The sequence below is a fragment of the Heloderma suspectum genome, chromosome W, assembly GCF_057233095.1.
Source record: "Heloderma suspectum isolate Gila_16-S chromosome W, 16-S_ref, whole genome shotgun sequence".
NCBI lineage: Eukaryota > Metazoa > Chordata > Lepidosauria > Squamata > Helodermatidae > Heloderma > Heloderma suspectum.
Window position 1 is genome coordinate 63,374,959 of NC_139475.1, and position 142,315 is coordinate 63,517,273.

At 51.0% G+C, this 142,315-nt stretch overlaps 2 protein-coding genes across 4 annotated transcripts; one reads left to right on the forward strand and one right to left on the reverse strand.

Moving 5' to 3' along the window:
• The first annotated feature begins 14,315 nt into the window (after positions 1–14,315).
• LOC146334079 (uncharacterized) lies at positions 14,316–89,370 on the forward strand. 2 transcript variants are annotated; one of them, XM_084825335.1, is made up of 3 exons: positions 14,316–15,130; positions 87,836–88,239; positions 88,310–88,465. In XM_084825335.1, the coding sequence occupies exons 1-3, from the start codon at positions 14,859–14,861 to the stop codon at positions 88,375–88,377; spliced, it is 744 nt and encodes a 247-aa protein (XP_084681461.1). In that variant the 5' UTR covers positions 14,316–14,858; the 3' UTR covers positions 88,378–88,465. The 2 variants fall into 2 exon arrangements, with proteins under 2 accessions (XP_084681461.1, XP_084681460.1); XM_084825334.1 differs by having other exon boundaries at positions 87,836–89,370.
• Positions 89,371–105,559: 16,189 nt separating this feature from the next.
• Positions 105,560–116,401, reverse strand: LOC146334080 (transcription factor JunD-like). 2 transcript variants are annotated; one of them, XM_084825391.1, is made up of 2 exons: positions 114,864–116,401; positions 105,560–114,116 (listed from the first exon to the last, which is right to left on the reverse strand). In XM_084825391.1, exon 1 carries the CDS (start codon positions 116,186–116,188, stop codon positions 115,211–115,213), a length of 978 nt encoding a protein of 325 aa, XP_084681517.1. In that variant the 5' UTR covers positions 116,189–116,401; the 3' UTR covers positions 105,560–114,116; positions 114,864–115,210. The 2 variants fall into 2 exon arrangements, with proteins under 2 accessions (XP_084681517.1, XP_084681516.1); XM_084825390.1 differs by having other exon boundaries at positions 114,422–116,401.
• Positions 116,402–142,315: the final 25,914 nt, after the last annotated feature.

Sequence of the window (142,315 nt, forward strand, 5' to 3'; positions counted from 1 at the left end):
ATTGGACGCTGCTTGTGCCTCTGGCCACGCCTGCTCGGACCCTGCTTGTGCCTCTGGCCATGAGTGCTCGGACCCTGCTTGTGCCTCTGGCCACGCCTGCTCGGAACCTGCTTGTGCCTCTGGCCATGCCTGCTCGGACCCTGCTTCTGCCTCTGGCCATGCCTGCTAGGACCCTGCTTGTGCTTCTGGCCATGCCTGCTCCGGCCCTGCTTGTGCCTCTGGCCATGCCTGTTCGGAAACTGCTGTGCCTCTCCCCATTCCTTCTTGGACCCTGCTTGTGCCTCTGGCCACGCCTGCTCGGCCCCTGCTTCTGCCTCCGGCCACACGTGCTCGGAACCTACTTCTGCCTCTGGCCATGCCTGCTCGGGCACTGCTTCTGCCTGTGACCGTTCTGACAACCTGCTGGTTCCTGAACCTTGCTGCTTGGTCGCTGCTTGTGCCTCTTCCTTGCTCGTACCTGACCCCTGCCTGGTCGGACCCTGCTTCTGACTCTGGCCATGCATGCTCGGACCCTGAATGTGCCTCTGGCCATGCCAGCTCGGACGGTACTTCTACCTCTGGCCATGCCTGCTGGGACGTGCTTGTGCCTCTGGCCATCCCGGCTCGGACCCTGGTTCTGCCTCTGGCCAAGCCTGCTCGGACCCTGCTTGTGCCTCTGGCCTAGCCTCCTCGGACCCTGCTTGTGACTCTGGCCATGTCTGCTGGGACCCTGCTTGTGCCTCTGGCCATGCCTGCTCGGATGCTGCTTGAGCCTCTGGCCATCCCTGCTCGGACCCTGCTTGTGCCTCTGGCCATGCCTGCTCCGACCCTGCTTGTGCCTCTGGCCATGACAGCTCGGACCCTGCTTGTGCCTCTGGCCATGACTGCGCGTTCCATGCTTGAGGCTCTCGCCAGGCCTGCTTGGACCATGCTTGTGCTTCTGGCCATGCCTGCTCCGGCCCTGCTTGTGCCTCTGGCCATGCCTGTTCGGACTCTGCTTGTGCCTCTGGCCATCCCTGCTGGGACCCTGAATGTGCCTCTGGACATGCCTGCTCGGACCCGGCATCTACCTCTGCCCATGGCCGTTGGGACATTGCTTGTGCCTCTGGCCATTCCGGCTCGGACCGAGGTTCAGCCTCTGGCCAAGCCTGCTCGGACCCTGCTTGTGCCTCTGGCCAAGCCTGCGCGGACCCTGCTTGTGCCTCTGGCCATGAGTGCTCGGACCCTGCTTGTGGCTCTGGCCATGCCTGCTGGGACCGTAAATGTTCCTCTGGCCATGCCTGCTCGGACCCTGCTTGTGCTTCTGGCCATGCCTGCTCCGGCAGTGCTTGTGCCCCTGGCCATGCCTGTTCGGAACCTGCTTGTGCCTCTGGCCACTCCTACTTGGACCCTGCTTGTGCCTCTGGCCACGCCTGCTCGGCCCCTGCTTCTGCCACTGGCCACGCGTGCTCGGAACCTACTTCTACCTCTGGCCATGACTGCTCGGGCACTGCTCCTGCCTGTGACCGTTCTGACAACCTTCTGGTTCCTGAACCTTGCTGCTTGGTCGCTGCTTGTTCTTCTGGCCTTGCTCGTACCTGACCCCTGCCTGGTCGGACCCTGCTTCTGCCTCTGGTCATGCCAGCTCGGACCCTGAATGTGCCTCTGGCCATACCTGCTCGGACCCTGCTTCTACCTCTGGCCATGCTTGCTGGGACCTTGCTTGTGCCTGTGGCCATGCCGGCTCGGACCCTGGTTCTGCCTCTGTCCAAACCTGCTCGTACCCTGCTTGTGCCTCTGGCCATGCCTGCTCGGACCCTGCTTGGGCCTCTGGCCACGCCTGCTTGGACCCTGCCTGAGCCTCTGGCGACGCCTACTCGGACCCTGCTTGTACCTCCGACCACACCTGTTCGGACCCTGCCTCTGCCTCTTGCGACGCCTGCTGGGACCCTACTTCTGCCTCTGGACATGCATGCTTGGACTCTGCTTCTGCCTGTGAAACTTCTGACAGCATGCTAAGTCCTGAACCTTGCCTGCTTGGTCACTGCTTGTTAGTCTGGCCCAGCTCGTACCTAACCCCTGCCTGCTGGGACCCTGCTTGTGCCTCTGGCCATGCCTGCTGGAACCCTGAATGTGCCTCTGGCCATGCCTGTTCGGACTCTGCTTGTGCCTCTGGCCATGCCTGCTGGGACCCTGAATGTGCCTCTGGACATGCCTGCTCGGACCCTGCTTCTACCTCTTCCCATGCCAGTTGGGACATTGCTTGTGCCTCTGGCCATTCCGGCTCGGACCCAGGTTCAGCCTCTGGCCATGCCTGGTCAGACCCTGAATGTGCCTCTGGCCATGCCTGCTAGGACCCTGCTTGTGACTCTGGCCATGCCTGCTCGGATGCTGCTTGAGCCTCTGGCCATCCCTCCTCGGACCCTGCTTGTGCCTCTGGCCATGCCTGCTCCGATCCTGCTTGTGCCTCTGGCCATTACAGCTCGGACCCTGCTTGTGCCTCTGGCCATGACTGCTCGGACCCTGAATGTGCCTCTGGCCATGCCAGCTCGGACCCGACTTCTACCTCTGGCCATGCCTGCTGGGACGTGCTTGTGCCTCTGGCCATGCCGGCTCGGACCCTGGTTCTGCCTCTGGCCAAGCCTGCTCGGACCCTGCTTGTGCCTCTGGCCTAGCCTCCTCGGACCCTGCTTGTGACTCTGGCCATGCCTGCTCGGACGCTGCTTGAGCCTCTGGCCATCCCTCCTCGGACCCTGCTCGTGCCTCTGGCCATGCCTGCTCCGACCCTGCTTGTGCCTCTGGCCATGACAGCTCGGACTCTGCTTGTGCCTCTGGCCATGTCTGCTGGGACCCTGAGAGTGCCTCTGGACATGCCTGCTCGGAACCTGCTTCTGCCTCTGGCCATGCCTGGTCAGACCCTGAATGTGCCTCTGGCCATGCCTGCTCGGACCTGGCTTCTACCTCTGGCCATGCCTGTTGGGTTCTTGCTTGTGCCTCGGGCCATTCCGGCTCGGACCCTGGTTCTGCCTCTGGCCAATCCTGCTCGGACACTGCTTGTGTCTCTGGCCTAGCCTGCTCAGACCCTGCTTGTACCTCTGGCCATGCATGCTCGAGCCTTGCTTCTGTTTCTGGCCATGCCTGCTCGGACCCTCCTTGTGCCTCTGGCCATGCCTGCTGGGACCGTGAATGTGCCTCTGGCCATGCCTGCTCGGACCCTGCTTGTGCCTCTGGCCATGAGTGCTCGGACCCTTCTTCTGCCTCTGGCCATGCCTGCTCGGACCCTGCTTCTGCCTCTGGCCGTGCCTGCTCGGACCCTGCTTCTGCCTCTGGCAATGCCTGCTCAGACCCTGCTTGTGCCTCTGGCCAATCCTGCTCGGACCCTGCTTGTGCCTGGCAAGAGCCTCAAGCATGGACCGAACAGTCATGGCCAGAGGCACAAGCAGGGTCCGACAGTTATGGCCAGAGGCACAAGCAGGGTCGGAGCAGGCATGGCCAGAGGCACAAGCAGGGTCCGAGCAGGGATGGACAGAGGCACAAGCAGGGTCAGAGCAGGCTTGGCCAGAGGCACAAGTAGGGTCCGAACAGGATTGGACAGAGGCACAAGCAGGGTCTGAGCAGGCATGGTCAGAGGCACAAGCAGGGTCCCAGCAGGCATGGCCAGAGGCACAAGCAGGGTCCGAGCAGGCTTGGCCACAGGCACAAGCAGGGTCCGATCAGGATTGGACAGAGGCACAAGCAGGGTCTTAGCAGGCATGGTCAGAGGCAAAACCGGGGTCCGAGCAGGAATGGCCAGAGGCACATTCAGGGTCCGAGCAGGCATGGCCAAAGGCACAAGCAGGGTCCGAGCAAGCATGGCCAGAGGCACATTCAGGGTCTGAGCAGGCATGGCCAGTGGCACAAGGAGGGTCCGTGCAGGCAGGGGTCAGTCGCCAGCAGGTTAGCCGCAGGGCTAGAGGCAGAAGCACCATCCATGCAGGCAGGGGTCGGTTCCCAGCATGTTGGCTGTAGGGCCAGAGGCCGAATCAGGGTCCAAGGAGGCAGGGGTCAGTTATGAGCAGGGCCAGAGATACAAGCAGCGACCAAGCAGGCAGGGTTTAGGAACCATCAGGTGGTCAGAAGTGCCACAGGGAGAAGCAGGGTCCGAGCAGGCAGGGCTAGAGGCAGAAGCAGGGTCAGAGCAGGCATGGCCAGAGGCAGAAGCAGGGTCAGAGCAGGCATGGCCAGAGGCAGAAGCAGGGTCTGAGCAGGCAGGGCTAGAGGCAGAAGCATGTTCTGAGGAGGCGTGGCCAGAGGCACAAGTAGGGTCCGAGCAGGCATGGCCAGAGGCACAAGCAGGGTCCGAGTAGGCATCGCCAGATGCTCAAGCAGGGTCCGAGCAGGCATGGCCAGAGGCACAAGCAGGGTCCGAGCAGGAATGGACAGAGGCACAAGCAGGGTCCGAGTAGGCATCGCCAGGGGCTCAAGCAGGGTTCGAGCAGGCATCGCCAGAGGCTCAAGCAGGGTCCGAGCAGGCATGGCCAGAGGCAGAACCAGGTTCTGAGCCAGCATGGCCAGTGGCACAGGCACGGTCCCAGCAGGCATGTCCAGAGGTACATTCAGGGTCCCAGCAGGCATGGCCAGAGGCACAAGCAGGGTCCGAGGAGGCATCGCCAGAGGCACATTCATGGTCTGATCAGGAATGGCCAGAGGCACAAGCAGGGTCAGAGCAGGCAGGGGTCGGTCGCCAGCAGGTTAGCCGCAGGGCTAGTGGCAGAAACAGCATCTATGCAGGCAGGGGTTGGTTACCAGCATGTTTGCCGCAGAGCCAGTGGCCGAATCAGGGTCCAAGGAGGCAGCGGTCAGTTACGAGCAGGGCCAGAGGCACAATCAGCGACCAAGCCGGCAGAGTTTAGGAACCATCAGGTGGTCAGAAGTGACACAGGTAGAAGCACGGTCCGGGCAGGCATGGCCACAGTCAGAGGCAGGGTCCGAGTAGCCGTGGCCAGAGGCACAAGCAGTGTCCGACCAGGCTTGGCCAGAGGCACAAGCAGGGACCGAGCAGGATTGGCCAGAGGAACAAGCAAGGTATGAACAGGCATGGCCAGACGCACAAGCAGCGTCCAATCAGGCTTGGCCAGAGGCACAAGCAGGGTCTGAGCAGGCATGGTCAGAGGCAAAACCAGGGTCCGAACAGGCATGGCCAGAGGCACAAGCAGGTTTCCAGCAGGCATGGCCAGACGTAGAAGCAGGGTCCGAGCAGGAATGTCCAGAGGCACAAGCAGGGTCCGAGCAGGCTTGGCCAGAGACACAAGCAGGGTCAGAGCAGGCTTGGCCAGAGGCAGAAGCAGGTTCCGAGCAGGCATGTCCAGAGGCACATTTAGGGTCCCAGCAGGCATGGCCAGAGGCACAAGCAGGGTCCCAGCAGGCAGGGGTCAAGTACGAGCAGGGCCAGAGGAACAAGCAGTGACCAAAGAGGCAAAGTTCAGGAATCAGCAGGCTGTCAGAAGTGTCACAGGCAGAAGCAGAGTCCGAGCAGGCATTTCCAGAGGCAGAAGTAGGGTCTGAGCAGGCGTGGCCAGAGGCAGAAGCAGGGTCCGAGCAAACATGGCCAGAGGCACATTCAGGGTCTGAGCAGGCATGGCCAGAGGCACAAGGAGCGTCCGAGCAGGCAGGGGTCGGACGCCAGCAGGTTAGCCGCAGGGCTAGAGGCAGAAGCACCATCCATGCAGGCAGGGGTCGGTTACCAGCATGTTGGCTGCAGGGCCAGAGGCCGAATCAGGGTCCACGGAGGCAGGGGTCAGTTATGAGCAGGGCCAGAGGTACAAGCAGCGACCAAGCAGGCAGGGTTTAGGAACCATCAGGTGGTCAGAAGTGCCACAGGGAGAAGCAGGGTCCGGGCCGGGCAGGCATGGCCACAGGCAGACGCAGGGTCTGAGCAGGCATGGCAAGAGGCTCAAGCAGGGTCCGAGCAGGCATGGCCAGAGGCAGAAGCAGGGTCCGAGCAGGCATGGCCAGAGGCAGAAGCAGGGTCAGAGCAGGCATGGCCAGAGGCAGAAGCAGGGTCCGAGCAGGCAGGGCTAGAGGAAGAAGCAGGGTCAGAGCAGGCATAGCCAGAGGCAGAAGCAGGGTCCGAGCAGGCATGGCCAGAGGCACAAGCATGTTCTGAGGAGGCGTGGCCAGAGGCACAAGCAGGGTCCGAGCAGGCATAGCCAGAGGCACAAGCAGGGTCCGAGCAGGCAGGGGTCAGGTACGAGCAGGGCCAGACGCACAACCAGCGACCAAGCAGGCAAGGTTCAGGAACTAGCAGGTTGTCAGAAGGGCCACAGGCAGAAGCAGAGTCCGAGCAGGCATTTCCAGAGGCAGAAGCAGGGTCCGAACAGGTGTGGCCAGAGGTACAAGCAGGGTCCGAGTAGGCATCGCCAGATGCTCAAGCAGGGTCCGAGCAGGCATGGCCAGAGGCACAAGCAGGGTCCGAGGAGGCATGGACAGAGGCACAAGCAGGGTCCGAGTAGGCATCGCCAGGGGCTCAAGCAGGGTTCGAGCAGACATCGCCAGAGGCTCAAGCAGGGTCCGAGCAGGCATGGCCAGAGGCAGAACCAGGGTCTTAGCCAGCATGGCAAGTGGCACAGGCACGGTCCCAGCAGGCATGTCCAGAGGCACATTCAGGGTCCCAGCAGGCATGGCCAGAGGCACAAGCAGGGTCCGAGGAGGCATCGCCAGAGGCACATTCATGGTCTGAGCAGGAATGGCCAGAGGCACAAGCAGGGTCAGAGCAGGCAGGGGTCGGTCGCCAGCAGGTTAGCCGCAGGGCTAGTGGCAGAAACAGCATCTATGCAGGCAGGGGTTGGTTACCAGCATGTTTGCCGCAGAGCCAGAGGCCGAATCAGGGTCCAAGGAGGCACCGGTCAGTTATGAGCAGGGCCAGAGGCACAATCAGCGACCAAGCCGGTAGAGTTTAGGAACCATCAGGTGGTCAGAAGTAACACAGGTAGAAGCACAGTCCGGGCAGGCATGGCCACAGTCAGAGGCAGGGTCCGAGCAGCCATGGCCAGAGGCACAAGCAGTGTCCGACCAGGCTTGGCCGGAGGCACAAGCAGGGTCCGAGCAGGATTGGCCAGAGGAACAAGCAAGGTATGAACAGGCATGGCCAGACGCACAAGCAGCGTCCAATCAGGCTTGGCCAGAGGCACAAGCAGCGTCCGATCAGGCTGGCCAGAGGCACAAGAAGGGTCCAAGCAGGCATAGGCAAAGGCTAAAGCAGGGTCCCAGCAGGCTTGGCCAGAGGCACAAGCAAGGTCCGAGCAGGCTTGGCCAGAGGCACAAGCAGGGTCCGAGGAGGTTTGGCCAGAGGTAGAAACAGGGTCCGAGCCGGCATGGCCAGAGGCACAAGCAGGGTCCCACCAGGCATGGCCAGAGGTAGGAGCAGGGTCCGAGCAGGCATGCCCAGAGGCACATTCAGTGTCCGAGCAGGAAGGGGTCAGGAACCAGCAGGTTGTCAGAAGGGTCACAGGCAGAAGCAGTGCCCGAGCAGGCATGGCCAGAGGCAGAGGTAGGGTCCGAGCAGGCGTGGCCAGAGGCAGAAGCAGGGGCCGAGCAGGCATGGCCAGAGACACAAGCAGGGTCCAAGGAGGCGTGGCCAGAGGCACAAGCTGGTTCCGAGCAGGCATGGCCAGAGGCACAAGCAGGGTCGGAGCAGGCATGGCCAGAAGCACAAGCATGGTCCGAGCAGGCATGGCGAGAGGCTCAAGCAGGGCCCAAGCAGCCATGGTCAGAGGCACAAGCAGGGTCCGAGCAGTCATGGCCAGAGGCACAAGCAGGGTCCGAGCAGGCATTGCCAGAGGCACAAGCAGGGTCCGAGCAGTTATGGCCAGAGGCACAAGCAGGGTCCCAGCAGGCATGGCCAGAGGCACAACAGGGTCCCAGCAGGCAGGGGTCAGGTACGAGCAGGGCCAGAGGCACAACCAGCGACCAAGCAGGCAAGGTTCAGGAACCAGCAGGTTGTCAGAAGGGTCACAGGCAGAAGCAGTGCCCAAGCAGGCATGGCCAGGGGCAGAAGTAGGGTCCGAGCAGGCGTGGCCAGAGGCAGAAGCAGGGGCCGAGCAGGTGTGGCCAGAGGTACAAGCAGGGTCCGAGTAGGCATCGCCAGAGGCTAGAGCAGGGTCCGAGCAGGCATGGCCAGAGGCACAAGCAGGGTCTGAGCAGGCATGGCCAGAGGCACAAGCAGGGTCCGAGTAGCCATCGCCAGGGGCTCAAGCAGGGTTCGAGCAGGCATCGCCAGAGGCTCAAGCAGGGTCCGAGCAGGCATGGCCCGAGGCAGAACCAGGGTCTGAGCCAGCATGGCCAGTGGCACAAGCATGGTCCCAGCAGGCATGGCCAGAGGTAGAAGCAGGGTCCAAGCAGGCATGCCCAGAGGCACATTCAGGGTGCCAGCAGGCATGGCCAACGGCAGAAAGCAGGGTCCAAGCAGGCATGGCCAGAGGCTCAAGCAGGGTCCAAGGAGGCATGGCCAGAGGCACAAGCAGGTTCCGAGCAGGCATGGCCAGAGGCACAAGCAGGGTCGGAGCAGGCATGGCCAGAAGCACAAGCATGGTCCGAGCAGGCATGGCGAGAGGCTCAAGCAGGGTCCAAGCAGACATGGCCAGAGGCACAAGCAGGGTCTGAGCAGTCATGGCCAGAGGCACAAGCACGGTCCGAGCAGGCACGGCCAGAGGCACAAGCAGGGTCCGAGCAGGCATGGCCAGAGGCACAAGCAGGGTCTGAGCAGGCATGGTCAGAGGCACAAGCAGGGTCCCAGCAGGCATGGCTAGAGGCACAAGCAGGGTCTGAGCAGGCTTGGCCACAGGCACAAGCAGGGTCCGAGCAGGATTGGACAGAGGCACAAGCAGGGTCTGAGCAGGCATGGTCAGAGGCAAAACCAGGGTCCGAACAGGCATGGCCAGAGGCACAAGCAGGTTTCCAGCAGGCTTGGCCAGACGTAGAAGCAGGGTCCGAGCAGGAATGGCCAGAGGCACATTCAGGGTCCGAGCAGGCATGGCCAGAGGCACAAGCAGGGTCCGAGCAAGCATGGCCAGAGGCACATTCAGGGTCTGAGCAGGCATGGCCAGAGGCACAAGGAGCGTCCGAGCAGGCAGGGGTCGGTCGCCAGCAGGTTAGCCGCAGGGCTAGAGGCAGAAGCACCATCCATGCAGGCAGGGGTCGGTTACCAGCATGTTGGCTGCAGGGCCAGAGGCCGAATCTGGCAGGCATGGCCAGAGGCAGAAGCAGGGTCCGAGCAGGCATGGCCAGAGGCACAAGCATGTTCTGAGGAGGCGTGGCCAGAGGCACAAGCAGGGTCCGAGCAGGCAGGGGTCAGGTACGAGCAGGGCCAGACGCACAACCAGCGACCAAGCAGGCAAGGTTCAGGAACTAGCAGGTTGTCAGAAGGGTCACAGGCAGAAGCAGAGTCCGAGTAGGCATGGCCAGAGGCAGAAGCAGGGTCCGAGCAGGCATGGCAGAGGCAGAAGCAGGGTCCGAGCAGGCATGTCCAGAGGCACATTCAGGGTCCCAGCAGGCATGGCCAGAGGCACAAGCAGGGTCCGAGCAGGCAGGGGTCAGGTACGAGCAGGGCCAGAGGCACAAGCAGCGACCAAGCAGGCAAGGTTCAGGAACCAGCAGGTTGTCAGAAGGGTCACAGGCAGAAGCAGTGCCCGAGCAGGCATGGCCAGGGGCAGAAGTAGGGTCCGAGGAGGCGTGGCCAGAGGCAGAAGCAGGGGCCGAGCAGGCGTGGCCAGAGGTACAAGCAGGGTCCGAGTAGCCATCGCCAGGGGCTCAAGGAGGGTTCGAGCAGGCATCGCCAGAGGCTCAAGCAGGGTCCGAGCAGGCATGGAACGAGGCAGAACCAGGGTCTGAGCCAGCATGACAAGTGGCACAAGCATGGTCCCAGCAGGCATGGCCAGAGGTAGAAGCAGGGTCCAAGCAGGCATGCCCAGAGGCACATTCAGGGTGCGAGCAGGCATGGCCAACGGCAGAAAGCAGGGTCCAAGCAGGCATGGCCAGAGGCTCAAGCAGGGTCCCACCAGGCATGGCCAGAGGTAGGAGCAGGGTCCGAGCAGGCATGGCCAGAGGCACATTCAGTGTCCGAGCAGGAAGGGGTCAGGAACCAGCAGGTTGTCAGAAGGGTCACAGGCAGAAGCAGTGCCCGAGCAGGCATGGCCAGAGGCAGAGGTAGGGTCCGAGCAGGCGTGGCCAGAGGCAGAAGCAGGGGCCGAGCAGGCATGGCCAGAGACACAAGCAGGGTCCAAGGAGGCGTGGCCAGAGGCACAAGCTGGTTCCGAGCAGGCATGGCCAGAGGCACAAGCAGGGTCGGAGCAGGCATGGCCAGAAGCACAAGCATGGTCCGAGCAGGCATGCCGAGAGGCTCAAGCAGGGCCCAAGCAGCCATGGTCAGAGGCACAAGCAGGGTCCGAGCAGTCATGGCCAGAGGCACAAGCAGGGTCCGAGCAGACATTGCCAGAGGCACAAGCAGGGTCCGAGCAATTATGGCCAGAGGCACAAGCAGGGTCCCAGCAGGCATGGCCAGAGGCACAAGCAGGGTCCCAGCAGGCAGGGGTCAGGTACGAGCAGGGCCAGAGGCACAAGCAGTGACCAAGCAGGCAAGGTTCAGGAACCAGCAGGTTCTCAGAAGGGTCACAGGCAGAAGCAGAGTCCGAGCAGGCATGTCCAGAGGCAGAAGCAGGGTCCAAGCAGGAAGGGTTCCGGAACCAGCAATCACAGTCTGATTAGGCATGGCAGAGGCAGAAGCAAGGTCAGAGCAGGAATGGCCAGAGGCAGAAGCAGGGTCCGAGGAGTCATGGCCAGAGGCACAAGCAGGGTCCGAGCAGGCATGGCCAGAGGCACAAGCAGGGTCCGAGCAGGCATGGCCAGAGGCAGAAGCAGGGTCCGAGCTGGCATGTCCAGAGGCACATTCAGGGTCCCAGCAGGCATGGCCAGAGGCACAAGCAGGGTCCGAGCAGGCAGGGGCCAGGTACGAGCAGGGCCAGAGGCACAAGCAGCGACCAAGCAGGCAAGGTTCAGGAACCAGCAGGTTGTCAGAAGGGTCACAGGCAGAAGCAGTGGCCGAGCAGGCATGACCAGAGGCAGAAGTAGGGTCCGAGCAGGCGTGGCCACAGGCAGAAGCAGGGGCTGAGCAGGCATGGCCAGAGGCACAAGCAGGGTCCAAGGAGGCGTGGCCAGAGGCACATTCAGGGTCCCAGCAGACATGGCCAGAGGCACAAGCAGGGTCCGAGCAGGCATCGCCAGAGGCACATACATGGTCTGAGCAGGAATGGCCAGAGGCACAAGCAGGGTCCGAGCAGGCAGGGGTCGGTCGCCAGCAGGTTAGCCGCAGGGCTAGTGGCAGATGCAGCATCTATGCAGGCAGGGGTTGGTTACCAGCATGTTTGCCGCAGGCCGAATCAGGGTCCAAGGAGGCAGGGGTCAGTTACGAGCAGGGCCAGAGGCACAAGCAGCGACCAAGCAGGCAGGGTTTAGGAACCATCAGGTGGTCAGAAGTGCCACAGGTAGAAGCAGGGTCCGGGCAGGCATGGCCACAGTCAGACCCATGGTCTGAGCAGGCATGGCCAGAGGCTCAAGCAGGGTCCGAGCACGCATGGCCAGAGGCACAAGCAGTGTCTCAGCATGCATGGCCAGAGGCACAAGCAGGTTGTGAGCAGGCATGGCCAGAGGCAGAAGCAGGGTCTGCAAGTGTGTGTCCTTGTGTTTTGAGATCTTTCCGTGCTGTTGGTTTTTACTGCCAGGTTTTATTGTGTTTTGAAGTCTTAAGGGTTTCTTATTGTCTTTGTTCATGTTGTATTTTGGAGTTCGCATTATTTTTCTGACCTGCCCAGAGAGCTTTGGCTGTTGGGTGGTATAGAAATGAGCAAAACAAAATAAAAATAAATCATGATGATCTTTATTACTAGATTCACAAATCAGTCCTCTTCTTTAAGACATACAAATATCACACGAAGGGTGCATTCCCATGCATGTTTAGACAGAATAAAATGTCCTACAACCCTCAGCATGGCTGGCTGGTGAATGCTAGGAGTCGTAGGACTTTTTTCTGTCTAAACATGCATAGGATTGTGCCTTTAGTTGCCAGATTTGAGCTGAAAGGCGACTCAGAAATGTATAAATAAAAAAATACATTTAAAAGTCTTTAAAAAAATCTTACGAAGCCTGGACCCTGCAGGGTTGCTGGCTTCCCACAATAAACATTAGTATGCAGTCTTGGCTTCCCATAATTCACCTTAAGGAACTGGCCCCTTAAGAAGGATTCACAACTCCTTATTTAGGGATTTAGACGCGCTGAAGGGTGATCATGGCTTCTGCCCTCTCAGCATGTATCTGCCTGGCCAGTTAGTTGTTAATGCCCTGCGCTGCAACTTTGTGTGTTTGTGTGTGAAGAAGACGAGTGGGTGGGTTGGTTTGCCTCTCCCCCTTGGGAGGTGTTTGGCTTCTCTGGACTTGTTTGAACACTGGAAGGGGAGACACATCCATTCCAATCGGACAAGGCCCTGAAGGATTATCGGAAGACAATGGGAAGAAAGCACAACGATGAACTCATCCTGCTGCTGCCTGGGAAAATCTTCTCAGCTCAGTTCCGTGCCCTGGCCTCATTCACCTCAGCAAAGTCCTTTTTCCCTGCTGGATCTTGTCCTGCAAAGGTTCATTTTGCAACTGAGGAGGCACGGCAGCCCATGGGACGCAGGAAAGGCATGCAAGCCATCAAGTTAAATGATTTTTATTCAATTTAGGATGCAATCATATTCATGTTTAGGCAGAAAGAAGTCCTACAACTCCCAGCATGCCCAGGCTGGCTGGGGCATGCTGGGAGCTGTAGGACTTCTTTCTGCCTAAACATGAATACAATTGCACCCTTAAACGCATTTTTCCCAGAGCCCCCAAACCTCCAATATAGGTGACTTGGCGAGACAACTTGGAATGTCATTGTTAAAAAGCTACCACTTTTGATCCAGTTTGGACGTCACAACAGCACAGGTTTTTTTTTAACCTGTCCCTAGGTTGTTAAACATGTTGTTGTTCAGTCGTGTCCGACTCTTCATGACCCCACGGACCATAGCACGCCAGGCCTTCCTGTCCTGCACTCTCTGGATTGCTGGGGAGAGACCACCCCGAGTTGTCTCCCCAACACCCCAGAAATCCCACTTTGCATGCCATCAGCAGTGTAGTGGACCCAGGGCTCACAGTGCTGATGCTGTCAACATCTGGCACTCCCTTCTAGACTTCCTTGTTCCCTCAGAGCTCAGCTGCAACCCTCACAGTACCTGGGGGCAAATGAATTTTCCCCAAAGCAATATATTTTTCCCTGGCCTCATGCAAATTATTTGGGGATGGATAAGTCCTGAATGGGCAATTCAGACTCATTAGCCTGACAAAAGACCTGCTCCTGGAGATGAAAACTGGTAGAACCCATATTTAGAAGAATTCCATTATTTTCAATGGGTCCACTCTAAGTATGGCAAAACCTGCTCAGAGGCCCTGTTGCATACCCCTTTTATCCCCTGGCTGGGAGAGGGGCTGGCATGAAATTAGCCCCTGGCATTCGGACAAGGGCACCCAGTGTGCTATGCTATTTGGGGTTGATGGGGGGTGTAGTCCAACTCATCTGGGGGGTGCTGGGCTGGAACAGCGTGTCAGACCAGCCCTGGGGAAGACACAAGTTCAAATCCCTGAGGCTCCCTGGGTGTCCTTGGCTGAGCCACCTTCAGTCTAACCTACGTTACAGGGTTGTTGCCAGCATTTTTATTTTTTTTTAAGTGAGCTGTGTAAGCTGGCTTTAGCTCTGCTCCCCCTGGAAAGAATTGCAAAACTGCCCCCACTCTGCAACCCTACACACGTGTCCTCAGCAGTTCAATTCCGACTGAAGTTGGGTCTTCCTCTCTGCCCGGAACGGACAGTCTCGGCTTGCAGCTGAAAGAAAGCCAGAGAGAGGGGTCCTCTGCACGAGCTCAGAGACACTCTTCCAACCTCCCCGCCCAGAACGTTACATTGAAAGAAAACCGGGGGGGGGAGGCCCTCTGCATGCCCTCAGAGGCAGTCTTCCAACCTCCCTGCCTGGAAAGTTAAGCTGAACGAAAGCCAGAGAGAATGGAAGGTCTTCTGTGCACACTCAGAGACACTCTTAGAGACGCTCTTCCTCCCCTCCCGGAAAGGAAAGCCCAAACGCCCTCTGCACGCGCTCAGATCCCCGCTCCCCTCCCCCGCCCTTGGAGCGCGGGCGAGAACAGGCGCGGTCTGTGCGGGCGGGCGGGCGCAGCGCGCCGAGCAGGAAGGGAAGCACGAGAAGGGAGGCGGCTTGTATTTGCAAGCTGGCTGGCTGGCTGGCGGAAGGGGAGGGCCGCAGAAGGAGGAGCGGGCGGCGGCGGCGCCAGCGGCCCAGAGTCCTCGCCGGGGCCTGAACTTTGTTCCAGCGCCGCCGCCGCCGCCGCGATGCGCTGAGAACGAGCCGCCGCCGAGCCCCGGACGCCCCCCTCCCCGCAGGAAGACCGCCCCGCCGGAGCCCCCGCACCTCTCCGCCGCGTGCGTGCCATGGCGGCCGGGGGCCGCCGCTGGAGCTCCCGAGGCTCGCCAAAGCGCGCCCTCGCCCCGGCCCCCGCGGGGATGCCACCTTTCTCTGCCTAACTGGGGCCCCTGTGCTGGCCACTGACTCAACCATTAACTCTCCGCTTGGTTTCTCCCCCTTTTTCCATCCTCACCTCTCCGGGGCCAAATTTTCTCTCCCACTTTGCCTTTGCAGCACTGGGGGAAGAAAACGAATATTACTATTCCCCCTGCATCCATTTTTCACCGTTGTCGTCGAAGGGGGGGGGGGCGGGGGAGAAGAACACCGCCGCGCCACCCCATCTTTGCCTCCACCCACCCCCGGCGGCACCCACGGCGATATGTCCATGGTGACCGGAGGGTGGGGAGACCCAAACGGAGACACCAACAGGGTGGAGAAAGGCTACCCCCGGAATTCGGAGGACGACTCGGCGTCCCCCCAAGGTGGCACCAGTGACCTGGAGCATGGCAACGAGGACAAGCCGGGCATCCAGGTGGACTGCGTGGTGTGCGGCGACAAGTCCAGCGGCAAGCATTACGGGGTTTTCACCTGCGAGGGGTGCAAGAGTTTTTTCAAGCGCAGCATCCGGAGAAACCTGAGTTATACCTGCAGGTATGGCTGGAATCAAGGGAGGCCACTTGGTGCCACGATTCCGGGGGGCTCCCATTTTCCCTGCCAGGGCCTTTGGCGCGCTGGGGACACCTGGCCTGCCTGGAAAGTCTTAGAGGGGTTTGGGGGGGTCTGTGTGTTTCTTTCTCCCGGCAGCTGCTGCACACACTCATGTACTGCCTTGTGTGGTAGGCCCGTCTCCTGCCTTGGGCTTCCATTAAAACCGTAGCCGCTGCATTTCCACGCCAGAACAGAACAAGCCTTTTCAAGTAATGGCTTTTCTGGCCGAGGGATTGGGCGGAGGTGGGGTTCGTTTCTGGGATCTGGGCTTGTCGGGTCTGGGGGAGGTGAGGGAGGTGCCAGCTCCCCCCATGATCCAAGGGGTTTGAGCCAGAGTAGGTGACGCTGAATGCAGTCTTGTCTTGTACCTGCCGTTGGTGTCATTCCCTGGGGAGTTGGGAAGGTCCCCCCCCTGCCCACATCACAACTAGGGGCACTAAACTGAGTGACACCCGCCCCCCCAACACACACACAGCAAATTCTTTGGGCAAAATCCATGAATGGATTTTGCTCTTGTTCCAAATCCATGAATGGATTTTGCTCTTGTTCCAAATCCACCTCTGTAGTGGATTGGTATTATTATTTTTTAACCCAGCCACATGAGTTATGTAGGCTGTGGTGAGCTTTCCCGGTAAGCATGAAACTTGGCTCACTTGCTTGAGATGTCTGAAGTGGCCGGGGGGCGGTTTCCCCCGTAACGTGCCTGTCCTCTTGTTTGTGACATAAGGAGGTTGGCCCTAAGACTTTTGCTGTCCAGGGCGAGGGATCTAGATCATAGATGTCATTGAATCATAGAGTCATAGGGTTGGAAGGGGCCTACAAGACCATCAAGTCGCAGATTTCATTGTTCATTCCCTTGGAGCTGCACAGTATTAGCGCTGCGAATTAGCAACTGGGGTGGTAGATGGGAGGGTTAATGTGGGCTTCCCAAGCTGGGAAGAGCAGAGAGTGCAGAGCTGGGGAGGACGGTGTGTGACTGGTGTGTGACTAGCACGTAGGACTTGCTTGTGAGTAGACATTCATAACAAACCCGGCATGCATATTTCTGAGGCAAGCAGGCAGCCCCTGCCTGATGACACAGAGAGTGAGGAGCTGGGGAGGAGGAGACAGTGAGGAGCACATAGTCTATTAACTGCCCAATCAATTTGGGCGGTAGCTATTGTAGTGCCTATTTATAAAAAGGGCAATCGGTCAGACCCTAAGAATTATCGCCCTATAAGTCTACTGGATGTTATAAGTAAGTTGTATGCAAGACATCTTTTAGATAAGCTGGAAAATTGGGTGCTCAGGGAGGATCTCCTAGTTGAAGAACAAGCAGGCTTCCGATGTGGCAGATCTACAGTAGACCATTGTTTTCTACTAAAATATTTGGCTGGGCGATATACATCTCCCCCTTATCACTCACGTTTTGCTGCATTTGTAGACCTTCGAGCAGCCTTTGATTCTGTATCTAGACCCCGCCTTTGGCAGAAGCTTACACTTTTAAATGTGGATCATAAATTGCTCAGGAGAATACAGGGGCTGTATGAGAATTCTATCTTGCGTGTGAGAGAGTCTTCAGGTGATCTTTCAGGCCCCATTATTGTTAACAAAGGAGTGTGCCAGGGATGTTTGCTTGCACCTCTTTTATTCAATCTATATCTTAATGATATGGTTCCCTACTTATCTAATCCAGACTTCTTCCCACCTCTTTTAAAAGACAGGAATATTTCAGTGTTATTATATGCAGATGATGCTGTTCTCCTGTCATACACCCAGGTGGGGATGCGTAGGCTTTTAAGAGCCCTAAGCTCATATTGTGTGAGAGAAGCCCTTCAGGTCAACTACGAAAAAACTAAAATCTTAGTCTTTGGCAAAAGGAGGAAAAAATACCTATGGCAGCTGGATAACCATCTGCTTGATCAGGTCAACAAATATAAATACCTAGGAGTGACATTTCAAAGTTCAGGATCTTGGTCGGAGCACTTGAATGCAATAGCCCTGACAACTAATGTAACTAGTAATGCCATTCTTCGTTTTGCTGCTGGACCAGGTGGTAAGATGGTGGCCCCTTTAATAGAGCTATACAAGGGCAAATTACTTCCCCAGATATTATATGGGGCACCTGCCTGGACCCATGCTAACATTGCTTCATTGGAGTCAGTGCAGCATAAATTTCTATCCAGAGTACTCGGGGTTCCCAGATCCACGTCTAAGGCCATTGTCCGACTAGAAACAGCTTGTCACTCAGTGGGAATGCTTGTCCAAAAAGCTGCCACTTTCTTCTGGTTAAAGATAGTGTTCCAACTGGCCTCCCCCTTGGTCTTATTAGCATATGAAGCTATGGGAAGGGGCTCATGAGCAGACAAGATAACCACATCTATCTCTGAGTTGGGCTTTTCACAATCATATTTGCTTGCGAGGGGCTATGATAGAGCTAGGGATGAGATTTCAAAGAGGTTACAGGATGTTGATATTCAAACAACAATGGCTGTTGCTGCTGAAAGTCACTCTAACAAGATCTATAAAAGCATCATGACCTCTCCGGGGAAGGCTCCCCCGTATTTGATTTCCATCACCTCACATGAATTGAGATGGCTCATGACTAGGTGTAGACTGAACTCACTCCAATTGATGGAGGTGAAGGCACGTTATAGGATCCATCATGGCATGAGTGCAGATTGCCCAGCTGGTTGCCCCAAGGTAGAGGACATGGTACACTTTTTAGCAGAATGCCCATTGTATATCGATTTGAGGAAGCAATATCTTGAGCCCCTATTAGCTGTGCTTGAGGATACTTCTGGTGCAAATATAACTCGATTATTATTAGCTGGAACAGATGATTATACATCATATAGGACTGCTAAGTTTGTCAGTCGAGCCCTGGAGAGGCGAAAGTCATTGACTGTTATAAAAAAACTAAATCCGTAAACATGGTAATAATATTCTGGCAGATATTGTTTTAGGATTTTAAAATGTTTTTAACTTGCTCTTGTTAGTTATTTTATTAATAATTTGTACTTTGGTCTCCCTTTTGGGTTGATGTGAGAATTCTATTTGTTTTGTGTGCGGACGGCCTGATTGGCTAAAAAGCAATAAACTGTATACTAACTGCCCAATCAACAGGCTCCCGCCCAAACACAGGCTCAATGAAGTGCTTCTGAGTACATGTTTATGAAAATCTTCCGCCCTGGCACCCACCCTTTGTCCACTGCGCAGCTGCGAATCCACAGGCATCCAGCGTGTCTCAGCTGTGTTCCTTTGCAGCTGAACATCTCCACTCTCAAGCTTGACTACTTAAAGTGAGAGAGGCAGCGACGTGGAACTGAAGGCCATGAATTACTTCCCGATAGACATGTTTGCCCCTCTGCTCTCTGCCCCCCCTAACCCCAAGCTACTTTCCCTTCCACCAATCAGTGCGGCTTCCGCCAGCCCGCTTCTTCATGCCTCTGTAACAGCAGAGCTGCAAAGGAGGAGGGGCATCACTAACGATGCTGCGATTTCAATCCAAGGAAGGCACAGACAGCTCAGCCCCCCCCCCCCCCCCGCAGTGAACCTGAAGGAAGTGAAAACTTCGCAGCAAATGGACTTTGAGAAAACCCGGATTTCTCTGTGAAAACCACGATTGGGCTGCAAAACGGGGACTGCGTCATCTGTCACAAAGATCTTCCCTTCGAAGCGGCACTGGGGCAAATGACTCATGTAGCTGGGGCCTTGGTTTGCACCCCTCGGATCACGTGCTGCTTTGTGGGCATCCCAGAAATATATCTGTGATTCTGGCCTCCCTGTCCCAGCTGAAAGGTGAAGCATGTGGAGGGTTCAGATTCTGCGTAGAACTAGCACCTGGTCCTTTGTGCTTTGTGCGTTTGGAGAGCAGGGTGTTTGTGGTATTCAGGATGAACTGGGAGGAAAAGCAAGTATTTTAAGAAATAACACACCAAATGGGGTGAAGGGAAAAGACCACTTGAGTTCCAGCAGAGTGGCTGCGGGATAGCTGTCGTGGTACAAACAGACTGGTTTCCTCACTGTGACGCCTGAGGTTTGCAGGCGAGTTGGATTCCCTCCAAAGAACTTCTGGGAAGCTGTGTGTCTTTTGAACTGGCATTTTAAGGGATCTCTTCTTCTGCCCCCTCCCTCTCTCCCTTCCTTCTGGAATGCATTGATTTCATTCAATGCATTCCATTCATGCGGGGAGTTGTGCCTTGTTAAGGTTTGAGCCAGCCTATGCAAGGCCAAAATCTTCTCTCTCTGAGCTGAAGCTTCTGTGGGGTGTCCTGGGAAAGAGGGGAGGGGCTCAGTCAGAAGCACAGAGTTTGCTAGCTAGTAAACCCTGCAAAGTATCCTGGGGGGTGCTTTGTCAGTCATCCCGACCACACATGGGATGGTAATTAACAAGATAAGTTTGTTCGTGAGCTGAGTCTGAGGATCCAGGAACTAAAGGCTACATTTCAATCTGGGTCTACTCCCTTGTACTTCCGTTTTGATCCACCTGTCGTTTCTCCTGATCCGTCCCACCGGCTATTTTTATCCTGTGCTCCTAAGCTGGGAAAAGTCTCCCTGGCATTCCATCGGAGAAAGACAGGATCACGTGTGTCCCATCCATCTGCTTCAATTCAAGAGGATGGAGAACATAAGAACATCGGAAGAGCCCTGCTGGATCAGAGCAGGGGTCCACCTAGTCCAGCGTTCTGTTCACACAGTGGCCAACCAGCTGCCCCAATGGGAAGCCCACAAATGGGACACGAGTGCAACAGCACCCTCCTGCCCATGTTCCCCAGCAACTGGTGCACATAGGCACACTGCCTCTGATACTGGAGGTAGCATATAGCCAGGACTAGCAGCCTTCTCCTCCTCCAGGAATTTGTCTAGCCCCCTTTTAAAGCCATCCAAGTCGGTGGCCATCACTACAACTTGTGGTAGCGAATTCCACGGTTTGGTTCTGCAATGTGTGAAGAAGTCCTTTCTTTTATCCGTCCTGAACCTTGAATGTGGTTTGAACATGCAGTGCCACTGTACACAGCTGCCTCTCTCTGTACTGTCTACCCTGAAAGGAGGGCAGCTCTCTCTCTCAACCACAGGCAGAAAAAGGCCTTTCCCAACTGAGATCCAGTTTTTACTGGCCAGTCTGAGGATTGAACCCGGGGCTTTCTGCATGCAAAGTGGGTGCTCTGTCGCTCAGCTTGGGCTCTCAGATGCTCACGAACCTCTGCTCTGCCTTCTAGCATTAGCTAAATCAGAGATGGTGTGAATGGAAATCTAGCGGCCAACCTAAGGTGTTAGTCCTCATGGCGTGGGTGGAGCACATCTGGCCTTTTCTTTGCCTCCTACCTTTCCACAATTTAGCTCAGGGATGGGAACACATAGACCTCCAGATCTATGCAGACTGCACTCTGCATCATCCCTCATGGTTGGCTACGACAGCTAGGGCTGATGGGAGTTGTGGTCCAACAACATCCAGAGGGCTGTGCATTCCCCACCCCTGAGCTAAATCAAAGTTACCACCAGTGTACCTCTGGGAAAAACATATCTGAAGCTGTGGTGGTATTTGCAGAGGCTGCGTTCTCCTTCTGTGAGTCCACACATCAACAGAGATCAGGTCAACAGGTGGTGTTTGCTGTTCTGTCCTCATGTCAGAGGAAGGCAGTGGCGGTTTGGAGTAGGACCTTTCCTGGGTTGGAACCTGAGCTCTGGAACTGTGGAGGTCAGATTTGGAATAGGCTGTAAACCATTCTGTTGTGCAGATCTTTGGATGCCTGCTTTATTGGCTTCTGTGGTCATTTCTGCTTGATTTACTTTAAATATTTCAGTGTTGCTGTTGCTGTTTTTGTTCATTTCATTTCTTACATTTCTATACTGCCCAGTAGCCAAAGCTCTCTGGCCAGTGTACAAAGATTAAAACCCTAAAAATGCACAAATGTAAAAGTTTTACACAGTCAATAAGAATCCCAGGGGTTGTTAAAAACCGTGTCATATGTTCTCAAATTGTTGTTGTTACTGTTATTATCAGCAATTAGACAACATCCTTCCTCCACGGAGTTCTCCCACACTTTTATCCCCTGTGAGGTAGGTTAGCTCAGTAGGTTAGGCCGAGACTGGTCCAGAGTCACCCGCTGAACTTTGTGTCTCAGGAGGGATTTGAACTTGCATCTCCACAGCCCTCGTCCACCCACCAGCCGCCTTATCACTGTGAATGGACTTGAACTTACCAAAAAAGCAGTTTTGATCAATAGCGTTTTGACGGAAAAGTAAAGAACTGTTGGGTATATATGGGTGTTGCTTTTAGGTTTTTTTCATTGCATTGGTATCTCATGTGCGTTCCAGAGCAGCCATTGTGATTTAGGCACTGAGGTGATCCGAGGATGTTGACGGGCGAGCCAACCATGGTGTTTAGGACAGTGGAGGCAGAGACGGGCGGACCTGAACAGGAAGTTCTCCACTTGCAACCTCGTCAAAAGGACTGTAGAGAGCATGGCAAGCCGACACATTTTCATGAGATTTGCTCAGGAGAACATCCTGCTAGATTGTAACTCCATGTTAATAAAGAGGCCCCGTCTGGATTTTTCGCCTTGAGCACTGAAGCACTTGAACCAACCTCAGGGACATGATCTGTTGGACCCAGTATCTGTCTGTATGTAATAGCCAGACATGGATGCCTTGCTTGTTTTTCTTTCTTCAGTCATGAGGCCTAGAAGCATTTTTTTTTAATTAAAAATGAAAGCCAAGGAAGCTATTGAAGTCAATGACAGCTGTCCACACCAGGAGTGGGCAACTTGCGGCCCGCCAGATATTTGCGCCTATAAGTCCTATCAGCCCACACCATTGCTGTGCTGGCTTGGGCAGATGGGAGGTGTAGGGCAAAACATGGTCTAATTTCTCTAACCCCCTTTTAAAGCCATCCAAACTGGTGGCCATCGCTACTTCCTGTGGTAGGGAATTCCATAGTTTAACTCCGCGCTGTGTGAAGACGTCCATCCTTTTATCTGTCCGGAATCTCCCACCACGCAGCTTCATGGGGTGAACCCGTCGGGTTCTAGTACTACGAGAGAGGGAGAAAAATGCCTTCCTATCCACTTTCTCCACACCAGGCATAATCTTGTATGCAGTGGAGGGGCCACTGCCGAGGAATGGGAAGACTTTTTGAATAGATGCTTCCCTTTTCCCTCCCCCAACTGCTGTCTGGCCCCCTCCCTGGTCCCAAAACAGAACTGCTATTTTCAGCAAATATTTCCTTCACCAACTGCGCAAACGGCAAGAGGGTGCAAAGTGCAAGGAAATGTGTTAGTTTCTATCGTGCAGTCTTCGTCAACCTTGCACCCTCGAGATATGTTCAACAGCCGAGTCCAGACGGGGATGATGGGAGCGCATGCCATCTTGCGGAAGCGCCTGCTATGATTGGTGCACTTCCATAGTGCGCTTTGATCACACAAGATGACATTAAAGGGTGTTAATTTGATCATCGCCATTTCTATAGCATATGTGATACTCGCGCATGCAGTACACTTTGATCCATTAGCCCAGGGTTGGGTTTCTTCTTTTGTTGAGTGCTCTTTGGGTTGGCTGATAACACTTTAGAACTCACTCCGCTACTAATGCTGTGCTTCGTATGTCCCAACCCGGCTGATAGCTTCTTGGAGAAACCATGAGGCACTGTGTGTCTCTGTGTTCCTTGCACGTTTTTAAAATTAAGTTGCTATCTCCAGCATGTTTCCCATCTCTTCCCTGTTGAAAGCTGATCTAGCACTGTGCCCAAGAGACTGAGCAACAAATTGTACTGCAGTTGCCTTGGCTAAAAGGCGATATAGAAATATTTTAAATACATTTTAATAAAAAAAATTTGGGCGTTTCCCAGTTCGAACGTTGCTCACTCAGTGGTCATGGGCAAGATAATTTCTCTCAATGTCATCCTCACCATCCGTAAAAAGGGGGTGACGATGATGATGAGGATGATGATAATCCTGGCCTACCTTACAGGGGTAGGGTTGTCACCAAGATTTCTGAGAATGCTGGTGCTTTTCTTTGAGCATGGAGAAAGCCTGCCTAACGGAACACATACAGTCATGTGAAAAAAAAAGTACACCCTCTTTGAGTTCTATGGTTTTACGTATCAGGACATAATAAAAATCATCTGGTCCTTAGCAGGTCTTAAAATTAGGTAAATACAACCTCAGATGAACAACAACACCTGACATATTACACCGTGTCATTATTTATTTTACAGAAATAAAGCCAAAATGGAGAAGCCATGTGTGAAAAACTAAGTACACCCTTACTGCTTCCATAGGTATGAAGAGGCCAAGTAGCAGCCAGGTGCTGCTAATCAAATGCCCTTGATCATCAGCAAGTGTGACCACCCCCATAAAAGCCGAAGTCTTGGGAGTTTGCTGGTCTCGAGCATGCAGGTGTGTGCTAACACAATGCCAAAGAGTAAAGACATCAGCAAGGATCTTAGAGAAGCAACTGTTGCTGCCCATCAATCTGGGAAGGGTTATAAGGCCATTTCCAAACAATTTAAAGTCCATCATTCTACAGTGAGGAAGATTATTCACAAGTGGAAAACATTCAAGACAGTTGCCAATCTTCCCATGAGTGGAAAGGAAAGGAAAGGTTCCTCCTGTGCAAGCACCGAGTCAGTACTGACTCCTAGAGGGACGCCGCTTTCGCTGGCGTTTTCATGGCAGACTATAGCGGAGTGGTTTGCCATTGCCTTCCCCAGTCGTGACTACCTTTCCCCCAGCAAGCTGGGTACTCATTTTACCGACCTCGGAAGGATGGAAGGCTGAGTCGACCCGAGCCGGCTACCTGGGACGCAGCTTCCGCTGGGATCGAACTCAGGTCGTGGGGAGAGTTTCGGTTGCAGTACTGCCGCATACCACTCTGCACCACACGAGGCTCTTATTTTACAGGAGTGGACGTCCCAGCAAATTCACCCCAAGGGCAGACCGTGCAATGCGCAGAGAAATTGCAAAGCATCCAAGAGTTACATCTCAGACTCTACAGGCCTCAGCATGTTAAATGTTAAAGTTCATGACAGTACAATTAGAAAAAGACTGAACAAGTATGGTTTGTTTGGAAGGGTCGCCAGGAGAAAGCCTCTTCTCTCTAAAAAGAACATGGCAGCACGGCTTAGGTTTGCAAAGTTGCATCTGAACAAATCACAAGACTTCTGGAACACGTCCTTTGGACAGACGAGACCAAAGTGGAGATGTTTGGCCATAATGCGCAGTGCCACGTTTCGCGAAAACCAAATGCAGCATGTCAGCACAAACACCTCATACCCACTGTCAAGCACGGTGGTGGAGGGGTGATGATTTGGGCTTGTTTTGCAGCCACAGGACCTGGGCACCTTGCAGTCACTGAGTTGACCATGACCTCCTCTGTATACCAAAGTATTCTAGACTCAAATGTGAGGCCATCTGTCCGACAGCTAAAGCTTGGCCGAAATTGGGTCATGCAACAGGACAACGATCCCAAGCACACCAGCAAATCTACAACAGAATGGCTGAAAAAGGAAAGAATCAAGGTGTTGCAATGGCCCAGTCGAAGTCCAGACCCCAACCCGATTGAAATGCTGTGGCGGGACCTTAAGAGAGCTGTGCATAAACAAATGCCCGCAAACCTCAATGGACTGAAGCAATGTTGTAAAGAAGAGTGGGCCAAAATTCCTCCACAACGATGTGAGAGACTGATAAAGTCATACAGAAAACAATTACTTCAAGTTATTGCTGCTAAAGGCGGTTCTGCAAGCTATTGAATCATAAGGTGTACTTAGTTTTTCACACATGGCTTCTCCATTTTGGCTTTGTTTCTGTAAAATAAATAATGACATGGTGTAACATGTGCTGTTGTTCATCTGAGGTCGTATTTACCTAATTTAAGACCTGCTAAGGACCAGATGATTTTTATTATGTCCTGATACGTAAAACCATAGAACTCAAAGAGGGTGTACTTTCTTTTTCACATGACTGTACATAAGTATTAATTATTTTTTCCTAGGTACGCTTTCCTTGAATTAATTATTGCAAGAAAGCGGGGGTGGATCGTGAGATTGTATCATTCCCTCCTAGCAACACCCCTGAGAGATAGTCAGGGCTGTGCACCATACACTTCGGTACCGCGTACCCGTGTGGAACATGGGAGCAGGCTCCAGGAGAATCTGTGTTTTCCTTTAGCTTAAAGCAAAGCAAAACACACCCAAATTTCAAGCCCTTAAGATGGCAAGGGGAGGTTTGAAAATGGTGCCGAGTGAAATTTCAGAAGTAGGCAGGGGTGTCGCTGGGCCTGGGGCCCTCACCCTGAACCTATTTTCCCGAGCCCCCAATCTTTTCCCAAGAGCATTGAATATCCAAGGTTTTTTTTTTACTACACATAATGGCCAGGGCTGTGTTTCCACGAGCGATTTACTCCAACCTGGCTGCGCCGTGAGGTCTCCGTGTTTCCAGGATGTCGTGGCCATTCAGCACCAACCCCTCATTTTAATGAGGAAAAATGGCTTCTTCTGAGACTGCTCATAGTCCGACTTTTCCAGATTACCGCGGCTCCATTACTGACCTGTTTCCACAAGCACACTGGGTCTGGTATCATAGTCCTGCCCATGGAGCATGTAGCCCGGCCTTTGTGGGTGTGTCGCTCTGGCCTCAGTGACCCAACCCTTTCCCCCCATTTCTGGAAGTTTCATTGCCATTTTGGAGCTGGATGCCGAGGGACCAACTTTTAAAACACCATTGAAAATAAGCACCAGAACACAGCCCATGACCCCGGTCAAAGGGTGTTTCCTCCCCTTGTGCTGAATGAGGCTTGCCCTCTCAGTGACCACAGAAATGACAAGAGAAGCCCCTCAGTTGACACGGCATATATCAAAGCCCTCAGTTCTTGAAATGTGATGAAGCGCGATCTCGAGGCTTCGGTCCATTGCCTTAGGACGTAAGTCCTTCACAGCTTCCATATAGAGATCCTGTGCGTTAAAATGGGGGCTGGTTTTGGTCTCTTTCCCACAACAAACCCAGTAGTGTCTCCTCGGAAGTAACCCCCATTGCGGTCGATGAGGCTTGCCTTTGAACGCCCACATCAGAACTTACAGAGATTCCCCCTCAGTTGAAATGGCACACATTAAGGCCCACCTCCTTAAGTGCGATTAAGCGACCAAGCGGGATTGCGAGGCTCCGATGAAACGCCTTAGGAGGAAAGTACTTCACAGCTTCCTTATAGATACCCTGCGGGTTACAGTGGGGGCTGGTTTCTGTCTCTGTGTTTGCTGCTCTCTTTCCCACAACAAACCCATTACTGTCTCCTCAGAAGTAACTCCCAGTGTGGTCAATGAGGCCCTGCGGGTTACAATGGGGGCTGGTTTCCCTCTTTGTGTTCTCCCCCCCCTTTCCCAGCACAAGCATATGTGGGTCTACTCAGAAGTAACTCCCATTGTATTCAATGAGGCTTGCTCCTGAAATGCAAGTGCATCTGGACTTTCAGGGGAAAGTCCAGATGGGGGGGGAGGGGGGCGCCTCTCTTCACAGCAAAGCTGATTCCTTTTTAAAAACCTGGTGCTCCTCCATTAGCTTCTCCTTCCATTGTCCTGGAAACAGGGCCAAGGAGGCAGGAACACGGACATGGTCATCAAGCCCAGCCCAGACTCCACCCAGCCCTCAAGAAAATAATTTGACTATAGCTCAGTGGAAACGCACAGAGCCCCAGGCTACAGCGAGGATAAGCCGGGTCTGTAAGGGCTGTGGAAACAGGAAATGGAGCAGATGCGATTGGGGAAACATCGCAACAGAGTCGCAAACAAAATGAAGCCCATAACGTGGAAACGCGCTCCAGGATTTCGGGGGCAGGGGGTGGGGGCAGGATTTCAAGGGGAGATCACAGTTTGGGAGGAAAGGGTTAAACCTCCCGTTACTGTGCACTGTGACCCCCCCCTTCCCCCCAAATCAACCCGCAAGTGGAAGTTTAGCTGGCGGGGGGAACCTTTTATTGGTGGCGAACAAAGTTTTTATTTCGGGTGATTTGGATGCGAAATTAATTGTCTGGCTTTGCCTTCTCTGAAGTTTCACTCAATCGTAATGATTCCTTCTAAATTTGCAGACATAGATAGAAATTAGCCTATACAGATTTTATGAAGATTGGTGTCCTCTGACCCTGGGCCCCAAATCTTCTGAGTGCGTAGTAACGCCCCTAGAAGCCAGCCAGGGTTTCAGTAGAAGAGGAAGAAGCAGACACGATCCAAGGCAAGGAAAAGCGGCAGAAATGGACGCAGAAGTCACAGATGTTTGCAAGGGGGCTGTATTCTGCATGGCTTCACTTGGGGTTGAGTCGGGATGTGCCTGGAGTGACAAATTCGCAACCCCTGGGGGCTAGGTGAGGGTGCGAATGGTTGCTTTTCCCATGACCACCAGGCACAAAGCAGGTTTTTTAACCTGGGGCTCCTACATCGCAATTCAGGGCTGTTTATCTGCACCTCCGCTTTGTGAGTCATCCACATGAGAATGTAAAATATAATTTGTCCACGTGTGATAGTGCCATGCCTAGCAGGTAATTTGATTCCACTTCCAGATTTCTGAGAGTTGGGTTTGTTTTCTTTTGATATCTTTCAACTTTTCTGCAGTCTACAGGACAGCTAGTATTTTAAACTGCTGCTTTTTTCTTTTAAACCTTTGCTGGCTGCTTGAACGCTTGTCAATGCCACCACCTTCATTATTCATTGCCTTTATTTATTAGCTTCGGCTATTGGACAGTATAGAAATGCAGTAAATAAATACATAATTTAGTTTATATTTTACCTCTGTTCCATGATCCAAACCTAATTTTTTATTCCTCCAGTGAAACTGACACAGTCTGTCCTTGGGGGAATCTACACTTACACTTTACTCAGTTTCCAAAGAGTTTCCGCTGCCCTCGGTTCACATGATGCTTCCCCTGTGTCGTTTTGGTGCCGGTATTATCAGTAGATGTTTAACGGGTTTCCCACTTTGGTGACCGTATATGGCCCGTGGGTTACTCATGCCCATGTCTTATACGGGAGAGTTTGTATTTCCCCACTGGCCAATCACAGCTCTCAACGCGTGAGCGACTGCTGTTGAGGGCTCTCCCACTAGGGATATTGTTAAATCCCTTCCTTCTGTCCTCCGTAGGGGTATTAGGATTGTATTTAATCCCATCCGGGTTTTCAGGTTTGCCCTTCCATTGGCAAATCCCTGGGGTCGGGTTTGCCTGTGCCTGCCTCTTTTCAAGGAGGGAGGGCGATCCCATTGAAAGCAAATTGCCTTTAAGGTTTCTTTCTGATTTGGAGGCAATGGAGAACGCCTTCCCCACCCAAGCATGAGTGCCTTATCTAAAGCGACTTCTTTAAAAAAACTTTTAAAAATGACCCTGCCAAGCTCTGCATGATGAATGTATTCAGGGAGGGGGGAAAGGCACTTTAAATACCGCCCCCCCGGTTCATCAAACTGGTGAGCAAAAGGGAGAAGAAGCAGGCAAGGGTTAAGGATGACAATCCTCTTCTTATAGATAAAAACTCCACTGGAGTCAATGGGAGGGGGAGGTTCCAAGTAATGCACTGAAGGGGATGCGGGATCTTAAGACTGCTACTCCAAGCAGACGTACAGTGCACTCCTATGCAAGCCTACTCAGAAGCAAGCCCCACTGAATCCAGTGGCACTTAGTCCCAGGAATGTAAATGGGTCAGGTGTATTTATGAAGCCGCACATTTCACAGTCTACAAGTCAGTTCAGCCAAACTCCCTCTGCTAATGTTGATTGGCGTCCTGTTGCAGTTAGAACTGAGACAGGATCCGAAACACTTGAGGACTGGAGCAGTAAAGCACAAGGTTTGTTGAGAAATCAAGACCTCCCTGTGCCCTTACCAAACAAAAAGGTAGCCTTACAGCCAGTGTGTTTACTCAGAAGTGAGCACGGCTGTGTTCAGTGGGATCTCAGAGAAGCATTGGGGGTGGTTAACTAATTTACAGCTCAAGTCTGTGCACATCTACTCAAAAGTCAGTCCTGCTGATTTCAGTGACGGTTACTCTCAGGTAAGTGTGTATAAGATTGAAGGCAAGAATGCTATCAGTGGGCACTTTCCCTCCGTGCAGGAAACCTTTCCCTACAGGCAGCCTCTAGGGAAACTCTCTGCAATACCCATGAGAGGAACTGGAGTTCTTTTATGGAATTCCAGGAAGTTCACCAACGCAGAAGTCATTACAGCAGACTAGGAGTTAAATTGAAAAAAGAACACCCATACCGCTCACTATGTGACGGGTAAGCATAATACTGCACGCACATAAATAACATTTTAAAAGCCGAGGAAATCACAGACCAATCCAGATTTGTTAGAGTCCATTTCGGATTTCTCCAGCATCCCTAGTTATTTCTGGAGATATAGCCTGGCCAGTCCGGTGCTCTTCCTTGAGCCACACTCTTTTACCGCATTAAACATTCCCCTATTGAAAGTGTGGGGCGAGGTAATGCTTTCCAGGAAGTATGATAATCGGACTGTTTTGAAAGCAGTCTTCTGCTGCCTTCGTTGCCGAAGAATGTGAGTCTGAAGAATGGATTCAAATGGGGGAACTGTCATGGCTGTGATGGACATTCAGCTTTGGCCAAAGAGACTCAATTTTAAGCTAGCAGTTATAATAAGATACAGAGCAAGGCAGTAAGACAGAACACTTATGAAAGGCTTTGCTTGGTGTAGTGGTGAAGAGAAACAGGATGTAGTTTGTGGGGTTTTGTAGCTTCCTATAGAGCTTGCGGTTAAGCTACTGTTTTCCTGTCAGTTGTCATGACCTTTATGAAGCTACATTTGATTTTAAGCAAAAGGTGCTCATATATTATCTACCTTATATGAGAAACCACAATGATGATGAATAGCGAATACAAGAGGGGGAAGCACGGAGGAATGTGGTTTAGTGTAAGTTGTTTATTACCATTTATATCAAGGCTGGAAATTCTGGTCGGCATCACTCGGGTGTCTGAGATGAACCATCGCAGTGATTCAATACTCTGTCCTGAATAAAGCTTTTTGCCTGTGCAGACTGTGTTAGTGTGGTCCCTGAGAGTCCAGCTAAGCTGCTGACCATGACAAGCCAAACCCCTTGGGGAGAAAGTGGGGTTGAGAAGGGATTTGAAGGGAAAGAGAGGAGCAGCATGGTGTGTTTGGGGAGAGGCGCTCCAGGAATAAGGGGAAGCAAGGGAGGAAAATGACTCTGCCCCTAAGTGGGAGATCTTCAGGGCATAAAAAGCAGCAAGGGAGAGATGCAGAGTCATTTAAGGGAGTGGGAGATCCATGGGTCTGTTGGAGATCTATTTATTTATTTATTTATTTATTTCTATACCGCCCAATAGCCGAAGCTCTCTGGGCGGTTCACAAAAACTAAAACCAAACAACACACAATAAAACAATTTAAAATATATAGAACATTAAAACCACAATATAACAATACAACCACAATAAAACCTAGCAGCAGTACAGGAGTTTAAAATACAGATTTAAAACAGCAAAGATAAAAATTTAGAAAGCTAAAATGCCTGGGAAAATAAAAAGGTCTTCACCTGGCGCCGAAAGGAGTACAATGTAGGCGCCAGGCGAACCTCACTAGGGAGCTCATTCCAGAGCCGGGGTGCCACAACAGAAAAAGCCCTCCTCCTAGTAGCCACCCGCCTCACTTCCTTTGGCAGGGGCTCACGGAGAAGGGCTGCTGCTGATGATCTTAAGGTCCGGGCAGGCACATATGGGAGGAGGCGATCCTTCAGGTAACCTGGCCCCAAGCCGTTAAGGGCTTTGAATGTTAACACCAGCACTTTGAATCGGGCCCGGAAATGGACCGGCAGCCAGTGCAGCTGGAAAAGTACTGGCATAATATGAGCTCGCAGGCCAGTCCCTGTTAACAATCTTGCTGCCCTATTTTGGACCAGCTGAAGTTTCCGGACCGTTTTCAAAGGCAGCCCCACGTATAACGCATTGCAGTAATCCAGACGAGAAGTTATCAGAGCATGGATAACTGTAGCTAGGCTATCTCTGTCCAGAGAAGGGCGTAGTTGGTATACCAGCCTAAGCTGATAAAAAGTGCTCCGTGCCACTGAGTTCACCTGTGCCTCAAGTGACAGTTCTGGATCCAAGAGCACCCCCAAACTACGAACCTGATCCTTTAGGGGGAGTGCAACCCCCTCCAGAACAGGTTGAATATCACCTAGCCGGGCAGACGAACCACCCACTAACAGTACCTCTGTCTTGTCTGGATTGAGCTTCAGTTTATTGGCCCTCATCCAGTCCATTACCGTGCCCAGGCACTGGTTCAGAACAGCCACTGCCTCACCTGGTTTTGATGAGAAAGAGAGGTAGAGCTGGGTGTCATCCGCATATTGATGGCACCTCAGCCCACACCTCCGGATAACCTCCCCCAGCGGTTTCATGTAGATGTTAAACAGCATGGGGGATAGAATAGAGCCCTGTGGAACCCCATGGCACAATTGCCATGGCACAGAGCAATAATCCCCCAGCACCACCTTCTGGAATCGGCCATCCAAGTAGGAGCGGAACCACTGTAGTGCAGTGCCTCCCAACTCCCAACCCAGACAACCTATCCAGAAGGATACCATGGTCGATGGTATCGAAAGCCGCTGAGAGGTCCAGGAGAATCAACAGGGTCGCACTCCCCCTGTCCCTCTCCCGGCAGAGGTCATCCCACAGGGCGACCAAGGCAGTTTCCGTTCCAAAACCAGGCCTGAAGCCCGATTGAAATGGATCTAGATATTCCGTTTCATTCAAGAGTGCCTGGAGCTGTCCTACAACCACCCGCTCAAGCACCTTGCCCAGGAAGGGGATGTTGGCCACTGGCCTATAATTGTTAACATCCTCTGAGTCCAGGTTAGGCTTTTTCAGGAGTGGTCTAATTACTGCCTCTTTTAAAGCGGCAGGCACCACTCCCTCTCTCAAGGAGGAATTTACAACCTCCTGGACCCAGCCGGACAACCCCTCCTTGTTTGATTTAATAAGCCATGAAGGGCAAGGGTCAAGCACACAAGTGGTCGATCGGACTTGGCCAAGCACCTTGTCCGCATCCTCAGGCCTCAGTAACTGAAACTCATCCAATAAAACTGGACCAGACGGTGCTCTGAACGCCTCTACCAATGGAACTGCATTAATCGTGGTGTCCAATTCATGACGAATCTGAGCGACTTTATCCTCAAAGTGCTGCGCAAACCCGTCACAGCGTGCTACCGTGGGTTCCACCGTCTCTCTCCCTGGCCCAGAATGTAACAGGCCGCGAACCACTCGGAAAAGCTCCGCCGGACGACACTGAGAAGATGCAATGCTGGTGGAAAAGAACTGCCTCTTTGCCACCCTCACCGCCACAGAGTAGGCTCGATAGTGGGCTCTTACCTGTGTTCGGTCAGACTCAGCACAAGTTTTCCTCCACCTGCGTTCTAGCCGTCTCCCCTCTTGCTTCATTGCCCTCAGCTCAGGTGTATACCAAGGAGCTGGCCGGGCTCTGCGCAGAGGGAGAGGGCGCTTGGGCGCGAGCGTGTCAACCGCCCGAGTCATCTCTGCATTCCACAGAGCGACCTGGGCTTCAACAGGAGCACCAGCCATACCAGCAGGAAAATCCCCCAGAGCCCTCTGGAATCCATCGGAATCCATTAATCTCCGGGGGCGGACCATTTTAATAGGTCCCCCACCCTTGCAGAGGGGAAAGGCCGCCAGAAGTCTAAACCTCAGCAGGAAGTGATCTGACCATGACAAAGGGACAGATGTTAATTCCTCTACTTTCAGATCACCATCCTCCTGCCCAGTCGAGAAAACCAGATCAAGCGTGTGTCCTTTTATATGCGTTGGGCCGATGACATGTTGGGACAGCCCCATGGTTGTCATGGCGGCCATGAAGTCCTGAGCCGCCCCGGATACAGCGGCCTCGGCATGGAAGTTGAGATCTCCCAGGACCATCATCCTGGGGGTCCTCAACACCAAGTCCGAGACCACCTCCGTCAGCTCAGGCAGGGAGTCCGATGGGCAGCGGGGTGGGCGGTACACCAACAGAATCCCTAATCTTAGATCTAGACATAAGGGGAGGCAAGGGAGAAATAATCTAGGCATTTAAGGGAGCAGGAGACCTACTGGGCTCTGGGAGGGAGGTCCAGGCATAAGGGGAAGCAAGGGAGAAAAATGGCTCTGCCCTTGGGTGATCTATGGGGCACGAAGGTTCCAGGCATAAGGGGCAGAATGACTGACTGAATGAAATCAATGACAACTAATCCCTGGCCCCTAAAGCATTTGCCTCTATTCATTTAAAAGAGGGGGGATCAGTGAGCTTGACTTTCTCTCAAGTGCACCTTTATAGTGCAATCTTATGTGCAGACACTTGGCTGAAAACTCCACTGTGACCCATGGGAGTTTACTCCCAGCTAAGCATCTATAGGGTTGCACTCTGATGGTTGGAACCCTGAGCATGTGCTTTCTGTGGGAGTAAGCCCCCTTACATAGAGCAGGGCTTGTGTTGCACAGCGTCTCTCTAACAAGGTATATCTTGCTTCCTAGAAGTACTGGATGGGCCCTTCAGTCTAGACATACCCCCCCAACTCCCATCTGCCTCAGCCAGCATAGCCAAGGGTGAGGGATGTTGGGAGTGGCAGGTCAAAATGTCTTCAGGGCCACCCTGCATCTTAGAGCCAGAAGCAGGACCCCAAAGACCCAGTAGCCATAGATTTTATGCAATCAATCATGGCCCCAGATGGTGGTTCTTTTCCAAATGTAGTCTGGTGGGGGGCGGGGGGGGGGGGAGTCAGTCAAGGTTGTCAGGCAAGTGTTTCTGCAGAGGAGACTGCAGGGATCTGGAGGGTGGGGTGGGGTGTGGAGAATGCATCTCCACACACCAAGCCCTGCCTCACCCTCTCCCCTCTGCAGTGCCTTTGGGGTCTGACAGCGACAGACTTTCCCCCTCCATATGTACAGTGGCTCCGTATATCTCTCCTCCAAAGAAACTACCCCCTTTGACACAAGCTATTTGAAATACCTAGAGTGGAGCAACAGCAGCTGCCAAAGGGGCGGGAAATGGGGGAGAGGGAGGGGAGGGGTGGGGGGAAGGGAGATGGTGATGACAGTAACTGATGGAATGCCTCTCCCAGGATGAACCAACCCGTACTCTACACTCTGCATCCAAGGCCCTCTTCCGGGAACCTCCTCCGAGGGAGGCCCAGATGGTGGCAACAAGGGAGAGGGCCTTCTCGGTGGTGGCTCCCCATTTATGGAATAATCTCCCTGACAAGGCCAGCCTGGTGCCAACAATGTCAACTTTTCAGCGCCAGGTTAAAACTGCCATCTTCTCTCAGGCAGCGTATAACGAGTCTCTTGATTGTCTCTGGATGATTGTTTTAAATTGTTTTAGATATATGTTGTTGTGTGTGTTGTTTTATGTCATCATGTGAATGGTTTTTATATTTTATATAATGGATTTTAATGGTTTTTAATTTTTGTGAACTGCCCAGAGAGTTTCAGCTGTGGGGTGGTAAAGAAATATAATAAATGAAAATGAATGAATGAGAGACAGGCAGCATCCTCCATGCCAAACACCTACAGAATCCGTGTTTTCTTTAGGGAGCCCTTCCTGGTCCCCTCTTGGATGTCCGACTGGCCCAGCTGGCTGCAGCGTTGTATTTTGTATTTTGCTGCCCTTGAGGGGTGGGCATAAATGCTCCCCACACAGGGATATGTTGGGGGGGGGGCCTTGGGCAAGACACCCTTAATGGGCCCCCTCCCTCAGTGAGTCACCTCACTGCCATTGTCACCAGCTGCTATTCCTCCTCCTCCTCCTCTTCCTCATCATTGCTACCACTTGCTCTCTGGATAGGCAGAGAACCAGGGAGGAAGGGGGCTGTGGCATCTCCTGCTCCACCTCTATTGTCCAGAACAAGAGGCAGGTGAGAAGGGTGAGGAGGAGCAAGCCCAGGGGGCCCTTTTTAGGGGGCCCCCTGGGGGATACTTCCTGGGGCCCCTGGAGGGTGTCTTTACCTAAGGGCCCTCCAAAACCTGGAGCTAGCACTGGGACAAGTAGCAGGGTTAGACCGTTCCCTTCACACCCTGCTTTTGTGGGCTTCCCATAGGCATCTGGCTGTCCACTGCAGGAAACAGGCTGCTGGGAGCTCTTGCCCACAGGCCTTTGAAAACCTAGAGCTGGCACTGGAACAAGGGCATTCTTGATGTCCTGGTATATTAGACTGCAGTGAAACCATTGGTGATCAATTGATCCAATTTGATCACTGCCGTGGCCGTACCTATGTTCTAGCTGAGGCTGCACAGCCTGTCTCCCAGTCCTACCAAAGGGAGAGGCCCCCTGATGCGCTTAACCCTTTCTGTTCCCCAGGGATGAGCAGATTAATCAGCCTAATAAGAAAGTAATTTATCCAGGGCTGTGGCAGAAGGGAGAGTGAGAAGCAGCCCATGAAATATTCAAGTACCTGTCCTCATAAAAATAAGGAAAAGTAATTAAGCATCATAATCACAGCGAGAGAGAGATGAGAAAGCAAGGCAGGAGGTGGGATACAAAAGGAAGTTTGGGATGGGGGTGGCAGGAGCTGACTGTCCGACTTACCACTGTTAGCATGGGTATCGCTTTGGATCGTGTAATTTTGCTCGAGATTAATTAAAACAGAATGACTAATGCTCCAAATAAAGCCAGATTACAGTCTTTGTTTAAGGATTCATCTAAAGGCAGCAGCGTGGGTGAGTGAGATCCACATATGGGGTTATTAGGTATGGAGACAGGAGCCAATGATTTTGACCTTAATAATCCCACAATCTCAGCAAGAGCGAGATTGGTAGGTCCTTCGTTCTCTACAGGTGAGCCCATCAGAGATCACCTTGTCCAGGATCACACCAAGGCAGGAGCCTTCTTGCATCCTGCTTGTGCGCTTCTCACATCTGGGTGGCCACTGTAGGAAACAGGGCACAGGACACAATCTGAGACTAGCTTTGGTCTGAACCAAACAGGCCTCATGTGTGTTTTGACTACAAAGTCATGTGTGGGAACAGAATTGCCCTGTCTAGTTTAGGGAAGAGCATCCTACAGACCAATTTGTGATATTCATATACCTTCTTGGACAGACAGGTGAGGGATGCTTGTGAAACAAATACAAGTACTTTGAAATGTGCCTGGCTTCCAAACAAGATGTTGACGGTGAATCTCTGAACTCATTGTTTGAATGCTGAATGTGACTTCCTGCCCCAAAATTGGAAATCTGATTTCTTTACATTGACCTGCATCTCAGACGCTTTGATTTGTTGAGGTGTGTGTGGGGGACCACTGGGGATTAAATCCGACACTTGAACATCTATCATGCTGGTCTAATACCAGTTGCCATTGCGTGTCAGCAGTTGCATGTTGAAATCCAATATGGTTGAACAGTAAGGACGGGTTGTCAACTCTTGGAGACAGTATTCCATAACATCTGAGTTGGTTTCAGTTGTTGCAGTCCTTGGTTTGAGTTCTCATTACAAGCAAACACAGAGGAACTAATCCTTTCTTTTGTCTGCCTCAATTTCCCTCAAAGTGCTTTCCTTCTGCCTGTTTCCCTGAAAGTGCTATCCATGTATCTATCATCTCTCTCATCTCAATCTCATCTCTTTCATCTCTCCCCCGCATCCCCTATCATTATGCAGTAGTTGGTAGGTGAATCAACGTTTATCGTGGGCTCTAAGTTTCTGCCGAACTGAAATCTTTCCCTGGTATCACCTTGATGATGATAATAAAGTGCTTAAATTATTGTTGGGGAAGGAGATAAGGGGGCATTAATGAGATTCACGAGGCTCCCCGCTTCAACTCCTTCTAAATTTAGCCAAATCACACCTCCTTTAGCCTTCTTTGTTTTCTCCCTTCATGCGGAGAAGTGTATTTATTTTACTGAAAAAATTATTAATTGTCTTAACTAGTGAGTGCTCAAAGCAAGAGCTTATCCAGATGTGTGTGTCCAAGAGCTTCAAAGTCAACATGATACCACTGCATTGCTTGCATATTGCAACACTTTGAGGAAGTGTGTGTGTGTGTGTGGGGGGGGGATGTTCAAGGATCTTTCAAAGGTACAACATTGAAGACCATTGGCTTGAAGGGATTCTCTCTCCCCCCACCCCATAAGGCTGATAAGGCTTGAGTGCCCTGTTGTTTGGCCTAAAGGGGGGTGTACACATAAGAACATCAGAAGAGCCCTGCTGGATGAGACCAAGGGTCCATCCAGTCCAGCATTCTGTTCACACAGTGGCCGACCAGCTGCCCCAATGGGAAGCCCACAAATGGGACATGAGTGCAACAGCACCCCCCCACCCATGTTCCCCAGCAACTGGGGTACATAGGCAGACTGCCTCTGGGCCTTAAAATGAGACTTGCTCAGCTGAAAAGGTTTTATGGGATTGGTTGCTGTTGAATACTTGATCTTGTGTTTTTATTTGGTTTTAACTGGTTTATTCAAAAAATGGTTTAAATGTCAAGTGTTTTTATTGCTTTATAAAGCTCTGCATTCTTTGATATTGTGAGCCAACTTGGGAAGGCTACAGGCTTGCAAGGTGGTGAAAAAAGATATTAAATAAATTTGAAAAATGTTACTCTACAAAGTGTTGGAAATATTGACATGCCTTAATTGCAGCGTGTAAAAGCAAGAAAGAGTGTTGTGGCACCTTATAGGTGAGGCATATGGAACCACTTTCAGCCCAAGGGCCAAATTCCAGTTTGGAAAAGCTCTTGGGGGCCACATTTCAGGAGTGGGTGGGGCCAAAGACAAACAGGATGGGGCCAAACCACCAAGAATGCCAGCATATTTTTACTTAAAGATTCTTACGGCCAGTAACTCAGCCTTCAGAGTGACATTTCAACCTTGTTGAATGGGGAAAAAACTGCACAAAAGCCAGGAAACCACTGAACAATGGGTGGTCAGGGGAAGAAAGTGGGCAGTGGTGCAGAGGCATCAGGGCTCACAGGAGTGCAGCACAGGCACTTTAGCAGGGATGCTGATGGCAACTGCCACCCCCTCCAACTTTCCTGTTCCCTCTGAGCTCAGCTGCAATCCTCACAGACAGTAACTGTTGGTAGAGGGAATGAATTTTCCCAGCAACAATATATTTCTCCCTGTTGCAATGCAAAGTATTTGGGGCTGGCCTCCTCTGGATCATGCAATCAAGACCCATTTGCTTTACAAAAAAACTGCTTGTGGTGGAGATGAAGGGCAAAATCCAATGTAAGTCCTACTTAGAGCAGACCCATTGAAATGAGTGGGATTTAGTTACTCATGACTGGCTTAAGTCTCATTCATTTCAGTGGGTCTACTCTAAGTAGGACTTTGGATTTTACTCCAGAACTGCCAGGGCTGATTTGTTGCTACGGATCAAAAGAACTGCCTCCAATTTTGGATTCTCCTTGGGGGTTTGTCATGATGAGCGCCTGCACTTCAAAATTTACCACTACACTACTGAGGGTGGGGACAAGGGAAAGAGGGTCGTATTTGCCCCCTGGGCCTGAGTTTCTGCATTCCTGCTTTATAGACTAGCACATGTATTCTGGCATAAGTTTTTGTGCACTGGTCCCATGAGAACATCTGCCAGGATATATATATGTTGGTCTATACAGCGCCACAACACCTTTTAGTGTTTATGCCAGAACAGATCTAACAAGGCTGCCCTTCTGGAAACAGCTTCATGTAGATGGTCTTTCTTTTCCTCGCTTCCCCTTCACAGGTGTATAGCAAAGCCCATGGAAGCCAGGATCCCAGCAAACCAGTTGGTTTGCTTGGCCTCTTTCTCTTTCCAAGCCCAGATCCAGACTTTGTGACCCACGAAGAGGCTGTCCTAGTCACTTATGATTGGAATTGAGCAGGTAAGCCCGACTTAATCATTCCATCCCCTGGGCAGGTACCTCGTGTACTGCATAGTTGCCCCTAAAACTGTTGAACTGGATGTGACAAATTCAAGGGGTAAGTGGGAAACAAAGTTCTGCTTACAGCAGAGGTGGGGAACCTCAGGTCCAGGGGCCAAATCTGAACCTCCAAGGTTCCCCAGAGGGATATGCCCCCTTCTCCTGGCTTCACCCTCTTTCCCCCAACCACCAGATCACTTGGCGGTTTCCTGGCTTTTGTGCAGTTTTCCCCACTTCTAAAAGGTTGAAATGTATGTATGTATGTATTTATATCCCGCCTTTTTTCCTCTTTAAGGAGCCCAAGGCGGCGTCCATAATCCTCCTCCACTCCATTTTGTCCTCACTACAACAACCCTGTGAGGTGGGTTGGGCTGAGAGTCTGTGACTGGCCCAAAGTCACCCAGTGAGCTTCCATGGCCAAGTGGGGACTAGAACCCGGATCTCCCAGCTCCCAGTCCAACACTCTCGCCACTACACCACACTGGTTCTCTGTGGAAATGCCTCTCCTAAGGCTGAGTGACTGGCAGGAAGAGCCTTAAACTAAAATATGCTGGTATTTGGGGGTATTTTGGCCCCATCCACCACTGGAATGTGGCCCCCGAGAGCTTCTCTGAAATGGAATCTGTTTCTTGGGCTGAAAGAGGTTCAACACCCCTGGCTTATGGGATGAATTTTGGCATGGACTTCATTGATACCAATTTTCCCCATCCTTGTTTACGATGTGCATGTGCGCATAGATTTTTTAAAAGAACCCTACCACTGCCAAAAAGGGATGTGGGATGCATTTGGATGTACAATTGCATTGCGATTCTTCGGCGGCTGAGTGTTTTACTGATGCTCACATGTGCTCCTTGGCTTTGGCCAAATGCCACATGAGAAGAGTCATGTCACAGACCATCGTACAATTGCATCAAGGTTGCTTTTGGGGGGTGTCATGTTTCATCAATGCGCAACTACATATTGTCAGCTGAACTGAAGGAGCCCAATACTGTCTGTGGCAAAAGGCAGCTGTGCTGCTGCACTGCTGCGCTCCGTGCAGTTTTTGCAAACAAGAAACAGTATGATGGAGGTAACATTTGCCCTTACTTGGAGTAGCCCCAGTGTGCAAACCAGTGTGCAAATCAGACTGTTTCATTTGCTACACACACACACACCCCTACCTCTTCCAGCAGAAAATCATTCCATCTCTCTCACACACACACATCTGCAAAGAGCTTTGGCCATTGAGAAAATATCCTCAGCTGTCAAGCTTTTAACCTGAGCAACAGGCCTGGCTTGAAAGTTTGTATTTGGCTAGTGGTGGTGGTGGAAGGCAGTAAAAGTTGGAACAGATTCAGGAGGGGCTTGAATGCCCATGGTGCCTGCCCTGCCATAAAGCAGCCAACCAATTCCTGTGCCAGAAGAAGCTGGAGATGGTCAACTGTGTAGGAGCCATGCAAACGAGTCAAACGGGGAGGGGCTAGTGAACATAAGAACATAAGAAGAGCCATGCTGGATCAGACCAAGGTCCATCTAGTCCAGCATTCTGGAGAGGGACCGAGAAATCCTGCTCTGCTCCCCCTTCCTTGCCAACACTTGCGATTTCACCCTCTTTTGAGCCAATCTTGGCAGCTGCCTTAAGGACTAGAACCTTTCTACTTGAAAGTAAAAATTAACTGTTCTCTAAACCCAGCATGAGATTCTCATTCATTCATTCTCTCCCCATGTGTGTCCCCTACATCTGCAATATGGGAATAAAATACTGGTCTACCTGATAGGGCTGTTGTAAGTGTATGCAAGATAATTTGAATGGTTGATTATTACCTATATATGATTATTTCTACTCTATTGGCTAACCCCTCCCCCCCCCCATGGTTGCAATCTTATATGCACTTACTTGGGAGTAAGCCCCATTAAATACACTTCAAAGGAGCAGCACATAGGTTTGGGCTGCAGAAGAGTTGAACTTTGTCTCTGCCATTTACTCACTGGGTGACCTCTGGCATTTACATGCTTGGGAGCACTCCCTCCCATCTGCAACATAATACTGTCCAACTTTGCAGGGGTGTTGTCATGGTTGTTGAGATCGCCACCTAGGAGAAGCACTTTGCACATTGAAAGGAGAGCATGTGCACAAATGCTTCTTATTCATAAGTGCAACATCCTCAGCTTGAGGGAAGGGATGTTTTAAGCTACCTGCTGGGAGTTCACTCTGCCAGGCTAGGGTTAGAATGCTATTGAATGTAGAAGTGCCATATTGCTATCATGTCTGCTAGCATCACTTGGCTGACTTCCTCTCCACCACCACCTTATGGTACCACCGCATCCAAGAAATGTTTCAAACTGGCACAAAAAGCAGAGGAGCTGGCTGGACCAGAACATTTTATCTCTGATGTGCTAGTTTATTTCTTTTATGTGGGTTTTTTTTTTTTTAATGCAACCCTCCACCGGCAGCCTCGAGCGGTACAGCTCATTTTGAGACTCTATCACCCTGTGTATGTGTAGACCAGGCCTTACAAAAGCTGGGAAAAGTTGGCTACTTGTTTTATCCTGTCTCCCACAAATGTCTGTGCCATGACGAAGATATCTGGGATGACCGCATGTGAAATGGCAAGCATCTTTGGCAGGATGCACAAGACAAGAGTTGTGCATTCCCAGTCCAGGCGGTTCTTTGAAGACTTCTGTGGAGCTCTTAAGAGAGCACAGTTTGAATTCTTGAAGGGCTGTCCCATGGAACAGGGCAAAAACTGGTCCTCTGCTACCCTTAGACTAGATCTAAGGGGCTGAAGTTAGAGGGCAGATTTTGGTGAAACATTAGGAGAAATCTCTTGACAATAAGAGCAGTTTGACAAGGGGACCAATGACATAGAGCAAGGGTGCAAAACCTCAGGCCTGGGCTCCTGATTCAGTCCTCCTGGGGTCCCAATTCAGTTCTCTGGGGTTCCCTCTGCTGCCAGTCAGTGTTGACAATAGTGAGTTAGATGGACCAAGGACCTGACTTGTTATAAGCCAGGGGTACATACCAGATATTTTGGACTGCAAGTTCTATCAACCCCAGTCATTGCCCATGTTTGCTGGGGCTGGTGGGAGTTGTAGTCCAAACTATCTGGAGGGAATTTATACTCTCCAGGTACAAAGCTTTTACCAGAAGTGCCTGCAGATCAGGAGGAGGCACCTTGAGGCTCTCCAGATGTTAAAGTCTACAACTCCCACAATCCCTGACCATTATCCATGCTGGCTGGGGCCTATGGGCATTGTAGTCCAAAGCATCACCAGGTTGCCTACCCCTATGACAGATCATTTGTAGAGCAGGCGCTGATAAATACGGAGGAACACTGCAGATATGATTGCTGGTTCTTGGCTTGCAGTCCTAACCAGCCAGAGTAGACCTGATGGTTTAGGTGGGAAGGGCCGTAGCTCAGTGTCAGAGCCCCTGCTTGGCACACAGAAAGTCCTAGTTTTGATTTCTGGTTTCTCCAGGTAGGGCTGGAAAAACTCCTGCCTGGAACCCTGGAGAGCCATTGCTGCCAGTCTGGCAGCCCGGAACCCTGGCAGTCTGGAACCCTGGAGAGCCATTGCTGCCAGTTGACAAGACCAGCCTAGATGGGCCAAAAGTCTGAAGGTAGCCTCCCAGGTTCCAATTTGAGTCCAGGCCTTGATTCAGCGCCACGAGGACTAGAATCTTGCTTTATTATTAAGGGAAGGGCCATAGCTCAGTGGTAGAGCACATGTTTTGCATGCAGAAAGTCACAGGTTCAATCCCAGATGGCATCTTCAGGTAGAGCTGGGAAAGAAATCCTGCCTGAAGCGCTGCTGCTGCCAGTCAGTGTTGGCAATACTGGGCTAGATGGACGAAGTTCTGATGCAGAAGAAAGAGGCTTCTGATGCAGTTCCTATGTAGGTGGAACTGGGCTTATCCTCTGCAGAAGGCAAAGGTGTCTGAATGGACAGACCTGGAATAATTCAACCTGGAACTGGGATATCAGAAAGCTGTGTTCTGCAAGCTCTGGTCATTGCTGTTTACACTTTCTACCTGGCTGTTTGAAACAGGAGCAGACCAGGGGGAGACCTTTGGCAGAGGCTGAGCAGGTGTGCCGCCTCCTGAGGAGAAAAGGGATCTGGATTGCATCTGAGGCTGTGCACTGACAGTGATTCCAAGAGTAATTACTCCAGAGTACGAGCTTGGGACTGTGTGTCTGTGCACCTTCAGAGCTGGCTGGGGGGTTATGGGCGCTGTAGTCCAGCACGTCTAGTGGGCGCCAGGTTGGCGAAGCCTGACCTAGAGAGAGGGAAGCAGAAGGGGCGGCGCTGGGGCCAAGGTGGGAGGGTCTTCCCTCTCGGATCCCCCCAGAGAGCCCTTTCCGGAGGACGCAGCCTGGGGCGGGGCGAGAGGGAGAGCTTAGACACTCGGGCCAGGGGGACGGCGGGGCAGTGGCAGCACCGTCAACCGCAGCGGCGCACCTGCGCCAGGCTGTCCGCAGTCTGCGCTGGCGACGAACCGAGCCGGCGCCGCCTCCAGCAGCCCCGGCGCGGCGATGGCTGCCTCGCCTGGCCCTGCCGCCGCGGCCCACGCCTGACCTGCGCGCCCTGTTGGGGCGGCCCGCGCCTGGCCAGCTAGTTTACCTCTCGCTGCAAGCCCTGTTCGCCGGCAGCTGCGCGCCCTGTCTCCGCGGTCGGCCGGGGAAGGCACCTGCTGGGCACTTCGCCCCGCCGCTGCTGTCGTTCCCGCCGGCGGCGCCGCTGCTTCTCCGCGCACCGGGCTGCAGGAGCCTCGGCGCTGTCTGGTGCGGACCGACCTCTCGGCCCCCTCGCAGATTTGCCTGTAGAAGCCGCCGCCTGCACTCCACGGCCGACCCGAGGTGAGCCGGGGGCAGTTCGGGGAGGGTGGAGTTGATAGCCAAGGGCCACCAGAAACAGACCAACATGTGCCAAGATGCCCACGACGGGCGGCTCTGTCGACTGCGCTCAATGGGTACTGCCTCCCCTCCCCGCCGCGCCTCCCAACAAGCAATTACCCATCACTGCGGGCACCGGGACTTTTCCTTTTGCCTGTGGATCAGGCATGGTCAGACCTAGCATAGCACCGCTCTCCGCACACCTTCTCCCCCTAAGCCATATATACAGATATAATGTCTGTCCGTATCATGTTGAATTGTTGACCTGCAGCCGTCATGGTCGGTCGAATTGTTCCGGTATGCTTCTGTGTTCATTTGAACAAGTTTCCTTAGAGATAGACCGGTGATGGGGATATACTTCATTTAGTCTGGAGCCCTGTTCATAGAGGAAAGGATGCTAATATCAGATGAATGAATCAAGGTAGTGTCAAAACACCCCAAAACCCCATCCATGGAAGCTCAGCGTATTCTCTTTAGAAACCCCTTTCCTCTCCCTCCAGTTTCTGGCACCTGTGTACACCCTCTGCTGCAGGATTTGCAGGGGCGGGGTGGGAGAAAGAAATCTCACCTCAGCAATTCTTTCCCCTGCAATCCCATTGATGCACAAGTTCTGCTTTTGGGGGTGGGGGACATTTGTAGCTTAGGTGCATCTGCCCCATCAAAAAGAGACTTTGGTTGGTGTGTTTGTAAAACGGGCGGGGGGGGGGGATGGTATACAGCAATGCTTCTTTTCTTAAAACAACCTAAGGCACCGGTGCGTGCGTGCGTGCGTGCGTGCGTGTGTGTTTTCCAACCCATTCAGACGAGAAGTTTGGAGAAAGGATTTGCAGACAGCTCCATTGATATGTTAGGGGGTAAAAGCCAGCTAGGTCATCTCCAGTTCACAGTTTCTCTGAGAACAGTTCCTTTTCTCAGGAATGTGAGGAAAGCCAAATATTCAGTTCATCTCTGTGAGAGGGAGATGAGGAGCAAGGTGTCTGTGTGTGTTTCTGTCTCTGTGTGTGTGTGTGTGTGTGTGTGTGTGTGCGCGCGCGCGTGTGTGTGTCATTGTGCTTGTGCGTGCGTGTGTAGCTGTCCTCAGGGAGTAGTTGTGGTTTCAGAGTTAGTCCTCCACTTGTCTTCAGAGGTGTGTGTGCACTTTTCATAAGACAGCTCTGTTCAGATCAGGAGCCTTTTCTTGGTGTGCTTTTAATTACTATTTTTATTTCAAAGCTGTTTTTTCCTTTAATGAGGCAGGGGGGAAATACACATGGGCAAGATATGGGATCGGTCCAACAAATATGTCTAACATTAGACAAATTAAAACGTGGAGATGTTGCAGTAGAAAACCGGTGCTCTCATAACAAAGATGCACATTATTGGCCTTGATCCTATGCACAGACAGAAACGCACTGGGCCTTGGTGTGGAACTAGAGGGCTGTGGTGCCAACGCAATGTTGCAACTCGAGGCATCCTTCATGGGCAGGCTTGGCAGCTGGTGTGACACTGCTGTGCCAGTGGCATGTGTGTGGCATTGCAGTGGCACACGTGATGGAACAGTGCAGGATTTGGGATGGTCTGGGTGCAGATCTGGTGGGAATTCTTACAGGGGCCTGGTGGGGGGGGGCGCAGTGCTCCCTCCCTTCAGCAGAGCAACTGACTTCCTTCACTCTACCCATATGGATCAGACTGTTCCCACAGTGACTAGACTGATGCCGCAGTGGGAATCCTGCAAGCCAAGTCCTCCATTGCTTCCCCCCAGGATCTGGTACCCACACATTGACTGCCTCTGAATTTGGAGGTTCCATCCCTAACTATCATGGCTGATCAGAGGAGCCCTGGTGCTAAATCAGACCCAAGGCCTGTCAAGTCCAGCCTCCTGTTTCCCACAACAGCCATCCAGATTTTTTTGTTTTATTTATTTATTATGACATTGCTATCCTGCCTTCTTTCCTCTTGTAAAGAACCCAAAGCAGTTTATGTGGTCCCCCTCCTCTCCATTTTTCTCCTCAGAACAACCCTGTGAGGTAGGTGAGGCTGAGAATCAGTGACTAGCCTAAAGACACCCACTGAGCTTCATGGCCGAGTGGGGACTTGAACACGGATCTCCTGAGTCCCACTCCCAACACTCTAGCCACTACAAAACACTGCCTCAATGGGCATCCCACAGAGAGAGTGTGAAGGTGGTGGCCCCTCCTCAACTGTTCCTCTTCAGCCTGTGGTCTGCAAAGCTACAGTGCCCCTGTGCGTGGAGGCTCTACCTCACTCTCATGGCTCTTGGGCATGAATAGGTCCTTGCCCCATCCTTCACAGATTTGTATAATTGCCCTTTAAATAATAGGATCAGACTGGGGGACCATCTAGACCAAAGAAAGTGAGGCGGGTGGCTACCAAGAGGGCCTTTTCTGTTGTGGCACCCCAATTGTGGAATGAGCTTCCCAGAGAGGCTTGCCTGGCGCCTACGCTGTGCTCTTTTCAGTGCCAGGTGAAGACCTTTTTTATTTTCCCAAGCATTTTAGTTTTCCAGATTCTGTTTTAAATCTGGTGTTGTATTTTAAAATGTTTGCAGTGCAGCTAGGTTCTGTTTGATTATTATTTTTATTTTTTATACCATAGTTCTAAACTTTTTAATTTTTATATTGTATTTTAGCGTTTTGTATTTTATGGTTTTAATTGTTGTGAACCGCCCAGAGAGATTTAGCTATTGGGTGGTATAGAAATGTCATAAAGAAATAAAGAAATAATAGTCTACTTCCAGCCATGAATGGAAGAAAACCATCTCAAGATGCTAAAACAGAGATTTTATTTGTTAAAAAAATAAACAGTGCGTTTTGGCCTATTTTTATTTTGAGGCCTTCTTCAGGGGGCTGTAAAATACAACAGGACAACACATTATTCCCATAGCATAGAATTTCACCATTAAAACACAAAACATTTAAATCATTGCATGCAGCAGATAGGCCTGTGCATACTTATAAAAAAGTCTACAGAGGTTTCTGTAATAATGCCTCCTACTAACATTCACTGGCAACTTGGAAATGTGTTCAGAAGGCTGTAATTTTTATTTTACCTGTTAGCCATGTTTATTCAGATGTTTCTGAGATACATCAATTACCTTGGCTGTGTGTTCCCTGGCTCCTGATATTCTCCAAGGTAGTCTGCTCTTGAACATGAGGGCTCAATCTTTAAGAACAGGAGAAGAGCCATGCTGGTCAGACCAAGGTTGGCCCACCCAGCCATGCCGTCTTGTTTCCCACAGGGCCTGCCAAGATACACTGCAATAGGAACCGGCAACCAGGGCATGGATGCAAGCCTCCCTCCCTGGCGCCTTCCCTCCCTCCAGGCAACTGGTGTGGAGTGACAGACTGCTTCTAAGCATGGAGGTTCTTGAAACTTAACTCTCGTCTTCCCACCAGTATCTTGAAGTGTGTGCACAGCAGTGGACAGATCAAGACAAACATTAGGGAGGAAGAAGGCAGGCAAAAACCACAATAGAGGATTGCTTATAGGTAGCAGGTCCCTTCTTTTGTGTGGGCGGGGGGGGGGGGGGGGGGGCAGGCGGGGCATTCCCACCTATTTTTGTGAGCCAAAACCCATCTGTGTTTTGTTTCTTTTTCCTCCTCCTCCCTTTATATTGTTCACCACTTGGGGATTTTATTGGACGGTGATTGGTATATAAATCTTGTATATAAATAAATACAAATCTTGTAAATAAAATACATCTTATTGAGGCATTTTCCAGTGTTAGAAGGTGGGGGAAAGATTTATCTGGTTCAGGCTGGGTGCTCAGCTCAGTAGGACCTTTGAGGGGCTTGGGTGTGAGCTTGCTGGGGGCTAGTCATTGCTGTCCTCTTTTGTCATGCCACACTCAACGGCTTTTGGCTCCCCAGAACCATCGAGATAAATTCTGTCCCCTTTGTGTTGCAGGAACCAGACAGAAAGATCCCACCGTGGGGCTGATAGGAGTGTATTTACTATTATTACTTTATTTCTAAAATAGATAAATCACCTTTCATCCACAAGGGACCCCAGGGCAGTGTTGTATACGACGTGAAAACCAACAAACACATCCAATATAAAAATTGTACAATTGTGCATGAAGAATCCCCACATGAAAACAGTCGGCGAGCCAAACAAAAATGCAATGGCCAGTGTAAATAAATAAATAAACAAATTGTACAATTCTAAAACATTAAAATGTTTGGGCAAATGCTTTAATTTGGAGCCAAAAAGAAAACAAACGTCAGTACCAGTTGTATCTCCTTCCGGAGGGCATTCCAAAATTGGTCCGGCACACCAGGAGTGTACTGTGTTGGAGAAGGCTGCGGTAGGACATGCTAAGGAGAACCTTGGGGATCCTTTCCCATGGCAGTTCATCAGTGTGTTTTTTGTTCTTTGACACTGCCACCATGAAATGATTGCTGTGTTTGTCTCACCCAGGTTTTGCACAACCCAGGGTTTGCAGATCTCATCATGAGTTTGCAGTGTTATGGGAGGGGCTGTAGCTCAGCAGTAGAGCCCCTGGTTTGCAGGCAGAAGGTCCCAGGTTCGATCCCCGGTAGCATCTCCAGGTAGGATTAGGAAAGAATCCTGACTGAAACCCTGGAGAGCTGTTGCTGCTGGTCAGTGTCAACATTACTGGGCTATATAGACAAAGGGTCCAACTCAGTATAAGGCAGCTTCTGATGTTCCTACTTAAATCAGCCCTTCATTCAGAACCATGAGGACAGGGATCTTAGTTCCTTTTTAGTGGGCTAGCTGGATCAATGGTCTGATTCCATAGAAGGCAGCTTCCAAAGTTCCTTCCTATGTTCCAGTTAGAAGCATCCCTGAGAGATGGCTGCCTGGTTTGGCAGGCTCTGCTGAGGACATTTTGCCACCTGCAGGTACATCATGCTATCTGAGAGCTGGGAGGTTCAGCATCCTATGGGGATGTAGCAAGAGATCTGGGGGTGTGTGTGTATCTTGGATCAGTGCCGGTTGCAGGTTTCGGGGGGCTCTTGGGAAAGTCGTCCTCAGAGGGGCCCCTCCCTCAGTAACTTTGCCTTCTCATCAACACCTTTTGCTCTGCATCCTCTTTCTCCTCATTTTACACTTGCTTGCTTGAAGGGCAGAGAGATGGTGAACAAGTCAGCAGTGGCGTCTCTTGTCAGAGCCAGAGGCAGGAGAACAAGCAGGTTGCAGGGGTGAAGAGGAGGAGGAGCAACTCCAGTGGGCTCTTGCCAGTGCGCCCCTGCTGGGGTGTGGGCCCTTGGCAGGTGCCTGACCATGCCAACCCTTGTCTCCAGGCCTGTGTTGGCTCACAGACAGCTCCCCCTCCTCACCTACCCTGTGGGTTGCTTGCTGTGCTGGAGTGAGCCTTGCTGGGCCTGCAAGACAGGTTTCCAGAGTGATCAGATGTGCCTGCATTCATGCAGTTTGGGGAGACCTGGGCTGGTGTTCCTTGGATCCCTGGAATCTGGAGGAGGCGAAGCAAAGCAAACCTACAGCTGGAAGCCTGCGCCAGAACATTGGATGCTACTGCCTTGTGCCAAGTTGGTCCATGACCAGAGCTTTCTGCTCTGGCCAGCAGTGGCCTTTGGCAGAGGGGGGGGGGGGGGCTTTTCCAGCCCCTCAGACTGAAACTCACCTGGAGATGCTTGGAGCTGGGGGACGACCAACCCACCTGGCAACCAAATGTCCCACCATCCCATGTCTGTCAAGGGGGACACAGCCATTCGTTTTGGCTCACAGGCATGAGAAGCCGCTGCTCCTGCTTTTTACTGAGTAAAGCTTCATCCTGAGCTCACCAAGGCCTGTGGCAAAGAGAGTGTCTCCCTCTCCACCCTGATCCTGAGGTTCCTTTGGAACGGAGGAGCCGGGATTTGAACCCAGGACCTACAAGGCATCTGCTCAGCCATTGACTCATGGCTTTGCCTGATAGATGGAGTCATCGCTGCTGGTCTAGCCAGCCCAGGATTCTCTGTTCTGCCTGGAAGCATTTCTCCATGGTCTCTGATAGTGACCTGTTTTCTCCCCCCACCCCTCCGATCCTGCTCCTGGGTTCCCCTTTTCAACTGGGGACGGCAGGGATTGAACCTCGGACAAAGCAGCTGCCCAACCACTGAGCAGTGTACATTCCCAAAATAAATAGGAGAACACAAAGATAAAGTAAGGTTCCAGTCCTCATGGTTCAGAGTCAGGGGCTGATTTAAACCAGAAGCTGCCTTATCCTGAGATAAACATCAGTCCCTCAGGCTCAGTAGTGTCTTAACTGTCTGGCAGCGGCTCTCCAGGGTTTCAGACATGGGTCTTTCACAGCCCTACCTGGATGGCAGGGATTGAGGTGAGACCTTTGGCTTGCAAAGCAGGGGCTCTGCCACTGAGCTCCTAAAAATAAAGTAAGATTCCAGTCCTCATGGTTCTGGAAAAAAGGCCTGACTTAAATAGGAAGGCAGGCAGGCAGGCAGGAAGCTGACTTCCTTCCATTCTTATATTTGTCATCATGTTTTTTCCATGTTTTTTTCTTTCTTTCCTTCCTTCCTTCCTTCTCTCTCTCTTTCTTATATTTATGTCACCATGTTTGCCTGCCTGCCTTCTATTTATGTCACCCAAAACTAACCTTCCTTCCTTCCCTCCCTCCCTCCCTTTCTTATATTTATGTCACCATGTTTTCCTTCCTTCCTTCCTTCCTTCCTTCCTTCCTTCCTTCCTTCCTTCTCTCTCTCTCTCTCTCTCTCATATTTATGTCACCATATTTTCCTTCCTTCCTTCTATTTATGTCACCCAAAACTAACCTTCCTTCCTTCCTTTCTTACCCCTCCCCCTCCCCCTTCCTTCCTTCCTTCCTTCCTTTTCTCTTTCTTATATTTATGTCACCATATTTTCCTTCCTTCCTTCATGTCAGCCAAAACCAACCAACCAACCTTCCTTCCTTCCTTCCTTCCTTCCTTCCTTCCTTCCTTCCTTCCTTCTCTCTCTCTCTCTCTCTCTCATATTTATGTCACCATGTTTTCCTTCCTTCCTTTTCTCTCTTTCTCTCTCTCTTATATTTATGTCACCATATTTGCCTGCCTGCCTGCCTGCCTGCCTGCCTGCCTGCCTTCCTTCCTCCCTTCCTTCCTTCCTCCCTTCTCTCCCTCCCTCCCCCCTCCCTCATATTTATGTCACCATGTTTTCCTTCCTTCCTTCCTTCTCTCTCTTTCTCTCTTATATTTATGTCACCATATTTGCCTTCCTTCCTTCTATTTATGTCACCCAAAACCAACCAACCTTCCTTCCTTCCTTCCTTCCTTCGCTCCCCCTCCCTCTCTTATATTTCTGTCACCATGTCTTCCTCTCTCCCTCCTCCCTCTCTCTTATATTTATCTCACCACATTTGCCTTCCTTCCTTAGTTATATTTAAGTCACCCCAAACTGTGTTTTTCCCCCTTCTATTTATGTCTCCCAAAACTAACTAACTTCCTTCCTTCCTTCCTTCCTTCCTTCCTTCCTTCCTTCCTTCCTTCCTTCCTTCCTTCATGCCTCAGCACACACACACAGCTCTGCAGGAGGTATGTTGTTTCTCTCCTTCCTACATTTTGGGGTAGGCTTTTCTCCTGTGGCCATGCCCTCTCACTGTAGAAGTACAAGGGGGAGTTATCTTTCCATAAAACACTTGTTCCTGTGGCCTTCTCTGAGAATACCACTGGCAGTCAAAATGTCATCCTCCAATTTGTGTCTGAGCATGTGTGCATGTTATTCTATGCTTCCTCCCTCCCTTTCATCACCACTTTCCGTTGAGAGCTTTCACTCTCCACCTTTGCATCATTATGACAACAAGGCTTTAAACCTACACACACACACACTGTGCCCCTGTTTTTCAGCAACATAAGAAGCCTATCCACTTGCCAGCCAAATGCTGGATGCAGTGTACAGTATTTATTTATCACCACTTCCCCTGCTCCTTCAAACAAGGAGGACAGGCATATCCCAATTTACAACAATCCTGTGGGGTAGAGCAGGCTGAGAGAGAGAGAGAGAATTGCACAACAAAAAAGCTGCACAATTAAACATAGTTCTGTGGTTTCCTCCCCACCCAGAGGTGCTTTTGTTTTGATTGTTCTATTGACTATATTTACAGGCTGAATTACAGGCAGGAAGAGCTCTAAGGTAAAGGATGCTAGTATTTTTCTGTATTTTGGTTGCACCCCCTTTGCCTTCGGCCCTGCCCATCCCTGGGATGTAGCCCTTAAGAGCTGATCTGAAATTGGATCCGTCCCTTGTGCTGAAAGAGATTCAACACCCCTGGCATAGATGACACTGAGCTAAGGTCTGGCTTGGTATAAGCTTCCGATGTTCCTAAGGGCAAAGTCCTGCCACTTCATTCCAGGATTCTGTTGCTTTTTCAAACTCTCCTGGTAGGGCACCCCAGAATGAACCTTGCCCAAGGGTGTCCTGTTTACCAATCCATAAAACCGCATGAGACCTGTGAATTTGCCTCAAGGTCTGAGGCGGCCACTTCAGGCCATGGGTTTTCACTCACGGAGTGGGAATCAGCTTGGTCTGACCTGTTGGGCATGATCTGTCAGGCAAGATCACTTGCACAAAATATGAAAGGAATTTAAATCCCCTTTTATGCATGCACGCGCATGTGCACGCACGCACACGCACACACACAGGCTGAGCTAGAGCTTGTCTCTCAGATATCACAGGGTTTTGTATGAACATAAAAGGAATTGGAATGCTTCTCCAAAAGGAGTTCACTGCATGTAGAAAGCTAGTGTGTCAGCAGTGAGCTGGAAGAGGCTCCAGACCAGAGTCAAATCCTTGCATGGCTCCTGTTTCCATTTTGGGTTATTATTATGAGGCATCTTGAGCCAGCTCAGTTATCAGGGCGAACCTGGAGTGGTTTGCAACTTGGTACTGGTACAAACCTGATGTGTCTGTTTCTTCCACTTCATGACAGTTCACGAGGACCACAGTGTACAGGTGTGCTGCACAGGAGTGTGAGCAGGGAAAGGGGCCATAGTTCAGTGGTAGAGACCCTGCTTTGCATGCAGAAGGTCCCAGATTCGATCCCCAGCAGCATCTCCAGGGAGGGCCAGGAAAGAATCCTGTCTGAAACCCTGGAGAGCTGTGGCTTCTAGTCAGTGTTGACAATACTGAGCTACATGGACCAAGGGCCTGACTCAGTATAAGGCAGCTTCTGCTGTTCTGATTTAATACAGCCCTTTGTTTAGATTCATATGGACTAGAATCTTCCTTTCTTTTAACGTCAGTTGCTGGAGAACATGGGCGAGAGGGAGCTTATAAACTCATGTCCTGCTTGTGGGTTTCCCATGGGCAGTGGGTTGGCCACTGTGTGAACAGAATGCTGGACTAGGTGGACCCTTGGTCTGATCCAGCAGGGCTCTTCTGATGTTTTTACGTTCAGATGTATTAATTAATTAATTAATTTCATTGATTGCCCATCTGGCTGGTCACCCAGCCACTCTGGGCGATGTACAATAATAAAAACAGTTTAAAACAATACAATTCTACATTAAAAACATCATATTTCTAAAAATACCCTAGCCCACCCCAAATGCCTGCCTGAACAACCACGTTTTCAGTGCGTGGCGGAAGCTCATAAAAGAGGGGGCATGGCGGAGTTCCCTAGGGAGGGAGTTCCACAGAGTGGGGGCCACCACAGAGAAGGCCCTCTCCCTTGTCCTCACCAGTCTAGCTCTTCCTGGCTGATGGGACAGAGAGAAGGCCATCCGAGGCTGATCTTGTTGAGCGGCCTGTCTGGTGTTGCTCTTTGAAGATACCCTGCTTCACCTAGGCCTGCAGCTGGGCTATTTCTTTAGCCATGGTTCAGTAGACAGTGTGACCTTGAAGAGATGGGACGAAGTAGAGAGGAAGATAAAGATTATGATGATGATGCAAGCATGTTTTAAACCATTGTGGTAATTTAAGTGGGAAAATCATTAGGCCTCAATCGAATGTTTCAATCAATCACTCTTTATTACGGTCGAATGACCAAAGTAGCACAATAATCAACATAAAACACATTGACCAATAACAGGAAATAAGACTATATATGTATAAAACCAAAAAATTATAAAAGTTCTAGACATTTCAAAGAAAACAAATATTTTTATTGAGTGAATTCTTGACGGATTTTGCTTGCTGCTGCAAGAAAATTGGCAGCAATAAGAGTAGTGGATGCTTTTTTTAATCAGAAAGAACTAAAAGGACATAAAATGCATCCGAGCCTCCTGGCAGTTTAGATAAAATGGGATCAATAAAAGTTTTACGAATGTCACAATAGAAAAGACAGTACAGAAGAACATGGGTCACTGTTTCAATCTCTCCTGAGTCACAGGGACACTTCTGTTTGTAGTAGGGAGTTTTACAGAATCTACCCTCCAAGACAGCTGAGGGGAGGGAATTGAGACGTGCCAATGTAAAAGCTGTACGATACTTCTGGACTGAGAGTGAATAGAAGTAATTTGCTGGTTTGTGAAGTCGAAGTCCAGTATCAGTTAAAGCGGAATTTGAGGTTAAGCTCAAGTCGACTTGAGAGTCGATATCTGCTAGGCGTTGTCTGAGCATTGCTCTGGCCTTCTCATATCCCAGAGAGAGCAAATAACTAGGGGAGAGTCCATAAAACAGGAGCTTTTGAAATAAAACTTTAGACCGGAAAGGTTGAAACACATCTTGAAGGATTAATGGAGCTAGGCCTGCTGGGGGAAAAAAAAAACTTTAGCCAGAAGTTAATAATGGCAAGCCAGGCCCTAGTTTCAACCTTCTGGAGGCCAACGTCTGGTCTCAAAGCAGCATTGGAAACACCGCGGGGCACCTGGAGGACAGCCCTCAGAAATGTTGATTGCACTGCTCCCACGGGGGCAAAACTGGGATAGGGGCCAAGTTGTGCACCGTGCAAGAGTTGGGCTAATGAGTTGGCCGCAAACAGCTTTACTGCTCCTGGTACATAGCGATCTCCTCCTGTACAGAAGAAATTTAAGATAGCAGTGGCACTTCTTTGGGCTGTCTGGGTGGCATATTCCAAGTGCGCCTTCCGGCTGCCATTGGCTTGGAAAACACCACCCAGGTATTTAAAGATCTTTGCCTGCTCAATCTTATGGCCATTAACAATCCAGCTGTATGTCCTCTGTCTTTTGGCGAAGACCATGACCTTTGTCTTCTGATAACTTATTTGCAGATGTTCATCGTGACAATATTGGGCCAGGACCCGCAAGGCTCTCTTCAAGCCTATAGGTGGCTGAGACAGGATTACCGCGTCATCGGCATGAAGTAGCACCGATAGGTGTCTGTCAGCTAGCTTGGGAGGGTGGATGTCAAAACGGTCAAGAGCTTTAACTAATGAGTTTATGTAAAAGTTAAACAACAGGGGAGCAGGTATGCAACCTTGCTTTCACCTTTCAATGTTGAAACAGGGCTAGACAACAGACCCGCCGGGTTGCATCTAATTTTTAAGGTGGTGATTTCATGTAACTTATACATAAGTAGCAGTAAGCGGCGATCCACCGAAGTAGCCTCAAGTTTATGCCAAAGTTTATCTCTGGAGATGGAATCAAAGGCAGATTTGAGATCTACAAAAGCTGCAAACAGGGAAGTTTTAAGTTTATTGATGTGTTTCTCCACAAGATGTTGAAGGATTAAAGCTTCGTCCATGGTGGATCGCCTGACCTAAAGCCAGCCTGTTCATCGGCCAGAATGTTTTCATGTCCATCCGAGTTTGAAATTTCCAGCAGAGATGCCTGGCATATAGCTTGCCAATGACGGTAAGTAAGCCGATTGGGTGGTAATTGACTGGGTCATCTTTCCTTCCCTTTTTAAAGATGGGGATGATGATGGCCAAGCCCCAGTCTGGAGGAATATGGGCAGTTCAATCTATGTATGTGAAGAGAGTAGCTAGAATAGGAGCCCACCAATCTATATTTCTTTTGATTAGCTCTGGAGGTATATAGTCACAGCCCAGGGCCTTGCCAGGCTTAAGTTGGTTTACCAGATCAATGATCTCAGAGATTGAGACAGGAGGCCATTCAATAAGGGGTCCTGAGATACGCTCCATCCGGAAGGTAGGTGCCTCCTCTTCTGCATATAGTGCATGGAAATGTGTCTCCCATATCTCAGAAGAAAGATGACAGTCAAGACGTGTTGGACCACAGGTAGGAAGCACTGTAGTCGAGCGCCAGAAGGAGGCCGTATCTTTGGACCTCACAGCATGAATGAGTTGTTCCCACTCTGCTTTTTGAGCACACTTCTTTTTGGCCTTAAGCAGGGTTTTATAGTGCTTTTTGTGTGATATTAAGTCAGCCAATGAGACTGCTAAGGGGTTTTCCTTGTAGGCCCTGAATTTAGCAATCAGGCCTTTCTTAGCACAAATGCAGTCCCAGTCAAACCAGCTCTTAGATCTGAATTGGGTAGTCTGATGCTTCCCTGAGTTTTTAACTGTTAAATGAGCCTTTAATTAATTGATCAAAATCTTGTAAACATCTAAAATTCCAGCGTTTGCGCCTGTTGCGAGAATGAAAGAACGAATGTTGTGGAAATGATCGGTGTTTAGCAACTTCGTAATGGACCTGTCTGCTTTCTCAGTCCATTTGATCTTAGCGGTTCTGATATCAGCCTCAGTGTTAGGCTGAAAAGCAGCAACCACGTGCATATGGCACCCAAGGGGCTTTAGGGCCAGGGTCAAGGGAAGATGATCGCTGTCAAGTCGATTGTCTATCGCCAAATGGTCCACAAGTTTTAACAGGTTATGTGAGGAAATCAGGTAATCAATAGCACTCATCCTAGTACCTGACCAAAATGTGTATTCTCCCGGGATGTTGCCGGTAACACTTCCATTTAGAATACATAAATCCAAACAGTATGACATTTGGGCCAGGCATAGTCCAGCATAACTGCAGAATGTTTCTTTTTCAAACAAAGATCCAGAATTTCAGTGGCAGAGAATTCATATCTTTGTTGATGATCTAGGCCCTAGGTTCTAGAGGAATCCACGTTGTGGGTTGCCACATTCTGGGGAACCGTCAGAAAATCAAGTGAGGAGGCAGGAGGTGATGTCAGGTGCTCCATACCTGATTACTGGGCCAGGGAGGCTGCCTGGAGAGGTTGCAGGGAGCTGGAAGTGGATGTTGATGCAGGCTGTGGTGGTGGGCTTTTGTAGTCCCAGGGATGGCTCAACCAAGGAGGCAAGCTGCATAATGGAGAAGGGTGCCAAAATCTCACCTCAGCTGTGCCACGTTCTCAGTGTGGTGACCATTTGGGGGGCGGGGAAGACTGCTGGACAGCTGAGTGATAACCTCAGAAATCCAGGGAGACTGTCAAATGCCCCCAGATCTCCATCAGCTGCTAAGATCATAGACAGGAAAGGAAGTCAAGGAACGGTAGCTTTTTTTAAAAAGAAAGAAAGGAGAATGATGAGCTAGCACCCCTAGAAGCTCTTCATCATTTTAATACGCTATTAAGCCTGCCCATAAAAACATGCCAAGAGTCCTACTGGAACAGATCGACGTCCATCTGTCTTCTTGAGTACCCAAATGCTTCTTGGAAGTCCACAAGCAGGTGTACTGTTTCAGGCTGTGGGTCCGGGTGATGGTCTGTGATGTGTCTTGGGTGGCAGGGTTCTGTTAGGGATCGGATCTTGAGCAGAGGTCAGGCTGTGTCAGGAAGCAAGTTGGAAAGAGATCAGCACCATGGAAAGCTCAGCTGGAAGCCAGACAGCATTGCCTGGATGTTGCTCCAGCAAGGACTGGCGCTTCAGTGGGATGTTACCAGCCTTCAGGCTAGTTAGCCCCAGGCTCTTCATTGACTGAGGCTTTGAACTTTAAAGGCACCTGGTCTGTTTCAGGCTGCGGTGATGTGGGAGTGGTTGTGGCATGCCAGTGCCTTCATAACCTGAGTCCTTAGAGTCTGAGGGCTGTAATGCAACCTCTTCTGGTTGCACGGGAGCTGCCACCTGGGTTCCCCTGGAAAAGTCCTGGGGAGATAGAAGCCTTGCAATGTCGTTCCATGGGCAGGTCTACTATTGACTCCGGAGGCTCTTCTGAGGATGAGGGGTCCAAACTCTCTGAGGATGATGAGTTGAGTTGCTTGTCTATGACAGCAGAGCCAGAAGCCAAAAGCTCCCCCTGCTGTCAACACCTGGCTAAGTATGAAGTCATGATCCTGATATGCGCTGGCTCATTCCCAGGCTCAGCATGGTGCTAGCACTGGAAGCCAGACAGGGTTGCCTGCATGTTGCTCCAAGAAGGAGCGGAGCAAAGCGGGAGCTTAAATATGATTTTAGCAGCCTTTAGGCTAGTTAGCCCAGGCTCTTCTTACCCAACCTGCTGCCCTTAAGATGCTTTGGACTACAACTCCCAGCATCCCTAACCATCAGCTGAGGCTACTTGGAGTTGACATCCAAAACTGGTTGGAGATGGCTGCTCCAAATCAACCTGTTCCAGAGGGTTGTATCGAGCTGGGCTGACCTGTTGTCTAATTGTCCTCATGGTCTGTGGGTTCCAAACCACCACCACCACCTCCTCCTCAACATAGAAAACCATTGTTTTCTACCTGCAACAAAACAATTGCATAGGTATGAATTTTGCTCAATAGCGAGAGACCCTGTCCCCTGATCCATCCCAATAATTAAATCAAATCCAACCTGCTGTTCAAAGGTTTGATTTAACATGGGCAGGTTTGTTCATTATATCCAATGCCAGTGGACCCCCATTTCCCCTCAGTGCACAGAAGCTACTGGTCAATCTTTGATCAGTGGTTGACTGAACAAGCGTCAGTAGGATGGCAGCGTTTAGTCCTGACTTACAGCCTGATCATCTTCCCAAAAGCAGCAAGTGGCTTCCAGAAAATCTGCCATCGTGGATGCTGACCAGTGAAGACTTGTGTAGTGTCTACCATGGGTGCTGAGCTCCTATCTAAGATTGAGAAGGGGGGAGATACAGGATCAGAGCTCCCTCCCAAGTTTACAAATGAAGCTCAAAAACAGGTCAAAGAGAAGAGGTCTTGGGTTTATAAATCCCAGACAAGCCTTGTTGTCAGGGGAATGGCTGGCTGGACCTTTGGGGGAGGGGGGCATAGCTTAGTGATAGAGCACCCACAGAAGGCCCCAGATTCGTTACAGGTAGTGCTGGCAAAGCTGAACAAGATGGACAAAGGTTCTGACTTCATATAAGGCAGCACCCCAATGTTCCTGTTTAAATCAGCCCTTGATTTTTAGAACCATGAGGATTGGGATCTTACTTTAGTTTTAGGGGAAGGACCATAGCTCCAGTTGCAGATCACATGTTTGTCATGCAGAAGGTTTCAGGTTCAATCCCCAGCCTCTTTGGTTATCAGCATCTCAGGTAATAAGTAGTAGGTAAGTCATAATAAGTCTCTCTCTCTCTCTCTCTCTCTCCCCCCCCCCCCCATTAGAGTAGTCAACAATATTGGGCAAGATGGACCAATGGGCTGACACAGGGAGGGCATCAAGGGTCTGCATGGTTGGCCCTTGCCGAGGGCCCACACCCAAGCAGGGGCCCACTGACCAGAGACCCCTGGAGTTGCTCCTCCTCTTCCCCATGGCAGCCTGCTTGTTTGCCTACCTCTCGCTCTGGCCCAGACAGTGGTGGCAGGAAGAAGGAGGAGCAGGAGATGCTGCAGTCTCCTTGCTCCCTGGCTCTCTGCCTGGCAAGCAAGCAAGTGGGAGCCATGATGAGGAAGAGGAGGAGGAGCATGAGCAGTTGGTAGAAGGTAGAGCCAACCACTTTCTCCCACCTTGCAATACCCCTCATGTAATCCCCCCCCCCCAACACTGCTATTAGTTAACTCCTCTGGAGGAGCAGGGAGGGGGGAATACAAACATGATCCTGTACCTGGCTCATTCCTCCAGACACACACACCCTACAGGGCGAATGGCAGCTGTGCATGTGCGTACTTGAGATGGGTGTGTGTGTGTTATGTAACTATCTTTTAAGTTAAGGCGAGGAGGCAGATCCAGAGATCCAATCTCAGGTCCCGCCACCATGTCGCCCCAAATTTAGGGATGCTGGAGAAATCCTTGATGGACCTGTATGACGTCAGATTTCATAGCATCATAGAATAGTAGGGCTGGAAGGGGCCTACAAGGCCATCGAGTCCAACCCCCTGCTCAGTGCAGGAATCCGAGTCAGAGCATCCCTGACAGAGGGCTGTCCAGCCTCGTCTTGAACGCCTCCAGTGTGGGAGAGCCCACCGCCTCCCCAGGTCATGGGTTCCATTGTCGTATTGCTCTAACAGTTAGGACGTTTCTCCTGATGTTCAGCCAGAATCTGGCTTCCTGCAACTTGAGCCCATTATTCCGTGCCCTGCATTCTGGGATGATCAAGAAGAGATCCTGGCCTTCCTCTCTGTGACAGCCTTTCAAGGACATGAAGAGCGCTATCCTGTTTCCCCTCAGTCTTCTCTTCCCAAGGCTCAGCATGCCCAGTTCTTTCAGTCTCTCTTCATTGGGCTTTGTTTCCACTCCCCTGATCATCTTGGTTGCCCTCCTCTGAACCCTCTCCAGTTGTCTGAATCCTTCTTAAAGTGTGGTGCCCAGAACTGGACACAGTACTCCAGATGAGGCCTAACCAGTGCTGAGTAGAGGGGAACTAGTACTTCCCGGGATTCGGAAGCTATGCTTCTATTAATGCAGCCCAAAAGAGCATTTGCCTTTTTTGCAGCCACATCACATTGTTGGCTCATACTCAGCTTGTGATCTACAACAATTCCAAGATCCTTCTCGCTTGTAGTGTTGCTGAGCCACGTATCCCCCATGTTGTAGCTGTGCATTTGGTTTCTTTTTCCTAGGTGCAGAACTTGGCATTTATCCCTGTTAAATGTCATTCTGTTGTTTTCTGCCCAGCACTCCAGCCTATCAAGATCACTTTGTTTGTTTGTTTGTTTATTTTTATTTCATTTCATTTCTATACCACCCAATAGCCGAAGCTCTCTGGGTGGTTCACAAAAATTAAAACCAAAGAGCACACAATAAAACAATACAAAATATATAAAACATTAAAACCACAGTAAACAATACAACCAGAATAAAACCTAGCGGCAGTGCAGGGATTTAAAATACAGATTTAAAACAGCAAAGCTAAAAATTTAGAAAGCTAAAATGCTAAAATGCCGGGGAGAATAAAAAGGTCTTCACCTGGCGCCAGAAGGAATACAGTGTAGGTGCCAGGCGAACCTCACTAGGGAGCTCATTCCACAGCCGGGGTGCCACAACAGAGAAAGCCCTCCTCCTAGTAGCCACCCGCCTCACTTCCTTTGGCGGGGGCTTACGGAGAAGGGCCGCTGACGATGATCTTAAGGTCCGGGCAGGCACATATGGGAGGAGGCCATCCTTCAGGTAACCTGGCCCCAAGACATTAAGGGCTTTGAATGTTAATACCAGCACTTTGAATCGGGCCCGGAAATGGACTGGCAGCCAGTGCAGCTGGAAAAGTACTGGTGTAATATGAGCTTGCAGGCCAGTCCCTGTTAACAATCTTGTAACAATAGCTGTCCTATTTTGGACCAGCTGAAGTTTCTGGACCGTTTTCAAAGGCAGCCCCATGTATAATGCATTGCAGTAATCCAGACGAGAAGTTCTCAGAGCATGGATAGCTGTAGCTAGGCCATCTCTGTCCAGTTAAGGGCGTAGTTGGTATACCAGCCTAAGCTGATAAAAGGTGCTCCGTGCCACTGAGTTCACCTGTGCCTCAAGTGACAGCTCTGGGTCCAAGAGCACCTCCAAACTACGAACGTGATCCTTTAGGGGGAGTGCAACCCCCTCCAGAACAGGTTGAACATCGCCTAGCCGGGCAGAGGAGCCACCCACTAACAGCACCTCCGTCTTGCCTGGATTGAGCTTCAGTTTATTGGCCCTCATCCAGCCCATTACCGTGCTTAGGCCCTGATTCAGAACAGCCACTGCCTCACCCGGGTTTGATGAGAAAGAGAGGTGGAGCTGGGTGTCATCCGCATATTCATGGCACCTCAGCCCGCACCTCCGGATAGCCTCCGCCAGCAGTTTCATGTAGATGTTGAACAGCATGGGGGATAAAACAGAGCCCTGTGGAGTCCCATGGCATAATTGCCATGGCACTGTCAGGATGGACACTGAGCCCATAGAATCCCAGAGTAGTTCTGATTCTGAGGTGGAGCAGCCGCTCCTGGGAGAGGAGCGCGCTCATCCTTCCCAGGGCCAACAGTTGGCAGAGATTCCTCCCACCGGCATGCCTGACATAGATAGCGGTCCCAGGAGTGAGAGAGCATGAGAAGAGGGCTTGCTGGACGCACGACGCCGACGCAGAGAGCGGCGCCAAATGGAGGGCACGGAAAGGAGGCGTAGTGCCCGGTTGGCACACAAGCAACAGTTGCGCCCAGAGGATTCAAGGGAAAAGGGGAGGGACTCCCCCTAGCCCATAAGTTCAGGGTCTGCCAGTGATTCTCCTTCAAACGGGGACCAACTGTTCCAACTTAGGGCATAGGTACTCTGCTGCTCATATCTAGTTGCTAACAGAGTTGTTAAGTTGTAAAAAAGGAATAAAGCTTTGAAAAGAATCCCTTTGTCTGTGTCTGGACTTGGCTACTGGATTAGACTGAGAGAGGCCTCCAAGGAGCCCTTGACAGCTTGGTCCCCGTTTCTCTTTTTTTTTCTTTCTCCCCCCTCTCTCTGTCTCTCTCCGATTGTCTTATGGAGGGTGCCGGGGACCCGGCGGTGCAAGCTCTAGCGCAAGAGAACCAGATGCTCTGTGATCAGATGGCTCAACTGACGGCTGCCGTGCAGAATCTACAGGCTGCGGTTCAACCCCCTCCACCTCCAATTCCCCCCCGCCTCAAGTGCCCGGTGGCTTTGTCAGAGATGTTTTCTGGTGAGAAAGGACTTTTTCAGATTTTCAGGGCCCAATTGGAGCTGTACATGCGTCTTCGGCCTGAGGATTTCCAGACGGAACAGGTTCGTGTGGGTTTCATCATTAACCTACTGTCAGGCATGGCAGCTAGATGGGCTTCGGGGCTCCTGCTCGCTAATGACCCCCTGCTCGGGACTATCAAGGTTTCATGACAGCAATGGCCCGTTTTTTCGGTTACCCCCTGCGCACGCAGACGGCTTCTCGGGAGATTCGCCGCCTCCGGCAGGGCAAGGACTCAGTTTCCAGCTACGCGACAACTTTTCACTCGCTGATGCAGGATTTACAGTGGAATGATGCCGCGCTGGTGGCTCAGTTTTTGGACGGTTTGAACGACGAGATCTTGGATGAGTTGGTGCGCACACCCAGCCCGCCTACTTTGGAGGAGCTCATCCAGACCTGCCTTCAGATAGATAGTCGGCTGGAGGGGCGCCGGCAGACCCAATGGGGCACTGGGGGCCGGGATTTCCCTCCTCCCATTCCCCCACGTTTCCTGCCCCCTCCCCCACCCCCCACCCCTGTGGTGGTGGTGAAAGAGACCCTGATGCAGCTGGGAGCTACCCAAGCCCCACTGCCGCCAGAGGAGCTTGAGCGCCGGTGATCTGAGCGCCTATGTTTTTGCTGTGGAAAGCTGGGACATTTCGCCAAGACCTGCCGCATTAGATCCGCAGCTCCTCTGCCTCCCCTTCCTCTCCTTCCCCCTCCTCCTCCTCGTCCCCAGGCCTGACTAGACTGCCTCCCAAGCTTGTTGGGGGCCTCCAGTGTGGGGGTCAGTTCCCCACCGGGTGGGTGCCTTCCCCAACCCCCCCACCCTCCCATCTGCTGTTGCATGTTCACCTCCGCTCCTCCCAGTGGGGCGGGGTGGAGGCCCTAGCTTTAGTGGTCTCTGGGGCTACGACCAGTTTCATGGATGAAACGCTTGCTCACCTCCACAAGATTCCTACCCTGCCCCTTCCTGCCCCCTTGGCAGTGGAGACCATCGATGGGCGTCCTCTTTCTTCAGGCCCAATGACCCGTATTACAGTTCCGCTCACTCTGCGCGCCCAGTCCCACGTTGAGCAGATTCAGTTTCACTTGGCCAAGGTTCCCCAATACCCAATCGTGCTGGGTGTCTCCTGGCTCTCTAAGCACAACCCTCAGATTTCTTGGGGGCTTCAGCAAGTGGAGTTTGCGTCTCCCTACTGCCGGGAGCATTGCCTCCCGGAGGAGGTGCTAGTCCCACCCCAGGCCTTAACCCTTTCCTCCCCCTCCTCGTCTGCTTCTGGCAGTTCTTCAGCTACCGTGATCCTCCCAGAGAAGTATGCAGCTTTTCGGGATGTTTTCGACAAGAAGGAGGCCGACCAGCTCCCCCCACCACCGCCCTTTTGACTGTGCCATTAACCTCATTCCTGGGGCGACCATCCCCGCCGGCCAGCTGTATTCGATGTCGGAGCCGGAACTTCAAGCTCTGTGGGAGTTTTTGGACACAAACCTCAGTCGTGGCTTCATTTGCCCCTCCTCCTCCCCTGCTTGCGCCCCTACCATGTTTGTGCACAAAAAATCAGGAGAACTCTGCCTGGTGCATGACTTTAGAGCGTTGAATTCGGTCTCAATCCCCGACAAGTACCCCCTCCCCCTCATACCAGAAATGCTGGAGCGCCTGGGGCGAGCCAAGATTTTCACAAAGTTGGACCTGCGTGGCGCCTACAATCTGATTCGCATCCGGGAGGGGGATGAGTGGAAGACCTGTTTCGGCACCCGGTACGGAGCATATGAATACCTAGTGATGCCATTTGGGCTCGCCTGTGCCCCCCCCCCCCCGTTTTCACGTTTTATGAATGCCATCTTCCGGGAATATTTGGACAGTTTCCTCATTGTGTATCTCGATGATTTACTTATATTTTCTGAGGACCCCCACACCCATCAGCACCATGTCTCCGCCGTCCTCCAGCACCTCCGCGAGAACCATCTTTATGCCAAGCTGGAGAAATGTGCATTTGATCTAACCTCTTCGGACTTTCTTGGCTACATTATCTCGCCTGATGGTATCAGGATGGATCCTGCAAAGGTCCAGGCTGTCCTCTCCTGGCAGGCTCCATCCACCAAGAAGGACTTGCAACGTTTTCTGGGGTTTGCTAATTTTTACAGAAATTTCCTGCCCAGCTTTGCTCGGCTGACTTCTCCTCTCACGGACCTCCTTAAGGGCAATCTCCTTTTCATTGGACGGCATTGGCCCAACAGGCTTTCGAGGAGCTTAAGAGGCTTTTCAGTTCTGAGCCGATCCTGTTACATCCTGACCCCAGGAAGCCTTTTGTAGTGCAAACTGATGCCTCTGACTTTGCAGTGGGGGCGGTGCTCTTTCAGCCAGATTGGGCGGGCGGCGGGTTGCAACCCTGCGCCTACCACTCCAGGAAGCTGAACATGTCTGAGAGGAATTACACCATCTGGGAGAAGGACCTGTTGTCCATCAAGTCCACTTTGGAGACCTGGCGTCATCTCCTGGAGGGGGCGCAGCACCCAGTCGAAGTTAGAACTGACCATCGCAACCTCGAACATCTTCAGACAGCCCATGCCTTAAACCAGAGGCAGATTAGGTGGTCGCTTTTTTTTCCTCAGTTCCACCTTAAGATTTGCCATGTGAAGGCCTCCGACAACCTACAAGTGGATGCTCTTTCTCGTAAGCCTGACCTCCAACCAGGGGGTGAGGAAGATCCCCCCTCTCTCTGATTCTTCCTCCCCAAAGCCTGGCGGCAGCTGCGGTACCTCACTCTTGGGAGGAGCTCCTTCTCTCTGCACAGGCTCAGGATGCTTTTGTCCGCACAAAAGTGGAGGAATTGGGGCAAGCCTCTGCCCCCCCAGTCTACCCCCTTCTCTTTGCGAGGTGGCCTGCTTTACCATTCCGGCCGGGTTTATGTGCCTTCTGGACCCCTCCGTGAGAAGGTCCTCCATCAGTGCCACGACTCCCCCACCACTGGGCATTTTGGCGTCGCCAAGACCCTGCACGGAGTGACGCGGGATTTTTGGTGGCCTCGTGTGTGTCAGGACATCAAGACGTATGTCGCCTCCTGCCCAACCTGCCAGCGGGCGAAGGCCCCCTCAGGCAAGCCCACAGGCTTGCTTCACCCCCTGCCTACCCCCTCAGGACCTTGGAAACTGCTCTCCCTTGACTTCATCACTGACTTGCCTTGCTCACACGGTAAGACCACTCTTCTGGTGGTGGTGGACTTGTTTTCTAAGATGGCCCATTTCATCCCCTGCTCTGGGTTGCCCACAGCCAGGGAGACAGCAGAGCTGTTGGCGCATGTTTTCCGCCTCCACGGATGGCCCAAGGGTCTCATTTCAGATAGGGGGCCCGAATTCACTGCCCATTTCTAGAGGGAGCTACTTGGGCTTCTCCATGTGACGCTCCGTCTTTCCTTCGCCCACCATCCCCAGACTGACGGTCAGACCGAGCGCACCAATGCGACTCTGGAGCAGTATTTGCGCTGTTACGTCAATTACCAGAAAGATGACTGGTTTTCCTTGCTGCCTCTCGCGGAATTTGCTTATAACAACGCCTGCCATGCTTCCACCCGCCAGACTCCATTTTTTGCCAATTTTGGTTACCACCCCAAGGCTTTCCCATCCACCCTAGCTCCCTCTTCGGTGCCAGCGACCTGTGACTTTTTAGAGGAGTTGCAAGCGGTACACCACCTCTTATGGGACTCCCTCGAGCAAGCCAAGACAGCCTACAAGGCCTCTGCGGACCGGCGGCACCATCCGGGTCCGTCTCTGCAACCGGGGGACTGGGTTTGGCTGTCCACCCGCTACCTCCCCTCTCACTCGCCCGCAAGGAAGCTCGCACCTCGCCGCACGGGGCCTTTCCAGATTACGGCCCAGATTAACCCTGTTGCTTTTCGCCTGGCTCTCCCCCCCTCCATGAAGATCCATCCTGTTTTTCATCGGTCCCTGCTGTCCCCCCTGGTTTCTGGCTACCCTCATCGCTCGGTCGGCTCCCCCCCGCCACCAGTGCTGGTGGAGGGGGAGGAGGAGTTTGAGGTCGCGGAGATTCTGGACTCCCACCTTTCTCGCGGCCGCCTGCAATATCTGGTGGACTGGAAGGGGTACGGGCCTGATGAGCGATCCTGGGAACCCGCGGAAAATGTGCATGCTCCGTTGCTGCTCAGGCGCTTCCACCAGCTGTACCCCCACAAACCCCGGGCCCCAGGGGAGGAGCACGAGGGGGGGCCTCATGGGAGCGGAGATGATAGGGTGGAGACTGAGCCCATAGAGCCCCAGAGCAGTTCTGATTCTGAGGAGGATCAGCAATCTGTGGGAGAGGAGCCGGCTCATCCCTCACAGGCACAGCAGCTGGCAGAGATTCCTCCTGCCAGCATTCCTGGGAGAGAGAGTGACCCTGGCAGCGAGAGAGCGCTGGAGGGGGGCTTGCTGGACGCTCGGCGCAGATGCAGGGAGCAGCGCCAGATGGAGGGTGTAGAAAGGAGGCGCTCCGCTCGCTTGGCGCACAAACAACAGTCGCGTCCCGAGGACCCAAGGAAAAGAGGGAGGACCTCTCCCTAGCCCGTAAGTTCAGGGTCTTCCCACAGTTCCCCTTCAAACGGGGACCAACTGCCTTACCTGGAGCTTAGGCTACTCTGCTATCTTTCCCCAGTGCTGCTCCTTGCTTAGTCGCTAGTGATTAGTATCTGAGAGAGTCATAAAGTAATAAAGGAATAAAGTCTCGGAAAGGATCCTCGTCATCTGTGTCCTTTGTTGGCTATTGGTGGGGACTGCAAGAGGCAGCTAGGGCGCTCCTGACAGCCATGGGCCACATCCAGCCCTCCCAGGTTCCCCTGAAGGCCATGCCCTTTTCCCTGGCCCCACCCTTTTCCCTCAACCACCAATCGATTGGTTTCCCAGCTTTATTATTTATTTGTTTGTTTGTTACATTTATATCCCACCTTTCTTCCGTCGTGGAACTCAAGGTGGCCACACGTGGTTCCCAGGTGGTCTCCCCTCCAAGCACTGACCAGACCCAGACCTGCTTCGCTTCAGCAAGGTGGCTGCCTCATATGCCTTCAGACCAGGCCCTGGGAGCTTTTGTGCAGTTTCCCCCCAATTCTAGAAGGTTGAAATGTCTCTCCAAAGGCTGAGTTCTTGGCAGGAAGAGCTTAAAGCTACAATATGCTGGTGTTTTTTGTATTTTGGCCCCTCCCCTCTTACCTCTGGCCCTGCCCACAACTGGAGCGATCCTGGGAACCCGCGGAAAATGTGCATGCTCCATTGCTGCTGAGGCGCTTCCACCAGCTGTACCCCCACAAACCCCGGGCCCCAGGGGAGGAGCACGAGGGGGGGGCTCATGGGAGCAGGGATGATGTCAGGGTGGACACTGAGCCCATAGAACCCCAGAGTAGTTCTGATTCTGAGGGAGAGGAGCCGCTCCTGGGAGAGGAGCGCGCTCATCCTTCCCAGGGCCAACAGCTGGAAGGGATTCCTCCCAGCAGTATTCCTGGCATAGATAGCAGTCCCGGGAGTGAGAGAGCATGGGAAGCAGACTTGCTGGACGCGTGACGCCGACGCAGGGAGTGGCGCCAAATGGAGGGCGCGGAAAGGAGGCGTAGTGCCCAGTTGGCGCGCAAGCAACGGTTGCACCCAGAGGATCCAAGGGAAAAGGGGAGGGACTCTCCCTAGCCCATAAGTTCAGGTTCCGCCAGTGATTCTCCTTCAAACGGGGACCAACTGTTCCAACTAAGGGCATAGGTACTTTGCTGCTCATAGCTAGTCGCTAATAGTAGAGTTGTTAAGTTGTAAAAAAGGAATAAAGCTTTGAAAAGAATTCCTTTGTCTGTGTCTGGACTTGGCTACTGGATTAGACTGAAAGAGGCCGCCAAGGAGCCCTTGACAGGCACAGAGCAGTAATCCCGCAGCACGACCTCCTGGAGTCGGCCATCCAAGTAGGAGCGGAGCCACTGCAGTGCCGTGCCTCCAACTCCCAGCCCAGACAGCCTACCCAGAAGGGTGCCATGGCCGATGGCATCGAAAGCCGCTGAGAGGTCCAGGAGAATCAGCAGGGTCGCGCTCCCCCTGTCCCTCTCCCGGCAGAGATCATCCCACAGGGCGACCAGGCAGCTTCCGTTCCAAACCAGGCCTGAAGCCCGACTGAAATGGATCTAGATAATCCGTTTCGTTCAAGAGTGCCTGGCGCTGTCCCGCAACCACCCGCTCCAGCACCTTGCCCAGGAAGGGGAGATTGGCCACCGGCCTGTACTTGTCAACGTCCTCTGGGTCCAGGTTTTAAAGAGGCCAGCACCACTCCCTCTCTCAAGGAGGAATTTGCAACCTCCTGGACCCAGCCAGACATCCCCTCCTTCTCTGGTGACTTCTCCTTCATAAGCCATGAAGGGCAAGGGTTGAGCACAAAAGTGGTCCACCGGACTTGGCCAAGCACCTTGTCCGCATCCTCGGGCCTCAATAACTGAAACCCATCTAATAGAACTGGACCAGACGGTGCTCTGGACGCCTCTACCAATGGAACTGCACTAATCGTGGTGTCCAATCCATGGCGAATCCGAGCGCCTTTATCCTCAAAGTGCCATGCAAACTCGTCACAGCATGCAACCGAGGGTTCCAGTGTCCCTCTCCCCGGCCCGGGATGTAACAGGCTGCGAACCACTCGGGAAAGCTCTGCTGGACGACACCGAGAAGATGCAATGCTGGTGGAAAAGAACCGTCTCTTTGCCACCCTCACCGCCACGGAGTAGGCTCGATAGTGAGCTCGAACCCGTGTTTGGTCAGACTCAGCACGAGTTTTCCTCCACCTGCGTTCCAGCCGTCTCCCCTCTTGCTTCATTGCCCTCAGCTCAGGTGTATACCAAGGAGCTGGCCGGGCTCTGCGCAGAGGGAGAGGGCGCTTGGCCGCGAGCGTGTCAACCGCCCGAGTCATCTGAGCGTTCCACAGAGCGACCTGGGCTTCGACAGGCGCACCACCAGCCATACCAGCAGGAAAACCCCCCAGAGCCCTCTGGAATCCATCGGAATCCATCAGCCTCCAGGGGTGGACCATTTAAATAGGTCCCCCACCCTTGCAGAGGGGGAAGGCTGCCGAGAGTCCAAACCTCAGTCGGAAGTGATCTGACAGTGACAAGGGGACAGATGGTAATTCCCCCGCTTTCAGATCACTGTCCTCCTGCCCAGTCGAGAAAACCAGATCAAGTGCGTGTCCTCTCACATGTGTCGGGCCGGTGACATGTTGGGACAGCCCCATGGTTGTCATGGCGGCCATGAAGTCCTGAGCCGCCCCGGATACAGCGGCCCCGGCATGGAAGTTGAGGTCCCCCAGGACCATCATCCCAGGGGTCCTCAACACCAAGCCCGAGACCACCTCTGTCAGCTCAGGCAGGGAGTCTGATGGGCAGCAGGGTGGGCGGTACACCAACGGAATCCCTAATCTGTCCTGGGTACCCAGCAGAAGGTACAGACACTCAGGATCTGCACTAGAATGAGCAGGAAGCCTAGAGAGGGGGGTCGAATTCCTATAGACCACGGCAAAGCCCCCCCTCCCTGACCCTCGAGTCGGTGCTGGTGCTGCACCGAGTACCCAGGAGGGCACAGCTGGGAGAGCGTGACCCCGCCCAGTTCCCCCGCCCAGGTCTCAGTAATACATTCAGAGGAGGGCAACAAAGATGATCAGGGGACTGGAAACAAAGCCCTATGAGGAGAGACGGAAAGAACTGGGCATGTTTAGAGGGGACAGCTGTAAGGTGCCTAGCCCCTCTTCTCAGCTGGCCTGTTAATCCCCCAGCGCCATACCTCCCCCTACAGTTATGGTGGCACCTCCCCAACCCCTTGAGTTGCTCAGTGGTCCTCTCAGGCACATATTAAAATGTTAAGATGTAAAATATAAAACAGTATTAAAAAATATATAAAAGATAGCAGCAGCTTAAAAGGAGCAGATAAGATCTGTGTTTGCCCCTTTCTCATCTTTAACGCTGCTTCCCTCTGTTGCTGCTGTTTCCTGCTGGTATCTCTGGAAAGGCGGCGAGTGGGTCTTCATGTGCTCCTCCATGCATCTCCAAGTGCAACGCCAAGCGTGCACTTAGCGTTGCACTCGGCGCAGTGCTGAGGCGCTGCCTCTGGCAGCCCCGCCTAAGTACCTGTTTGTTTGGCAGGGGCAGAAACAGGCTCAGGGTCCGCCTGGTGCAGCTGCCTAGTCCTCTTCCCCACAGCTCCTTCCCCTGTTTGAATTCTGTTTCTGTCTTCTGAGGTATTAGCTATCCCACCCCATTTTGTGTCACCTGCAAATCTGATCAGCATTCCCTGCACCTCCTCCTCCAAGTCCTTAATAAAAATGTGGAAGAGCACTGGGCCCAGGACTGAGCCCTGCGGTACCCCGCTCGTGACCAGTTGGAGAAGGTCCCATTGATAAGCACTCTCTGAGTCCGATTCTGTAGCCAACTGTGGATCCACCGGATCGTTGTTTCATCTGGCCCACTTTGAGCTAGTTTGCTCATCAGGAGATCATGGGGCACTTTGTCGAAAGCTTTGCTGAAGTCGAGATATATGATGTCTACAGCATTCCCACGGTCTACAAGGGAGGTGACTTGATCAAAAAATGAGATCAGATTCGTCTGGCAGGACTTGTTCTTGACAAATCCATGTTGGCTTCGAGTAATCACGGCATTGTTGTCAAGGTGCTTGAGAGAGTTTCTGAGAGTCCGACCTGTGGGATCCAGTGTGAACTGGCTGTCCCTGCTGGCACGGCTCACGGGTTTCTAATATGCATAGCTAAGCAATTTATGGCAGCAAATTGAGGAAAATATGCTAATTACAGCTGTAATTCACCCAAGATACGCAAATTGCAGCCACAATTTGCATATCTTGCCATTTTTAGAGAGAAAATTACGCCAAAATCTCCAAGCTGCACCAGGGCTCTGGGGAAATCTGTCAAGCCCCAAGAGGGCTGGATTTCCCTGCGACAGACATCCCCCAGACCAGACATGGGTGGATTCACACATCCTTACCCAAATTTGGCCCCAAATTTAAGGCTATGTCACCCCAAATTTGGCTGCAAATCTAACCATCTCCACTGCACCCAGAAAAAGAGCAACTGGGCTTTTCTTTAAGTGCTGGGTGGAACAAATGTGATCAGAGACTTCAGGAAGAGTTCTAATAGTTCAGTGGTGATGCTGAGACATTATTTCTATTTTGTTTTTCTATGTTGCCTTTGGGGGCAAGCCTTTCTGAAGGTGGCAGAGTGTCGCTTGAATGGGAATTTTCGCCATAATGTTATGTAATCATGATTAGGACTGATTCATATTTATCATGATTTATTATTATGACTCATAAATAAACATAATTAAAAGCAATACACAATAACAAAAATAACAAAAAGTGGGGCACTACCCTCCTCCCCCTGCAGCGTCTGCATTGAGGAACGGTTGGTGCCAATGTTTTTTTGCTCTTCAGATGCCTAATTGGTGAAAACACCCATGAATGTAGCTGGAGGCTCTTTTGTGGTTCTGACTTTACACAAGACTAAATGCCTGTGCACTGAAGATACTGGAAAGTCAATTTATATGGATATGAAGGAAAAGCTGTCTTCCTCTGTAGAGCAAGCACCATTTAGCTGTTCTGTCTCTCCTCCCAACCACCTCCCCACACTGAGCAGCTCTGTACATTTTTTTAAAACCACATGGATGGCCTGCCATGACACATGGATCACCCTCTTTCCCCAAAGTGCAGAGAGCTCTGCGGAGGGGAGGAATAGAAAACATCTGTGTGTCCTTCCCAGCTCTGTCAAAGCTGGAGGGCTGAAACTACAGCAGGGCGAGAGGAGGTGATATCTGGAAGAGGCCTAGACAATGGCGGCTGAGAAAATGCCGGAGCGAGTGTGCCTCCATTTCCTGGGGGCAGCGGAGGCAGAGGCTTCATTGTGTCCCCAGCCAGTCAGATGCAGCGGCCAATAGGATGAGGGACCGGTGGCGTCGTGATGCCAAGGTTTGCAGGGACTTTTTTATTGGCAGGGATGTTGACATCATTTGCCACCAGGGTCAGCATTAAGGGTAGGCCTCTTCGGGCACCAGCCAAGGGCCCACACCTCAGCGGGGGCCCAGTGACCAGAGCCCCCTGGACTTCCTCCTCCTCTTCACTGTTGCCATCTGCTTGTTCCCCTGCCTCTTGCTCCTGCCCAGACAACGGAGGTGGTGAGGAGGAGGAGCAGGAGATGCCACGGCCTCCTTGCTCACTGGCTGGCTGCCTCTCAAGCAAGCGGTAGCCATAATGAGGGAGAGGAGGAGGAAGAGCAGCTGGTGACAATGGCAGTGAGAAGGGAGACCCACTGAAGGAGAGGGCCCATGGAGGGATCTTGCCCAAGGACCCCCAAAACCTGGAGCTGGCACAGTCTGCCACCCCACCCCATAGAATTCCATGTTCCTTTTAGCTTAGCTGCAATCCTCACACCACCTGGGGGCAGGGAATGAATTTCCCCAGCAACAATAGCTGTTCCCTGTTGTAATGCAAAGCATTTTGGGCTGGCCTGGTCTTGAATGGGCTATTAAGACCCATTTGCATCAAGAAACAGCTGCTCCTGGTGGGGAAACTGCTAGAACTGGTTTGTTGATATGGATCAACATAGCAGCCTGCAGTTTTGGACTCTCCTTGGGCATGTAGCTATGGGTACTGTAATGATGGGCGCCTGCACTTCCAAATTTACCAGTGTATCAGTGGAAGGGATGAGGGCAGCCTTTAAAGGCTGGCCTGTCATGCTCCTCCCAGGTGTTTCATGGCATGGCAACCTTCCCCTGACAATGATGCCATCCGATGGACCAGTCTCCTGATTAGGATAATAAACCAGCTGTTTGTTATCCAGGACCATGAGGAGGAGAAACTTACTTTATTTTGGAGGGGGGAGGACCCAGTGTAGGCTGGTGGCTCCAATGTCAGTGGGGCAGTGAATCTGCTCTGGGTTTCAGTCAGAATTCTAAAGGAGCTCTCCAAGGTGTGAAGCAATAGAGCACCTAGTTTGCATGCAGAAGGTCTTGGGGTGGGTCCTCAGGTAGGGCTGGGAAACATCCCCTGTCTGAAACCCTGAAAAGCCGCTGTGGGTCAGTCTGCCCCCAGGGATGCTGGACTTCAACTGCTTGCTGACTGGGAATGATGGGAGTTGTAGTCACCTTGGCCCTGCTGGCTGGAAGTTGTGGTCCAGCACATCCTGGGAGGACCATGTTGGGGAAGGCTGGTGTGTGAACCATCGTGAGCAAGATGGACCAAGGGTTTGACTATATAATATGGTGGCTTCCGGAACCATGAGGACTGGAAGCTTGCTTTATTTTCAGCTCAGTGGTAAAACACCTGCTTTGCACACAGATGTTCTCTGGTTCAGTCTCTGGCATCTCCCCCACCTGAAACACTGGAGAGCCACTGCCACTCAGTGTTGACAGCTGCCATGTCTTTAAGGAATAAGGCAGGGTCCCTACGTTCTTGATGAGATTAAGAAGAGGTGGAAAGAATACACAGAAGAACTATACAGGAAAGATCTGAATGTCCCTGACAGCCATGATAGTGCGGTCACTGAACTTGAGCCGGACATCCTCGAGAGTGAAGTCAAGTGGGCCTCAGGAAGCATTACTAACAACAAAGCTAGCGGAGATGACAGTCTTCCAGCTGAGCTATTTAAGATCCTAAAAGATGATGCTGTTGAAGTGCTGCACTCAGTATGCCAACAAATTTGGAACACTCAGCAATGGCCGCAAGACTAGAAAAGGTCAGTTTACATTCCAATTCCAAAGAAGGGCAACGCCAAAGAGTGTTCAAACTACCGCACAATTGCGCTCATTTCACATGCCAGCAAGGTGATGCTCAAAATCCTACAAGCTAGGCTTCAGCAGTATGCGAACCGAGAACTACGGGAAGTACAAGCTGGGTTTCGAAGAGGCAGAGGCAGAGGAACTAGAGATCAAATCGCCAACATTCGCTGCATCATGGAGAAAGCAAGAGAATTCCAGAAAAACGTCTCTTTCTGCTTCATTGACTACGCTAAAGCCTTTGATTGTGTGGATCACAACAAACTGTGGCAAATTCTTAAAGAGATGGGAGTACCAGACCACCTTACCTGTCTCCTGAGAAACCTGTACGAGGGTCAAGAAGCAACAGTAAGAACCAGACTTGGAACAACCGAGTGGTTCAAAATTGGGAAAGGAGTACGACAAGGCTGCATATTGTCACCCTTCTTATTTAATTTATATGCAGAGTACATCATGAGAAATGCCGGGTTGGATGAATCAGAGGTCGGAATTAAGATTGCTGGGAGAATTATCAACAACCTCCGATATGCAGATGACACCACCCTAATGGCAGAAAGCCTTGTTGAGGGTGAAAGAGGAGAGTGCAAAAGCTGGTTTGAAACTCAACATTAAAAAAACTAAATCATGGCATCTGGCCGTATCACTTCCTGGCATATAGAAGGGGAAGAAATGGAAGCAGTGACAGATTTTACTTTCTTGGGCTCCAAGATCACCGCAGACGGTGACTGTAGCCATGAAATTAAAAGACGCTTGCTCCTGGGGAGGAAAGCTATGGCCAACCTAGACAGCATAGTAAGAAGCAGAGACATCACCTTGCCGACAAAGGTCCGTCTAATCAAAGCTATGGTTTTCCCAGTAGTAATGTATGGCTGTGAGAGCTGGACTATAAGGAAGGCTGAGCGCCGAAGAATTGATGCTTTCGAACTGTGGTGCTGGAGAAGACTCTTACGCGTCCCCTGGACTGCAAGGAGGTCCAATCAGTCCATCCTAAAGGAAATCAACCCTGACTGCTCATTGGAAGGACAGATACTGAAGCTGAAGCTCCAATATTTTGGCCACCTAATGCGAAGAGAAAACTCTCTGGAAAAGACCCTGATGCTGGGAAAGACTGAAGGCAAAAGGAGAAGGGGACGGCAGAGGATGAGATGGCTGGATAGCATCACTGATGCAATGAATATGGACTTGAGCACGCTCCGGGAGAGAGCGCAGGACAGGAAGGCCTGGCGTGCTATGGTCCATGGGGTCACGAAGAGTCGGACACGACTGAACGACTGAACAACCTACATTCTTACTTAAGTCAGCCCTTGACTCAGAACCATGAGGACTGGAATCTTACTTTATCTTTAGAGAAGGGCAATAGCTCAGTGGTAGAGCATTTGCTTTGCATGCAGGAGGTCCCAGGTTCAATCCCCGGCAACTCCAGGCAGGGCTAGGAAGGAATCCTGCCTGAAATGCTAGAGCAAGAGATGCTATCGTTCAGTGTCAACAGTACTGGGCTAGATGGACCAAGGGGCTGACTTGGTAGAGGGTAACTTGCTTTGTTGATAAGATCATTTTGGCTGATGCAGGGAGCCCCGGCCATTTCTTGCAAATCCCGTCTTCCCTGTATTAATCCGTCTCTTTCTCTGGAGCTACTAATTCCGGGTGTCAGAAACTGAGGTTCTGGTGCTGTGCACCCTCCCCCCATTTTTCTCCCCCTCAGGAGCCATTGAGTCACCTTGCCCTGTAATTACCTGCCCCACCCCAGGCCTTTGGGGCTGGGAACATCTTGGCAGCTAGCACAATGGGGAAAATATTGGTGCCAAAGCTTTGAGCCCTGAGGAGTGTAATTAGCCCCACTGGGAGTATCGCTTCCACAAGGTTGTAAGGAAGCTCATGGTGGAAGAACAAAGCCGTCAGCTCGGGTCGGGTGTTCTGAACACTGAACACTTAAGGTGTTCTTAAGTTCTCTAGTTCTTCTTTGGACCTCAGCCTTTGCACTGGCGTAGATTTTTTTCTTAGCGGCACAGTTGATGTCTTTTTGCCATATTTGGAAAGCTTTCCTTTTCTTATCAATAATATGTTCAATCTCCCTATCATTCTCATCAAACCAGTCCTGATGTTTCTTAGTTTGGTATCCGATAGTTTGTTCAGAGGCTGCGATAATGGAAGTCTTCAGTTTATTCCAGTGTTCCGCGACATTTTCAGGGGTTTCCATAGGTAGATGTTCCTTGAGGGTTGTTTGAAAGCAGGCTCACTTAATAGGGTCTTGAAGGGCTTGGGTGTTCATTTTACGCCTTGGTTTTCTTCCTTGGCACCTACCTTGAGGGACAGTCTTAATGGCCATCGTGGAACGAATTAATCAATGGTCTGTCCTGCGGTCGTCAGCACTCGTCATGGCTCTAGTGAGGATACATCGCAGCGAACTCTGGCACGGACAATTACATAATCTAGAAGATGCCAGTGCTTCGACTGGGGGTGCTTCCATGATGTTTTAAATTTATTTTTCTGACGAAAAAGTGTGTTGGTAATGACAAGATTATGCTCTGCACATTTAGTCAGAAGTAGAATTCCATTCTATTTGCTATTGCTGACTCCTTCTTTCCCAGTGGCCCCTGGCCACAAATCCAAATCACGCCCAACTCTTGCATTGAAATCGCCCAGGAGGATGATTTTATACTCCTTAGGTATCTCTGATAAGATGGTGTCCAGTTGGGAGTAAAAATTTTCTTTGATGTCTTCATCAGCATCTAATGTTGGTGCATAGAATAGTTGCCTGCTGGTTTTTGGCAAGTTTCATTCGGAAGGTTGAGAGTCATTCATTAATGCCAGTAGGAACTTCTGACAAGAGCTTCATAAGATCATTTTTAATAGCAAAGCCTACTCCGTGTATTTGTCGTTCTTGTTCAGGCAGTCCTTTCCAGAAGAAGGTGTAACCTCCTTTTTCTTCCTTCAGTTGTCCCTCTCCTGCTCTTTGGGTTTCTTGGAGTGCTGCTATGTCAGTGTTAAAACATCTCAGCTCCCTTGCAATGATGGCAGTCCTGCGTTCAGGGCGTTCACTATCTGTATTGTCCAGCAGTGTCCGTATATTCCATGTTCCAAAGTTCATTGGAACATTGGAACCCACTTTCTCTCTCTTCCTCCACAATCAGCTACACACACACAGGATTTTCTATGCATCCCAGTGTACCTCGCTTCCCTATCGACTTGAAATGCTTATTTTTAACCTTCTGAGTGTTAATATATGATTCTAATTCCCCAAACGTACGTATAGTTCTAATTTCCCTGATGGGTGTTTTTAATTCATTTTAAATTCCTCCTTAATAAATAAAAAAATTGCTTTCAATGACTGTGTTGTGGTCTCTGACTCTCTCAACTTTTGGGGATATCAGGCTTTCCTAAGTTCAGCGCCAAAAGATCCCTCAGGTATGTGTTTGGTTTACATGCATGTGATATGCACACCCATGTAAATTAAAGCATACTTTGTAACACCTGGGAATCAGAACCCTTTTTGGGATGGGGAGCGAGGAGAGAAGGAAGAGGCCAGGACCGTTTCCCCCAAGCTGGTGCCATCCAGATGTGTTGGGGAAAACGCCCATCATTTTTTGCCCCCGACACATCTGGACGACATGAGCTTGGACTCTCAGAAGAGATTCAGATCTATTTAAAACTCCCTGTTGCTCAAAGCAATACACGCTCAGTGAGATTTCTAGTTTATTTCTCCCCCCTTGCCCCCCGCATGGTCACGAAGCCTCACCAGCATTCCTTTTCCATTTTTAGCACAGGATGTTGCAGCACCTGCTCCATTCCTATGCCTATTGAGGTAGAGATATAAGGTCCAGGCAACCCCCACTGCGAAAGCCCAGCCCAGAGCTTCTCTGCTGATCAGCCCTCCACAGAGGGAATTTTCGAGCATGCAACCCAGCCTTGGTCAGCTCACCTGAGCACTGCAATGGCGTCTTCGATGGTGTGGGCCTCGATGGCCCCTTCCTCCAGGACTCGGCGGTTGATGTTTTCTTCCAAGGGCAGGTCAAGGTGACTCTTCTTCTCCACTGGAAAAGGGGGAGGAACAGTGTGAGTCCACACCGTGCCAGTGAGGATCAGGAGGGCCACAAAGGCGACCCCGAGAGAAAGAGAGAATGATGAGCCCAACCAGTTGTTGGATGGCAGAGAAGGGAGATTAGCACTTGGCTCAGGAACTCCTCCCTCTGTGGAACTTCATCCCCCCTTCCAGATATATACAGACACACAGACGCATGCTCACAGATGCACACAGATACACACACGCACACATAGACACAAGTACAGGCGCGCGCACACATGCACGCACACAGAGACGTGTGCGCACACAAACAGACACAGACAGAAGACGCAGACACAGACAGACACACAGATGCACAGACACACACACACGCACACACACACAGAGCTCCCTGTATTTCTTCAGGGTGCTGTTCCACACTGTTTTTGGAAATGAGGGTCTAGCCTTCAGCGAGGAGGTCACCCCGTGTCTGGCTTGTACCATTTCAGGCTGAATGTGGAGGGCCCAAACAACTGAATGCTCTTCGCTACCAAAATAAAAATCTCTGCAGATAAACCCAGCACAGCCCTCACACGCTCATTTTCACCACACAAGGGCCTTTTCTAAAAGGAGGAGAATTCAGATCCCCTGTAGATGGAAAGCCAGCATGTCGGGAAGAAGAATTCCACCCTAGCCTGCTCCTTGAGATACTAGCTGGCTATGTGCAAGGAACTTTTATTTTTTGGCACCCACCAGCATCTCCATTCTCCTTCTGCCCTTTCCGGAGCATCTCGTCGAACTGGGTGCAGGTGACTTTGCGCGGGGCGAGCAGTTTGGGCTGCTTCCCCTTGAGCTTCACATCCTCCTCTTCCAGGAGGTGCTGGAGCTCCTTTTTGCGCTCCACCTGCTCCAGACGGCGCTTCTCACGCTCCTCCTACAGCGAAGGAGGGAAAAGAGCACAAGACGGAGTCATCGGCCTTTTGCTTCAGCAGACTCCCCCAACCCAGCTCCCTCTGGATGTTTTGGACTACAGCTGTGCTAGCTGGGGACGATGGGAGCTGTGGTCCAATGCATCCAGAAGGAGCTGGGTTGGGGGAAGACTGACGTACCGTTTGCTCTGCAAAAACACAACAATAACAAATAAATTAAACGGGGAAACCACCATGTCGATTTTATCCATTTGCCTCTTGTGCTGAAAATGACTGACATCCAACTTGACAAAAGTATAACATTTTTTTTTAAACCCAACAGCCCAGAAACAATGGGTCTGCACTCTATCAAGATATGAACATGACTCTTCATAAAAAGGCAATCTTATTTTCCTCTTCTCTCCCCATCCGTTTTTCCTTGCATGCCGTGTCTTTTTAGACTGCCTGTGAGGTCAGGGACTGTCGTCTTTTTTTAATAATTATTGTAAGTGGTTCCGGGGGGCTTTTTTGTCTGAGGAGTGAGATTAAATACTTTAAATGAATAAATACATAAAATGTGGCAAAATACAAGATAATGATAGATTAAATGATTAATCAAAACCTAACTAGTAAGTTCAACAAGAACTCAGAAGCGCAAAACGAAAACTATTACTGCCTCGTGATCTGCCAAGAAACTAGGGATGTTTAGGGATGTTAGAGAATTCTGCCACGGATCTTGGGGAGGCCGAATGCCAGCGCATTCAGCCCCCCAAAATTGGTGGCGGAACGGTCTGCCCCCCCTCGGGACGAGACTTACCTGGGGCGGATCTTCCTGGCGGCGGTGGCTCCGGCGGCGACTCCGGTGGCGGTTCAGCAGCGGCGGCTCCAGCAGCCGGTCTTCCGACCGGCTGCCGCCACCGCCATTTCCAGTTTTAAAAAAAAAAAAGACATGATAGGCTACGTAAAGATTTACGTAGCCTATCACGGCTAGGTTTAAAAAAAAAACCGTGATAGGCTACATAAATGTTTATGTAGCCTAACACGTCTGACTTTTTTTTTAAAAAAAAATGTGCGTACGCAAATGGCGGCGGCCACGGCCGCCGCCATTTGCGTTCCTTATTTTGGCACGTCTTAGTCTACGTCAAGATTTCCGTAGACTAAGACGGCGAAAATAAGGGGAATGCAAATAGCGTAGCATCCGCTACGCTATTTGCGTTCCCCTTATTTTTGCCGTCTTAGTCTATGGAAATCTTGATGTAGACTAAGACGTGCCAAAATAAGGAACGTGCGTACGCGCGTTGTTGTTGTTGTTTTTTAAGTCAGACGTGATAGGCTACGTAAACATTTACGTAGGCTATCACGGCTGACTGCAGGGACGCAAACGGCGGCGGCTACAGCCACCGCCATTTGCGTCCCTGCTAGCCAGCGGCTGGATGTCCAGCTGCTGGCGGAGCTGGCCGGCGGCTCTGCAGAATCCCTGCGGAGCACAGCCAGCCGGCCAGTCAGCATTCCGGGGGGGGAGGAACGGAGCGCCTCTCCCCCCATCCAGGATCCCGGGGGGAGGCACGGAGCGCCTCCCCCCCCACCATCAACATAAGCCACGAAAGGTAAGTGGCTTTCGTACATCCCTAGGGATGTTAGAGAAATCTGCCGCGGATTCAAATTCGGCCTCTGGAATCTGGCCTCCGGAATCCGCAGCGGATCGGCCCCACTTACTCCACTCCAGGAGGATTCCACATGGAACGGCTCCGGCTGCTTGCTCCTGGACCCATCCCGTTCGCCTCCGCGCAGATTGCCATTTTTTAAAAAAATGTTTCCGTAGACTTATACACAAGATTCACGGCTCCAGTTTGCGTATAAGTCTATGGGCACATCCTGCCTATCGCCTTTAAAAAAAAAAAAAGCGATTGGCACGGAGAACGGGATGGGTCCAGCAGGTAAGCGGCCCTGAAGCCGGGTGGCTCTGCAGAATCTTCGCGGAGTAGAGCCGCTCCGGAGGATTCTTTGGGGGGAGGAATGGATCGCCTCCCCCCCCAGGCGGATTCCCCATCGGAACGGACAGTGGGGAATCCATACATCCCTACAAGAAACACCCAATCTATACAGATTACAATAAAATCAGTAAAGGTAAAGGTGTCCCCAACCAGTCGTGTCCGACTCTAGGGTGTGGTGCTCATCTCCATTTGTAAGCCGAAGAGCCAGCACTGTCCGAAGACGCTTCCGTGGTCATGTGGCTGGCATGACTGAACACCGAGGTGCACGGAACGCTGTTACCTTTCCCGCTGAAGCGGTACCTATTTATCTACTTGCGATTTCTTGCTTTCGAACTGCTAGGTTGGCAGAAGCTGGGACTGAAGACAGGAGCTCACTCCGTCACGCAGCACTCGGGTCTCGAACTGCTGTCCTGCTGACCTTCCGGTCTGCAGTTCACCGTCTTAACCACTAAGCCACGGTGGCCCAAGGAAAGGTTCCTCCTGTGCAAGCACCGAGTCATTGCTGACTCCTAGAGGGACACCGCTTTTGCTGGCATTTTCATGGCAGACTATAGCGGGGTGGTTCGCCGTTGCCTTCCCCAGTCGTGACTACCTTTCCCCCAGCAAGCTGGGTACTCATTTTATCGACCTCGGAAGGATGGAAGGCTGAGTCGACCTGAGCCGGCTACCCGAGACCCAGCTTCTGCTGGGATCGAACTCAGGTCGTGGGGAGAGTTTCAGTTGCAATACCTCCGCCTACCACTCTGCGCTACATGAGGCTCTAAAATCAATAAAGGTAAAGGTGTCCCCAACCAGTCGTGTCCGACTCTAGGGTGCGGTGCTCATCCCCGTTTCTAAGCCGAAGAGCCAGCGCTGTCCGAAGACGCTTCCGTGGTCATGTGGCCGGCGTGACTGAACACCGAGGTGCACGGAACGCTGTCACCTTTCCCGCCGAAGCGGTGCCTATTTATCTACTTGCAATTTCTTGCTTTCGAACTGCTAGGTTGGCAGGAGCTGGGACTGAAGACGGGAGCTCACTCTGTCATGTGGCACTCAGGTCTCAAACTGCTCCATAAGCCTAGGAAACGCATTAACGGCTGCCAATAAAACCAGAGACTGTCTCAACGATGAGCTAGGATTTAAATACAGCATTCCCAAACTCCATGCATACTCTCCAGCTGGTTAGAGAACTGACAGCCCAGGTTGCATTTCCCATACAAACATGCCTGTTCTCTCGCAGCATTAGTGTGGGTCCTGTTCTGGATGTGTCCACATTCTGAAGCAAGGCAGGCAGGGACCAGTAGCAGGGCCTTTTCAGTGGTGGTGCCACATCTTTGGAACATCCGACCTGGAGAGGACTGGTTGGCACCACCCCTGGTGTTATTTAGGTGCCAGATGAAGACTATTTTAATTTCCCTCAGCCTGTTGCTTGGTTTTCCTTTATTGCTAGGGGGCAGCTCAGTGGTAGAGCTCCTGTTTCGCATGCAGTGGGTTCCAAGTTCAAACCCCGGCATCTGCAGGTCAGGATAGGAACCCCGCTCCCCTCTGAAACACCGAAGAGCTGCTGCCAGTCAATACTGAGCTGAATGGACCAGTGGTCTGACTCTGTGTCTGCGTTCCTATTTAAATCAGCCCTTTATTCAAGACCATGAGGACTGGAACCTGATGTCATTTTTAGGGGAAGAGCCATAACCCTGAGGCAGAGCACCTGCTCTGCATGGAGAGGGACTCAGCATCAGCCCCTGGCATCTCCGGGCCAAACCAGGAAAGAGCCCTGCCTGAAATCTGGAGAGCTGTTGTTGCCAGTCAGCATCAAGAATACTGGGCTAGATGGACCCAGGGGGGTCTGACTCAACTTCCAAATGTTCCTGGAATAACTGGCAGCGTCTGTACCACTGCCACCTATTCCTCCCTAACCCAGTGCCCTCCACTTATGATGGGCTACAATCCCCACCATCCCCTGCCTGCGTAGTCACTGGGGATAATGGGATTTGTAGTCCAGCCTGTCTGGAGAGCCCCAGCCTGACCCACCCCTTGTTGCCCCTGAGCAATAAAGAAAAACCAAGCAATAGGCCAAGGGAAATTAAAATAGTCTTCATCAGGCACCTAAATATCACCAGTCGGGGTGCCAACTGTCCGTTCCAAGTCGGTTGTTCCAAAGTTGTGGTGCCACCATGGAAAAGGCCCTGCTTCTCTCAGCCCACTGCTCACCCGGCCCTCCCTGAAAGCCTTCTGGAGAAGAACACCGTGGTTTTGACATTCCATACAGCCCCTAGGACAGGGCTGCTTTCTAGGCCCGACAAGCAGGCATGCTTTACACAAGGAAATGGGGCTACAGGAGGGTCTGGAATTGCTGAAGGAAGGTCAGTTGGTTCAAGGAAAGCATGAAATACTTGCTGAAAGCAGTAGCTTTAGCCAAGAATTCACACACCTTTAACAGGATCCGCTGTAATCTCAAGGTCTAGAAACTTGTTTTTTTTAAAAACACCACCTAGGAGGCTCAAACATTCTGCAGAAAGTACCTTCACCACCATCAATGCTTTACTTTTCACTGCTCCTCATCTCCTAACATGCTGTCAAAACATAGACAGGGACCCTCCAAACCACCCACCTTTCGGTCACATATTCCGTAGTGCTGGGGGGTAGGGCATCTTTGGAGGTAAATGATGGCTGACTATTCCGGGTAAGGCACTGCCGACACAGAGCGAGCGACAAAGCCAATGGGGAGAACACACTGCTGGCCGAAGGCGGGAGCCACAGAAGAGAACCTGAGAGTCTGGATGCAGCCTGCTTTGCAGAAGAGCAAAACAAAACAACTCATCCCGAGCAGGCACATCAAGTCAGAAAGGCCTCCCTGACACTGGAAATTGTGCTGGAAGCTGCCTGCCAAAGCAGGGAAATGAAGGGGTCAACACCCCGTCTGTGGAGGCGCTTGCTGAGGGCCGTGCACAGCTGTTAGCATGGTCGATGAAATTCAGGGCAAAATTAACATCTGCAAAATTAGCAGCTTTCTGCTGTTAATTTTAAATGGGGCCATGAAAGCAATCAACGTAATGTGGGGTGGGGAGAAAGAGAGAGGAAAAGAAACAGAAAGAGAAACAGAGAGAGACAGCAAGGAGGAAAAAGGAAGAAGAAAGAAATAGAAGGAATTCAAGGAAAGGCCTTGACGAGATGGATAGAAAGCAGAAAACTGGAAAGAAAGATGCAGAGAGAAAAAGCTGAGTAGAAGGAAAAGCAAGAGAGTAGAGAAAGAATAAAAGTGATGGGGGAGAAAAGGAGAAGGGTGCACAGAGAGAGAGAGAGAGAGAGATGGCAAGGGCGAAGAAGGAAGGAAGAATAAAGAGACTACAGACAGACAACACCATGAAATCCCAGAGCCAAAAGGCCTAATTGGAACAGGAAGCTTTAGCAAATTAACACAGGTGCTTTGAGCAGGAGAGATGCCCCACAACGAGAGACCAGCACTCCATGTCCCAGAGATGGAAGGCCTGAAACCCAAGCCTTGCAGAGAGAGAGGAGAAGGTGCCTTTCATTAGGCCTCTCGTCCATCATTAGAGGAGGCTCTGGAGCTAATGGCCAAACTGCTGTCACAACCACTGGCCAGACAGTGGAATTCAGCCTGCCTTTGGTATAGCGCTGCGCATCCTAGTTGCAGCTCATTTCAGAGACAGTGTGCAAAGATGGAGGAGCTAAGAGTTTGGGCAGAGGAGAGGGAGAGGAGCAAAATCTGATCAGGATGGGAAAATCAGTCTGGGAAATCTGGAGGGGGCTCAACCTGGGACCCTTTGCACGCAAAGCAGGTGAGCTGTGGTCCGTCCCATAAAGATGAAAACAAGCTCCCAGTCCTGATGGTTCTGAATAAAGAGCTGGTTTAAATAGGACCATAGGAAGCAGCCTTAAACAGACTCAGTTGTTTGGTCCATCTAGTTTAGGATTGTCTACCCTGACTAGCAACCACTTCAGACAATGGGTCTTTCTCAGCCCTATCTGGAGATGCCGGGGACTGAACAAGGAACAAGCAAGGGAGAGACAAAATAATCTTATCTCCCCAGTCCATTGTGCGCTCCCAAGGAATCCCCTCTTGAGCAGGCCTTGAAAGACGCAGCCACAAGGCTCATCCCCCACTCAGCTTCCTGGAAACTGAGGGACAGCCTTGCCCCTTGGGACCCTGCCCGAGCTCCGCTATCATCTTTTTTTTAAATCTATTTTTATTTTATGTTTATAAATGAAATAAACACTACCACCAATATAATCAGAATCTTCAGTTTCCAACATTACAGTGTTCTAAGAAAAAGAAAAAAGGGAGGATAGCAAAAGAAGGAAGAGAAAAAAAGAAAAAACAGAATTGTATTACACTTCAATAAGAACAAACCAAATATCCAAACAGTCTTTTAGCACAGGAATAGAAGCAAACAACCCATTTCCATTGGCCATAAATTACCATTCAGTTAACGCTTATTAATAAACATTAAAGGTTTAGCCAACAAGGAATAATAATAATAATAATCCCATAATGATATTAATAATAATACTAATAAAAAGGGGGGAAAGAGAAGTGTAAGAAAAGGATAAAAACAGGAACAAATCATTTGTATATTTAAGTAATATCATATCTAAAAATATATTTATATGTGTACACACACACACACAAATATGGACTTTATTACAATACAACATAAAAAAGAGGAGAAAGGAAAAAAAATGCAAACATTTATTTTGGCATACTGCCTAGACATCTTAACAGCTAAAGCACAAACAACACTTCAGAAGAACAGTAAAAATGGCTAAGTTCCAACTCTGGAGGCTGAGAGAGTTGGTTCCCTTAATTTAATTTTAATACCAATTAAAAATGCTTCTACAGCATCAGGATCCAAAAATCTTTTCATCTGGCCTTCAAAAAGAATGCAAAATGTAGCCGGATATTTAATATGATATTGCAGGTTAATTTGCCTTGCCAAACTTCTTGCCTTGGTGAATTGCCTTCTTCTGTCAGCGATTTCTTTAGTATAATCAGAAAAGAGCATAATCTTGTCATTTGCTGGTCCCCACCAGGCCACCCCCCAGGAAGATGACGTCATTGAGGGGAGGGAGTCCAACCATTTTTCCCGCCTTCACACATAGGACGGCGGTGTGTGAGTGTTCAGCCTCAGTTGCTCCAGTCCAGACTCAGAGTCAGAGACCAGAGGTGCCACTGCTGCTGCAGACAGAGTGTCCGTGTCCAGCCGCAAGGAGTGTGTTCGTGTGTGTCCCCATTCTAGGGCACTGCAGTTCAACCGTTATTACAGTGAAGGTGTCAGGGTGGACACTGAGCCCATAGAATCCCAGAGTAGTTCTGATTCTGAGGAAGAGCAGTCGCTCCTGGGAGAGGAGCGCGCTCCTCTTTCCCAGGACCAACAGCTGACGGAGATTCCTCCCACCAGCATTCCTAGCTTAGATAGCAGTCCTGGGAGTGACAGAGCACGGATAGCAGACTTGGTGGACGTGTGACGCCCACGCAGAGAGCGGCGCCAAATGGAGGGCTCAGAAAGGAGGCGTAGTGCCCGGTTGGCGTGCAAACAACGGCTGCGCCCAGAGGATCCAAGGGAAAAGGGGAGGGACTCTCCCTAGTCCTTAAGTTCGGGGGTCTGCCAGTAATTCCCTTTCAAACGGGGACCAACTGTTCCAACTTAGGGCATAGGTACTGTGCTGCTCAGATCTAGTTGCAAACGGTAGAGTTGTTAAGTTGTAAAAGAAGAATAAAGCTTTGAAAGGAATCCCTTTGTCTGTGTCTGGACTTGGCTACTGGATTAGACTGAGAGAGGCCTCCAAGGAGCCCTTGACAGAAGGTATGTTCTTTGTTATATTTACTTTACCTGAATGTGCCCCTATTTAGTGATGGGGGGGGACCGGGAAGGCCTCCTGCAGCAGCCTGTGTTTAGGCCTGCTGAGAATGACTCCATCCTCCATCCTCCTGGGCTTTTCAGGCTTCACAGGATTCATATGCTTTACAAGAATGTGCCCCTATGTAGTGATTTGGGCAGGGGGGGGGAGGCCAGCAGCCAAGGACTCCATCCTCCAGCAGCCTGTGTTTAAGCCTGCTGAGAAGGACTGCATCCTCCATCCTCCTGGGCTTTTCAGGCTTTCCAGGATTAATTAACGTGCTTTACAACTCCAAGAATCATGTGCCCCTATGTACTTGGTATTTCTTAGTGATTTTTGGGAGGGCCTGCCTGAGCGGCCAGGCCAGGCCAGGCCAGGCCAGCAGCCTGTGTTTAGGCCTGCTGAGAAGGACTCCATCTCCAGCAGCACCCTCAAACTACTTTTACACTGCACTATATCTGCGATTGTAGGCTGTTCACATGATTTCAGCTTTGCCATAGTGAAATATGTCCCTGAGTAATTCTCTCACCACCACATGCATTTATGTCTCCTCCTGCCCAGAGTCATGAACATGGAGAAGAGAGGAACCCGTAGTCAATCCAGGACCACGTCCAGCACTCAAAAGATGTGTGCCTGTGGACACCCGGCGAGAAGATTCAGCGCTGAGGTTGCACTTCAACAGTATTTTGAGGAGATGGAAGAGGAGGAAGCCCAAGGTGTGACCAGCAGCGACAACAGCCCCAACGCTAGTCCACCCTGCAAGCGTAAGCAGCGCACACCACCAAATACAGCCACAGAAAGTGGCACAAGCACAGCCAGCCACAACTCCGGAGGAAGAGGAAGAAAGTTCATGGATGGTGAGCGGGAGGGCAGTGTCTCCAAAATGGATGAAAACGTTCCCGAGGAGACTCTACAGCAGCGGAATGAAAGTCAAGAAGTCTACGTCATTCCAGAGGATGAATCTGGTAAGACTCTGTCATCACAGGTGCTTGTAAATATCTGGATACAAATAAATATCTTTGAATATTTGAATAGTCCCTACAGCAGCCTCCTGCAACCTGTGGCCTTCCAGATGTTTTGGACTACATGCTGGCCGGGGCTGATGGGAGTTGAAGTCCGAAACCTTTGGAGGGAACCATTTGGGAACATGTCTCCACCCTTGCCTTCATGCGCTCCAACAGGGAATGGATTCCTGAGCAGCACCTCCCTCCACCACCACCAGCTGAAACTGTCAGCACAGCAGAGCGGTCATCAAGTGACGAGGAGGACCCCTTTGATGATGGCACTGCCGCTAATGTGGCCCAAAGTTCTGAGGGACAATGAGGCAGAATCACATGATTGTGAGTGTGACCCCAAGTACATGCTCATTTTCAATTGGTAGAGAAAACACCATTTCCAAATGTGCATGTAGAAGAGGCAACTCACAGAGTGGTGGTTGTACCAGCAGCGCACATATTCTGCACCGTACGTAGCCATCTTGTTCTTGTTTTGTCCAAACAAGCAGTCCCTGTCTGGCCTGGGCAGAGCCCAGAGCAGTGGCGATATGTGGCAGAGCTTTGTATAACTCACAGCGACATGCAGAGTCGAGTTGCGCTGCCCGACTGTGTCTGGCGGCCTATACAGCGTACACCCCCACACACACAATTTTCTGTGCATCCCAGTGTACTTCGCTATTGACTGTATATGTGTATCTTTACCCCTCTGAATGTTAGTATGATTCTGATTCCCCAAATGTATGTATAGTTCTAATTCCCCTGACGTGTGCTTTTAATTCGCTTTAAATTCTTCTTTCGTAAATCAAGAAATGGCTTTCAAAGACCTTGTTGTGGTCTCTCTCTGACTCCCTCAGCTTTTGGGTTTTCCTAAGCACTGGGAGTTCTATGTGAAAAGATCCCTCTGGTATGTGTTTAGTTTACCTGTATGTGATATGCACCTCCACGTAAAATAAAGCATACTTGGTAACATCAGGGATGCTGACTGACCATCTCCCTATGAGGGAAGCTTACAGCAGCTGTGCTTGTTTGGCTGGGAAGGCATTCTTGTTGTTGTGGTTAACAGTAAGCAAACACAGAGATCATTGTGTACCATGATCTGGATTTAAAAAATTATATCTCTGGACTTGAACCAAGGAATTGTTAACTTTTTTTCAGAAAGAACCTTATAAACCAACAGAACAGAACAAAACACAAAAACAATTGTAACTTTGGGCTGGGGCTGGGTGCTGGCTGGCTGCAGGCCTCAGTTCGGAGGAGGGTGCAGTTCCCGCTCGATGGCCTCCACCCTTCTTTGATGGTCATCACCTGTGTGTAGAAAGAGAAGCATAAAGCACAATGGTAATATGCATCTTGCAGGCAGAGTTGTTAGCTCAGGCGCCATTAGGACTTTCAGGTCCTGCTGAGCCTCTGGACTTCCCCCCGCAGACGCCTCAGGAGCACCAGAGGAGGGGCGTCATCTGTGGAAGAAGGGCGGCCTTCCTCCACAGATGCTGCTCCTCCTCTTGTTGCGGGCTCTGGCTGTGGTTCCGGGCTCCTTGGGCTCCTCCTGGGTCTCCTCCTCCTCCTCTCCCTCCTCCCTCCTCTCCCTCTCCGCGGCCCTTAGTGCCTCCTCCTCCAGCAAGGCACGATGCGCAGCTGTGGGATGTCACAGTAACAGAATGAATGCAGTTATATGTGCGGTGCGTGAACAAAACCACAGTCACTGATTGATCTGTCTATCACCATCCCCACTACCATAAGAACCACCGATTCTGTCCTCCCACCACAAGGTCTTTAGGTGATAATTAGGGAGGCAGATTAGACAGTATTGACAGTTTTGGTTGCATGATAGGGACTGTTGGACTTCTGTAAACATGCACAGGGTTGCACTTCTAGTCACCCCATTTCTACATGTGCAATGCCATGGTATTTATTTATTCTGTTGATGCATTGCATAAGTGCCACCTTTTTTCCTAGCGCAAGGAACCCAAGGCGGCCCACATTAGCCTCTTCCTCTCCATTTAACCCTCACAACAACAACACTGAGGTAGGCTGGGGCTTTCTGACTGGGCCAAAGTCACCCAGCGAGCTTCCATGGCTGAGCAGACTATACCCAGATCTCCAGGCTCCCAGATCAATGCTTGCTCATGAGTTGACTTGAGTGCCAATGTCTTGGTAGAAAGGTGGAGTGCAAAAATCCAGCAATCACTACATAAATAAGGATGACGTGCACACACGGAGAGGCTGGTCCTGCTGCTGCGGGTGGTGCCAGTCTCTCTCTGTCTGTGCACTGCACAGAGACCGGCAGCAGTATTTCACTGGGAATGGACAGTGTGTCAGCGTGTAAAATGATTTGTAGCCAGGGCCACATAATCCTATGCATGTGGTTGTACAGGAAAAAGCAATGCAGTTCCCAGCATCCCTTCTTCAACCAGCCAAAGTGGCTGGAAGATGATGGGAGTAGGACCTTTTTCTGTCCAACAAGCATAGCATTGCAGGCTAAATGTCAGGATTTGTTTGTTTCCACATGAGACCACAAAGAGATAGTTTCATTTTCAGGTGGGCTTTTGTGGCAGGGGTGGTTGCAAAAAGGGCTGGGACTGGAGGGACAGACATGGGATGGGAAGAATAATAGTAAGACTGGTAGTGTCCAAGAGGAGTGGCAGACTGTACACATCACTGTTTTCATATTCAGCCAAGCTTGATGATGGGATGGGATAAATATAACTTACCAGGCATATGCCTCTGTGAAAATGTGGGCTTGCCCGCCTGGACCCACACTTTATGGATCCTCCAGTAGTGGGGGGGGGGGGTTCGACAGCGGTGCCCTCCTCTCGGCGGCAGCCATCCCCTCCTTAATGAAGGAGTGCTTCAAGGCCTTCCATTTGGAGTGCAACTGCCCAGTGCTCTGCACATGGCCCACTTGCTCCATCCACCTCCTGATGCGCTCCCAGTATGATTCTTTGCGGCAGGAGCAGCTGCCACATCACTGCCACTGCCCCACTGTTTTTGATGTTTATGAGGAGGTCTCCTCCCGGCCCCACCTCCTCCCAAGCACTGCTGCAGCCATTTTTTTAAAACTAAACAGTCCAAACACACACAAACCACGCACAAACACCACTCAACTACACACACACACACAAACCAGACAACCACACACACACACAATCAGCACTCAGCTACACACACTCACACACTAACCACTGCCGCCACGCACAAGCACAACTACACACAGTACACACACACCACCAGAGAGTACCACCAACCACCACCACACAACACACACAATGAGCAGCCAACCACGCAGATGGCGTTCAGGAAGTTAGCAGGAAGTTAATAACGACAGATTTTGTGGAAGCGGAGCTGCAGCCCCAGTTTTTTTATTATTTGGGAGACGCTGGGTTTTCTGAGGTTAACAAGACCAGGAACATCAACCACAAATACTCCGAAATTAATAAAATCACAGTCCCTGTCCGAGCAAACAAGACAGCGGCGGAGCGCACAGCAGGCGGGAAAAATTCTGGGAAAAAATATGTAAACAATTACAAAAATAGCGGGTGAGTTCTGGCCAAGGGAAAAAATACGTAATCAATTACAACAATGGCGAGTGCGGCGGAAGTTACATGAGGGTCAATTCTGGCCAATGGAAGAAACGTAAATATGTACAAAAAACAATTATTACGGAAGTTACGTGGGGAATTGCCACTGTGACAAAAAGACGGAAACATTTACGGAAAAGAGGGTTCCCAGAAGTTTGCAGAACGGCGGACAGAGGCGGACAGCTGCTGGGCGGGGAGGATTTTTCAGCGGTCGGTACGATTTACGTAATTTCCAACGCGGGAAAAAAACGGAGGATTCCGGGGGCTTGCAGACAGCGGAACAGGACGGAGGGCGCAAACTGCGGAAGGCAAGCGGGACAGTAGGAGCACAATTCGTACATCCCTATTTCAAACCATCTCCTTCCTTCCCTCACGTTTTTGACCAGGCTGTTTTCAAGTCTCTAATTTAGATCCTGCCTTCCTCCCTCCCTGAAGAGCAGCGCTCAAGGTGGCCAACAGTAAAATCCAAATAGCCAAATCTTCATGAAAATGTAAGCACAACTACATTAAAAACACGACAGTCAAAGAACAAAATGGCACCAGCCCATTAAAAAAACGGTGCAGCAAAAAGGCTGGCTTACATGCCAAAGAGCTGCTAACACAGAAACGTCTTCCTTTGCCTGCCAGTAGATGACGACAGATTGGGGCCCAACATGAACCACCATCCCAAAAGGCAGTGTGGGGCTTGGAGGGATTCACAAAGGGGGGAGACAAATTCTTGGAGGAGGAGGAGAGGGTGACCTTTGGCTATTAGCCATGATTGAGAAATGGAACCTCAAGTGTCAGAGGCAATCTATCTCTGAGCACTAGCCATTTGGGGCAACCAGCTGGAGATGTTTTGCCTTCTTGATCCCTTTGTGGGTTTCTCCCAGGGGCATCCAATTGGGGGCTGGGAGAAGCAGGCTGCTGGGACAAAATGGACTTTGAGCCTGATCCTACCAGGCTCTTCTTATATTCTTAGGAAGGGTTGCTCAGGGGCATTGAAACTTTCAGTCTGAAGGCCACATTGAATTTCAGAGAAGATCTCCATGGCCACCTTCCAGTAGTGGGCAGGACTGAAGTCAAAAGGGGATGGAGCCAAAAAAAAACCCAAACCCCAGCATATTTTAGCTTAAAGCTCTACCTGCCAATAACTCAGCCTTTCAAGGAAGCATTTCAACCTTTTAGAACTGGGGGGGAAATAACTGCATAACAGCTGGGAAACTACGGAAAGACTGGTGGTTGGGAAGAAGGGGGCGTGGCCAATGAAGGGGGCATGGAGGGCCAACTCATGTATTTATTTACTTACTTGCAGGATTTCTATACTGTTCCATATCTGACAGGATTCCCAAGCAGTGAAAAATAAAAAGAAAGGGGGTGGGGGGAGAATCAAAATACAGAATTAGAATATTTAAAACCAAAAATTATCTAAAATGGTGGCTGATCATCCAGGGAAGGTTTGCTGAACACAAAGCATCCATGCCTGCCTGACATCAAAACTCAGGAAGTTCCATGGAGAGGGAGGGTCTTCTCCGAGTGTATTCCAAATGGATCGGGCTGCTAGGCAGCCCAGATGTGGCCCACTGTTTGAGGTTCAACACCCGTGGGTTTGAGAAATGGCTGGGCAACTAGACCAGCCAAGCAGCATAATGAGGTTGGCTAAGGATGGAACCTCCAAGTTCAGAAGAAGGCTACCTTGGAATGCTAAGTTTCTGGGGAGCAAATAGCCGAGAAGAGTGGCCATTTTCATCCCCTGCTCGGGGGTTACTAGAGCAACTTGCTCTTCGAAACTGGACGCTGGCCGTTGATCTGGCCTCCTTATATATATTTTCTTACACAGACTGGATCTCGCCACCGCTCTTAAATGGAACCTCCATGCAACTTCATTGAAGACACTAAAGCCTTTGACTGTGTGGATCACAACAAACTGTGGGAAATTCTTAAAGAGATGGAAGTACCAGACCACCTTACCTGTCTCCTGAGAAACCTGTACGAGGGTCAAGAAGCAACAGGAAGAACCAGACATGGAACATCCGAGTGGTTCCAAATTGGGAAAGGAGTACGACAAGGCTGCATATTGTCACCCTGCTTATTTAACTTATATGCAGAGTACATCATGAGAAATGCCGGATTGGATGAATCAGAGGTCGGAATTAAGATTGCCGGGAGAATTATCAACAACCTCCGATATGCAGACGATACCACCCTAATGGCAGAAAGCGAAGAGGATCTAAAGAGCTTCTTGTTGAGGGTGAAAGAGGAGAGTGCAAAAGCTGGTTTGAAACTCAACATTAAAAAAACTAAATCATGGCATCTGGCCCCATCACTTCCTGGCATATAGAAGGGGAAGAAATGGAAGCAGTGACAGATTTTACTTTCTTGGGCTCCAAGATCACCGCAGACGGTGACTGTAGCCATGAAATTAAAAGACGCTTGCTCCTTGGGAGGAAAGCTATGGCAAACCTAGACAGCATGGTAAGAAGCAGAGACATCACCTTGCCGACAAAGGTCCGTCTAATCAAAGCTATGGTTTTCCCAGTAGCAACGTATGGCTGTGAGAGCTGGACTATAAGGAAGGCTGAGCACCGAAGAATTGATGCTTTCGAAGTGTGGTGCTGGAGAAGACTCTTACGCGTCCCCTGGACTGCAAGGAGGTCCAATCAGTCCATCCTAAAGGAAATCAACCCTGAGTGCTCATTGGAAGGACAGATACTGAAGCTGGAGCTGAAATATTTTGGCCACCTAATGCGAAGAGAAAATTCCCTGGAAAAGACCCTGATGCTGGGAAAGATCGAAGGCAAAAGGAGAAGGGGACGGCAGGGGATGAGATGGCTAGATAGCATCACCGATGCAATGAATATGGACTTGAGCACACTCCAGGAGAGAGCGGAGGACAGGGAGGCCCATGGGGTCACGAAGAGTCAGACACGACTCAAGGACTGAACAACAACAACAACAATCTCTTATCACTAAATGCTGGGCTAAGCAGCACAGAAGAGCTATTCTCGCCTTAACTGCCCTTCTTATGGGACGGGCACATGTGCCAGGCTCAACTTCTCACCTTTCCACGGCTAAGGTCGTTCCATCCTGTTTCCACCTCAAATTGCAAATGTTCTTTCTTTTAGCCCACACAGAAATTCGTACATATTTCTCATGCACATTTTCCCAAATAATGGCACCTGTGATTCCTGTGGTCCCATCCACAACAGCTCAGAACAGGGCCTTAAATGTTGTAGCACCTGCTCTTTGGAACTCCCTACCACAACAAATTTGGCAGATACCAACCTTTCAGCGTTTTCTCAGTGATGGCTCTCTGGAAAAACCTCCCCAATGGAGTTCGGGAGGCCGAAAATGTGGCACTTTCAGAATGCCTCCTGGAAATGCCTTTGTTCACTGCAGCCCTCTCTGGCTTGTAAATCCATGCCATTGACCATTCACTGCTCCCTTTTCCTGCTTGTTGTATTATTTTGCATTGTTACTGTAGTTTTTAAATGGTTTTTGATAATGTCATTTTAAATACATGCATTTGTTGTTTTAGCTGAAGTTGCTTTTAAGAGTGTTTTAATATCGCATTTCAATGCGATTTTTTTATATTGAATGTGAACCACCTGGACATTTTTAATATTAAGCAGTACATAAATATTAATAAATAAATACAGAAATGAAATCCAGCAGCTACTAAAAGCATCCCTTTTCCCAACAGGCATTCCCAGGAAGGGAATCGTGTCCTTTGCAGGAACCCCTTTCCTGGTACATCACTTAGAAATGTCTTTAATATAAGCAAGTGGCCAATATTGTTAAACAACAAAAATAAAATATATGCATTTTTGCACACATTTCTTCCTCCAATGTACACAACTTCAGTGTGTCCTTTTTCAAAGATACACTTTTTTTGTGCAAGTGATGTTTCCATTGAATGCAGTATTTTTGTCAACATTTTTCCAGAGATACGATTTGTTTCTTGGATTTCAGTGTGCGCCGTTCCAACGCTCGCCACTTTTGCGTGTCTTTTTTCCCCCTCCCTTTTTTGTGAATCGCATTGCAAACTTCTGGAAGGCGCAGATCTCAACGTCTGGGCTGCATCCTGATCCATGTTTTGGTTCAGGAGCTGCAAAGCATTTGCCTTGAAATGGGAGCCAGGTGGATTTCTTACCCATGAAACACCTGTTGGGTGCAAGATGCCAAACCAGAAAGGCCTGGTCTAATCTGGCAGGGTCTTATGCTCTCACCAGAGCGCAGACAGACAGGTACAGAGGCCTCAGTGCTGGCCGGGTGGAGGATTTTTTGTTGGCCGACAACCCGCTTGGGGTTACTGAAAACAGGTTGTGTCCCATGGGGTTGGTCCGTAGCCAGGCAAAACCGATATTCTGCAGAGGACAGCAACAGTGTGCACAAAACACCTGTGCCTGTCAGCCAGCCTTTTATTCGTCCCAGGTTTTATCTGAATTTGGGCACAACCGCGTTCTTGGCACAGATCTCCGCTTCGGGACGGTTGGCATGAAGTCTCTGGCTGTTGCTTCCCCTTCAAGCGCAGCTGGATATCCTGGCTCCTGACGTTGCCGCCAAGGAGGGCTGCGAGCCCAGCAATTAGTGTGACTAATTAACAACCGGCCCCCGTTACTCATTAGCCTGCTGACCGTGTTTCCCGAGGTGAGGGAGTCACACGCTGGTTTTGGAAGAGTCAAACGTGACAGCCAAGGGGGCGCTGTAAACTTGCCCTCTTAATATTATTTTGCTTTCCTGTAACACTTTTTGAGGACAGACGCTACCTCAGGATTCCTGATCACAACAGCCCTGCAAAGGTAGGCCAAGATTACCCCGATATTGCAAGCCCAGGGGGAGGGGACTGAGGTGGAGGAAAGAGTTGCCTTCCTGAAGGCCACTGTGTGGATGCGTGGTGGTGGTGAGAACAAAATTAGCAGAGGAGCAGTCTCTTAGACAAGCTAGATCAAGGGTGGCCGAGTTTTGCTTTTTTCCTCCTCCCTCCAGTCCCAACCCCTTTTCCTTTTGTGTCGTGTCCTTTCAGTTGTTAGCCTGAGGGCAGCGTCTGTCTCATTATTAATGTGTGTAAGGCACTGGGGATCCTTTTTTGTCTCATTGTTCATCTGTGTGAGGCAGAGTGGGGTAAATGTGCTGTAAATAAATATAAATAACAAATCTCCACACTCAGTTGCTAAGGGGGAAAACAGTGGGGGAAGGATTTTTGCTTCACGTCCTGATTGTGGGCTTCCCAGAGGCATCTGGTTGGCCACTTGGAGAAGCCAAATACTGGGCTAGACCATTTGATCCTGCTTCAGGGCTCATCTTACAGTCTTCTGAACTATCTTAGCTGTCGTGTTCCACAAGCCCTCATGCTCTGGTAGGACTTTCCTTGACTCCCTTAATCAAGCATGGGGAACCTCCAGCCCGTGGGCCAAACACAGCCTGCAGGAGTTCCCTGTCTGACCTGCCCACTTCTTCCCCAGGCCCTGCCCCCTCTCCCAGCAGGGAAAACCTCTTCTCCCTGATTGGCAACCAATCAAGAGAAGAGCATTTCCTTGCTGAGGGCTGGGAGAGGGAGTTTTTCAATGCTGCTGAGCTATTCAGTCTTACTTCCTTCTGAGTAGACCCAGAGGCTTGTCCTGCTTACTTTTGAGTCAGCTTAAAATTGGTAAGGATCACATTTTGGCCACACCCACAGGTGGAATGCAGCCCCTCAGCTCTTGGATTGAAAAAGGTTCCCCAACCCTGCCCTAAGTCAACCTATTTCACTTAGAGAAAGGCACTCGGTGTATGCTCAGAGGCACCCTCTAGTGTATTAAGTCTCCACCTGTTCCACTGCTGGGCCTCTGGTGTGCTTTGACCCCTGACAAGTCCTGTTTGGTGCTGTGCTTCAGTTCATCTCCCTATCTCACATGGCATTTTCTTCACGGAGACACCAGCCTCGTGCAACCAACCAGCTAAGCTGTGCAAGTGTTCAGCTGCTGTATCAAGGCAGAGCACAGTGCAAAAGTTCAGCTGCTCCGTGGAGACTGAGGAAGCTTCCGGGTTCTGAGAGCAGCAGTGAAACCAGCGCTTGCCTAAAGACAGGAGGCAAAACCCACAGCACCAAAACATCCCAAACCAGCAGCGACAAGGAGACAAAGCAGACCCAGGAACAGATCTGGCAAGAGTTTTATTTCACGCACAAAGTCACTGCAGAGAGGGGGCCATCTCGTAGCCTGCCCCAACTGTCCAAGGGGCAAGAGCAGACATCTGTAGCGGGACGAGGTGTGGGCTTATTTGGGCGGGTAGCGGGCAAATGGAGAATCTTCCACGACTTTTCCCTGAGGAGAAAAAGAGAGAAGACAATTGCTGAAATGAGGCTTTCTAGAATGCCAAAGCCATCCCATTTTTCAACTTTTCGTGCCAAGGACCAGAGGCATGAGCTCCACAGCTGAATACCAGCTCCAAACCCCGGGGGGGGGGGCCTTGCCTTCCCTAACACCCCCCCCCCCCAGTCTACACACCATAGGCACCTCATCCAGCTTCTTGAAGGGAGGTTCCCTCACACGGCAACATTTCACCAGGACCATGATGGCGCCGATGAGAGGGGGGGCAGTCGGAGTGATGGCGATCGCCAGAGACCAGTAGGGAAAGCAAGGAGCGACGAAAAACAGGATGCACCTTCATGGAGGGGATTTCGCCAATCGAAAAGTGACAGGGTTAATCTGGGCCCATCCATTGGGCTGCGAACTTCTTGGGGGGGGGGTGAGAGGGGAGGTGTCGGGTGGACAACCAGACCCAGTCCCCAACCTGCAGGGGCAGGCTGGGCTGGCGACATCGGGCTGCAGTTTCTTTATACGCTTCTTTTGCCTGCTCGATGGAGTCCCATAAGAGGTGGTGCACAGAGCACAATTCCTCCAAAACCTCATGGGCTACGGGTACTGAGGCAGGGCCGAGCAAGGAGGGGAAAGCCTTGGGATGGTGCCCAAAATTGGCAAAGAAAGGAGTTTGGTGGGTTGAGGCATGACACGCATTGTTGTAAGCAAATTCCGCCAGAGGCATCAGGGAAAACCAGTTGTCTTGTTGGTAGTTTACGTAACAGCATACGTATTGTTCTAGCGTGGCATTGGTGCATTCAGTCTGACCATCTGTCTGGGGGTGGTGAGTGGAGGAAAGCTTGAGCGTCACATTAAGCAGTGCAAGCAACTCCCGCCAGAAATGAGCTGTGAATTGGGGGGCCTAATCCGAAACAAGCCCCTCCGGCCTGCCATGGAGCCAGAAAACATGCGTCAAAAAGAGTTCCGCCGTCTCCCGGGCTGTGGGCAGCCCTGAGCATGGGATGAAGTGAGCCATTTTAGAAAACAAGTCCAATACCACCAGAATGGTGGTCTTACCTTGTGAGTGGGGCACGTCAGTGATGAAGTCGAGGGAGAGCAGCTTCCAGGGGCCTGAGGGTGTAGGCAGGGGACAGAGTAAGCCAGTGGGTTTGCCCGAGGGGTCCTTTGCATGCTGACAGGTGGCGCAGGAGGCAACATAAGTCTTAATTGTCCCAACACACTCGGGGCCACCAAAAATCCTGCATAACTCTGTGTGAGGTCTGTGTGACGCCAAAATGCCCAGCAGTGGGGGAGTCCTGGCACTGATGGAGGACCCTTTCACAGAGTGGTTTGGAAGGCACATACACCCAACGTGAGTGGTAAAGCAGTCTGCCTTGCAAGGAGAAGGGGGTCGACTTGGGGGTGCCAGTGGCCAGTCCTAATTCTGCCACCTTCTTGCAGACAAAAGGATCCTGAGCTTGTGTGGTGCGAAGGAGCTCTACCCACAAACGAGGTTTCACCGCAGCCGCCAGACTTTGTGGGGGAAGAATCAGAGTGGGGGAGGGGCTCTCCTCACCCTCAGGCTGTAGGTCCAGCTTACGAGAGTGCGCGTCTGCCTGTTGATTGTCAGCAGCTCTCGCGTGGCGGATCTTCAGGTTAAATCGGGGGAAAAAAGACCACCTAATCTCCTGCTGATTTAAGGCGCAGGCTGCTTGGAGATGTTCCAGGTTACAATGGTCAGTTCGTACTTCGACTGGGTGCTGTGCCCCTTCCAGAAGATGATGTCACGTCTCCAAGACAGACTTAATAGCTTACAGTTCCTTCTCCCAGATGGCATAATTCCGCTCGGACACATTCAGTTTCCTGGAGTGGTAAGCACAAGGCTGCAACTCACCTTCTGCTGGGCCTGGCTGGAAGAGCATGGCCCCCACCGCATAGTCAGAGGCGTCCGTTTGCACTGCAAAAGGCTTCCTTGGGTCAGGATGTAAAAGGATTGGCTCAGAGCTAAAAAGCTTTTTCAGCTCTTCAAAAGACTGTTGGGCAGAGGCAGTCCAGTGAAAGGGAGATTTCCTGCCCTTAAGGAGGTCCATGAGAGGAGTTGTCAGTCTCGCATAGCCGGGCAGGAACTTTCTGTAGAAATTGGCAAAGCCCAGGAAATGTTGTAAGTCCTTCTTTGTGCATGGAGCCTGCCAGGAGAGGACAGCTTTGACCTTCTCAGGATCCATCTTGATGCCATCTGCTGAAATAATATAGCCTAAGTAGTCCAAGTCAAGCATGCATTGCTCCATCTTGACAAAGAGATGGTGTTCCCAAATGCGCTGTAGGACAGCCTCCACATGAAGGCGATGGGAGTGGGGGTCTGAAGAAAATATAAGTAAATCATCCAGATAAATGATAAGAAAAGTGTCCAAAATAGCGTCTAAATAGTCCCGGAAGATGGCATTCATAAAACGCGAAAAAGTAGCAGGAGCAGAGGCTAGGCCGAAAGACATGACTAAGTATTCGTAGGATCTCTACCATGTTCTGAAACAGGTCTTCCACTCATCCCCCTCCCAGATGTGAATCAGATTATAGGCACCATGCAGGTCCAATTTAGTGAAAATCTTGGCTCACCCCAGGCGCTCAAGCATCTCAGGGATGAGGGGGAGAGAGTATTTGTCAGGGATAGTAATGGCATTTAGGGCTCAGTAGTCATGGACAAGATGGAGGTCCCCCGATTTTTTCTTTAAGAACATAGTAGGAGCACTGGCGAGGGAGGTGGAAGGGCAAATGAATGTGTCCAAAAACCAAGTTCGGGTTCTGACATAGAGTATAGCCGGCCAGCTGGGATGGTGGCTCCCAGGATCAGGTTAATGGTACAGTCAAAGGAGCGGTGGGCGGGGGGGGAGCTGGTTGGCCTCCTTCTTGTCGAAAACATTCTGGAAAGCCACCTGGGAGGATCACTGGAGCAGAAGAACTGCTTGGGGAAGATGAGGAGGGAGTGGAAAGGGTTCTCCTGCCCCCGCTTCCTCCTGTTCGTTATCTATCACAGGGATGGGAGAAGGGGCTCCCTCTCCATCCAGCTGTGCCTCTGAAGCCTGGGAAAGTTCCTCCTCCACGTTTAGCAGCTCTTCCTCAGAATCTGAACTGCCCTGCCACTCTATGTGCTCAGAGGCAACCCTGACATATGAGGCATCTGGCCATCTGACCGGCCTGCTGTCCAGGCGCCGCAAACTGTGAACGGACAACTTCAAGGCCCCTGCCCTGCTCTTCCTCCTTACAGTTCTTTGACTTTAAGCCAGACTTAGACAAGACAGCCCATCAAAGAGAGGGCGTCTTCAGATAGAGGACCCCCTCTGTAAAGTAGGACACCTGGCCACCCTATTTATGATTCTGTGTCTCTAACCCAGATTTCAACTGGACAGCCCATCAAACAGAGGACCCCTTCTGCCAACAGAGGATGGATTTCTGCCAGCCCTCCAAATATTGGACACTTGGCCACTCTATATTATGATACTTTATCTTTAAACCAAACTCAAGCTGGACACCCCCTCGAAGAGAGAAAGCATTCAAAGAGAGGAGCCCCCTCTGTAAGATGGGACACCTTGGCTACACTATCTTATGACTCCTTATCTTTAAAGCAGGGGATGGCTCTCGGTAAAGTAGGCCACCTGGCTACCCTAGATTCACCCAATCCCTCCGCTGCTGCCAGGTCTCTTTGTCTCTGTCTGTCTTAGTGCCGTGCCAGAAATTGTTGTTGTTGTTCAGTCATACAGTCGTGTCCGACTCTTCGTGACCCCACGGACCAGAGCACGCCAGGCCTTTCTGTCCTGCGCTCTCTCCCGGAGTGTGCGCAAGTCCATATTCATTGCATCGGTGATGCTATCCAGCCATCTCATCCTCTTCCGTCCCCTTCTCCTTTTGCCTTCAATCTTTCCCAGCATCAGGGTCTTTTCCAGGGAGTTTTCTCTTCGCATTAGGTGGCCAAAATATTTGAGCTTCAGCTTCATTATCTGTCCTTCCAATGAGCACTCAGGGTTGATTTCCTTTAGGATGGAATGATTGGACCTCCTTGCAGTCCAGGGGACTCGTAAGAGTCTTCTCCAGCACCACAGTTCGAAAGCATCGATTCTTCGGCGCTCAGCCTTCCTTATAGTCCAGCTCTCACAGCCATACGTTGCTACTGGGAAAACCATAGCTTTGATTAGACGGACCTTTGGCGGCAAGGTCATGTCTCTGCTTCTTACTATGCCGTCTAGGTTTGCCATAGCTTTCCTCCCAAGGAGCAAGTGTCTTTTAATTTCATGGCTACAGTCACCGTCTGCAGTGATCTTGGAGCCCAAGAAAGTAAAATCTGTCACTGCTTCCATTTCTTCCCCTTCTATATACCAGGACGTGATGGGGCCAGATGCCATGATCTTAGGTTTTTTAATGTTGAGTTTCAAACCAGCTTTTGCACTCTCCACTTTCACCCTCAACAAGAGGCTCTTTAGATCTTCTTCGCTTTCTGCCATTAGGGTGGTATCGTCTGCGTATCTGAGGTTGTTGATAATTCTCCCGGCAATCTTAATTCCGACCTGTGATTCATCCAACCCGGCGTTTCTCATGATGTACTCTGCATATAAGTTAAATAAGCAGGGCGACAATATACAGCCTTGTCGTACTCCTTTCCCAATTTTGAACCAATCTGTTGTTTCGTGTCCGGTTCTTACTGTTGCTTCTTGACCCTCGTACAGGTTTCTCAGGAGACAGGTAAGGTGGTCTGGTACTCCCATCACTTTCAGAATTTGCCACAGTTTGTTGTGATCCACACAAAGGCTGTAGTGTGGTCAATGAAGCAGAAATAGACGTTTTTCTGGAATTCTCTTGCTTTCTCCATGATCCAGCGAATGTTGGCGATTTGATCTCTAGCTCCTCTGCCTCTTCGAAACCCAGCTTGTACTTCCGGCAGTTCGCAGTTCACGTACTGCTGAGGCCTAGCTTGTAGAATTTTGAGCATCACCTTGCTGGCATGTGAAATGAGCGCAATTGTGCGGTAGTTTGAACACTCTTTGGCGTTGCCCTTCTTTGGAATTGGAATGTAAACTGACCTTTTCTAGTCTTGCGGCCATTGCTGAGTGTTCCAAATTTGTTGGCATACTGAGTGCAGCACTTCAACAGCATCATCTTTTAGGATCTTAAATAGCTCAGCTGGAAGACTGTCATCTCCGCTAGCTTTGTTGTTAGTAATGCTTCCTGAGGCCCACTTGACTTCACTCTCGAGGATGTCCGGCTCAAGTTCAGTGACCGCACTATCATGGCTGTCAGGGACATTCAGATCTTTCCTGTATAGTTCTTCTGTGTATTCTTTCCACCTCTTCTTAATCTCATCAAGAACGTAGGGACCCTGCCTTATTCCTTAAAGACATGGCAGCTGTCAACACTGAGTGGCAGTGGCTCTCCAGTGTTTCAGGTGGGGGAGATGCCAGAGACTGAACCAGAGAACATCTGTGTGCAAAGCAGGTGTTTTACCACTGAGCTGAAAATAAAGCAAGTTCAAGTTCAGTGACCGCACTATCATGGCTGTCAGGGACATTCAGATCTTTCCTGTATAGTTCTTCTGTGTATTCTTTCCACCTCTTCTTAATCTCATCTGCTTCTGTTAGGTCCCTGCCTTCTTTGTCCTTTATCATGCCCGTCTTTGCACAAAACGTTCCCTTGAGATCTCCGATTTTCTTCGTGATCTCTAGTCTTTCCCATTCTATTGTTTTCCTCGATTTCTTTGCACTGTTCATTTAAGAAGGCCTTCTTGTCTCTCCTTGCTATTCTCTGGAACTCTGCATTCAGTTGGATATATTGTTTCTTTCTCCCTTGTTTTTCGCTTCCCTTCTTTCCTCAGCGACTTGTAAAGCCTCCTCAGACAGCCACTTGGCTTTCTTGCATTTCTTCTGCTTTGGGATGGATTTCGTTGCTGCCTCCTGAACAATGTTACGGACCTCCGTCCATAGTTCCTCAGGCACTCTGTCTATCAGGTCTAATCCCTGAAATCTATTCCTCACCTCCACTGTATATTCATAAGGGATATGATTTAGGTCATACCTGAATGGTTTAGTGGTTTTCCTTACGTTCTTCAATTTAAGCCGAAATTTTGCAAGAAGCAGCTCATGATCTGAGCCACAGTCCACTCCAGGTCTTGTTTTTACTGACTGTATGGAGCTTCTCCATCTTTGGCTACAAAGTACATAACCAATCTGATTTCAATATTGACCATCTGGTGATGTCCATGTGTAGAGTCGCCTCTTGTGCTGTTGGAAAAGAGTGTTTGCTATGATCAGCGTGTTCTCTTGGCAGAACTCTATTAGCCTTTGTCCTGCTTCATTTTGTACACCAAGGCCATGCTTGCCTGTTATCCCGGTGATTTCTTGACTACCTACTTTGGCATTCCAATCCCCTATGATGAAAAGGACATCTTTTTTGTGTGTTAGTTCTAGAAGGTGTTGTAGGTCTTCATAGAACCGATCTGTCAAGGGCTCCTTGGAGGTCTCTCTCTGTCTAAACCAGTAGCCAAGTCCAGACACAGACAAAGGGATTCCTTTCAAAGCTTTATTCTTCTTTTACACTTAACAACTCTACCATTTGCAACTAGATCTGAGCAGCACAGTACCTATGCCCTAAGTTGGAACAGTTGGTCCCCATTTGAAAGGGAATTATTGGCAGACCCCTGAACTTAAGGACTAGGGAGAGTCCCTCCCCTTTTCCCTTGGAGGCTCTGGGCGCAGCCGTTGTTTGCGCGCCAACCTGGCACTTCGCCTCCTTTCTGCGCCCTCCATCTGGCGCCGCTCTCTGCATCTGCGTCGCGCATCCACTAAGTCTGCTATCTGTGCTCGGTCACTCCCTGGACTGCTAACTAAACTAGGAATGCTGGTGGGAGGAATCTCCGTCAGCTGTTGGTCCTGGGAAAGAGGAGCGCGCTCCTCTCCCAGGAGCGACTGCTCTTCCTCAGAATCAGAACTACTCTGGGATTCTATGGGCTCAGTGTCCACCCTGACACAATCAACCTCAGCTTCTTCGGCCTCAGTGGTTGGGGCATAGACTTGAATTACTGTGATGTTGAATGGTTTGCCTTGGATTCGTACTGAGATCATTCTGTCGTTTTTGAGATTGTACCCCAGTACTGCTTTTCCCACCCTTTTGTTGACTATGAGTGCTACTCCATTTCTTCTAAGGGATTCTTGCCCACAGTAGTAGATATAATGGTCACTGAATTAAATTCGCCCATGCTTTTAGTTCGCTGATTCCCAAGATGTCAATGTTCAGTCTTGCCATCTCATGTTTGACCACCTCCAGCTTACCTTGATTCATTGATCTGACATTCCAGGTTCCTAAACAATACTGTTCTTTACAGCATCAGATTTTCTTTTCACCACCAGACACATCCACAGCTGAGTGTCCTTTCGGCTTTGGCCCAGCCGCTTCACTCTTTCTGGCGCTACTTGGAAATTCCCTCTGCTCTTCCCCAGTAGTATATTGGACACCTTCCAACCTGAGGGGCTCATCTTCCGGCGTCATCTCTTTTAGCCTTGGGATACATTCCATGGGGGGTTTTTGGCAGGAATACTGGAGTGGGTTGCCATTTCCTTCTCCAGTGGACCACATTTTGTCAGAACTGTCCGCCATGACCTGTCCGTCTTGGGTGGCCCTGCACGGCATAGCTTATAGCTTCACTGAGTTACGCAAGCCCCTTCGCCACAAGGCAGTGATCCATGAAGGAGTGTGCTGGAAATTCCCTCCACATTATTTTCAACCATTCTCATTTAATTTGATAGACAAAAAAATTGCTTTCAAAAAGAAATTCGAAGGAGCAGACATTTTGGAGAAATTCTCATGGGTCGGGTTCAGGGTTCTGGTGCTTCCCTTACTTAAGAGGTGGGTGAGGAGTGCGCACGAGCACTCTGTCTTTCATTGCACAGCCATCTCTCTGTGCTGTGTTCAAGACAAGACATATCCACATCACCCCTAAGAAACATAATGTTTGGAAGATCCTGGCAAGGGAGCGGAGTCCCAAAGAATGACTAGCGTTGATCCAAAATTTCTCAGAAGACATTTTTCTCAGACAAGTCCTGAGAGTTATCTTTTCTAACCTGCCCTAGAAATAAAAGGCGACTTTGCAGAAGTTCCTGCAATGTTCTTCCACATTTTGGGTGGGTTTTGTCTTCCTTCCACCCCTCCACCACGCCCCGGAACAATGCTAGGTATGGGAAATTGTGCAAAAAACAAAACCCCTTAGGAAAAAAGAAAAGTTGTGCCATAACCCTTGCCAGTGGTGAGCCCAACCTGGAAGAAACTGTTGGAGAATTTCTCCTCCAACTGGAGAAAAGCAGTGAAATGTTCCCCCCAATTTCTCTGCTCATGAAGAGCGTGGAGAATTTTGAGGGGTCATTTGTGCACAGCTCTAGTCCATCTCTCTCAAGAAGGCTCTTTCTTTCTTGGAGAGGACGTATATTAGCATTTCTTACGATGGCACCATCTTTTTTCTCTCCCATTTTTTTTATTGTGGGTTTTAACAAAGCAAAACAAATGAAAGACATAAAAAAACCAAAAAAATTAAAAATATAACAACGTATTCTAAAATCCTCTGTTTCAAATATCAGTCACTCTTATGACAGTCATAGACCAGCAAGTCAGTTTCAAATATTATAATATTCTAGGAAGAAAAATAGAGAAATAGGTTGCACGTAAACTTCAGTAAAAGCAGACCAGATATCCACATATACTGTAAGTCCATCTGCAAGTTACGCCTATATGCCACTCTTTCAAGAGTTGCTGGCGTTGTTAAGTCTTCAGTCCATTGCGTTATATAGGTGGTGAGCTTTTATCCTTCCAGTATTGTAGTATCAGTCTTGTAGCAACCAAAAGGTCACTGCCCCATCTTGTGTATAGTGGCTTCTGCCCCTAGGAGCTTACATTCTAACATCCCACACAGGGAGATAGATAGCATGTGGAAGGAACCTGTGCTCATCCCAAACAAGCAACAAATGGATCCCTGCCTGCTTTGAAGCTTCTGGTGCAGTCGGTTTTGTTCTCAGCACTTTTATCATTTGCCGTTGTGGCATTTGTAAGCTGCCTGGCCTGAATTTTAGAAAGGCAGACTAGACATCCTGTAAACAAAACAAAATGAAAACTGAGCAACCAGAAAAGTATCTCAAAGTTTCTGCACTCGAGTGCTTTTAATTTTATGTTTACTGCATCATTACATTTTTTCTAAGCCATCCTGGGGAAGTTTTGGGGTTTTTTGTTTCGGAAGGATGGGACATAAAAGACAAAGAAAGAAACCATCCCTGTATAAAAGTTAGTGGCACATTCAACTTTGAGGGAACGAAGGAGAGATCTGAAGGTGGAAACTGAGCACAATTGTTTAAATGGATTTTATACTGTTTAAATTGATTTTATCTGCACGCTGCCCTGAGATCTTAATGATATAGGGTGGGATACAAATGTTTGAAAGAAAGAACAAACGAACTGCTTTTCCCCCCTCTTCCCTCCCAACCCCTTTTCCTTTTGTGTGGTGTCTTTTAGACTGTAAACCTGAGGTCAGGGACCGACTGGTGATTAAGCTTTGTAAGCCATTCCCAGAGATTCTCTTTGGCTGAAGAGCGGCACAAAAATGCTGTAAATATTTCACCTGTTCCGGGTTTAAATCCGCTATGGTTTCATTGCTCAGATAGATTGCTCCTGCTGCTAGCTGTTCTACACACGTGTGGGGGGAAGAGGCTCACTGGCGGCTGTTGCTGTCCAATCAGATGTGGCCAGCCAGTCACATGCCTCCAGGTTGTCCCCCCTCGCTGCAATTTAAGATCTCAGATGAATTTTAAGGCAACCTGTTACGGCAAATCTGAAACACAAAGTTTTATTTCTAGCAGGAATGCCAAAACCCATTCAGCCCAATAGAATTTTGGAGAGGCTTTTGCAGGCCACATCCCAGTGGTGGGCCAGGTTAAAGGCCAAAGGGGCGGTTCCCAAAACAAAAGGGTGCGGCCAGAACCCCTACATATTTGCGCTTAAAGCTCTTGCTGCCAGTTACTGAGCTTTTGGAGCGGCATTTCAGGCTTTTAGAGTGGGGTGGAAAACAGAAAAGCGGGGGGGGGAATAAAATGGTCCCCGCAGGATGGACTTTTGCAGACAAGGAGGCAAACTCCAGCACACAACATCTGTAAATGTGCATGTTTGGGGGAAAATTAAATATGCAGATAACCCACCACCCCCCATTTTCCAAACCATTACAGGGAGGCCATTGAAGTGCTGAACGAAGTCAGTAACGGACTGGATGAGGGCAAGAAATGTCATCCTGGCAAGCCATCAGGAACATGTCCCGCAGTGACGGAGTGGTTTTGATGTGCATGCGCTCACCACGATAGCCTCTTGAACCACACCACCCAAGAAGAGCAAAAGAACTATGGAAGCTCTGTTGATCCAGATCCAGTTTTCATCTCCAGCAGGAGCAGGACTTTTACCAAGGAAGGGGGGCTGAGGGAAGTCTGTGGGGGGTGGCAGGTAGGGATGTACAGAAGTCATTTACCTTTTCAAAGGGTGACATTTGAGGTGGGGGGGAGGTGCTCCATCCCTCCCCCTGAAATTCTCTCCAGCCAGCTCCGCTCCACACAGATTCCGCAGAGCTGCTAGCCGGGGCCGCCCACAGCCAGACATCTGGCCTCTGGGCAGCCTGCAGGGACACAAATGGCGGCTGCCATTTGCGTCCCTGTATTTTGCCGTGATAGGCTACGTAAATATTTACGTAGCCTATCACAGGGGGGGGAGCAAACAGCAAACGCAAATGGCATCCCTGCGTTAGCCGTGATAGGCTACGTAAGTATTTACATAGCCTATCATGGCTATATGGAAGAAGCGAATGGTGGCCGCAGATGTGGCCGCCATTCGCAAGTCAGCACAGACGGCAGCAGGTAGGTGCTCCGTTCCAGGCCCATTTCCCAGGGTGGGGGGGAGGGGGGCTTCATTCCGCCACGGATTTTGGGGGGCTGAATGCACTGGCATTTGGCCTCACCAAGATCCATGGCAGAATTCTCTGACATCCCTAGTGGCAGGTGACAGCCTCCCTGCTAATAAAAAAAGTCCCAGGGCTTAAACCCCATGAGCCCTGGTGCTACAACACCACTGATGGTCCATAGAACAGCTCCATCACAGGATGTCATTTGACTAGCTTTGGCTGCTGTGCCAGCTATGGCCATTTCTGGAGAAGGTAACTCCAGCTGCCTGGCACATGCCTTATGTCATGTCTACACTACTGCACTGCATTCTATGGTGGGGCTGCCCTTGAAGAGGATCCCGCTGTAGCCAACAGTTCAAGTTGAGGCTGGAACCTGATGTCTTCCCCATGTGCTAGATTGCAACTCCCATCTTGGCCCTGATGTATTTTGTTTTGTACCTGCCTGGACCCTAAGATCATCCTCAGCAGTCCTTCTCTGGGACCCCCTGCCAAAGGAAGTGAGGTGGGTGACTGCCAGGAAGAGGGCCTTTTCTGCTGTGGCTCCCTAGCTGTGGAATGAGCTCCCTAGAGAGGCTCACCTGGCACCTGCGTTGTATCCCTTCTGGCTCCAGCTGAAGACCTTTTTATTCTCCCAGTATTTTAGCTCCCTAACCTTTTAGCTTTGGTGTTTTAAATCTCTGCATTGCTGCAAAGTTTTATTTGTATTGTTATACTGTGGTTTTAATACTTTCATATTTTATATCATTTTATCCAGCACTTTTGGGTTTTAATTTTTATGAACCGCCCAGAGAGCTTTGGCTGTCAGGTGGTATAGAAACGAAATAGATAGATAGATAAAATTTATCTATCTATCTATCTATCTATCTATCTATCTATCTATCTATCTATCTATCTAGGGGTTGTTGTCATCATTGTGGCATTTCTACTGCATTTCTATTTCCCCCCTTTTTGTCTTCAGGATGATTTTTGTTTACTGCAGGAGTGGGGAAACTTTAGCCCTCCTGATGTTGCTGGACTGTCTCCCATCAATCTTGGCCACCATGGCTGATGGCAAAGGATGGTGAGAGTTGTAGTCCTGCAACTGGACTAATGTTCATCGTTCCCTGTATTGCCACTGGGATTTTTGCAGAGTGATTTTTTGCTTTGCCTTTTAAATTCGTATACTGGGTTTTGACAGCATTTTGGGAGATTTTTCTACAATTTGTAAAGGTGCAATCCTATGCATGTTTAGACGGAAAAGATGTCCTACAGCTCCCAACATGCCCCTGACCAGGGCATGCTGAGAGTTGCTGGACTTTCTCTGTCTAAACATGCATAGGATCGCACCCTAAGCCACTCTGAAGGCCTTTTGGGGGGATAGAAAAGCTGCCTGGAAATATCAAAAAAACAGTGTGGTGGTGGTGGTTTCAAGACTAACACATTTATTTTGGCAGATGCTTTCAGGCCAGAATTAATTTGTTAAGTCTGTAAGGTGTTACAAGACTCTGCCGGTTTTGCTGCAAGGGACCAACCCTCTAAAAGCACAGTGCTACACAGTCAAAATGGAGAGGTCCCCGCTTTCAAAGCACTCACACTCACAGACAAGTGAGAGGAGGACAAGTGGAGGAAATGTGGCAGGGTTTAAAAGCCTCCTGTTGAGCTAGGGAAGCGCCCCAGAGTCATCAGGCAGAAAGATATTTTTTTAAATTAAGCATTTTTTATATTGTACAGGATTCAAAAAACTGCAGGGGGCGTTTCAGGAGAGGCATTCCACTCCATCGCAGGAGAGATTGCCTCTTTAGACAGCTTGCGCCACCAATGAAGCACAAAGAAACAGAGGGACAAGTGGCTGAAACCATCATCCTGTTCGAGTGTGCAGGAGACAGACTGAACCCATTAGTTCTGAGTGCAATCCTATGCATATTTAGGCAGAAAAAGGTCCTACAGTTCCCATAATGGCTGGGGAGTGCTGAGAGTTGTAGGGCTTTCTTCTGTCTAAACATGCATAGGATTGTGCCCTGAATGTCATAGAAATTGACTGACTGACCAGGGGCCTTTTTTCACACACCCCATGGACAACCTTGGGCTCAAACGAGGTTCATGTTCAGAAACAGACCTTGGCTGGATCAGACCAGACATCCGCCCTCTAGCGTCACATTCTGGGTCCAACCCAGATAAGATACCTCTGGAAAGCTCAGGAAGGTGGTTGCCTCGCCCCGCTGCTGATCTTGATTCTAGTACTCAGACTACCATGGCAGTCTGAGCACATGGAAATAGTACGTGGAAATGTGAATAGGCACAGATAATCCTAAAAACCTGAAGCACCTCACTGGATCAGACCACAGTTCTCCCCTAGCCCAGCCTTCCCCAACCTGAGCTGTTGGACTACAACTCCCATTATCCCCCAGTCAGTCCAACACCCCTGGAGGGCAGCAGGCCAGGAGTCTGGGCTGGTCTGTAACAGAGTTGGGCAGAAGGTAGATCCCCAGTTTTGGAGGGACTTCAACTCCCATCAGCCCAACCAATCGTCAGGAATGCTGGGAGTTGAACTACGAAACATCTGGGAATCTAGTTTTTGCTCAGTCCTGGTCTAAAAGAGAAACTCTTCTGTCTTCTGAAGGGCCCCTAAATGATCAAAGATTTAACAGCTATCAATTAAGAGAGCTCACAGGAATGACAGGTTGGAAAAGTTGACCCAAGAACAGGGCTGGGCCACTTACAGCCCTCCAGATGTGTTGGCCTAAAACTCCTGTCCAAAAACATCTAGAGGGGCACAAAATGTCCACCCCTGCCCCAGCAGGAGCACAACAGAACTCAAGAGCACTTGCCAAATTGGATTTTACATTTACATTCCCATTTTGTCCCAAACTGGTTCATTTTAAGGATACCTATGCTTGCTTTTCCAACATCCTGGTCAATTTCCCCACCATCAGCACCAAGAAAAACCCTGTTTAAATTTGGATTGCAGCCCACAAATCCAAACCTGGACAAAACCTGTGCTATTGAGCAGATAGAATTTTGGATCTCAGCTCTAGAGTCAAGTTACTAGTGCTCAGCATTACCTCCTCATGCGTGCCTTAAGATTTTATGCGTTACATTATGTTCTAAACTGGAGCGTTGTTTTTAACTGTCCTGAGCTGCCTAGAACTCTTTGGAAAGAAGAGACGGGATAGACAGGGGTTAAGAGAAATGAAAGTTAATTAACAAAGCCCCTTTGCAAAATGCCCCCCTTCTCTGAAGTACGGAGCCCCTATGGTTGTGGAAAGCTCTCCCTAGGTGACTACCTCAACATTGTTTGGGCATCTTCTTGTTCAAGTAGGTAGTAACATTTTAGGGGTATTACTGAATAGTCTTAAACATCTGAAATGTTTTGTAAAAGCTCACTGTTGATCAAGCTTGTCATATTGTTACGTTAGTCTAGCCTGGTGCCCTCCAGAAATCTTGCAGTCTAACACATCTGGAACGACCCAAGTCAGAGACATCTGCTCCAGTCTCTACTTTGACAGCATTTATTTTATATTTAACCCTTGGATCGTTGTCCCTCTCCCCAGCTCTTTCTTCTCTGTACTGCTGTCGTACCACCTTACGATATCGTTGTATTGTTTCGTTACATTATCAGGCTGTCGTTTTTTGGGTTGACCTAGTTTCCACATTGCTTAGAGGACCTGACCGACTGGCAACTAATAAATGTAAATAGTCACAGAGCTGGAAGAGACTTCCAGGGTCCAATCCGCCTCCCAAACCATCAGTGCAGGAAACAGCCCACCACAAGACCACCAGTACTTGGACATTTTCAGAAATTAATGGGAAACAGATTCAGCGACAGGTGCTGAACCCTCCACGTTCAGGGGCATGTTTTCCTGAGCTGAGGACACAGCATGCAAATGCCTTCATGTGCCTGTTTGCAAGGTTCAAAAGGCATCAACTAAACCAGCCAAGGAGCAGAACTGTTTTGAGGTTCTCTACAATGGCTGGAACAGAGGTAGGGGATGCCATAACCCTCCCTTTGCTGGGACTCATACATCATCCTCAACTGTTGGTCAGAATTCAGCAACGTCCAAAGGGCTGCCAGCTTGCCACTCTGGGACAGGAGGATAAACCGTGGATAAATAACATTTGCTCTGTCCCGGTTGAGCGCACCACAGGCGCTCACAGCTAGCGTGAAGCATCGCCCCCACACCACTTCCTGCTCTAAACCCCTCTTCTGTCACTGCTTGGGGGCCTGATCCTGCTACGCCAGCCTTTTCCCCAGCCTGGTGCCCTCCAGAGGTGTTTCGGCTACAACTCCCAGAATCCCCCAGCCAGCCATTTGCAGGACAAGCAAAGGTAAAGAGGCAAACACGGAAGGTACAGCCTGAGAAACAGGTATGTTTGTGGGACAGGCATCTCCCTATAAAGTTTTGGAGGGGGGGTTGTAAACATATAACCAGCACCCTCTCTAGAGGAGACCATAATGACTGGATCAGACCATGAGCAACAAGGTGACACAGAGAGATGCCAAAGCACAGAAACATGTAGCAAATGGCACACACGCCAATTCCCGAATGAATAAAAACCTCAGAAGAGCCCTGCTGGATCAGACCCAGGGTCCATCTAGTCCAGCATTCTACTCTCCCACTGGCCAACCAGCTGCCCCAATGGAAAACCCACAAGCCGGACAGTAGTGCAACAGCCCCGTCCACCCATGAACTCCAGCAACTGGTGCACATAGGCATGCTGCCTCCAATACTGCACGTAGCATATAGCCATGAGGACTTTGTTGTTGTTGTTGAGTCGTTCAGTCGTGTCCGACTCTTCGTGACCCCATGGACCATAGCACGCCAGGCCTTCCTGTCCTCCGCTCTCTCCCGGAGCGTGCTCAAGTCCATATTCATTGCATCTGTAGCCTTCAATAGCCTTCTCCTCATCCAGGAATTTGTCTAATCCTTTTAAAGCCATCCAAACGGGTGGAGATCACTGTCTTGCAGCAGAGAGTTCCACAGCTTAAGTCTGCCCTGTGTGAAGGAGTCCTTCCTTTGATTGGTCCTGAATTTCCCACCATTCAGCTTCATGGGACAACCCATTTGGGTTCTAGAGTTATGAGAGAGGGAGGAAAATGTCACCCTCTCCACTTTCTCCACACCAGGCATCATTTTATACACCTCAATCACGTCTCACTTCTTTTCTAAGCTAAACAGCCCCAGCTTTTGCAACCTTCCCTCATGGGGGGTAGGGGGGAGTTGCTCCAACCCCCAGATCATTTTAGCTGCCCTTTTCCCAAGGCTACAATACCCTTTTTAAAATGCACTCCCCCCACCCATGTCTAGGAGGTTCAGTTCCTAGGACAGGCACCAGAGGGCATGCCAGGCATACAATTTCAGGTTCAGAGGCCTCACCTTAAAAGAAAGGAGGGCAGAGGGAGAGAAAGACACCACCACCACCCATCCCTTTTGCAAAAAACAGACCAGACTTCTTTTTGTGTGGTTTTTTTTCCAACTCCTGCACAGGATTTTACTGCACCGTGGAATGTGATGAGATAGACAGCTATGGCAAAAAATAAAATGAGAGAAGCCCCCTCTCCCCAAACAAAAGGGCAGGTTCCAATATTAACATAAATACGGTAGAGGAAAGGAAATGGTTCGTGGAAGAGTGTGTTGGGGGGGGGGGGAGACAAAAACGCAGGCTGCCTGGGCGAGGTCCAGGCCAGAGTCTCGGGCCCAATCCCAAAGAATCGGGACCAGCGGTGGGTCGGGGGAGGGGCCGAGAGGCTCCAAAGGACCCCCCCCCTGGGGGGGGGGGTCTGCAATAAGTGTCTGGAGTCGCTTCAAAAACACAGACCTCGATGCAGGGCGCTCGCTCGTCCATCCCCCCACGAGTGTCGTTCCTCTCCGAAGGGGCCCCCCACTTCCCCCGGGCGGGGGTCTCTCCCCTCTCGGGCAGTCTGGGGCACGCGCCCCCCTGAAGTCCTCGCGTGCGCTGTCGAGCGATCCACCTCCCCGCCGCCTGATTTCTGTCCGACGCGGGGGGGGCCACCTTCGCAGCTGAGAGGGAGGGCAGCCCCCCCCTTCCCGGAGGGAGAGGAGCGCCCTCCGCTTCTCCCTCCGCCTCCCCCGGGCCCAGAGCGGGCGCCCGGCCGGGCCGGGCCTTCCCCGCCGTCCAGGGGCCGCATGTCGGGGGAGGGGCGCTCAGTAGGCCGGCACCTGGTGGGGGGGCGGCTGCTGCTGGGGCAGGAGCTGGCAGCCGCTGTTGACGTGGCTGAGCACCTTCTGCTTGAGCTGGGCCACCTGCTCGCGCAGAAGGCTGGCCGTCGAGGCCAGCTCCGTGTTCTGCGTCTTGAGGCTCTTGACCTTCTCCTCCAGGCGCGAGATGCGCTCCAGCTTGCGCCGCCGGCACTTGGAGGCGGCGATGCGGTTGCGCAGCCGCTTGCGCTCGGCCTTGATGCGCTCCTGCGTGTCCATGTCGATAGGCGACAGCGGCGGGCTGCTGTCGCCGAAGCTGGCCACCTCGGGCACGATCTGCGGCTCGTCCTTTAGCGGCGGCGGCGGGTGCAGCCGCGGGTGCGCCTGGAAGGGCCCCTCCGTCGAGTAGGCGCCGGCGAACGTGCTCAGGTTGGCGTACACCGGCGGCTCGACGGGCGCCGGCGGGGCCAGGCTGGCGGCGGGGGGCAACGCGCCCCCGACGGGGCCCTCGCCGCCGCCCAACTGCTGGCTCTGGTTGTGCAGGTCCTCCAGCGCCTTGACGAAGCCGGCGGCAAACTCCTGCTCGTCCGGGGCGGCGCCGCCTCCTGCGGCGCCGCCGCCGCCCTTGGGGTAATGGAACTGGGCGCCGCCGCTGGTCGGCGTGGTGGTCACCAAGCCGTTGGACTGGATGATGAGGCGCTCGAGCTCCGGCGACGCCAGCTTGAGGAGGCCCAGGTCCGGGGAAGCCAGCGGCGCCTGGCCCTGGCCCTCGCCCTGCTGCGCCGCCGAGGCGCCGCCGTGGCCGCCCCCGGGGGGCGCCTTCAGCTCGCCCAGCGCCAGGGTGAGCGCGTCTTTCTTCATCATGCCGCCGTCGGGGAAGGGCTGCGCCAGGGCGCCGCTGGGGTTGCTTGCGGGGGAAGGGGCCGCTGCCGCCGCCGCCGCCAAGGCGATCAACACATCGTCGTGGTAGAACGGAATTTCCATCCTCCTCCCCCCGCGGGAGGCGGCGCGGCGAGGGACGGCCCCCGGCGGGGCGCGCGCCGGAGCTTTGGAGAGGGCGCGGGGGTCCTCGTTGTGCGCCCGCTGCGCAGAGCCTCGAGGCGTCGGGAGGGGGCGCGGAGGGCTACGCACCGACGGCCGCCGCCAAATCCGTGCCGCGCTTGCTTTGGGGCTGCCTCCACGCTTGTTTCCTGCGCTCGCCTGCCCGAGAGCCGCTTCTTTATACCCTCCGACGGCCCGATGAGCTCACCGCTCGTGCCTCCCATTGGCTGCCGATGACGTCTGGGAAGGCGGGGGGGGGGACAAAAAAAAAGAAAGCTGCTTTGCACGGGGGGCGGGGCAATGTGTGTGGGCTACTCCCCCAGCCCCCCTCTGGGGCGCCCCCGTCGTCGGGGTGACCGGCTCCGTAAACTGCACACAACAGCGCGCGGCCTCTCGGGCTGATGTCATCGAGGGGAGGGGAACTTGGGGTGCGGGGAGCTCGCTGCTGCTTATAAAGACAGAGCAGCGGCTCCCCGCCATCCGCCGCCGCCGCCACTGCTCCTCCTCCTGTCTGGTGAAAAAATCTTTTTTTTTGCAGGGTGATCAAGTCAGCCGCAGCAGGAGGCGAGAGGAGGAGCAGAAGGAAAAGGCGAGCTCTCGAGGAGCTTACAGAGTGGGAGTGGGGGATGGAGCGGATGGGGCAGTGCGCTGCTGCTGCTAGAAATAGCGAAACAGTTCCTCCCCCTCCTCCCTGAAGAAAAAAACATCGTTTTCTTGCAGGAGGAGAAAGGAGGAGCAGAAGGAAAAGGCGAACTCTCTGCCCCGAGGAGCTTACAGAGCAGGAGTGGGGAATGTTGTGGCGGGGAGGGGAGCTTGCGGCTAAAGACACAGATGCAGCTCCTCTTCCCACCCCTGAGAAAAAATGATATATATTTATTTTTATATATATATATATATATAAATAAAAATAAACTATCAAGTTCTCAGCAGCAGGAGGTGAAAGGAAAAAGGGAAGGTCTCTGCCCTTGAGGAGCTTACAGAGCAGGAGTGGGGAATGTTGTGGGGGGGAGGGGAGCTTGCAGCTAAAGACACAGATGCAGCTCCTCTTCCCACCCCTGAGAAAAAATGATATATATTTATATATATATATATATATATATATATATATATATATATATAAATAAATAAAAATAAACGATCAAGTTCTCGGCAGCAGGAGGTGAAAGGAAAAAGGGAAGGTCTCTGCCCTCGAGGAGCTTACAGAGCAGGAGTGTGTGCATGGGGCTTCCAGGTGTGGTTGAACTGCAAGTCCCATCAGCTCTGGCCAGCTGAAGCTGATAGTGAAGGATGATGGGAGTTGCAGTCCAGCAACTGCCAGAGGGGGGGTTGCTCTTGTTTATTCGGTCAGTCGCTTCCGACTCCTCGTGACTTCACGGACCAGCCCACGCCAGAGCTTCCTGTCGGCCGTCGCCACCCCCAGCTCCCCCGAGGTCGAGTCCGTCACCTCCAGAATGTCATCCATCCACCTTGCCCTTGGTCGGGCCCTCTTCCTTTGGCCTTCCACTGTCCCTGGCACCAGCACCTTCTCCAGGGTGTCCTGTCTTCTCATGATGTGGCCAAAGTACTGCAGTTTTGCCTTTAATATCCTTCCCTCAAGTGATATCATTATTTCTCTCCCCCACCCCCAATTCCAGACTGGTGTTCTGAGCACAGGGAGAGAACAGCCAAAGGTGGGGCCCTCCAAAGGAATGTTTGAACTGCGGCTACTTATGTGTTTGTTTGTTTGCTGGGTTCTTGTGGGGGGTTTTGCTATTTGTGGCTCACGCCAGCTTCCCTCCAGATGCGTTGGACTGCAACTCCCATCACACCGACACTTGGGAGCTGTAGTCCAACACATCTGGGCTGGCAGAGGCCAGCTCCTGTATTTGATTCATTATTTCGGGCATGCTGAACATTCGCCATCCAAGGGGCACAGAGATAACCCCCATTGCACCAAATCCTGCACCCAGGGTGGGGTGGGGGAACCAGTTGCCCTCCGGAGGTTGTGGCACTCCAACTCCCATCTGCCCCAACCTGTGACCAAGGATGATGGACATTGTTGTCCAGCAAGGTCAGGAGGACGGGAGGTTCCCTGCTCCCGCAGGGTGGGGGAGCAACTTCACACGAGCCCCCCCACCCCACTTCAAAGAATTTCCCTCCCATTGACTCCAGTGGAAGAAAAATGGGGAATGTGGCTTGCTGGGCGCTCTACCAAAATAGCAAGGGGGTGGATCCCATGGGTTTGGGTTGGTCCATGCAGGGGCCAGGAGATTGGTCCATGCTGCTCTCCTTCTGATTGGCTCAGGGCTTCAGGAGGGGGGCGTGGGGAGGGGAGCCCTGCCTGCCTTTCCTAGTGTGGCATGACACCCTGCAGTCAAGCTGGGGGCACCCCTGGCAGGGTGGACCTCAGCTGCTTTACCCTGCTAGGGCCTGTGTGCTCCCGACATACATGACTCAGTTGGGGGGGGGACACAAATTCCCCCCTCCATGAGTAATTCCTGTCTGCTGCTGCAGCTGTATGGTTAGGAAATGCTTTGCAGCATCTGCAGCTTGGGTTCAAATCCAGAAGTTCCCTCTTGGGCAAGCATGCAAAATGTTAGTGGGGCTGTTCCCCCGACCCTGACCCCCGGTGGGAGTCAACCCCCCCCCCCGACCCTGACCCCCGGTGGGAGTCAACCCCCCCCCCCCCGTTCTCTTGCTTCCTCAACCCAACTCTTGGGACATGAGGCACCAGCATATATCTGGGGCCTCCCTTTTCTTTTGGGGCTGCTTGGCAAAAGCATCTCCCCTCCCCCCCGGGTGGGTCTCAGACCCTTGGCCCAGCAAGGGCTGTGTCCGCCCTGCAGGCCTCAGGCCCAGGGAGCTAAATGGCAGCCATACGGTGCCTTTTCTCCTCCCCTCAGTGTGTGTTGTGCACAAACAGTGTTTGTGGGGGAACATGAGATTCCCCCACCTGCCAGGAGGGTGCATATTTATTTAGGTAAAGTCTTTTGATCCTGTTCCTCAGCCCCCAAAGTGCCTGACGTGCCATCAATAAAAACATGACGGCTCCCCAGACCCAGCAGGCTTGCCATCTAAAAAGACATGACACATAAGGAAGAAGGGATGAGGAAGGAAGAGGAAAACCAAAGATAAGTCTTTCAGCAGGCCTGCTGCAATGACCCTGCTTAGGGCTGCATTTGCTATTCCCTCCCTTTTGCAAGGAGGCCAAGGCAGCATCTGCGGCTGCCCTCCTCCCTGGGTCAATCCGCACAACGCCCCTGTGAGGTAGGCCAAGCTGAGAGTCAGCAGAGAAATTTGGGGCAGAGAAATTGCGGGGACCATTTCACCACATTTCTCCACTGGGAGGAGAGATTCTCCAACCATTTCTCAGAGGCCGGGCTTACCATGGCGAAGGGTTGTAGCACAGCTTTCTTTTTCCTGAGGGTTTCTTTTTTTGCCATTTGCAAAAGGCAACAGCGGCAACCATGTTCGCAGCCTGGACACCATTTAGCGTTTTCCACAATACCCCGTAACTAGCATCATTATGGGGGGTGGGGCGGAAGCAAAGGTGAAACCCACCCACAACTGGGGAAGAAAAATTTTGGGAACTTCTTCAATGGGGCCCTTTATTTCTAAAGGTGGGGGGAGGTAAGAAAAATCTCTGGACTTTTCTGAGAAAAATGTCTTCTGAGAACTTTTGGCTGACCCTAACCCATGAGAATTTCTCCAAAGTTTCTTCTTCACCCTTTTCGAAAGCCATTTCTTTTCTATGACATTGAATGAGAATGGGGGGAAAGAATGTGGAAGAAAATTTCAGCAAAGCAGTACTTAAAATTATGTCAATATCAGAAAGACGCTCTTAGACCTGGAGGTCCCCAAAGGCATTCTGGGGCCTCCCTTGATGGGGTCAAACAAAGGAACTTGCCAAGATCCAATCTGGGTTTTTGTTTTGTTTTTAAATATCTGGCCAAGGTTGGCTTGCCAACTTATCAGCAGGCTGTCACTGCTGTCCATTAAATAGCAGCATCAAGTTGCAGACACTGATGGGATTATTGTGTTGTTCTGCCGTGGAACCTCACCTCCTGAATTCCACAGTACCATCGCTACTAAAGAACAGTCAGTTGGCACCTGTAGTCTTCTGGTGATCTCCCTCAGCTACCCACCTGCCTTCCGAGATCCAGCACACATTGTCCACTTGCTGCGAAGCGGCCTTTACATCCATAAGGGCTAGAAACTTGGCTTTTAAATGAAGGTTTGGAACAGAAGGTTTCCAGGGGGTCTAGGATCCAGTTAGGCCTTTCCTAACTTCCAGGGGGGCTTTCTGATGTATTGGACTGGAACACCCATCATTCTCAGCCAGCATGCAGGGTCAGAATGATAGGACTTGTAGTCCAGTACATTGGGAGGGCACCTGGTTGCGGGAGGATGCATTTAGCTATGATGACTAATCATCCATGAATTTGTCTCATCCCAAGCATGGGATTCCAGAGGGCATGTTCCTGGTGGTTCCATGTGGACCTATGACCTGGTTGGAGTCCACCAGGAAAAGAGCCGTGGTGGCCCCCTTCCTGTGGAATTCCCTGCCTCTGGAGGTCAGGCAGGTGCCAACATTGTGTTCCTTCTGGTGTTATTTCGAGAGGCCTTCCTCGAATGACCAGCTGCAGTTTATTAAATTTGGCCTTATTGGAATTTGTCTTTTTAAAACTTCTTAACTGTTTAACCTGATGTTTCATTCATTTTTTTCTTGCTGTTCACCACTCCAAAATCTTTTGATGTGGAGCGGTATATAAATATTATAAATCAATAAATAAATTCCCTCCCAAAAGAGGTTAGACGAGCATTGTCCCAGTGGTTTTTTCAGCTGGCGGTAAACACACACACACACACACACACACACACACACACTTTCATTCCTTCTGGCCTTCTGGGCACCCAAAACTTTACCTCTCTGTCTTTTGGATGTGCCTTTAGTTCTGCTTAGGCTTGTTTTCGTGACTCCACTTTTTTCATTGTGCCATAAATTGTTGGGGGGGGGGAGTTGGGGACAAAGGGGGTCTGGAAATCTCTTTTCTGGCAAGCAAACAGATAAAACCTTCCTTGATTTTCAAGGCATTTTAATCATTCTCATCCCATCTGTCACCAGCAAAATCCCCCAAGTGAAGGAGTCTTTTCATTGGCGCATCCTGAATGTGCCAGACTTTTGCCTCCTAGCTGAGGGCAGGAGTGACGATGAAGGCCTTTGCTGGACCTTTTTGATCCTTCCCAGCCATCTGCTGTCCTGGATTCCCAGGAGAGATTTTGGGAAGACAAAGAACCAAAGGCCAGGGAGTGCATGGCGCATTTCCCCAGAGGGCCAGCTGCCGTGCTCTGGATCGACAAAGAGAAGCTGTCTTTTTGGCGGTGTGGCTAATCTCTCCAGGAAAAATCCCTCCAAGAAAGTCCAAGCAAGATCCCAGAGGAGACTGTCGGACTGTTTGGGCACCCTGCCACAGACCCCTGAACCTAGGAGAGGCCGAGCAGGCACACCGAGACAATTGCACACTGCCCGGGCCTCTTTCAGCACCAGGGCTGGCTGTTGTTTTGGGGATGTTCTCGAGGGCCGCATTCCATTAGTGGGCAGAGCCAAGGGCCAAAGGGGGCAGAGCAAAAGGCAGCAGGGCCCCAAATCCCAGCTTATTGTTGCTTGGCTTGACTATGGAAGCTCTAACTGCCAGTAACTAAGGGTTAGGAGAGGCATTTCAACCTTTAGAATGGGAATGAGCACATAATCGCTGGAAAATCACCAAGCGGTCAGCGAAAGGGGGCAAGGTATAGGGAAGGGGGCATGCGATGACCCCTTTTTCTGAGGATGCCTCCGGATCCGTTTGGCATGACGCAAGGCCTGCGTGATCCCCACTCCTGTCTTGTACACCATCTCGATGGTGTCCTTGGTCTCTTCCTAAATGCTCTTTCACCGCATTTAGATCTTGGAATTGTTGTAAATCACAAGCTGAATATGAGCCAACAATGTGATGCAGCTGCAAAAAAGGCAAATGCTATTTTGGGCTGCATTAATAGAAGCAAAACTTCCAAATCTCGTGAAGTACCAGTTCCCCTCTACTCAGCACTGGTTAGGCCTTATCTGGAGTACTGTGTCCAGTTCTGGGCGCCACACTTTAAGAAGTCCTCTTCAAGGACTTGAAAGGCTGTCACAGACAGGAAGGCCAGGATCTCTTCTCCATCATCCCAGAGTGCAGGACACAGAATCATGGGCTCAAGCTACAGGAAGCCAGATTCCGGCTGAACATCTGGAAAAACGTCCTGACTGTTTGAGTAATACAACAATGGAACCCATTGCCGGGGGGGGGGGGGGGGCTCTCCCACACTGGAGGAATCAAGATAAGGCTGGATAGCCACCTGTCAAGGATGCTTTGACTTGGATTCCTGCACTGAGCAGGGGGTTGGGCTGGATAGTCTTAGAGGCCCCTTCCAACCCTACTATTCTATGATTCTAGATCTAACTTCAGGACCTGGTGAATTTGCAATGAAGACTCCAATGCCTGAATTGGCTTTCATCCTCCCACTGGATCCCCATTCATTTCATGTTGCATCCTTTAGATTGTCAGCAGATAATGTTTATTTATTTATTTCATTTATATCCCACCTTTCTTCCATTGGGGAACTCAAGGTGGCTACATGTGGTTCCCAGGGGGCCTCCCCTCCAAGCACTGACCAGACCCAGACCTGCTTAGCTTCAGCAAGGTGGCATCCTCATGTGCCTTCAGACCGGACCATGTTTTCTTTCTGGGCTTTGTACTCTGCTCCGGGAGTCTTTTGGGGTGAAAGGCGGGATAGAAATGCAATTAATAACATAAATAAAAATAATCCATCAAGAATTTAAAAATGTCAACAGAGCCTCCAACAAAGGACATTGCTGAAATGTAGAAGGGACTTGTTAGTTTTTCACTGCTTCTCTGAGCATGTGCAGGGTGCCTCTTCCTGAGTGACCTCCACAGATATGACTGCTGGGGTATACATCTGTTGATGTATTTTATCTTTACCTCACTCATATTCATATTTATCTATCTATCTATCTATCTATCTCTATCTATCTATCTATCTATCTATATTCAAGATTACCATTGCACTGCAGTTGTCCTTAGAGCTGGAGTTGCCAACTTTTTCCTATTTCTTTTTTTCTGTCAAGCATCCCTTTGCTTTTCCGACAGGTAGAAATCAGACTGGATGTTCACTGGGGCGGAGGGGTGTTTGGCACTTGCAGCCAGAAAAAGAGTTGGTAACCTTGCTGGAGAAGAAAGGAACACAACAAACCATGCAACTTCTTGCACCGGGGAGAGATTTAAATCGAAAGCAAGGCTGGCTGTGGCACAGCGGGTTTCCGACCCAGCCCTGGCATGGGTGTATGCGCCTTGGCAGTGTGCTGCCCGCTGACTCACCAACTTGGCATGGCATGTGCTGGGAGGTGGGGAGAGGGAGGCCTGTCTTTCTCTTGGGCGTACAGGAGCAGCTGGGGCTGGAGTGTGCTCTCCTAGCCCCATCGAGGTCAGACTCTACCACACACAGGCCTCTCAGCCAAAGGGACCATGTGTGCACTTTTTAACTCTTTGCTGGCTGGAAAATAAAAATGACTGTGGTGGAGGCAGGAAGAAGTTCAGAAGCTGAACTGCCCCCCCCCCCAAATCCTCTCTTACCCACCCTGCATTATAATAGCTGACTAAGGCTGCGATCCAGTGCATGCTTACCTGGAAGTAAGTCCCAGTGAACTCAATGGTGGTTACTGCTGAGTAAACATGGATAGGATTGCACTCTAAGATGCTGTGGGGGGGTGTGAGTAGGTGAAAACAAATGAAAGGGGTTTTGAGGCAGTTCAGATATGAGCTGGTTTATTGTGGCAGGAGTGTTTGGGGCCTAGAGACCATGACACCCTGGTGCCCTTCCAGGGGTGTTGGAGTGCAACTTCCATCATCCTCAGCTGGCACACCCAACATCTCAAATCGATCAGACTCATGGGTTTTGCATTGCATGGCATTGCATAGCTACAGTCCTGAACCCAAGCAGGCGCCCTTCCAGATGTATGGGACTACAAATCCCATCATCCCCTTCACCCACCCTCTTTACCAGCCTCAAATTTTCACCCATGAACTTTCACCCTCTCTACCCATGAGGACTAGAAACTCCTTTTTGTTGCTGCTTGTAAACAAGTTGCCATCCAACACTTCTGGAGGGCTCCAGGTTGGGGGAGCCTGGCTGATGTTGTCAGAGGGCTGAATGGTTATGCTCCTGGGGCACATAGGTGCACACGCATGCACACAGGTAGAGAGAGAACTGTGGCAAACAGTGGGGTCAAAAAGGCTGTGAAATGCAAGAGACCCAGCCAGAGTCAAAGCTCGAATACAGCCAAGGCGAGCGCACGGTGGCTAATTTAGCAGCCAGGTGGCCTGCTAAATTGTTATCTGTCAGGCTGCTGCTGCAGGCACTGGAACCAGGGCAGCTTAAAAAGTTGGCAACCCCCTGGGGCAACAAGTAGAATAAGAAAAAGCAATCTGCCTTCTGCTCTTCCCAGGCAGTTCTCCTGTGTGCCTTTCAAAGCTGGATGATAGGCAGACATTCAAAGGTTACAGCTTCCCCCCTGCTGCTCCTGATGGATTTCTGCCTCTTCAAAGGCAGAAGAGCCCTGCCAGGATGTGAAAGATGGTAATCGGCTCTGCAACGGCAGGAGGTAGGGGATCCCCAAAGGGGAAGCATCTCTTCGTAGGGAGAAAAAGCTTCCCCTGATGAATTTCTGCAAGCCACGCTGATGCTCAAAAGGAGAGGAGCAGTACCAAGGCTGGGCAGGGGAGACTTTGGCGGCTGGGGAAGGGGGCCGATGCCTGTGGGGTGCTGTTTTCCTGCTGCTAGCCAGGGAAACATCTAGCAGCGTATGAAACAGACGAGGAACCTCACTGGATCGGGCCGGACTGGACGCAGCGTCCAGTCCGTTGCAGCAAAAACAACGGAGAATCCTGTAGGCCCCGGAGTCCTCGTATGTCTCTTCTGGCCGCGTTCTTTGGCACGCGAGGAGCGAGGGTGTAGCCCACGAAGGCCGGTGCCGGAATAGAGGCGTTCGCTGGCGCGGGGCACCTGCCCGTCTCAAGCGGCGTCCTCCGAGCTCTGGCTGCAGCCAGGCGCTACCGCCGTCCGCGCGCTTCCCCTGTAAACCAGACTGCCCTCTGCCCGCTCTCCCAAAGAAAGGACTGCCCTCTGTAAAGCAGGACACCTGGCCACCCTCCCTCGGCTTGAACCCAGACTTGTGGACAGCCCATCAAACAGAGGATACCGAGAACCAGAGAACTGCCATCTGCCGCTCCTTGCCACCACCGTTGTCTGAACCAGAGCGAGAGGCAGGGGAACAAGCAGGTTGCAAGGGGAAGAGGAGGAGCAGCTCCAGGGTCTAAGGTGCGGGCCCTCAGCAAGTGCCCCACCATGCCAACTCTCGGCGCTGGCCCTGAGTGCAGGGGCTGGATGGTGGTGATGTGAGTAGTGGGGGTGGAGGGAGGAGTAGGCCAGAAGCCCAGGAAGGAGCGAAGGACAGAAACAGTTGCTTCGGAAAGCTGAAATCCAGACACGGCCAGACACACGACCAGCCCTTCTGTCCCTGACTCCCGCCAGCGATGGGAATAATTCTGCTCCATCCTCGCCCAGTTGCCAGCTCCCGTTTGCTGATCGTAGAAGCAGCCGGGGGCTCCAGGGGGCCTTTGTCAGCGGGCCCCTGCGGAGAAGTGGCCCCCCAGCAGATGCCCCAACGTGCTGACTCCTGGCGCCAGCCAGAATAGTGGCCAAGCAGATGTTTCCCTGGGCTCCCATATCTTTCCATCGAAGGGACCCGGAGGAAGGAGTTAAGGAGGCCTGCTGCACGTCACAGGCCGGAGGAGGGATGGGGGGGCGCCACGTCACTGGTGACGTCAGCTCCTTTGACTTGGAGCTGTGTGAGGGGGCTGGAGCATGTGTTTGGCTGCCTGTATATGGGGGGGGCGCTGTTCTTCTGCGGCCCCCTCCCTCTTTGCAGAAGTCGGGTGGATCAAAACTCAGCGCCCCCTTCCCCATTTTTAAACAACCCCTCCTCGAGCCCTCCCCCATCCCTCAAGGCGGGCCAAGAATCCGATCTTACAACCCCTCTGCAATCCTTTCGATCAGGCGCACTGTGCAATCTCTCCGTCGGGGACGACGAGGTTTTGCGGCACTTGAAAGGCTGACAAATTTATTCCGGCCTGAGCTTCAGTTTACATCCCCCTGCCCCCTCCCCCATATCTAGATAGATCTGCCAAGCTGAGGTTAACACTTCATGGGTGGGATGAAGTGAGCTATAGTCCACGAACGTTTGTGCCAGAAAAAAAAATGTTCGTCTTTAAGGTTCCACAAGACTCTTTGTTGTTCCTGCAGTAATAGACTCACAGCCGCCCCTCTGGAAATTATCCATCTTTGCCCACCCCATGGGCAAACAGCAACAGACTGCCCTTTTTTCTTTCTGTTTTAATTGTGCGACAAAATCCGTATTAGGGTAAAAACAAGGAATAGAGGTAGTGTGGATCAGTGATTAGAGCGTTGGACTGGGAAGAACTGGAGTCAAGTCCCCACTCACCCATGAAGCTCACTGGGTGATTTGGGGCCAGTCCTTAACTCTCCACCTAACAGACCTCGCAGGGTTGTTGTGACAATCAAAGGGAGAGGAGGAGGGGTCCTCACAAGAGGAAAAAAGAAGGCACAGAAATGTAATAATAAACTTTTAAAAACCTTGCGGCACCTTGAAGAGATTTTATTCTGGCATAGCCTGTGAAAGCCTATTTTATTTATTTACTTATTTATTACATTTATGATCCACCCAATGACTAACGTTCTCTGGGCAGATTGCAAATAGTTAAAAAACTAAAATGCCATATAACAGTTAAATGCAATGCAAATATTTACAAGGATAAAATACAAGATCATGCAAAACAGCAGCACAGGAATTGATAACACAGCCATAATAACTAGGATGAGGTCTCTAAAAGGGTGCAACCAGCTTCAATCCTATGCATATTTAAAGAAAACGACAACTCCCAGCATTGCTCCCAGGAGTTTTCTCTGCCTGAACATGCACAGGATTGCAGCCTTAGAGACCTAAATCTAGGTTATGGCTGTGGAAGCCTTTTAGAGGAGCCCTTAGGAGAGGATTCCACACTTCCAGGAGGCCTGGAAATCTTTTTAGACGGATTGACAAACGCCAGAATCAAAGAGTTGCTCTTTTTATTTATTCTTACATTTACAGCCCGCCTTTTGTTCCTCTTGCAAGGACCCCAAGGCGGCAAAACTTAATTGCCATGCAGGGATGGGTAGGATTGCATTTGGGAGGAAAGGGGGAACTCTCCCCTTCCCGTGCTGGCTGGGGGGTTGTAGTCCATCTGGATTAATTTGTAAGCAGCCCTGAGAGAGGGGGAGGGAGAGAGGGGGAGAGATTGCTGTTCTTGCTCTAGGGTGGTGGCACATACATTCTTTCCACAAACAAACACAGGCCTGAACAGGTCTGAGGCAGGTCTCCTTGGTGTTTGGCCAGGGGCACTAAACGGAGCGACTGCATCTACTGCTGAACACTGGGTGCTGGGGCCAATAGCAATGGGAGACAGCCGATGCCTTCTGGGTCTCCGCTTGTGAGCTTCCTGGAAGCATCTACTATTGAAAAACATAAAGAGTGCAACATTACCTCCCACCCATGTTCCCCAGCAACACCACCTCTGAGACTGGAGGTAGCAGAGAGCCATGAGGACTAGTAGCCATTGATAGCCTTCTCCTCCTCCATGAATTTGCCCAGCCCCCTTTGAAAGCCATCTAAATTGGTGGCCATCATTAAGCCTTGGGGAAAATCCCAGAGTTTCACTATGCGCTGTGTGAAGAAGTATGAGAGAGGGAGAAAAGCCAGTGTGGTGTAGTGGTGAGAGTGACGGACTGGGAGCCGGGAGATCCGGGTTCTAGTCCCCACTCGGCCATGGAAGCTCACTGGGTGACTTTGGGCCAGTCGCAGACTCTCAGCCCAACCCACCTCACAGGGTTGTTGTTGTGAGGATAAAATGGAGAGGATTATGTACGCCTCCTTGGGTTCGTTATGGAGACCAAAAGGTGGGATATAAATGTAACACATAAAATAAATAAACAAACAAACAAACAAATAAATATTGCAACAGGGTGCTCGACTAGATGAGTTTGGATTGGGTCTGATCCAGCAACACTCCTCCTGATGTTCTTCCAGTGCCTTTTTTTTTTTTTTTTTAAGGTAAATGCCCGTGCTTGAGTGCTTTTAAATGTTGACAGCAGGCGGAAATCCATCAGGTGCTTTTTCTTCAATCGTGTCATCTCTGAGAAAACAGCATTGCCTGCCAAGCCTTTGCTAAAAGCGCCAGAATCTGGGCGGATTCAGAAAGAAGCCTCCTAGATTTCCCGAGGGGCGGCAAGTCTATTGCACACAGCAAAGCGCCTTGGGGCGCCTTAAAGACTTTGTGAGTTTGATGAACAGGGCTCTCAGTCCGCAAAGGCTTATGCCAGGTGAAATGGTTCATCTTGAAGATGCCACACAAGTCTCTGTGTTGTATTTCAAACTCGGAAGCCCCGACTTGGGTGCAAATTCGAGCCTTCTTCCAGCACCTGCAGAACTCTGCCTTGTTCTGCTCCTCCAGGGATACAAGGCCTATGTTTTCTGGCCGTGTGTCTAGATGCCACTGGGCCGCACGTGGGAAAAGGGTGGATGCGAGATCATTTCGTCCACCGGCCAGTTGGTGGGCAGCCTTAGCCACTGGCTCCAATCCGAGGCAGCACACACCCAGGTTGAAAGCATGGAAAATCCGCCACGCCTGCCTGCCTTCCGAGGGAGATGGAAAACAGACAGATGCCCGGGGGGGGGGGGGGGGCAGAGAAGGCTTGGCAAGCCTTTGAAACATTCCCGTGGGGGACACGTCACTTGTGAATACAGTTGGACCTGAGCTAGGGAGCCAAACGGAGCTGTGTTCTGATCAAAAGAGTGCTATTCTCAGCCTGGCCTACTTAACAGGGTTGTTATGAGGGTTGTCGGAGGGGAGAACTGTGTATGCCTCCTTGAACTCCTTAGGGAGGGATAAAAATGCCAACAAACAAATAAAAAGGATACACCTGGGGGGTGTTTGCGCTGCCTGTAGCTGCTGTTCATTCTTTTATCGATTATTCTTTTATTGTTTTTTGTGCTCTGTCACAAACCGCCTTGGAAATCGTTTTCATGGACGAGCAACATGTTTTGGATAAAATAAATATATAAATAAGCCCCCGTTTATATCCGCCACGTGTGAAAACAGCCTCAGAGAAGGAGAGCGCCGGGACTGTGATGTCCCTCCACAAGGCTCAATCCAGCACCAGGGGGAAGTCTGCCATTTTTGTCCTCAGTGTCCTGTGTCTTTGAACAGGCATATATTCAACAGGTGCTTACAGCTGTGTAGCCATCAACAGGGGAGGGTGGGAGTTCCTCTGGACAGAATCTTCCACAATATTCTACATTTGGTAAGAGATAGTGAAAGAACATGAGGAAGGAAGGAATTGTTAAAGGCTGTGAGACTCTAAGTCTTTGGGTGGGCCGTGTCATGTAAGCTGCAGAGCCTTCGTGCTCCAGGAAAAAAGGATTCCCCCTGCAGAGCGCCCCTTGAGCAAGGTGGAGGAGTGGGGAACTAACAGGTCCCACTTTCCTAGCACAATTGTGTGTCATTTTGTACTTTTTCATCATGGGCCCTGCACAGGCCTGAGCCAGGCGTGGGTGGACCAAAAGAATAAAGGGATGAACAAACCCAGGCAAGGCAGGCTCAGTTACAGCAAGGAAGTCCCAAGTCCCAAATCGAGCCTTTCCCAAGCTCTGCCCAGGTTGTGTAGAAATCACCACCAACCCCATAATTAGTGGGTTGGGACGAGTTGTGGGGCTGGACAGACAAGTTCAAACTTTCCATGCTGAAGAGATGCAGTAAAAAAAGAAAAAGTGTCTGTGTTCAGTGTTAACTAGCAGATGGAGAGAAGTTATTCCCCCCTCCCCCAAACACACACACACACAACCTGGAAATGTCCTATAAGTGTTTGTTGTGATGCTCTGTTTGTTGAGAGCCTCCTGTGGATGCTCAGAGGCCCCTGGCTTTGCTGCGCGCATAAGCACCGTAACAGGGTTAACCCTCGCAATATATTTATACGCTGATCAGAGGTATAATAAAAATGAGAGAAACAAGCAGAAACTTGCAACAGACAAATCAGCTAGCTTCCTCGAGGAAACATGAGAAATTCACAAGCCTGCAGATTCCCTCTTTGCTCCTCAATGTCCACCCATTGCCCTGGACTCCCAGAATGGTGTGCTGTCAACGCTCCATGGCCAACACAGTCACCATGAGCAGGTGGACTGTTTGCGAACATTCCATGACATCCCAGCCTGGAATGCTCTGGTAGATTTACCCTTTGCCTGGACCCGCAACGCCATATAACTATGTTTTTGCGGCACAGGGTGGCCATGTGTCCTCCTTTACAGAGGACTATCCGCTGTTTGAAGGTTGTTGTTCAGTCATTCAGTCGTGTCTGAATCTTCGTGACCCCATGGACCATAGCACGCCAGGCCATCCTGTCCTCTGCTCTCTCCCGGAGTGTGCTCAAGTCCATATTCATTGTATCAGTGATACTATCCAGCCATCTCATCCTCTGCCGTCCTCTTCTCCTTTTGCCTTCAGTCTTTCCCAGCATCAGGGTCTTTTCCAGGGAGTTTTCTCTTCGCATTAGGTGGCCAAAATATTGGAGCTTCAGCTTCAGTCTCTGTCCTTCCAATGAGCACTCAGGGTTGATTTCCTTTAGGATGGACTGATTTGACCTCCTTGCAGTCCAGGGGACTCGTAAGAGTCTTCTCCAGCACCACAGTTCGAAAGCATCAATTCTTCGGCGCTCAGCCTTCCTTAGAGTCCAGCTCTCACAGCCATACGTTGCTACTGGGAAAACCATAGCTTTGATTAAACGAACCTTTGTCGGCAAGGTGATGTCTCTGCTTCTTACTATGCTGACTAGGTGTGCCATGGCTCTCCTCCCAAGGAGCAAGCGTCTTTTAATTTCATGGCTACAGTCACCGTCTGCGGTGATCTTGGAGCCCAAGAAAATAAAATCTGTCACTGCTTCCATTTCTTCTATATGCCAGGAAGTGATGGGGCCAGATGCCATGATCTTAGTTTTTTTAATGTTGAGTTTCAAACCAGCTTTTGCACTCTCCTCTTTCACCCTCAACAAGAGGCTCTTTAGATCCTCTTCGCTTTCTGCCATTAGGGTGGTATCGTCTGCGTATCTGAGGTTGTTGATAATTCTCCCGGCAATCTTAATTCCAACCTGTGATTCATCCAACCCGGCATTTCTCATGATGTACTTTGCATATAAGTTGAATAAGCAGGGCGAAAATATGCAGCCTTGTCATACTCCTTTCCCAATTTTGAACCAATCGGTTGTTCCATGTCTGGTTCTTACTGGTGCTTCTTGACCCTCGTACAGGTTTCTCAGGAGACAGGTAAGGTGGTCTGGTACTCCCATCTCTTTCAGAATTTGCCACAGTTTGTTGTGATCCACACAATCAAAGGCTTTAGTATAGTCAATGAAGCAGAAATAGACGTTTTTCCAGAATTCTCTTGCTTTCTCCATGATCCAGCGAATGTTGGCGATTTGATCTCTAGTTCCTCTGCCTCTTCGAAACCCAGCTTGTACTTCCGGTAGTTCTCAGTTCGCATACTGCTGAAGACTGAAGCAGATGAGATTAAGAAGAGGTGGAAAGAATACACAGAAGAACTATACAGGAAAGATCTGAATGTCCCTGACAGCCATGATAGCGCGGTCACTGAACTTGAGCCGGACATCCTAGAGAGTGAACTCAAGTGGGCCTTAGGAAGCATTAGTAACAACAAAGCTAGCGGAGATGACAGTATTCCAGCTGAGCTATTTAAGATCCTAAAAGATGATGCTGTTGAAGTGCTGCACTCAATATGCCAACAAATTTGGAACACTCAACAGTGGCCACAAGACAGGAAAAGGTCAGTTTACATTCCAATTCCAAAGAAGGGCAATGCCAAAGAGTGTTCAAACTACCGCACAATTGCGCTCATTTCACATGCCAGCAAGGTGATGCTCAAAATCCTACAAGCTGTTTATAGGACTAGAATTCTATTTGAAGGACAAGGATTGCCCATTGCTGGTTCGCACTTGCTAAGACAGCAGAGAGGCTGGGACAACACACAGGTCTCTTGGTTGGTTTTCCAAAATCTGGCAAGATGGGCTGCATTTTCTATTGAAATTATAATCATTCTTTCTAAATCAGCATCAATATCACACATGCCAATTTCATGCCAAGGCACGCCGGATTTCGGGGGATGATGCATTTCCTCTTTCCGGGGGGGGGGGGGGGATTCATAAGCGCCCGCTCTGCGTGGAAGGCGTGCGGTCCTCCATCAAGGTTTCTAGAGGCTTTTGCATACAGACACACACACACCTCGTAAACAGAGGGCCTGCTTTGAAACGGTCCAGCTGCAAAGCGAGCACAAGTGCCCTGACCCCAGCACCGGACCCCCTCTCTGGGCCAGGATGATCACCTGGGGCTGGGCCCCCTCTGGCACAAAACAAGCCAGCTCCCCTTCTGCCCCCGCCCCCTGGTCATGCTCCCAGCGAAACAAGCAACAGCTTCCAGAGGCCCGTAATCTGTTGCAGGCCTCTCTCTTGGAACCCTTCCAGGGATGAGAGGTGCTCCTGCTGCCGGCAGAGGGAAAAGGTCAAAGTCTCCAAGCCCTGCTGGAGTTGCAATTTTAATTGCACAGGCAGCTGGCAATTAAAGACCAGGCATTCCCCCAGCTCACCAGCCCCCTTCTGTCCAGGGAGCCTGGCAACCATGGTGTCCGTGGCAACCAGGTTGTGCCGCTGCCACAGTGATGCCGCTGGGTCATGTCTGTCCCCCAAGCTGTGGCCATGCAGCGGCCAGGGGCCAGCGCTGCACGACTCACTGACTCTTGCAGACTCGGGGATAACGAAAACGCCAAAAGGACAGAAGGCAAGTTCAAAGGCGGCGAGAGAACAGGAACGTGCAGTGGAGGAAAGGCAAACTTGACACACACAAAAGAGATGTCTAACCCATCCCAAGCCTGGCACCTTTCTGATGGGTTGGGACGACAGCTCCCATCATCCCCCAGCCAGCTCTGCCCTCATTGCGGGGCGATCTTTGTGTTTCTGGTCCCCCTCCTCTCCAGCTTCAGGAGAAGGCCAGGTCAACCGCGGCTCTGCCTTCCTCAGCATGGCACCCTCCAGACGTCCAGGACTTCAGCTCCCATCCGCCCCAGCCAGCACAGCCGACGGTCAGGAACGCTGTGCAAACAGACTGCTGGAACAGATGGACCCTTGGACTTCTCCAGCAGGGCTCTCCTGAGGTTCCTAGAGTCGTCGTCCAAAACACCTGGAGGGCCCAGACCAGGCTGGAGTACAGGAATGGTTGACATCACGCCAGCCCGGCACGTGCCGGTACCCAGCGGTCCCCCTTCTCTGTGGCCCCACAAACTCCGGGGGCCCAACTTACCGGAAAAGGAAACAAAGGTGGCTCTGTTTCTGTCTTTAAGACTTTTGCACACATCTGCAGCCCTGCAGAAAAACACGTGCCCAGCAAGCCCATTTTACAGACAGAGAGGTCTTTCAACTGAGGCCAAGAGGGGATGGATTTGCGCAGGCCTGGGGGAAACTGGGCTTGGGTCCCTTGAGAGCCCTGGCTCATGCCTTGCAGGGGCGAAAAATCCCCCCCCTGGCATCCCGCTGCTTTGGATCCTTACGCACCCCTCTCTGTTGGTCCCCCAAAACACATGAGCAAAACCGGGCAGAGGCACCACACTTCTGCACCCCAGAAGCCTGGGACAAAAACACAGGAGAGGCTGCCATTCAGTGGAAGACTAGAGCCCCATATGCAAAAGGTCCCAGATTCAATCCCCAGCAGCATCTCCAGGGAGGGCTGAGAAAGACCCTTGCCTGAAACCCTGGAGTGTCGGCAATCCTGAGCTTGAAAGACTAATAGTGTGCCTTGGCAGAAGGTAGCTTCTTATGTTCCTATTTGAGTCAGCCCTTTATTCAGAACCCTGAAGACTGGGAGCTTAGTTTATTTTGGGGGAGAGGTCTGGAGCTCAGTGGTAGAGACTCCTATTGCCAGCCTGCACAGGGCAGGAAGTAGGGATGTGCAAACCCACCCCTGTCTGGATTCTCCAGGTGCCCACCCAGCCCTTGCCCCCGCTCGCCAGTCCCCAGACCGCGCTCAAGCCCCTCCAGCGCTCAGCGAGTGGCCTGCACTTCCCCCGGCAGCCCCATCAAGCTCCGCAGTCGCCATTTTTTGAAAAACAAAATGGCAATCGCAACACTGCACATATTTGCATATGCACGACATGCGCGCTTTTGCAAATGTGCATTTTTGCAACTGCCATTTTAGTTTTCAAAAAATGGTGACTGCAGAGCTCGACGAGGCCATCCATCATAGAATAGCAGGGTTGGAAGAGGCTTACAAGGCCATCAAGTCCAACCCCCTGCTCAATGCAGGAATCCAAGTCAGAGCATCCCTGACAAATGGCTGTCCAGCCTCGTCTTGAAGGCCTCCAGTGTGGGAGAGCCCACCGCCTCCCTAGGTCATGGGTTCCATTGTCGTATTGCTCTTACAGTCAGGACATTTTTCCTAATGTTCAGCCAGAATCTGGCTTCCTGTCACTTGAGCCCATGATTCCGTGTCCTGCATTCTGGGATGATCGAGAAGAGATCCTGGCTGTCCTCTCTGTGACAAACTTTCAAGGACTTGAAGAGCGCTATCCTATCTCCCCTCAGTCTTCTCTTCTCAAGGCCAAACATGCCCAGTTCTTTCAGCCTCTCTTCATAGGGCTTTGTTTCCAGTCCCCTGAACATCTTTTTTGCCCTCCTCTGAACTCCTCTGTTTGTCTGCATCCTTCTTAATATGTGGTGCCCAGAACTGGACACAGTACTCCAGATGAGGCCTAACCAGTGCTGAGTAGAGGGGGGACAAGTACTTCCTGGGATTTGGAAGCTATGCTTCTATTAATGCAGCCCAAAAGCGCATTTGCCTTTTTTGCAGCCACATCATGTTGTTGGCTCATATTCAGCTTGTGATGGACAACAATTCCAAGATCCTTCTCGCTCGTAGCGTTGTTGAGCCACGTATCCCCCATCTTGTAACCGTGCATTTGGTTTCTTTTTCCTAGGCACAGAACTTGGCATTTATCCCTATCAAATTTCAGTCTGTTGCTTTTGAAATCTGTTTCTGTCTTCCAGAGTATTAGCAATCCCGCCCAATTTTGTGTCATTTGCAAATCTGTTCAGCATTCCCTGCACCTTCTCCTCCGAGTCATTAATAAAAATGTTGACGAGCACTGGGCCCAGGACTGAGCCCTGCGGTACCCCGCTCGTGACCAGTTGGAGAAGATCCCATTGATAAGCACTCTCTGAGTCCAATTCTGTAGCCAACTGTGGATCCACCGGATCGTTGTTTCATCTAGCCCACTTTGAGCTAGTTTGCTCATCAGGATATCATGGGGCGCTTTGTTGAAAGCTTTCCTGAAGTCGAGGTATATGATGTCCACAGCATTCCCACAGTCCACAAGGGAGGTTACTTGATCAAAAAATGAGATCAGGTTCATCTGGCAGGATTTATTCTTGACAAATCCATGCTGGCTTTGAGTAATCACTGCATTGTTTTCAAGGTGCTTACAGATGGATTGCTTGATCATCTGCTCCAGAATTTTCCCAGGGACTGATATCAGACTGACTGGTCTGTAGTTCCCAGGTTCCTCCTTTTTGCCCTTTTGGAAGATAGGGACAACATTCGCCCTCCTCCAGCCATCTGGCACTTCCCCCGTCCTCCATGAATGCTCAAACAGAATAGACAGCGGTTCTGAGAGTTCTTCTGCCAGTTCCTTTATTGCTCGAGGGTGCAGTTCATCCGACCCTGGCAATTTGAACTCATCCAAAGTAATTAGGTGTTCCTTGACCGTATGCCTATCCATCTCAAGCTGCAATCCTGCCCCTTCAGCCTGTACTTCGCCTTTGCCAGGGGGGTCATAGACCCTCCTTTGGGAGAAGACTGAGCCAAAGTAGGAATTGAGCACCTCTGCCATTTCTGTCATCTGTTATCATTTTGCCACCGTGGGGAGTGCGGGCCGCTCACCGAGAGTGGGCTCAGCAAGCGGGGCTTGGGGTTGTGGGCGGGGGGGTTCCGCCAGATTCTCAGATGGAATCGGGTGCCCGCCATATCTGCCCGCCCCCAAGTCCATTTACCCTGCCGAGTACAAGGAACAGGGCCTTCTCGGCTTTGGCCCCGCACCTTTGGAATCAGCTTCCATAGGGAGTTCACTGGGTCTCTTATTTGCAGTTCTTGAGGAAGGCTTGCTTTCACTGGTCTTTCCATAATCTGTGGGCGGCAGGTTTTACTGGTGTTACGGGTTTTATAGGTATTTTCTTGAGTATTTATTGCTTTTCTTTTTGCATATTTTTATATTGCTTATTAAAAATCTTGTATGCCACCTTGAGAGGGCTCTGCCAACTTCATTCTTTCCTTCCTTCTTCCTTTTTCCTGGTGTGTTGTGTTTTTTTAGAATGCAAGCCCACAGACAGGGACTGTCTTCTTTTACTGGTAATTTCTACACCGCTCCAGGAGTCTTTTTTTTTTGGCTGAAGAGTGGGATAAAAATACTCAAGGGAGTAATCCTATGCATCTTTAGTCAGAAAAAGGTCCTAAAACTCCCAGCATGCCCCAGCCAACAACTCTTGCTAGGGTAGGGTTGGATGTGCCTGATCCCATTTGATCTCGGAAGCTACACAGGGTCAGCCATGGTTAGTACTTGGATGGGAGACCACCTGGGAATGAATCAGGCTTCCTGCATGGAACAGAATGTTGGACTCGATGGTCTTGTAGGACCCTTCCAACCCTATGGTTCTATGGTATGCTGGGAGTTGTAGGACTTTTTCCTGCCTAAACAAGCATAGGATTGTGGGGCATTTTTCTGCCTAAACATGCATAGGATTGCAACCTAAATAAGTAATTAATAAACAAAGGTGGCCTAAAAATCATTTTAAATAATAAATAAATAGAACCTGGCGCTTCCGAAGCACTCTGCCTCAGAAGGCCAGTTGTTGGGGACAACAAGCAGCAGCGGAAAGTGCTGGTTGATTTGTTGTTCAACTTTGCTCGTGAGCTTCCCAGATGCAGCTGGGCTGCCCACTGTCGGAGAGAGCATGCTGGGTTGGTGGACCTTTGGCCAGATCCAGCAGGGCTCTTCTTGCAGGCTGGAGAGCACTTGCCCCTGGCACCGGGTGTGAGTCCTCACCCTGTGCATCAGCCTCCAACTGGAGACTTAGCAGGCCTGTTCCCAAATCCTCTGGGGTGAAGCTCTGTTCCAGCCTGTCTGGATTGACACGGGGGTGGAGGGTGCCATATATTTTCCTCTCCCCTAAGTGTGTTGCTATGAATGTGTTTCCTTTCAGCTTTGGGGAGGCCGCCTTGGGGTACAGCAACAGCGGTTGACCACAACACCTCAGGAATGGAAGGGTGGGAAAAGCATTAGTAAAAATAAAGAGGAGGAGGAGGGGAAAAGCAGCACGGCGACTATTTCTAGCTGCTTAGCACAGGCCTGGAAGTATTTGTGCAGCTATTCTAGCTGGGAGGCCCAGGGAGGAGCAAGTGAGTCACCACTGGGCCAACGCAGCTCCGCAGAAGTGCGTCTGAGGGGAAGAGTGCCCTTCAGCTCCCAGGGGAAACACCTGCCCCCAAACAAAAGGCTGCCTGTCCTTGTGAAGGGGGCTGCGGAAAGAGCAGCAAGAGGAGGGAGGTGGAAGAGCAAGGTCCACTCGGGGGCCGCATCCTGCACAGCTTTGCTAGCAAGCAGCATAGCTGCACACTCCGCCTCCAGCCCCCCTGCTGACAGCTTTGCAGGGCGGAGGAGGAAAACAAGTCCCAGATTCAGTATCGGTCGACCTGCTCAGACTGGAGGGTCAGATACAGGGTGGGTGGGGAGAGAAACATGACACATCCATTCCCACATCAAGATGGGGCTGGCACAAGCTGGACACCTACCTTTCCCCAACCTCGAAAACGGGTGCAGCCGCAAGGCCTGTTGAACAAAAGACGGCCTCTGGAAAAAAACACACGCATGACAGATAGATTTCAGTGAAGTCAAGAGGAAAACAAGAACAGATCACAGGAGGCAGAAATGCCGCATGCACAAAGAGGCCTCTAGTGTATGCCAGAGAGGGGGTTTCTATCTTGGAACCCCCCCCCCATAGGATTGGAGGACATTTTTCTGTCTAAACATGCATAGGATTGCACCCTAAATAATAAATAAAGGCAGCCTACAAATAATTCTAAATAATAAATTAATAGAACCTGGCGCTTCCGAAGCACTCTGCCTCTGAATGCCAGCATAGCTGGCTGGGGCATTCTGGGAGTTGGAGTCCCACCCATCTGGAAGGTCCTAGGTAAGAGAAGCCTGTATTAGTCACACTGAAAATAGAAAGCCTAAATGGATCTCCCAAGTTTTCCTGGCGATGCCTGCCAGCTTACACTGGCTGGGGATGCTGGGAGTTGTAGTCCAACCCATCTGGAGGGTAGTGGGCTTGGGAAGGCGGTGGCAGCCTGGGTTTTTCCTCACATTTTTACACGTTAAAATAAAACGTATCTTGGGTTCAAGGTATCAGTTGCACGGGTCAAAAGTTCTACGGCAACAACCATGTGTTTCTACCGTGACCCTTTCCTAAGGGGTTTGCCACCCCATTCTCAAATACAAATGGCTTTTTATCTTTAAAACAGGGTTCGCCTGGGGACTGAACAGGCTGCCCCTGCCCCTTGATTTGGACTGCCTCCGGATCCACGTTTTGAAAGGGGCGATGAGCTCGTGGGTGGCCAACAGAACACAGGAAGCTACCTCAGACCGGGTCAGATCCGTGGTCAATCTAGCCCAGTATTGTCAACACTGACTAGCAGCAGCAGTTCCCAAGGGCTTCAGGCAGTTTTCCTAGCCCTCCCAGGAAATGCCAGGGATCAACCCTAGGATGTTCCACATGCAAAGCAGGGCTCTACCGCTGAGATATGGTCTTTTCCCTAAAGGCAAAGAGAAGTTCTAGTCCTCATGGTTCTGAATAAAGGGCTGATTTAATAAGGAAAACAGGAAGCTGCCTTATTAGCCAGGTCCTCGGTCCATTTAGCCTGGTATCATCGACAGTGACTGGCAGCAATAGCTCTCTGGAGTTTTCGGTCGGATTCCTTTCTGGCCCTACGGGGAGAAGCTGGGGATTGAACCCGGCAAAGCTTGCATCCCCCTGCCCTCCTGAGCTATGCCCCTAGCGAGGGCTGTTATCCGGAAAACACACACATGCCATGTCCTACATGCATGCCACTAGCCAGCACGGTGTAGTGGCGAGAGTGTTGGACCAGGAGATCCAGGTTCGAGTCCCCACTTGGCCATGGACACTCACTGGGTGACTTGGGCCAGTCACAGACCCTCAGCCCAACCTACCTCACAGGGTTGTTGTTGTGGGGATAAAACAGAGAGGAGCAGAAGAACGTAAGCCGCCTTGGGTTCCTTGCAAGAGGAAAAAAGGTGGGATATAAATGCAATCAATAAATAAATAATTGTCGAAAGACTGAGAAATGTTTTATTCCGCTCCCAACTTGTACAACAGGCCCCAAACCACCCATTTCTACAAAAAAGAAGAATGGGGCCGATTTGTGCTGGCACTGACAGCTGGCCAGCAGTAAGGGTGGATCCCACAGCCTCAGAAAGGAGCCGTCAGCAGCCAGAACATTGTCTCCACAGCTGGGGTGACACACCTCCACTCAGGAAAACTTGGAAGCTGGCTGGGGTTGAACCAGATCAGGGCTGGAGGACCACTCAAGATGGACTCTGGCCCCCATCACCCCTGGCTATTAGCCATGCCGGCTGGGGCTGCTGCCATATGGATGTCTGCAGCTCATGCCCCCTCCAGAGTAGAGCTTCCAGCAAGCCTGCCCCCGCCTTGGGACCTTCTGTGCATTTACAGGTCCTCTCTTCTCCAGGGGGAGGTGGGAGGGAACCACTTTTTGGCCTTCCCCAACCCACGGCCGTCCATGTGGTTTGGACTTCAGCTCCCATCAGCCTGGCCAGCATGGCCCATCAGGAATGCTGGGAGTTGTGGCCCAAAACATCACATGGTCGCCAGGTTCGGGGAAAGCTGAATGACTGGGGAAGTCTGAAATAATACGTGCTCCAACCTGGGGCCTTCCAGGTGGGTGAGATGATGCTGGCTATGCTGGCTGGGGGGTTCTGGGAGTTGTCATCCCACCCATCTGGAAAGCCCCAGGTAAGAGAAGACTGTATTATTCACACTGAAAACAGGAAGCCTAAATGGATCTCCTGAGTTTTTCTGCCAATGCCTGCTAGCTTCTCACAGCTTCACCAGCTGCCTCCCTGGTTTCTTCTCTTGCTGCCCTCGGCTGCTCCCAGGAATTCCACTGCGACCGCGGCCTCCAAATACACCTGAAGGGAGAAAAGCATGAGTGAGCTCAGATGGCAGGAGCCTTCCGGGGTCACACACACACACACACACACACACCCCGCCACGCCATCACAACAGGAATACATGGAGAGCTTCGGCTATTGGGCGGTATAGAAATCAATAAATCAATCAATAAATAAATAGATGGATGGATGGATGGACGGACGGACGGACCGCAGTTACTGGAATGGTTCATGTCGTCCAATCCTGCAAGAAGTGAACCAGATGAACAGAATGAAATTTAATCAGGATCAAAGCCACGTTCTGCACCTAGGAAAAAGAAACCAAATGCACAGTTACAAGATGGGGGATACGTGGCTCAACAACACTACAAGCGAGAAGGATCTTGGAATTGTTGTTGATCACAGGCTGAATATGAGCCAACAATGCGATGTGGGTGCAAAAAAGGCAAATGCGATTTTGGGTTGCATTAATAGAAGTATAGCTTCCAAATCATGTGAAGTACTAGTCCCCCTCTACTCAGCACTGGTTAGGCCTCATCTGGAGCGCTGTGTCCAGTTCTGGGCACCACATTTTAAGAAGGATGCAGAGAAGCTGGAGAAGGTTCAGAGAAGGGCAACGGAGATGTTCAGGGGACTGGAAACAAAGCCCTACGAGGAGAGACGGAAAGAACTGGGCATGCTTATCCTTGAGAAGAGATGACTGGGGGGAGATATGACAGTGCTCTTCAAGGACTTGAAAGGTTGTCAGAGAGGAAGGCCAGGATCTCTTCTCAATCATCCCAGAGTGCAGGACACAGAATCACGGGCTCAAGCTACAGGAAGCCACATTCAGGCTGAACATCTGGAAAAACATCCTGACTGTCAGAGCAATATGACAATGGAACCAGTTACCTTGGGAGGTGATGGGCTCTCCCACACTGGAGGCATTCAAGATGAGGCTGGACAGCCACCTGTGAGGGATGCTCTGACTTGGATTCCTGCATTGAGCAGGGGGGTGGACTAGATGGTCTTATAGGACCCTTCCCACCCTACTATTCCATGAACTGTGGTGGTGAGGAGGAGGAGATGCCACTGTCCACTTGCTCACTTGTTCTCTGCCTGTGAAGGAAGCAAGTGGTCCCAAGGATGAGAAAGAGGATGAGGAGCTAAAGCAGGTGGGAAGAAGGTAAGACTCACTGAAGGAGGGGGCCCCGTGGAAGCTGGCTTGCCCATGGGCCCCCAGTCTTTCTCCCCTTCTGGAAGACTGGAGCTTGGGGCACATCCCTCAAAATTTCTTGGGCGGTAGATTCACGCCCTACTTGTAGGCGTCCTGGAAGCACTGAGTTGGCCATGGTGAGAAACAGGACACCAAATAAGGCTTGGGCCTGATCCAGCCAGGCTCTTCTTATGTGAGGTTCTGAGGGCCTAGGACCAAAGGCGAGGAAAGACGGGACCCGACACACATATTGTGGGCAAGTCAACTGAGGAAGCTGCCTCATTACACCCAGCCAGTCCATCTAGCTCAGAGGAGCCCAGCCGTTCTGAGTCAGTGGGCACGTGTGGGATTTTGTCCTGGGTGCTCTCACAA

Bases quoted from the DNA above. Each gene is read 5' to 3' on its own strand.
- LOC146334079 (XM_084825334.1), top strand. From the start codon at position 14,859: ATGTCCATGGTGACCGGAGGGTGGGGAGACCCAAACGGAGACACCAAC. The intron at 15,131-87,835 runs GTATGGCTGGAA...CCTCCTGCCCAG, and splicing joins AACCTGAGTTATACCTGCAG to AGTCATGAACATGGAGAAGA.
- LOC146334080 (XM_084825391.1), bottom strand. From the start codon at position 116,188: ATGGAAATTCCGTTCTACCACGACGATGTGTTGATCGCCTTGGCGGCG.